The sequence below is a fragment of the Rhyacophila brunnea genome, unplaced genomic scaffold, assembly GCF_057557595.1.
Source record: "Rhyacophila brunnea isolate RB1 unplaced genomic scaffold, BYU_Rbru_1.0 scaffold_8, whole genome shotgun sequence".
Classification (NCBI taxonomy): Eukaryota; Metazoa; Arthropoda; class Insecta; order Trichoptera; family Rhyacophilidae; genus Rhyacophila; species Rhyacophila brunnea.
In genome coordinates, this window is record NW_028233350.1 from 17,564,084 (window position 1) to 17,708,262 (window position 144,179).

Here is a 144,179-nt window from a genome sequence, read left to right on the forward strand (position 1 = left end):
TTTGAAATGCATAGTAATTATTGTCGAGACATCTAAATCCCATCATGCTTCCTACACTGAAGGCGACCATAACTTGCTAAGTTTATCTATTTAATTGCATTCATAAAACACAATATCGTCGTCTTATCATGTAAATCTCCAAACTCCATAAATACTAAATGTTCAGGAGGAAGAAAAAACTATATACATTCAAAATTAGAATGAATTTCAAAAATTCAAAATTCTTTGATGAAGTGTAGCCCATTCATTTGTAAACTGTAGTTTATAATTGATGACACCATTCGGATTGTACTGAATTGCTCGTATGTCTGTTACCACAGCGTCTCCCACCTTTTTACCGGGCCGAATAGTTTTATAGAACTGGACTGTGTTATTTTTTTTTAAATCTGCGTGATTTATGTCAGTGCTTCGCAACCTGTGAGCCACGGCACACTGATGTGCCGCGAGACGATGCTAGGTATGCCGCGGTGCACTTCCAAAAAAAAGCATTAATAATTTTGTATATTATACAATACTTACTAGCCAATTTTGCGTACATGGCTGGAAATATATTTGAGCACCTGCATGAACTATAAAACAATGCAAGGTCAGAATGAAAATATATTGACGTGTTCTGATAAATTAGTAGGAGTTAAGACAAGGATCTCTACAAATGTACCAAAGGACATACCAGACCACCATTGAAAACAAGCAATTAATTTTGGATCCGTCTCAAAAACATTTAACTTTGCTTCAAAAGGAATTTCATCATTACTTTCATACAATCAATACGACTGGATTCGAAACTCTTTTGCAACCAGTGCTGAAAATTCTTTATAAGCGCTTTCCCTATAAATTCGAGAGGAATTTGTTGAATTGAAAAACAATGGGACTCTAAAAACTGAACTTTGCCGATGTTCCATTGGCTATTTCCTGGATTTCGGTTAATAAAGAATATCCTCGTATTTCCGACAAGGCTATTGCAGTTAAGCTCCCATTTTCTACGACATATCTAGGTGAGCAAAGTTTTTCAGGTCAAGTTATAATTATTAAAAATAATAAATAGTCTTGCTTGAAGGATTTCGACCAAAAACTTCGGGTTGCTCTTTCAAATATCAAGTCAAAATATATATAACTTTTACGTTCATTGAAACAAGCTCAGGTATCACATTAATAAGTTATTACGAGTATATTGATAATACAAATACATGGAAATATGTACATTCGTTTCTTCGTCGTGTGTCATGTATATTTATTAAATAAAAAAAAACATAAAGTAATGTAATTTTGGCGCCTGGCCCCCACAAGGTGGGGGACTGACAGGGCTCTAGCCTGGGGGCTCAGGCATGGCAGGTTAACCAGATAAGGGAGATAAACACAAATTTGCTCGAAAAGCAAAAAAAGTCGCCTACGGCGCTATTTTACTTTGCTGGCATTAATATTTTAAAACATATGATTGTGGGATACAATTATTATTATTGTGTCAATACTCTACAAATAATTATTCTTAACCTGACAACTAAGCATAATTCAAGTGGATGTAATTAATAAATACAAAAAAAAATCGCTAAACATACAATCAATACCATTGATTTTACTTTGAACACTAGCAGCTTGTAAAGTAGCTCAATGTCATCGACGCTTTAAGCAGATGATCAACAGCCAATCGACTAAAGAGGCAAGAGAGAGAAGACAACCGAAAACGATTGACATATTAAATTTATGAAAGCATAATAGATCAAATCCTAAATCTTCACCATATTGTTTTTCATTTCACTGAATCAGTGGTGTAGTTAGCTCATCACAAGTAGGGCATCCAAACTGGGTTAAACTGAAATCGGCTAACCGCGCATTTCTAAATAATAAAAGTCCTTTTTGTAATGTAGATGTGTAATATCAGAAAATCCCAACTATACCTAATAGCCACCACGCTAATCTACTATATTCTATATTTTGTCTTTGGAAAGATATGTATAATTATTTTTAACTGAATTGAAACATACAAATCATTGATTTACCATATACGGTAGAGGCCTTTAGCCAAATACACTTAGATTTGATGCATACATAATATTGAACGCTACCATCAAACGTCGGTTGTACGCAGACTGTCTACTCGTAGACTTACATAGGTATTTTTTTTCAAGTTTCTTTAAATACTTCTATTTTTGCAATAACATATAATTTTATGCACATTTAACTAAATACCTAGGTAATAAAAATAGTTATGTGCTCTATTAAAAGCTCTTGACTTTTCATTTTTTTAGAAACAATGGGGAACCTTGTTTGATTTTTGTATAGGGACCTTTGCACCATTGCACTGAATAATTCCGAAGACCTTTTGTTCAGATTACTTACGTACTTAGCATCCACGGTGCTCGAGTTGATAGAGCAGCAGTCTGGTCCAATCCTGCAGCTGGATACATGTTGTTTTTCCACATGTGTTTGATCCAATGGTTAGGTGAATTTTTTCAAAAAAATATATATAAGAAATGGGGAGTAAGATCATGTTAACGCACGTGTTTGAACATGTACCAAACCGAAAACCGATATTTTTTCGGTTCGGTTCCGCTTTTCATTCTGACAAAAATAACAGTTTTTTCGGTTCAGTTCCGATTCGAAGCCCTGGCCAACAGTGTATAAATAGGTTCTGTTACATCAGTTCCCCTTCTGCTCTGAACTGTTGAACTTCACTTAAAATGGTGTATTTGTAGAAAGCAATACTGGAAAGTGGGAGAAATGAGTAAAGTATGATAATTATTATAGGATTTTATTACGTGTTTGTTAATTATCTTATTGTACTAAATTGCTGAAACTCGACAGTGCTAAAAGTGCTGAAATGGTCCAGTGATAGTCCTCGGCCTTCGCAGGGCGAATGAATTTTGATCTGTCTCATATGTGTGTCACGGCCATTTTGATGATTACTCACAACAGCTATTTGGACCATAAATGTTCTGATTGCTCGATCTCTGATATCCTTTATTGGTATCGGGACCCAACCTGGAATAAAAATATTTTATACGATACATACCTACAACCACAGATACCAAATTTCCAACAAGACATTTTGAAAAAAGAACAAAAAAAAAACATCCCCTTTTCGTATGCTTTCTACATCATATACAATAGATTCGTTTAAGGTATTGTACATAATATAACAATTATTGTGATCGCCAGCCTGACATATCCGTTCATTTTTTTTACAGACTGGGTTAAATTTAACTATTACTCTTACTTCTTAATTTCATTTATTTATGTTTGAAAGTTTTACAGTCACAATCGTATATTTAGTATATTTTAGAATTATTGAAGGATATTATATTATTCAAAACATAAGAAAAAATCATCATATTGAACAAGCACAAAATGAAGTGTACTGTCCACACCTGACGTGCAAAAGAATGTTCAGCAATTTTATTGAACTATTATAATGCAAGTCTGGGAGTAAGACAATTCTTGAATTTGTATCACTAGAGCATCTTGCGTTGCCAATGGCATCTTGCTAATTTTTGTTCTTCAAATCCCTGCCCAGATGCACACTTATAAGCTTTTCCAATTTAATTTTTTCTGTGCAAATCGGTAATTACAGACTATTAATTGTGACTCGGGATCATAGTTTCTAAATCGGGAGAACGCTGTTGAAATCCGGACGTCCGGCATCCCTGCTTACAACACTTATTAACATAATGAACATAAAAAGGCTATAATTTTCAGAGGCTAAGTAGACAATGCTACGAGGGTAGCCGTTTATATTTTGGGAATAACAAACAAAAACGATTTTTTTATAAATGAAAACAGTTTTATTGTTTTTAAAAATATGTTACACGATAATTTATACACTTTTCCATACGTTTGAACCAATCTGGAAAGCATTTTTGCCACTTTGCAGAAGGTAACTCAAAAACATGGTTTTTGAATGCATCAACCGCCTCTTCTAGTGTAAAAAATCATTGACCACGCAATGTATCTTTGACTGTCGGGAATAAAAAGAAATCATTCGGTGCCAAATCGGGGCTGTACGGCGGATGACCCACCAATTTAATGTTTTAAGTGCTCAAATAGGCGCTTGTTTGAGCCGATGTGTGAGAGCTCGCATTGTCTTGATGAAGGATGATTTGACGCCGATAGTTGCTTTTCCTTATTTCACCAAAAAAATCTGGCAAACAAATGATTTTGTACCATTCAGAATTGACTGTTCTACAATTCTCTAAAGGCATAGTTGCGATATGGGCCATTTTTCCGAAAAAACAGGCGACCATTTGCTTCGAAGTGCTTCGAGCGCTACAAACTTTTGTTGGTTTAAGCTCATTTTGGAAGACCCATACGGTCGACTGCTGCTTATTATATAGATCCAAGATTTGTCACATGTAACAATCTTATAAACGCTTTTTGAAGCACCTCAATCGTATTTTTTGCACGCGCCTTTTTTGTGCGATTGTCAAATTATGCGGGATCCAACGCGAACATAGGTTTTTCACGTCTAAATGTTCATGCAAGATCGTATACGCGCTGGTGTTACCAATGCCCAGGGATGCCTCAATCTCACGGTATATCACATGATGATCTTGCATTATCAGTTCACGCACAGTATCGATGTTTTCTGGAGAAATAACCGATTTTGGACGACCTTCAGGCGGCTCGTCTGTGAGCAAACGATGGCCATGATAAAATTCGTTAAACCAGCGATATACCGTAGTTTTTGATGGTGCTTCATAGCCATATAAAACACTAAGTTCAGCGATGCACTGTTCCCGCGATAATCTATGTCGAAAGTTATGAAAAATAATCACACGAAAATTTTCACGAGTTAATTCCATTTTTTGGCTGCGATAAATTTTTCAAATGAATTTAAAAAAACAAAAATCGTCCGTTTATTAAAACGTTCAGAGTACTTTTGCCGTTAAAAATGACAAACTTCAAAATACAGAAGTCAAATTGCACCTAGCAACACCAGTGTTGCCAATTCCCGAAATATAAACGGCTACCTATGTAAAAGGCCCTACAGACTCTTTTGTTTGGTAGACAGTCAGTCTGTCCATGTTAAAGCTGAAGCAAACCCGAAGTACCTAACATTTTAGACAATCTGACGATAATGTCTGATGACGCATCCACATGATCTGGGATCATATTGAATCTGACCAAATTGGTTCGACCACCTAACAAAGAGTGTCTGTAGAGGGTTTAAGTATGATTTGTTGCAACGTACCATGCAGGGAAATATTGAAAGCATAGGAGTATATACCTAATATAAAGGTTCTCGTAACTGCAGAATCTGAAAAATGGGTTCAACTTTCGGGATGTTGGGAGGCTTACTACAATTTGGTAAGTTACCTTTGACAGAAGAAGAACAGAAGACAGGATCCTATGAACATAATTACAGTATAAACATAAGTGCTTGAGTATACCTGTGGGTTCACTCAATTCAATGATTTCAACCTCTTGAAGGTCATTGAAATGCGTTCCGGCGCGAATGGATATCCTGCTCGGAGTATAGCTTTCATCCAATTTGTAGTCGGTGTAAATATAAATATGGCTGATGGTTGTTTTTCTCTGAAATTGAATGTTCACTAGGTGAGGCAGCTGCCCATCCGACTGCCAATACGTGTCCATGCAATCATCGCGCAGTTGATCAATGCCAAAGCCTGAAATATTAAACAATTACACACATATTGATATCACAAACACTAAAGTGAGACTTCAATCTTCTGTTCGACACATCATCACGGTCGAACTAAAAATCCTACCCCTTCTCTTTCACTTATATCTCTATTGTCCCACCTTTTGATAATTACAAATCTATACCACCGTTCGTCTTTTCGGCCAGAAAAATATAAGAGAGGTAAAATATAAAAATTACCGCAATGTGTGCTTGGATGAGGAGCATGGATCTTATTGACTGAGCCATTGATTTACCATATACGATAGACTTTTAACTGATTTCGCATATGTCGGTTGTACAAGTCTATAATTTCGGACATTTAATAAAACAATCGGGAACATTCATTGGTTACCGTAAATTTCCCACATTTATATTATATTTTGTGAAATTAGAACTTTCGGTACCAGTCGGTTATCCCGGATACAGCGGCAAATACATTTTTAAAATAGCCGATTGAGATCCCCGGGGTTCCAGCGGCTAGCTCAGGTGTCCATCGAACCCCGGATTCACAAAAAAAGAAATTCAAACGGTTGGAGTGTAAATAAAACACGGTCTTTCGTGCTCGTAACGTGGTCTTCTTATATTTTACATTTTCTTTAAACGTTTACATATTTTGTTTTTTACAATAAGTTTCGCAGGTCCTATCCTATCGGAAAGGGGACGCTTACTAATTACTTTTTTCTTTTTCAAACTTCGCGTACCCACGCCATTCCAGCAAAAAGGACTCTCGTGATTGGCCAAATTTTATCGCGTGATCTTTGATTCGGCGAATCACGAGGACCACCCTGGCGCAGGCGCGTCGAAATTTGGACGTTGCCGACAAGCGCGGCAAAATTTATTATATTTAAATACTTATATTTAGTCTTAAAATTATCGCTTTCATCCATCATCATTTATACTTTTTAAATTAAAAAAATTACTTACGTGGTTGAGCAAGGAATCAGATTAGATGTTTTATGAAGCCGTTTCTAGAGGTCAGGGTTACGTTTCGACTTGAGCTACTAAATGATTATTTTACACCGGGAGAAGCCCGCCTGTAACAGGGGTGTATCACGATATACTGGATTATTTGTTAGTTTGGGTTAGTTTAGATTAAGTTAGGTTAGGTTAGGTCAGTGGTCGGCAAACTCAGTCAACAGAGCCAAATATCAACAGTACAACGATTTAGATTTTTTTTGAGAGCCAAATTTCTTAAACTTACTATATAGGTAGGTACACTGTTAACATGATATCATTCTCAATACATTGATAAAAATTAAATTGTAGGTAAGGTATCAATAAAATTAAATCATGACAATGACTAACAAACACTCAATGTGAACAATGGCCTTGCATCTCCTTGAAAAGTCTGGATAAGTCAGGTTTGTATGTTGTTATCTTTAATTTTAGGCACGATTCCAGGTTCTCATCAATAAAACGACTTCTCAATTTACTCTTGATAAGGTTCATGCATGAAAAAGACTGTTCGCATGAATATGTAGAACCGGAAAGGGAAAGAACAGTAAACGCTAGTTTTTTCAACTGATCATATGAGTCAGGAATACTACTCCAGGTATTAAAAATCATCATGTCTTCCTTCTCCAGGTCTTTAAAGCAGACTACTAAACTTGTGCTGTGAAATAAGTTCACATTTGTTTTTCTCCAACATGTCCATATCAGCATAGATATGTTCAAATTTAGAGCTCCATAATTCTTTATCCATAAGCTTTATCTATAATAGAGTTGATAATCTTATTCACCAATTTCATAACTTTGCAAATATATGCGAACAAAGCTAGGAAAAGTTAGGAAGTATGTCATGATTATTTTTTCTTTCAAAATAGCAACAACCCCTTTTCTTACGCCGGTCATACTTAACGTATTGAAATTGACACAATTTTATCGAGTGGAATATGATGTTTTTCCATACACTCAATTACAGCATTTACAATATCCTCTCCACGTGTTTGATATTTGAGTGGCAATAATCCTACAAGTTCTTCTTTAGGACTTGTAGATGAAATAAATCGTACAAAACGTGAAACTTGTGGTGTATCATTTGTCACAAGACTCGTTAACTGCTATTGATAAAGCTGAAACCAATTTCAAATCTTTGACTTGCTGGTTGGTTATATTCGAAGACATTTTGACTGTTATATCTTTCACTGTTTTAGCCCGTAGGTACGTGGTCATTTGTGGCAGAGCCACACCCAAGGGGCCAAAGAGCCACATGTGGCTCGCGAGGCGTGATTTGCCGACCACTGGGTTAGGTTATCCTAACAAATAATCCAGTATATCGGCTATTTTAAAAATGTGTTTGCCACTGTATCCGGGATAACCGACTAGTACCAAACTTTCTTGTTGTGCTGCGTGCTAGTTCCTGTTTTTATGTTTATGCTGGCTGCACACACTCCATACTAAATAGTGACAGTAAAGATTTTTTTAAACATTCTAATGAAGTCACAAAATTAATTATAGAATTCGATATCAGATTCGCATTTACGCAAAAGTATGAGGAAATGTTCAAAATATTCTTAAATACATTTAACGTGGAGGTGGAATTTACAAATGGAGCTAATAGAACTTCTATCAAGCATAGAGTTAAAGTGCATGCTCGAAGTGAATAAGCTTGAGTTTTATTAGAAATATATCCTCAAAGATAAATTTTCAAAATTTAAACGACTGGCAATGTGGGTTACATCAGCGTTTGGGACTAGAATCGCTCTTTTCGAAATGAAATGAAGTGTCGCAGCAGGTTGCTCGTTGAAAACACGACCAATCAACTGCTATGCGTGCGTCGACTAAATTACCAGTCTATATGAAAAAGATATCAAACAATATACAAAAACAAGTGGCACGTTAATTATATGGTAATAAAATATTTTGAATGAGTTCTTTTTTTTTTTTATGTGCGGCCCACCTAAGCTCAGTAATCTTTTTTTGGCCCAACAAACAATTTGGGTTAGGCACCCCTGCTAAACCATTCTCACTCCGTGTCATACAGGTTTAGAAGTTCGCCGTTTTCTGTGAAGACATACAGTTTGCCTTATTTGTTGATTCTAAAATTAAAAACCCTCTTCTCAAGGTAATTTGAATAAGATTGATAGTTTCAGCTAAGTAAACAAAGGTCAGCCCTACATCACAATTATTATCTTAGCATATTATATTGGCAACCATAGCGATGCGGGAAAGGCAGGGAAATTTGAACGAGAAGAGTTTCTTCAGAATATAGGTACTTACTTATTCTTCGTAATATTTAGTATTATAACAGACGTTAAGCAATTAAAGCCAACCTGGTTTACATGACGATAAACTCCAAATAGCATGGGTTCCGACTTCTCTGACAGCTCCAGACCTTTCACCAATAACAGGATCCTTTTCTCCACTCATATTAATTATTATGTGATTATAGGTTAACTAATTTCAATTTAAAAAATGGCTAAAAATATTTAGAAAGCTTTATGAGATGTGTAAATATTGTTTTAAAACGTAAATATAGTAAATTTGTCGTGAATGACGATAATGTGCAACATTGTAGTATTCTGTCGAACAATAGAAAAAGTTTGTAAATATGTCACCATAGATAATATACGTAAACATGTCACTTTGAAAATTTGTGCATTGCCAAACGGCAAAAATAAGCTTCAATCGTTTTGCAAAGCCTCTATAATACACAGCGATATATTTGACGTCACCTTATAGGTTGATTAGAAAAACCCTAATTAATGTAAAAGAGATGCCACTATAAAGGGTGATTTATTATATAAGACATATCCATTGTTGTTGCTCAAGTATTCCTAGGCGTTAGTGATATTTAATTTTTGCAGCTTCCACACTATATAAGTATGTGGTATTTAAAAATTGGCGCTGTAGATCATATACCGTAAATTAAAAGTATTTTACTTATTCTTACCATCTGTCGTAATTAATTTATTGATTTAGACAGTGTCAACAACTTTTGAATAATATAATATAATGACGCAGTATGTGCTTTTTCTTGACAACTTAAGTTGACACTAAATCGCGCAGACGCAAATAACGATCGAAACATTCGATAGAAAGAAAAGTCAGGCAAGACTGAAAATTTTATAATCGAAGGGCCCATACGTCGTGAACAATATGAGCAAAATTAGTCAAATTCGACAAAATTATGATGTCGCATGTGAAGATGCTATAAACAAACAAATCAATATGGAACTATATGCAAGTTACGTATATTTATCAATGGTGAGACTTTTTTTATTAAAATCTATTTAAATAAAACAATTCAAGTCGTTTTCACAACTGAAAAGTTAGGTAATCGAAGCTTGGGTCTTACAAAATTAATGTATATCTATGTGATAATGTGTGAAGTAAATTTACCGTTAGTAGAGTTAAAATGGATTCTTGTAGTAGGTAGCTCTACCTCCTGTGAATTCTTTCCATCATTCTTTACTAAATATTATACCTAATCAGTTAAAATAACAGTGAAGTTAGTATTTAGGTAGAGACATGAATTTTACAACTAAACGTTTTAATTTAACATGATTCTGTTCGGTGCAACTTCAATATTGTGGCCGACACGTCATCACATCCATCCATATAACTAAAAATTCACATACATCTCTCTGCCCCGCTTTTGGTTTCCATCTCTCCAGCCTACAATGCGATTACTATAATTATTGTGGCCAATGACATTTAATGTCATTGATTGTGGCATACACATCATAACAACTATCTAGGGTGCTAAAAATCACCCTGCTCATTCAGGTACCTACGTCTATTTGCCCCCACTACCCAAATTCTCCATCCATTTCATGTAAATTCCAGGGCTCGAAATGGACCGGAGCGCCGTTCCGGTTCGTGAAATCTGTAAAATTATCGCTCCGTCTCGTGGAACACATAATTTGACCATCTGAGCTTGATAGGCCATATAAAGAAAACTAACACACCTCTTTTTTATAAAATACGCATAAAATCTGATAACTATGTTTAATATCTTCAGAAAGTTCCGAGCGCTCCGGTTCGTAAACTTTTCCATTTCGAGCGCTGGTAAATTCCTATCCCGCCCTCTCACTTCCATCGTTTTACACCACCTACCAGAATATAAATGTCTCACTGTGGTCTTAAGGGCGGACATGCTCAGCGTAGGTCAAAATAGAGCTTTTATTGCATTTTCAAACCATGATCCTGGACATTCATTAAACGTTGTAGATAATCTATTTATATAATTTTGAAGTCTTGTTATCCTTTATATTTATTTTAAGCATTTGATGACTGCAAAAAGTATTTTTAGTACATAAAATAGTGTTTTTTTAAACCTCTCGCTCTAATGTTTTAGAATATAGTCATATTTCAGTACATGAATGTGCAGAGGTGTTAAGATTTTTTAAATTTATTAATTTTTAAACGCATTTATAAAACCGTTAGTATAATTTATGACGAGATTATTTTTGTGGGGGGGGGTGGGGGGGATTTAATTCCTCCATCATGGAGTAGCTCTTTCTCGTCCTTGCTGACCTTCGACCTGACAAAATTCTATAATATTTTTCACAATGTTATTCTTATTGTGGCTGTATTAGAGTCTGTATCGAATGTCTACCTTGTTGGCTATCACTGGTTATGGAGTTTAATTATTGTCTATTACCTATCTAATAGAGAAAATTACCAGAAGCAATAATATTAAAGGCACTTCTGTCTGGGTATATTATGTTTTAATATTCAAAACATTGGCATGTTTTTCTTTTGACAGGCATATTATATGGATAGAGATGATATCGGTCTACCCGGACTGCATAACTACTTCAAAAAGGCTTCCCACGAGGAAAGGGAACACGCGATGAAATTCTTAACATATCAAAACAAGAGAGGTGGCAGCGTTGTGTTGACAGATATATCAGCGCCCGGAAGAAAGGAATGGGGTAGTGCACAGGACGCCATGACAGCTGCGTTGAACTTGGAAAAGGAAGTCAATGAGGTAATATAAATACCTAAGCGAGAAAAAATATTTAACCTGTGCCTCCCGCTACCTTTTCATATTAGATATTCTGTTTTCATAATATCATGGTAGTGGTGAAATCTCGCTACTATTATTTTTATGTACCTAATGATACACCCCTGTTACAGGCGGGCTTCTCCCGGTGTAAAATAATCATTTAGTAGTCATAAGTCGAAACGTAACCCTGACCTCTAGAAACGGCTTCATAAAACATCTAATCTGATTCCTTGCTTAACTACGTAATTGTTTCTTATTCATAAGTAAAGGCCTTCGTCCGGTGTGTGAAAATCACATATTGGGCGGAGGTGTAATTAAGATAAATTTAATTTAATTTAAAAAAGTATAAATGATGATGGATGAAAGAGATAATTTTAAGATTAAATATAAGTACTTATTCATATATAATAAATTTTGCCGCGCTTGCCGGCAACGTTCAAATTTCCACGCGCCTGCGCCGGGGTGGTCCTCGTGATTCGTCAAATCAAAAGCATCACGCGATAAAATTTGGCCAATCACGAGAGTCCTTTTTGCTGGACGGCGTGGGTACGCGAAATTGAAAAAAGGGAAAGAAAGTTAGTAAGCGTCCCTTTTCCAACATGTACGGACCTGCGAAACTTATTGTTAAAACAAAATATATAAACGTGTAAAGAAAATGTAAAATATAAGATAATACCAAGTTACGCACGAGACTGTACTAAAAAAACGAGTTGTATTAAAAAGATACCTATATAGGTATAATCTACCTACTAATACAGACCAAGATACATTGATAGATACAACGCTTTCCAACGCGGACGGAAAACATTGTTCATATACAGTGATGTTCTTGGTCTGGATTATACTTAATTTGTCAAATAAAAACATGTCTTCTCAAATAACCAATTCGGTAATTAGCTATTTTAGGTGAGAGTAATAATTCAGAAAAATACTATTCATTCAATTTTGTATCATCAGTGAGGTTTTGAAATATCATCACTTTCATAATAATATTATATTATTATTATTATTATCTTCTTACATCCCAATTGTCCAAGTAAACACTATTCTTTTCAGTTACCCGTTGCTTAACTCCCTCCAACAGACACTGTGATGTAGCTATCATGTAGTGAAAATATATAAAAGTTTTTACGTCATTTTGAACCCTGATTCAAGAAATGGGAAATAGAGGGAGAAAAAATATTACATGCAAATACACAATATAACTATTTACCGGTGTTGTATTGAAGTAATGTGTAAAATAACAGATAGGTATCAGATTATTATTTTGTAATCAATTTTTATTTACAATATGTGGTAGATATTAAAATTTTATTGAAACCCTGTATATTTAATACAGGCAGTACTAAACTGTTTTTTTTATTCAATAAATATTTAATTTACAAGATTTGACAATGTAATATTTTTTGTTGAACATCTAATATATAAAAATCAATATTTGTTTGTTTGTTTGTTTGTATTTTATGCGCTGCAATACCGTTCATCCGATTGCGATAAACTTTGTCAACTTATTGCTTGCACTTGCGCGAAGGTTATAGGCTATATATATAAAAATGAATGTCTGTCTGTCTGTCCCGTATGCGTTCCTATACCATTCATCCGATTGCGATGAAACTTTGGTGAGTTGCTGTGTGCATACTCGCAAAGGTTTCAGAATTAGAAAAACCATCTTCCTCTTCTTCATTCTATCTTATTTTATTCGTATGGTTACTTTACCATCCATCCGATTGTGATGAAACTTTCGTCAGTTGTTGTGCGCACACCCTGAAAGGATTCTGAAATAGAAAAATCATCTTCTTCTTCTTCTTCATTATATTTTCTTTTATTCGTATGGTTCCTATAAATACAATTCATCTGATTGCGATGAAACATTCGTCAGTTGTTGTGGTGACACCCGCAAAGGTTTCTGAATTAGTACAACCATCTTCAGCTTCTTCATTCTATCTTCTTTTATTCGTATGGTTCCTATACCATTCATCCGATTGAAATGAAACTTTGGTGAGTTGTTGTGTGCACACTCGCAAAGGTTTCTGAATTAGAAAAACCATCCTTTCGTTCTATCTTCTTTTATTCGTATGGTTTCTATACCTTTCATCCGATTGCAATGAAACTTTCGTCAGTTGTTATGCCCACACCTACGTAGGTTTCTGAATTGGTACAACCATTTTCTTCTTCTCTTTCTTCTATTCTATCTTCTATTCGTATGCGTTCTTATGCCATTCATCCGATTGCGATGCAATTTTGATCAGTTGTTGTGCTCACGCCCTCAAGGGTTTCTGAATTGGTACAACCATTTTCTTCTTCTCTTTCTTCTATTCTATATTCTTCTATTCGTATGCGTTCTTATACCATTCATCCGATTGCGATGAAACGTTCGTCAGTTGTTGTGGTAACACCCGCAAAGGTTTCTGAATTAGTACAACCATCTTGTTCTTCTTCATTCTATCTTCTTTTATTCGTATGGTTCCTATACCATTCATCCGATTGAAATGAAACTTTGGTGAGTTGTTGTGTGCAAGCTCACAAAGGTTTCTGAATTAGAAAAACCATCCTCTTCTTCTTAGTTCTATCTTCTTTTATTTGTATGGTTCCTATACCATTAATCCGATTGCGATGAAACTTTTGTCAGTTGTTGTGCGCACACCTGCGAAGGTTTCTAAATTAGTATTATATAAAATACAAAGTTTATCGTTTGTTTGTTCCATCCAATTTTGAATTTTTTTACTACATATTAATAACATTTGCATATTTTGGATTCGATTTTAATTTAGTGTTCTTTTGTTTGACCTCCTATTAGAATTAGTTTTATGTTGACATATTGTATTACACAGATATTTTAATATAAAAAAGATAATTACTTATTTTTTTTTTTTAATATTTAAGATAAATGTATCCACGAAGCGACCCTCTGAGAAGCCGGGTACTTCACCTTGTATTATAATATAATATTTAGGAATCATTTTTTTTTGTTTGTTTGTTTCTGAGGTGTTTTCAATTTATGCATGCTTAATACAGTACCTACTATTTTTCTAATTCATTTCCATTACAGTAGAAACTAGAGTACCCATAAAAGTATTATTCAAATCTTACCAAACCATTGCATAAAAAAGTCATTCTAAATTAAATTTATTGTTTTTAATTGTGTACTACTACTTAGTTTGATTCAACTTTATATTAAATGAAAAGTAGATTACCATTTTTCACTACGAAGTAGAGAATATGAGCCCTCACAGAGATTATTATAATATCAACAGATGTTTTCTTAAATGTTTCCTATACCTATACATATTACCTATGTTTCAGAGCTTATTGGAGATTCATCGGGTTGCAACAGACAAGAACGATGCTCACCTTTGCGATTTCTTGGAGTCAGAATTCCTGCAGGAGCAAGTCGATTCAATGAAAGAAATAGCGGACCATGTAACAAATTTAAAAAGAGTTGGAGAGGGTCTCGGCGTGTATATGTTCGATAAAAATATTGATAAATCTGACGATGAATAAAGATATGCGTAATATTATTACATTCTTTTATACATCATTACATTGTGGTTGTTAAAATAGCAAGTTAATTATTATCTTTAATAAATAGAACACCTCATGAAAATACAGTAAACAACAAACGCTTATGCCTAGCATGTCTGCATTTTGTTTTAAAAACATTTTGTGACTACATAATTTATAAACACTATTCAGTCAATTATTACAGTATTATTGTTACAGTATTGCTCCCTATAGGAATGTAATATGAAGTAAAATAAATAAGAATGAAATATTCACCACAACAAACTCTGTCCTCATTTATTGTGTAAAATATTACAATGTGTTTTTAAATGGATACCTCTTCATAAGATGTTTGTCAAAAATATAAAGCATAGCATGATTTTGATCAAATGATTTGAGAGTTTTAATTAAACCAATCAGACTGTTTGTGGATGCTACTTGATCTCTTAAAAGGCGTGTTGTGATAAAATCAATACAATGGTAGTCTTCATAATGTTGTGCTACTTTAATTATATTCTGTAGGCCCTGAAATTGAAAATACTAATTAGATAACATTATAATAAAAATTATATGCAAAGATAAATTTTATTTCACCGACGATGGCCGAGCAGTATGTGTCCACTTCTAAAGTTGTGGGTCAGGTTTGAATCTCGGAACTGGAAAATTCATTCACTTGTTTTACAATGTGTGTTTGGACCCAAGCATGGACTTAATAGGTTGCGCAAGTGGCTAATATCCATTTCAAGTAAAATAGAAATCTGAAAGATCTAAAGCTCAGATCTCTATAAGCTAATAAAAAAAATGTATATAAATGTAATTATATAATATAAGTAAGTATATTTATGGATGGTGGTGGCAAAATAATATTTTATTTCATACACAATAGGTACCTACATTATGTAGGTAGGTACATGGCAATGACTATGAAATAATTTTTCTTCATCGGAATATGAACTGCATAATTTGAAGTATGTACCTACATAATAATATAATATTGTAATATGGACCATAATAATATGTAGGTACATACATTTTATGAGAATTACTTGTTAGCTTTTCGACCTATTTTGTTTTTACGAGAAATGAATGTTAGCCACTTGCTCAACCTATTAGTTCCATACTCTAATTTCAAACACAATATTTACACGATTCGAACCTGGGCACTATACCCACGACACTATAAACCGACGCTTAAGCCGCTCGGCCATAGTGGTAGTGCCAAGCGGGCAGCTTAAATTCAGAGGTTAGAAAAGGAGAAAAACATCTTAAACAATTGCTTCCTGGATTCAAATACATTTTTAAGCACACCATAATAATATTATGATTTATTATATGATATATTAGCCACAACAGACAAAAGACCTTTAACCTATACACACTTCCCTCTGAGTTACGCAAAACAAAAACTAAACGAAGATACCATAGAGCTATGGAACCACAGATACACAACATCCGCCACAGGATCAATAACGCAGAAATTTATTCCAAACATAAACTGTGCCATCACTCTTGCCAGGAACTTAAAAATATCACACGAACTCACACAGATACTAACAGGCCACGGATCGGTGCGAGCTTATCTAAAAAGATTTAAATTGAGGGATGACGACTGTTGTCCATGTGACGGCAACACATCTCAAACTGTGTGGCATGTCATCAACGACTGCCCTATACTAGAAAGGGAGCGATGGACTCTCAGGACTCGATGTAGACAACATAATCACGAAATTGACCTCCAAAAGCCTCACGAAGCACTAAGCAATAGAACAACACAAGAACACTACACAAAATATTTAATCCTGGCCATAAAGAAAATTAAAGATATAAATGGAGGCACCTAATTAGCCCCACATCAATGCAACTAACCCACCCAACCACCTTGTACGAAAAAGCAAGGGTATGGTTATTATAAAAAAAAAAAAAAAAAATAATATTATGATTATATGATTATGCCTAGCCTGAATGTGAGATCCACTCTGTGGATGCCCACATGATCCTACTAGGATTGGACATGATCGAAAGAAGGATGTGAGATTGGACTTTCTGCAAGTCATAGTTATATTGTATTTGCATACAGAATTATGTGGTGAGTGACTGATAGATTAATAAAGTTAATCTACATATCGTTAAATAATTATAATAAAATCAATAAACTCACTTCCGTGTGATCGTTTTCTAATTGAAGAGTCTGCTGAAAATGTTCCGGCATGCAAGCCGATTCTTGAATAGATGGCGGGTTGATCATATCCAATGAAACATTTCCACCTCTAAGTAATTGATACTGAGCGAGTAAAATGGCATGATGCTGTTCATCTTTATATAGTGACATAAAATAATTAAAGCAACCTTGACAAGACACATTTATTTTTCCAAAATAACAAGCTACCGCTAAATAGTGTTGACTCGCATGCTGCTCACAATTAATTTGTTTATTTATTAATTCTTGTAGTGCGTTATGATAATTCGGTTTCAGTTGTAAACTGTTTAGCATTATCGAGCTACACAAGTAACGGCATCCGGATGTTGATATCGCAGTTTGCCTTGATGTACAATACTGAATCCATTTTTGTAAAGTTAGGGGGGTAATGATTCTCATAATTGCAAAAACGTGGTTTAGTAATATTTACCTTTGAAAAAGAAGTTTTAATCAAGAAACTTCAGGTAAACTTCTTATCAGTCAAACAAAACATAAACATATTCTTTTTATACCTGATGTCAAATAATAAGACAAAATAAAAGATATTCAATGGAAGAAATTTTGAATACAGAAATCGATAAGTAGGTAGGTAGGTACCTAAATATTATTATGCATTATAAACATTCACCAAAGTTCTTTTATCTACGAAAAAATAGGTTTTATAATATGTTTTATATTCACTGAAACCTCTGAAAATAGATAATTAGCATTTTATTAGTAAAATTTTGATCTTTTTTCACAAACTTTGCTGATATTGTCTATGAAAGAATATTTTGCTTTCTTAATTCTTGTCAATGGTCATTATTCTTCTGTCATTTTTGCCATTGATTATCGTGCTACATATTTATGTATGTGCGTATTACAAGTGGAATCTTGTTTATACTTTGTTTACTAGTGATTTCGTTTAAAGTTTCAAACATAACCAAAACTTTCAGTGTTTGAATGGATTAACATTTACGACCGCGACCGGGGTCTTCACTTCAATCCTATCGAATAAATTATTGCTTCGTTTCAAAACTACTGTCACAATGGATGTTGACGGAGGAGCCCTGAATACGCAGCCCACTGATATAGAACAAAGCCTGATGCAAGAATTTAGTCGAATGGGAACGAGGGATAGAGATGAATTAGTTAGTCAAATGCGAAAGCTGTTGGGTCCCAACCTTAACTATACGACAGCCTCATTCTTTCTGGATATGAATGATTGGTACGTAAGAACTTTTTGTGATGACTTGTCATCCCCTCGATGCTTCATTTTAAATCCTATGACGATTATTTCCACAATATTATGCGATAACATTATGTATTATGACGTCAGTTATATCAACTCAACATTTTTTGTTTATTAATACCTATACAGTTTTCGTAATTTTATTCAATGATAGAAATAATTTCAAACAGCCAATAATAGCACATACGATACTCTATTAACAGGAGCCAATACTTTCTTTCATATTATATAAAAAATGTCATTGTGAAATATTTCTCTTCCATTGTGATTCACACTTTTTACTGACAAAGCATTCAATACGAAAAAGGTACATACTTACCTATTATTAGTCTGTCTCTTTATAGAATTTGTTGACCAAGACGAATAATCATTATAAATTGCGATTTGGACCAGTTATATATTTATGTTATTGTAATAAGTAGGGAGATACATATTTTATATTGTATTAGAGTTTTCTTGGAAAGTTCATTAACTTCTTCTCTTCTTCAAAGGTTTACAGTCACTACTGTTGTTTCCAGAATTTTAAAGTAAGTACTATTTAAGTACCTGTCCTAATATAACTAATGAGAAACATGAACTCGGTCTATAATCATTATTTGTTCGGTGACCCAGTTTGGAAACTACTATTGGATTTTCAATTGTCTTACTAATAGACAAAAAAAAACTTGGTTTGGCTTGGTTAGGCAGGGTGTAATTGAATTTTAAAAATTAACCAACACCATTTGCAATTTGTGCTCTTACTTCAATGAAAACAAATACTACTTAATATGACTAACAAAGGTTAGTGTGCACTATTTATGTTGGATCTCAACAGCCTACTTCCACCCTTCGCCACTGGCCATATTAATGTTTTGCAATCTGTTGACAACTTTAATAACTAACAAATTGGGGCATCTGTAGATGAGTAAAGACATGTCTATGGTGATTTCATTTATTATAAATAAATATTTTAATGAAAGGGATACTTTTTTCTTATCTGTAATTCTTTTGAACTGCAGCTGGTAGACTGACTAGGTACATGTCATAAAGTCCATCTTCTGTTTGTTCATAACATGTACTTACTCTTATTTCTGCAGCATTAAAATGTGGAAAATGTCTGCAGCAACGAATTATCATTACTAGAGGCAATTGAGAAATGATTTTGAAAAACTTTTAGTAATGTTCATTCTTTTCATTTATTGGAAGTGGCCGCTATTCTAGGACCTCTGAACTCTTACATTCAATTAGTAAGAAGCGGTAATAATAATGAGTTATTGTTGAAAATTAAGACTCTTTGTCTCGCTTTTAGGACCGTTAAATAAGTAAGTGAAGTACCTATCGATACTTTTCTTTCAATATGATAAACCTAATCGCTGTAGATCAGGTGGTTCCTACTTTATTATTATTTTACTGTACGTTGATTTGTGTGTATTTTGCATTGCAGGAATTTACAAGAAGCGGCGTGCTGCTACTTAGACATGCACCCTTTCACGCATTCTCTGATTGAGAACAATTTACCTCCCGATCCTTTATTTGCCCCGCCCACCATAGTCCTTCCCCCGTCCCCCCCTCTTCAAAATCCGCCGGACGCCTCTCCCTACAGCATGATTCTTGCCGATGTGCAAATGATAGTTGTGCACGGTCGCCAACGGCCCGGGGTTGAGTAAGTTGAATTTCATTATTTCCTGCTTCACTGTGTGAGATTTTGAATAAATAATAATTGAAACTCTCCACTCTTAATTCAGTCAGTGATAAATAAATCTTAAGGCTATCGCAGTGTGACACGGTATAATGTTTAGTTTTGGTTAAACATTTTCAAACATTCTACATACTTTGAGTCTCAATCATGAATCTCATGGAACCTAAAAATTTGAGGAAAACGATTAATGAGTCTGTTTTCATTGAATAAACGTCATAATGGGTTAATGTAACATCTTTTTTCTTTTGGGCTAGGTTATTTACACCTCTCTTGTGTCGATTCACTGACCAAATTGCTAACTTCTGATGTCTTTATTTTAAAATGCCACGAATTTGCTATTGCAAAGTTGAACTGTGAATTTAGATGAGCGGGGATCGACGGCTAATTTAAATATTTCACTTTATTGTAATTAGTAAGTGGTCTGAGAAATTTTGCCTATGACGGTTGTGTGAGTTTGTCTCGAGGTTCCACGAGGATTTTCAAAAAAATCACGAAACTGTATGTTTAATCACGTGTTTTGTAAGCATCAGTGAGTGAAAAGTTTTAGAATCTGGATGCCTTCTTGTCACCAAAAATCATTTTGATCTGATGACTACATGTGCCGGCATTTCCGTTTAAACAGACACGTTTACTATCGATTTGCACTATATTTGCCTATTTTCTCCTTGCTCAGTTTGAAGTTGATTGATACTGACCGATACTTAGTGTTATTTTCCTCTTTTCAGATTAGAGTGGAATTGGATGGTGCAAAACAACGGACATGTGGAGTGGCCCGGAGGGTGTCACGTGGTATCCGTCGGTGCCCCTGTTATTTCTGCCTCTTCATGCGCGTTAGCGATACCCCCTGGACATGTCGCATTCTTCAGCATTAGTTTTATAACGCCTAATACTCCTGGAGAGCATAGAATACTGCACCGTCTGTGTACACCCGACGGGTTGCCTTTTGGAGGTAACTAGTAAAACAAGTAGAAAGAATATGTGACACAAAAGTCGACTTTTTTCATGAAAGGCATGTGATTGGATATTACACAGTAATATATTTTGTAAATTTAAAATAAATATTTGTATTTTGCTGTATTGAATTTTTGATTATATTTGAGGCATTCAGTTCTGAAACCCGCCTTATTACATATCTTTGCCTTTTTTGAGGAAACCATAAAAAATGATTTCGAATATTTTTTTCAGTTAAAATTTTATCTTTAAATAGAATAGTATAAAATAATATGTATAGAACTAATCAAATTAAAAACAAGATTCACCTAAATTCCTAATACTTTAGGTAAGAACTGGATTGAAAAAAATCAAAAGGCAGATTTCTGAATTTTATCGGAAATATAATAATAATATGTAGATAGTTATGGAATTAAAACAACGTCATAATAATTATTACTGCCAAAAGTTGGTAAGTCTTGAAATCATGCTATGGAGTAATTGCAATTTGAAGTTCGACGTGTCCTCTAAAATCAGGCATAATGCTAATCTCTTTGTGCTTAAATGTACATGTTTTACATATCGAGTGACCTTGAATTTTTTTCTAGTATGGTAGATACATAATCCGTTGTTAACTCTGAATACCTAAATTATTGACTTATCAACTTTTGGCGGCAGCCCCACCACATATTGTTTTATGATGCTAAGTTTGATAAAGTGACAAGTACTGATAATTGATGAATAAGAAAACAGTATTTTCGTAAATCTTGTGTATCTCGATTTAAAAAACAATGGGAAGTTCATTTTTATAAAATTTGATTCTTTTATCAGTATGCTGCAAGAATATCAGTGGGTGGGTGTGGGTATCATATATCATATCATACATTGGCCAAAGACCAAAGAATCATCTTATTATTCGACAATATATTTGGATAGTTTTCACATTGGACCATCACAGGATATTATATTGCAATGATCCATTTGAATATTCAAACAAGAATTTTTAATTGTTGCCATCGATATTATTAGGTATATGTGATGTATTTAAACGTTCGTATTATTTTTTATATCTAAGAATGATTTTGACATTTCGTATATAAGGACCGGGCATGGGGAACCTTCCGTTGGTATGAGATGGTGTGCAGGTTAATTTGGTTTTATATCGGTTTTGTGCAGCTAATTCCATGGTACAGGGGGTCCTCACTATCCGAGTCCCCGCAGTTACGAATTTGTAGGAAAATGCAAAAAAATTATAGCAACGCAACCGCAATAGCGCGGTCGTCAACTGTCATTTCCAAATTTTCAATCCCACACTCCTTTGCCATATCTGTCTGGCTAACGAGTCATTTTCTTTTCTGAACATGTCCCAATTAAACCCATTTACTAAGTAATTTTGGTCCCCATTTTAAGCAGATTCGCTTTAACAGGTATTTTTTCGATACCATTTAAAAAACCCTTGGAAAGCGAGGACCCACTGTAGTGGAAACTATTAGTTGACTCATTCATGTTTACATGCATCTCTATAAGCGGCAGTGACAAATTGCCACCGTTTAATAATAGGTATAGCTTAATATTTACTGAATATATTTACTATTTCAGATGAACTCTGGGTGAACATTGAAATAGAAAGTGACCAACAATCGTTACAGCAGGTGAGTTAACAATTTATTAACTCGTTTTTCATAATTAAATAAATTAATCATCCATGTAGCCATTGCATTGAGATAATAATAAATATTTTACTTTGTTTTGTTTTCGATAAATTGTCTGATTGAATTAGGTCACCAGTTTAGAACCGTGTGCCATACCAAACTTATGATTTCTGTTACACAAAGTATATTATAAGCATCTAATCGTATCCAATTATACCATACACTCACACTTACAAACTTAATGAACAGAAATTGTAAGTTTTGTATGGCACACGGTTCGAAACCGCATAACGGTTTCAGTCTATGGATGGCCTCATAAGAGAAAACATAAATTTGGGGTGATTTAGGGATAATGAAAAAGTCATAAAAATTGGTATTCTTCCACCCTTTCAAAAATATTGCTTTGATCTTGAACAAACAATGTTTTTCTTTGCTGGGAAATGTGAATGGGCATAAACCTTGGTCTTGGGAAACAACAGACATGCGTCTGGAATTCATTTTCAATGTGATTTTTGAATATGTCAGATGTAAATTACGAGAAATAAAAACTTAAAACCAGGAATTAAATGTTCTAAAATGAAACAGTACTGCAAAATAACACGTAGATTATGGAGAAATGTGAATTCCGGGTACATAAAATCGGGGTTGGAAATTTTGAAGAACATAATTTGATTGTCATAATTTTTTGTTTTTTTAGGCTGTGAATGACTCCAATACAGATGAGAATATGTGTTGACCTCCACTTCAAGCCAACATGAATGCCGCAGACAAATTTATTTTATAATATAATTATTATTTCTGAATATATTTTTTTCATTTGAAAATTATTTTGATTTTTTTAATGCACATTCATGTATGATTTAGAAGATACTCTAAGAAAAATTGTACTCTTATAATTTGAATGATTATACTTGTGAGATAATGTCTTATGTAATTCGTCCTATCTGATTTGCAACGATTTTGAATAATTACAATTAATAATTATGAAGTGTTGTAAATACGATTACTTAATGTAAAATTTGTGAAGCAGTGTTGGCTTTTATGTCGAAGTATCTAAATTACATGTTATGTGGTCAACAATGCTAAAATTAGGGGATATATTACTATACTTAAATTTTAAAACTATTTTCAAAAAGACATCCTTTAGCATGATATTTTTTCTTTGTTTTGTTGAAAATATAAATATACATTGTTTGACTAATAGCTGTCATTTATTTTAAGAATGTTGTCTATATAAACAAATACTATAGAGCATCATACAGTTAGGAAAAATAATAAACATCAATGACGATACGAATAATTTAATTGGTTAATTTAAATTTTGCCCGTGTCGCCATTGATCACCAGCTTGATTGAATACAGCAACAAATACAATAAAGTAGATTATTGTTACTTGAATGTATTGTTACTTAAATTATTCTATATTATTTTCTTAGAATATTTTTCCATCATATGCTTAATAAAGTCGGCTTACTTCAGATATGTTGGTAAAGCTTCAAAATGTATGAACAAAATTCACATTCAGCATGTCTAAAACCGCGACAATTTCATTGAAAACTCATTATGGATTGCCAGAACAATTATTAGTATGAACATTACCTACTGTCTTTGTATTATATCTGTCTATTTACCACTAAGGTGCTCTGATTTAATAATTGTACCTAGAATATGATAATTTTCTACCGTCAGGCAAATAAATGTTTTGAGATTATTGCAGCTAACTTCATGCATAACATATTTTATGAGACCGTCTCGCCTAAATTTTGATTAGTAGAAATATGAAGAATCTCTAATGTAAGTGTTATAGTATTTGATTGTAATGATAACATAATACACTTAAATGTTATAGACTTTAATGTCATAATATGGTTGAAAAAATATAATTTATTAAAAAAATAAGAAAAACCCCATCTATGGCAATTATTTTTGTAACTGTGATATTTCCCGTGGGCAATATTGACATTATTTTAAAAATATATTTGAGTCGTATAGTATCAACAGTAGATCTGTGCGTTATTCATCATTTCAAGAAAATGACGAAAAACGTTTTGTTGGGTTTTTTAGTGTTATAATAGCATGAAATATGTTTCTACATTTAGAAATTCAATTCAAATTCAACAGTTCTACTTTTATTTCCAAAGCATTGAACAGTTCTAATTCTGATACCAAGCCCTATTTTCCATCACAATTTTATACCACACAGATATGATTTTGATTTGAATATTATATTGCTAGTCATACATTATGGTCAGAAGAATAATTTCAATATATTTACGACAGTTCTACTTTTGATACTATACGACTCATTTGATGTCCACCAGATGAATTATTTTTAATATGTCAAATATTCTGAATTTCTAGAGAAAATATTGATGCACCGAGAGGTAGTTTAATGTTTTATAATTTTTTTTTCTATGGTGAGTGACCATGTTATTTAGTTTCAAATTCATTCGGGTTCATTGGCGTATTAAGTGATACAACATAATAATATGTGCCGGTGTGCAAGGGTACAAGTCTTCTAAAACACTTATCTCAACTTCCCCATTGATGCTTATTTTTAGAATTGAAAGAATAATTTACTCCGTGAAGTCTCATTGATACAATGAAGCGCGACCCAAATTGAGGTGCATGTCGCCTACTGTCACGGCGACAAATTTAGTCTATGGTTTCGTCATTTCACAGAATGTTTTGAACCATCACCATCTCTGTAAATTCACTGAAAAATGATACTGATGAAGAGTGCCTACTATAATGTATTAGTAATTTGTGAAAAAAACATAGCTGGAATTTTTGTAAAGAATAAAACTTGAAAGAACGTCTACTATTCACTTACAACACAGTATTGATGCATTGACATAGTTTTGGGGATCGAGAGGGAGAAGGTGATGAGGTGTAGATGGATGTTGATTATCTTGATGCAGAGTACAGAGAGTTACAATGGTAGGAGTAAAGATTAACGGTGCAGAGTAATTGCGGTGAGCTCGTGTTCAAACTGAGCCGCGATCCGATAGGATGACTACCAATCTATTGTTTACGATAATACTGAGAGTGACAGTGGTTGAGTGACGAGTCAGTGTTTTCCTATCAATTGTCTTTCGTTATTATATAAAATGAAATCAATACATTACAAGAGTCATTGGTGCAATTCAATAAATCGTAATACACTGTTGATCTAGGTTATGATTGAGGAAACTGCTGACAATCACTTCCGCCACTCCGATTTGTTTTGAAAAGAAAACATCTTCGAAGTGTCACACTTGTAATGCTAAGTGGTATGATTACTACATAGTATTAGGTATTTTGTTATCAAGATTGTTTTATTGGCTCACTATTTGGACAATGTGTCCAAAGTGAAGGCAATAAAATAATACTGTTACTGGCGGTGGCTTCTAATACATATAGGCTGGTTGTGTCACATAAAGATGCCATAAAGAAATTGAAAGATGTGTCTCTTCTCTGCCAGGTAGGGGGGTTCCATGAGTTTTAAAAAAATGTTTCAAGGATTCCACCAAACAATTCCGACCATGTCCGATCCTAATAGGATCATATTGGCCTCCACAAAGTAGAGGTTTGTATTAACAGATTTTTGTTTTTTACGAGAAATGGATGTCAGCCACTTGCTCAACCTATTAGGTCCATACCCTGACTCACACACAAATTGAAAAACAATATGTGTACTTGCCAGACCCAGGATTCGAACCTGGGACCCACGGCATGATAGTCCAACGGTTAAGCCGCGCGGCCACCGTGGGTGTTTGGTCCACCAAACAAAAAAGGTTGGAATTCACTGATCTTTAGCAACAATACCCTATTATTATAAATATGGTTTTGCATTAAACTAACTATATTCACCCCGGAAGCCAGGCAAAATGCATGAGTAAAACAATAATATCCTTGTTTGTATAATAATAATTACTACTCTGTCTGCTTGTAAATGTGCACACATTGCATTGAAATGAATTTTTATCAATAATTAGTGTTTTAGCTGATTTCCGTACATTATTGATAGTAATACACTTGCTATGGACAAGTAGTATTGTATCCGCTTATGATATTGTCAATCTTGAGTTTGAATCCCCGATAGAACGTTCAGATGCATGCACTGATATACCCGCATAGACTAATAATACAGTGGCACATATCCATTTCTCGTAAAAAAAATTTAAGCTCTTCACACACCAATAAACTGTAGATAGCTTTTTCTTTTGCTTTACTTGGCTGTACAATCGCTTCACGAAGGTTTTGAAAACAGATTTTACAAGAAATGTTAGCCACTTGCTCGACCTATTAGGTCCAAATATACATTAAAAAAACTATGTGACTTTGCCTGAGACCCACGATTTCCTAAGCCGTTACCACTCAATGTTAGCTATTGGAACGCACGCATTATAAATATTTTTTAAGGTATAAAAAGGTTTACCATCGCTGGCCTGGTATGTAGAGTGCTTGTATTTATATAAATACATCGCAGGGTCGAACCGCAGCAGTCAGCAAGGATCCAATGAGTTACTGCAGGGGCGGGCAAACTTTTTGGATGGGGGGCCAAATTCGAGAATTCAAAATGTGCGGCGGGCCGCAAAATACCATTTTTAGATATACACTATTTATTATCACTAAAAATAAACATTACAAAAAAAATAATAAGAAGAATGAAACTGTTGTACATTTTTGAACATTTTTTTAAATTCAGGTGCTAATTTTGTAGTTCATATTCTCTTTTCTGCTTGTAAATGGGCATCGGAGATATTTTATCGTAAAGAATTTTTATTGAGGTTCATGATCGAAAATGTTTGTTCACATAAATATAGGTTGATCCAAAAATAACGAACATTTTTCTTGCATAAACTTTAAGTTGGTCGAATTTGTCTGAATTAAGGGCATTGTAAAATTTGGAGATTTCTTCGCGACGATGCAATTCTCTTAAATCAGTGTCACACTGCAGATCAATAATCTCAAGTTGTACTCTGTAGGCACACTATCAATATCTATTGAAATCGATGTTCAACGTAGAAAATAGTGGTTACATAGTGTGAGACGAGACGCAAGGAAGACGTACTGAGATAATACATTTACGAAACAACAAATTCTTCAAATTTTAATCTATTGTCAATATTTTTTAAAAATTTATAAAAAAGTTATTCACAATCAGAAGTACAATTAATGATGGTGGGCCGCAAAAAAATACCCGGCGGGCCAGTTTGCCCTCCCCTGAGTTACTGCAACCTCCACTATGTGTTGGTCCATATTCTAAAATATAAGTCCTGTATGCAGTACTTAAGTAAATTGCTTTACTTACTATGAATATTATTACTTATTATGAATCAGGACTTCTCATAGTCGGTGAACTCGTTCGTCATCAATCATACCAGAGCCAGTATTTTTAAATATAAAAATTGCTATGGACATACTCATCACTGGGTGTTGTTCGGCTCGGGGTAACCCAAGAATTCCCTGTAGCTTCAAGTGAATAGAGATGTCAAATGAAATAAGGGAGGTTTTTTTTAAAAATTATTTTATTTATTAATAATTCACACTTAAAATATCAATGACTCTACAGCTTTTGTATTGGTAGTGTTCAACTGCTATCTTTAGAGTAAACGATAGGTCATATAATTAAGTTTTTGTTAGTTACCATTATACAGCCGTAATAATATTATAAGCATGGAAAATTTATCAAAGGATCAATATTTAGTGTTTTCTTAAATTAAGGTACAAATTATATAATTAGATAATAATTACAAGTACAGTAGGCGCTCGGTAATCTGGCACCCATATTTTATCACCTATGCCGGATTATTGGATTTCTATAGGAAATAATAAATAATCTGTCAAGGTCGGGCACCGAACTGCCGAGCGAACGGCTCTCTGTAATCCGGCAGTTTAATGTGAAACCTGCCGGATTATGGAGCAGGAGAGCTGAGTTGCAAAATGCCTGACTGTTGGACATGCCGGATTACCGAGCACCTACTGTATTCTAATAATTCACCGATTGCCATTTATAAAAAAACATGAGAAATGATATATTTAAGGTGCTTTTATATGATCAGTTTTGCTGTCCGACCAGTCTTCATTTCAGTCAACTTTCACTGACTGACGTGTAAATACAAAACTGAAGCGGCCGAATGAAACAGAAACGGCGACGAGACAGGATGGGTTTTCCATCAGTTATCGTATACATTTTTAGAGTTGCCAGTTAAATTGACGTGTAAATTACTATGTTTCGATTGAAATAAATTATTTTCTTCAAATACAGTACTGCAATATACCAAACAATGTGTTTAGAAGGTTATTATAAGAACAATATTCATTTTTAGTGGATAAAAAATATGTAAATATACATCGCCGTTTCCCAACTGAACTGTCCCCAAAAATGATCATTTAAGTACACCGACAGTGTAATAATAAATTGGGAAGAATATTTTCAAGAATGAACATTATTGTCATTAAACCAAATATTAGATATAAAATTTACAACAACGCTTAAAATTATGATCAAGGACAGTGTCTAGAATCAGAAAAAAAATGATGGGTAAATATATATTTTTATAGAAAATGATTTTCACAGTATGTGTTTTTACAACTTTACTAAATATACCGATTAAGACATTATTTGTAAATTATAAAAAAAATGAGATTGGGTCGTCGAATTTAATTTTAAAATTTCTACTTATTTATCATAATTTGTGTTCTCCTAATGATTTAATTAATTAAATACCTGCAGCAATATAAACTTAACTCCAAACTTAATAATTACCCAGTATTAATAAAATAATTAAGAGCTGAAATTATTTGAATTTATTTTTCTATTGTTAATTATCGAATAATAATTGGACTTCAAAGTGAATTACTGAGAATAGAATTGATATATATTAAAAACCTAATTTCGCCGGATTTGTTTTCCGAACATTGAGAAATCTTCCAGACACGACTACAGCAACTTCCTGTTATCGCCAAAATCTTGTTGTCGGATAGTACTATTAAACGTGCCCGAGATCCCTAACTCGTTTTTATGGTCCGAGGAATTTTGTTAAGGGGTCCAAATCTTTTTACATTACAAATGAAAAAATAGGCCATACGTTTGACAGTGGATGACCATTTGTTCTATATTTTAATAATGGTATAAAATATTATTTTATATCATCTCCTTTAAAACCTATATAAAAAAACAAAATGTTCTAAGTATGTAACTAGTCAAAAATATCTAGAGATTAATAGCATAATAATAATATAATTAAAAATGTGTAAGAGTTAATGTATAATATATGAACACCAAAAATTGCTGGAATACTGATGACTGTAATGTAAAATACTGATTATCTTAATAATTACATATCATAATTATCATAGTCACAATAAGTACATAACTTATTGACATTGGCAAAAACAATGACCGACCCACCATCTTTATTACAATTACTTATAGGTCAATGTTCCATTATATAATTTTAAGCAGTAACAAAAATTAAAATTATAGAGAATATTCTATAATGCTCCCTCTTCACAATGACCTAAGCGAGGCGATATTGTAACCTTTGATGCGTGTTGAAATACGGGTATTGATGAAGTACGGCGAACTTTTGCCAGCCACGGGCCACACAGTGCGAATGTCAGTCTCTTCACAATGGTGACTGCATACATTCGCCATGCTTGGGCCATTGTGAAGGGAAGCATTAGAAAAGGTCTCATTTAGTGAATAAGGAAACAATACTAAATGCTACACTGCCATTTCCATATTGATTTTCGGATGTGGTTTGTAATCAGATACAATAAAATGTTCATAAGTAAAAGCAGTGATGTCCGTCAGTGGTGCGTCGGGGCTAAATGTGAGATGCGGAAAAGGTCTTGGCTTCCTCAGCAGCTGTTCTTTCAAGGCGTCGATGTGATTTAAATAAACATGCGCATCTCCGAGTGTGTGGATAAATTCTCCCGGCTGTATGGAAATAATAAACAGCAATTAATTTATCAGATTGAACAATGAAAATCTACACATATTTAATTTTTGTGCAGAATGTTTCTAGACATTGAGTTATATTTTCAAGAGAAATAAATTTTGGAATATGTGTCTGAGAGCGGTAAACAACATGAATAGGATTGAATATAATGTCACAATGATATAATTATAATATGTATTAGAAATGATTGATTCTGATTAACACCAATATAATACTCTTCTATTAGATAACTTGATACTTTTCTGACAAACTTCCATCGACAAAAATGTATATGAGTACCCATGTACATATTATAATAGTAATAAAGGCTTTTAATTATTCGGTAAGTATAAATATGCAAAAAACAGGAAGTATCTTATGTAATAAAAGTATTTTATTAAACGTTGGTAGTAATTTAATACCATTAGCAAGTAAACAATGCTCATTGGATTCAAATACTATGAGAAAGTATTTAAATAAGCGCAGAGAATTATTAAAGTGCTTAATGGCAAGTACATATAAACATTTGTGTCAGAATAGATTAAAATTTGGGCAGATATAATTTAGTTGGCCGCTTTTTATAATTTAGTAGGATCGTATTCTCTGGTACTCCTTCTTCTTCTTCTTCCACGGCGCTACATCCCGGGGTGGGATTTGACCTCCACCACAACCGCTCTCCACTCACTCCGGTCTCTCGCCACACTTCTCCAGTTACTGGGTCTTCCTATATGAAGCCAGTCCACTTCTACGGCGTCAGCCCATCTCCTTCTTGGACGGCCTCTGGGTCTCTTCCGTTGGGGTAGCCACTTTGTCATGATACTTGGCGCTCTAACTTCAGGCATTCTCTCCACATGTCCCGCCCATCGTAGTCTTTGAAACTTACAGTATCTTATGATTGTTTGCTGTTCAATCAGCTCTTCCAACTGTGGTTCATTTTTATTCTGTAGTTCCCATTTTCCAACGTGGGTCCAAAGATTTTGCGGAGTATTTTGCGCTCGAAGACAGCTAATTTGTTTTCCTCGTTTTGAGTTAAGCACCAAGTCTCACAGCCATAAGTGACCACTGGCCTTATAATTGTTTTATAAATTAGAAGTTTACTTCTTCGGCCTAGAATTTTCGACCCCACCAGTCGCTTGCAGGCATGCCAGCATTTATTCCCGGAGATAAAGCGGATTTTTATCTCCTCTGCTGTCTTATTTTGGGTATTTAGGCTGGATCCGAGATACGTGAACTTGTCCACCCCTTCATATGCATGCTGTCCTATGTCTATATTCTGCAGCGGTACCTGATCGCGTGTGCTGACCATATACTTAGTTTTTGACTGGTTTATATGCAGCCCAGCGTTTCCTGTTTTTATTTTCATAGTGCCACCATGGTCGATCATCCTCTGTTTGGATCTGCTTGTAATTACTATGTCGTCAGCATAAGCGCACATCTGCGTTGTATTGTTATCTACCCATCCTCTTATGTTGGTTTCACGAGCTATGGATTCCACCACAAGGTTAAATACCATAGTGGATAGCGCATCCCCTTGTCTCACACCTGATTCGATTTTGAAGCTTTCAGTTTGCTCATTTTGCACACTGACAACTGCTTGAGTATCCGTCAGTGTGGTCTTTTGATACACCCCTGTTACAGGCGGGCTTCTCCCGGTGTAAAATAATCATTTAGTAGCTTAAGTCGAAACGTAACCCTGACCTCTAGAAACGGCTTCATAAAACATCTAATCTGATTCCTTGCTCAACCACGTAAGTATTTCTTTTTAATTTAAAAAGTAAAAATGATGATGGATGAAAGAGATAATTTTAAGACTAAATATAAGGATTTAAATATAATAAATTTTGCCGCGCATTGTGCGTGAAATCCTCGCGCGCCGGCGCCAGGGTCAGGCTCGTGATTCGCCGAATCAAAGATCACGCGATAAAATTTGGCCAATCACGAGAGTCCTTTTTTTTTTGCTGGATGGCGTCGGTACGAGGAATTTAAAAAGAAAGAAAAAAGGATGTTAGTAAGCGTCCCCTTTCCGATAGGTACGGACCTGACGACTACAACTGTAAAAATCCCAAATATAATTTGTAAAACTAAAAATTAAGAAAATATAAGAAGACCACGTTACGAGCACGAAAGACCGAGTTTTATTTATACTCCGACCGTTGAAATTATTTTTTTTGTGAATCCGGGGTTCGATGGACACCTGAGCTAGCCGCTGGAACCCCGGGGATCTCAATGGCGCCCTTGGCAACGTGAAGCTCGAAGAATCGCATGGATTCTTCCGAACCCGCGAAATAAAATTTACGCCCGCGAACGCTAAATAAAAGTTTACGATCCAGGAGCCGGAACAACCAAGAAATGGTTAACTAAAAAGCGGACTCCGACGTAACCCTTATCGAAGAAGAAGTGCTGTCTCCAACATCAAACCGGGAGGGCCCTCTGGTGTTCGAAGACAGTCCACATACGGAGCTGACCGCGCCTAGCGTCGTGCTGGAGACCGTAGCACCAGCGCGTCTCCAGTACGACGAATGGCTGCACAAATCCCACCTATGGAGACCAGACACATCATCGACGGTATCCAGCGAGGAGGGCTCGTAGAGGCCACGGCCCACTCACGACGAAAAACGGCGAGCAAAATGCCGATTTTCCTAGGGTATCACTAACATGTGTACCCTAGTCGACCACGGGATGTTCGGTGAGGAGAGAAAAAGGAAACGCGAGGCTAGGGAGCCTCACGAGAGGGCTGAGAAGGCGCGCAAGCTGAGATGAATCGAAGAAGCTGTACGGGCGCAGGCTCGACCACGAGGAGATGAAGCAGGACCAGTCGCCAACCCTCTAGTCAAGGGTGAACGCCGAGTTGCTGTTGGAAGTTTCAGTGTAAACAGTGTAGTTAAAAGTGAAGATAATAATCGTAAATATCCGGAAATTCTTCTAATTACGGATAAAAAGTTAATTAAGGACCCACTTTCTGAGCCCTATAATCTTAAGTTCGTTAGTAAGAAAAATGTACATTCTAGTTTTAAAAATAACGCTCCGCAAAGTGACGCCAATTCTTTCCGTTCAAATAAAGTAAATATGAATGAATTCGAAAACATTAACATTGAAAATCGCAAACAATTTTATAAACGGGAAAGACGATATTCTACAGTAGCGCGAAACCTGTTTCAAAGTTACGCCGTGTTAATAATTTGAATCCAAAGAGAAACGAGGAAAATAGTACACTACCGTCCCTATTATTTCTTTACAAATTACCAATCGTAAATTTAACACAGCGAAAACGGAACGGGAATAATAAGGCGTCACTCGACAAAGTGTTAGTTGTTATGTTAAATTTTAATAATAAGTTAAAATTAGGTATAAAAGGATGAAAGTAGAGATTGTATGCTTGTGATAAAAAAAAAAAAAAAAAAAACGAGTCAATAAGCCGTAAATTTCTCAACGGGGTTTCAATAAAAAAAAAAATAATAATAATAAAACGTGAGAGGCACCGTAAATCGGCGCGGCGCGCCTTTGGAATAGGATGTCGGGCGCGTAAAACGAAACAACAATTTTTTTTTAAATAAAATGGGTTTCACTAAAAATAAAGTTAACTACACAGTTTTAAGTGTACTGATTCAGAAATAAATATAATGAGAGGGTGGAATATTTCAATTTTTAATATCAATGTGATTTATACAATCAATACAATGTTGCAAAATAATTATGGGTATTAGGGTAAAATATTAAATGTGATAGTAAGTACCATAAGTACAATGGGAAGATTTTATATAAAATTAGTAGCTATTTAATGTATGGGGTAGGAGCAATTAATAAAGTAAACTCGAATAAATTTAAAGTACAGGAAGTCTAATGAACGAATAAATTACTAAAGAAAGAGAAAGAATAAATACAGATGAAGACAATTTGGAAGCACAAAGGGAGCCACCTCTCGAAGTAAGCGCATCCAAAGGCAGCGTAGCCGAAAATTCATGATACCAAAGCTTGATGGTGTGGAGAGTGCGCACTCTCCTTTCTCGCGCAGGTTCATGGAGAGACTAGGGACGTGACGCCTGAAAGATATCGTGAAACAACAAGAGGTACTTCCGAAGTGTAACCATCTATAAAAAAAAAAAGAAAGGGAAAAGGATACTTATTGTAAACATCCATCCTATTACCTGTGGGAGAGCCGTGCCGCCGTCAACGAGCCTGGCCGTTGTACCGCTATACGATGCCTTGCCCGCAGTAATAGGAACAGATGGAGACACAGTACCTGTCCATCTATGAGGTGATACTCCAGAGACCAGCAGATCAGTGGAAAACTTTCCACAGGAAGATATCCGCTGCTCGGAACGAGCCTGGCTCAATAGTAACGCCACTACCACGCCCTGGTTGCAAAGGCAGACGACGCCAAACGAGGTACGCTCCTATTGCACCAGAAGAAGAAAAACATAACACGAAATAATAATTCCGAACGAGGGCCAAACGTCTACAAATGTAGCCCCTAGGAATACAAAAGAAAGATTGGAAAGCGCGAGAGTCAAAGACTGCAGCTTCGCGACCCCTCCGCTGACTAATAAAAACGAATAAAATAACAAGAAAACCTAATTAAAACAAAGTAACACAAAATAAATGTACTACACTGAAATTAAATCAAACTCTGACCTATTCAAAAGTATCGCGAAAGCATTGCTTTGAGCTGAAAATAATAATCCAAAATAAATATAGAAAATAATAAAAATAGAGCTAAAGTATAGAGTTTTATGTTAGAATAGTTAGATTGTAGTTGAATTCTTTTATAAACTGTTTATCATGCCATGTACTTAACGGATGAACAAGGAATTGGATGGGTGGCCGATGAGATCAGGGCGTACCTTTCGACTTTAATCCAGATGGGGCGAATGATACACCCCTGTTACAGGCGGGCTTCTCCCGGTGTAAAATAATCATTTAGTAGCTTAAGTCGAAACGTAACCCTGACCTCTAGAAACGGCTTCATAAAACATCTAATCTGATTCCTTGCTCAACCACGTAAGTATTTCTTTTTAATTTAAAAAGTAAAAATGATGATGGATGAAAGAGATAATTTTAAGACTAAATATAAGGATTTAAATATAATAAATTTTTGTGCGTGAAATCCTCGCGCGCCGGCGCCAGGGTCAGGCTCGTGATTCGCCGAATCAAAGATCACGCGATAAAATTTGGCCAATCACGAGAATCCTTTTTTTTTTGCTGGATGGCGTCGGTACGAGGAATTTAAAAAGAAAGAAAAAAGGATGTTAGTAAGCGTCCCCTTTCCGATAGGTACGGACCTGACGACTACAACTGTAAAAATCCCAAATATAATTTGTAAAACTAAAAATTAAGAAAATATAAGAAGACCACGTTACGAGCACGAAAGACCGAGTTTTATTTATACTCCGACCGTTGAAATTATTTTTTTTGTGAATCCGGGGTTCGATGGACACCTGAGCTAGCCGCTGGAACCCCGGGGATCTCACTTTATTAGCCTTACTAGTTTTAAGGGAATTCCCAGTATTTTTAGGCTTTGCAGCATTTTAGCCCTATTCACGCTGTCGAAAGCTTGTTTAAAATCAATAAACAGGTGGTGGAGTGTCAGGTTGTATTCGTGCGCTTTCTCCATAGTTTGCCTCATGAGATGGATGTGATCTATGGTGGATCAATTTGGTCGGAAGCCGCATTGGTATTCTCCCAGGATTTCCTCACCATAGATCATTAACCTGCTATACAGTACAGATGACAAAACTTTATAAGCTGCGCTTAGAACTGTGATCCCTCTGTAGTTATCGCACATTGTTTTGTCTCCCTTTTTCAGAATAGGCACGATTATACCCATCTTCCATTCCTCAGGTAAAATTTCTTTTTCCCAAATATTGAGAATTATCTTGTGGATATTTGCTTCCAGTGTTGGGCCACCACTCTTTATCAGCTCGGCTGTTATTCTGTCGGTTCCAGGTGCTTTATTGTTTTTCAGCGTTCTTAATGCTCTTCTTACTTCAAGCAGAGTAGGTTCATCAATAAATTCCTCAGCAGTGTGGTACAATACTTCTAACGTTTCCTCATGATCATTACTATTTAAAAGTGTTGTGAAATAGCCTTTCCATCTTTCCATAATGTCCTCCTTTTCGATCAGCATTTGTCCTTCACTATCCTTACAGGAGTTTAATCTGGGTTGATAGGATTTCGTTAGATTTCGAAGAGTCTTGTAAAATTTTCTGGGATCATTGTTTCTTCTTTGATATTCCATATCTTGGAGTATTCTCTTGAGCATCAATCGCTTTTTCTCTCGACAGAGCTTTGTTGCAGTTTTTCTCTTTTCTTTATAAGTTTCGTAATTTTGGCGCGTTTCCCTTTGTAGGCATTTCTTCCTTGCTTCAATTTTTTCAAACAGTGCTTGCTTGCAATCATCATCAAACCATCCTGCATCTATTTTTGCTTTATTTTCCCCCAGAATTTCTGTGGCACTCGTGATAATACAGTTTTTTGTATTTTCCCAGTCCACATTCACATCATCGGTTATTAAAGTCATTTTTAAGTTTGTTTCTATATATTCCTGGTATTTATCCAAAATTTCTTCATCCCTCAATTTTTCAGCTTTCCATTTAGTTCTTTTCTGGCCTTCTTTTTTCAGTATTAAGGAGATTTTTCGTTTTAATTTTGCTCTCACCAGGAAGTGATCAGAATTGCAATTGGCTCCTCTGCAGACGCGCACATCCTCCACTGTTGTTGCTCTTCTTTTCGATATAAGAATGTGATATTGTATATGTGATATGTGAAATTGAAATTGAAATTGAAATAGACGTTCACCATTATCGCTTGTCGTTTCATGCAAACTGTGCTGCCCAGCTACTTCTTTAACTCCAACCAAGGTTAAATCATAGATTAATATACAAGTTAGTTGTACCATAGAGTAATTTACTAAGTTGTACCATATTCTTATATGGTTATGTTCTCGTATATGGTTAGGTGACTTCCTCAGCACTAGAAATCTAGAATGGTATTTTTTTTCTTTCTATTATAATGAATGTATGTATCTCAAAAATGGCTACGCAATGTGGATCTTCTGAGCAGGTTTCTTAAGAAATTTATTTTAGACATCAGCTGTGACTGTTAGTTCTATGCTCTGGGTCCAACAGAATTATCTTTGTAATCAATTAACTCATTCAACGCGGATGACATGGCTGCCGTGTCCCCGTTAAGCGGCCGATCGATTCAATTAGCATGTTATTTAAATGCGGTAATAAAAATTAATCAAAAGGTACGCAGCGATTGCGTTAATATTTATTATTAGTTGTTTGTAGGATCTACAGCTACACTCTGGGCCGGTGAAAACCATTGAAAATACATGCTCCATTATGGAGTTCTGTTGTATAATGTGTTTTATAATATATTTTTCAACATTGTAATAAATAACATGACATACTTCAGTTTGTATAGCGTTTATCAAAGGTATATTTTCGATATTAGAATAAATAAAAAGGCAGATTTCAGTTGTTCACAAAAAAATAATACATTTATGTTTCCTAAGATAATCAAAATATTTGACCAAATTCAATGGGGATATGAGAGAACAATCTCATTCTAAGTAATGCACAAGCCTACACATTTACATAGTTATAAAAAGTGTACTGATTCTAATGAGAATAATTAATATTCAAAAATACAATACTAGAATCAAAAACACAAACTCAATGCAGTAAATTAAAATACAACACATTGTTCAAACTGACCTTTTAGCATTCGATGATTATAAAAAATACATGCTCCTCAAATCAAAAATACAGCTAACATAAGTCTTTCAATTACAAACGACCAACTTATTAACAAAAAGAGACCACGATGATGATGAATGATAACTGTTAGCATTCGATAATGATTATAAAAAATACAAAACATACAGATATACAGCCAAAGTACAACATAAAGCCTTTTAATTACAAACAACTTATTACTAACACAACTTCTGAATGTTATTAATCTACCAAATGTGTTGCCAACTTTGGCCTCCCCGTTTGCCTTTTCTTTCCTATATGGATTTGTTTTGCGGCCGGAGGAGGTTTAGCGTATTTCAAGTGTACATCCAAACCAATTAAATGTTTACATAATATACCACTTAAAATAACTCGGAAAACTGCATCTCCCATTCACCCAATTTTCCCAATGGGCACTTTCACTATCTACACTTTAAATGTCATATCTGCGTACTCTTCGATTGTACGCCATAACATTTGGGTAACACCAGAAATCTTTTCCGATGTCACCAGTGTGGAACGAGTCGACGGACAGAAATATTGGATTTATTATCCTGGGAAGATTTAATGGTCACTCTTACATGAGATTTCGTCCACTGAAACCCCTCTGTCCAGTGTTGCAAGTCGATTGAAGTGCAGTGGATGATCTTCGTTCCTAGGAAATAGTCCCTCGACTATTTCCTAGCACGTAAATAGATATTAGTATAATTTATCGATTTCTTTAATTTTGAAATCAATAGGTACTACCTACATATTATACATATGTCTCAATTATTGTCTCAAATTTATTAGTTTCGTTATGTATCTAAAAGATTTATAATAATATTGTTTTCTCATCGACATGCAAACCGGAAAGCAGCTATTTTATTTGAATTAATATTTATAATATTAATAAAAAGATTTTTTCTATTGGTTATAATATATTTTCTCAGAAGTGTTTTTCAAAATTAGGTATGTTTAATATTCTTTCATTATTACTTTCTTTAAAAAATATCTATATTTTATATTCACAAACTTTGCACTTATCATAAATGATAACTTTATTTTATAGTGTTAGAATAATCAACTTGAAAGAATTGCTATAATTCTCTCTGGCACCCTATATACCGTCGGTCCCTATTAAAAAAGTCGGATCTGATATCAAAAGAAATCCAAACTCAGAAAAGCCAACAATATTCTATTCCTGATTGCACACAACTTCATCCATTGAGTCAAAAAACTCAATTAAACATTCAAACCATCTTAACGTCATGGAATATGTCGTCAGATTTAAAAAAAGGGGATTTTTCCATTTTGTGTACAAAGATAATATTTTACTTATACATATTATGTGATTTCCATGCCGAGTCTATGTAACAGTTGGTGACGTTTATAAATAGACAATGCGACAAATACGTAGAGAATCAAGCTGGTTTTGTTGCAGTTGCAAACAGATGTTGTGTCCACACTGTTAAACGTGTCCTGTCAGAGTTAGTGAGTTTCAGCCGCTTCGAGCAAGACACAAGTGTTTGTTTGTTCAGATGATATTATATTTTGTCACAGATGACATTTTGATTTCGATCACTTTTGACGTACCTACAAAGTGTTAAGAGAATTGATAGCATGTTTAACATACCTCTAATCCTGTCACACGAGCGATCATGTGCGTGAGAATTGAGTAAGAAGCAATGTTGAAGGGTACTCCGAGACCCAAGTCTGCACTGCGCTGATATAATTGGCAGGAGAGTTTATTATTGGCCACGTAGAACTGTGCCAAGCAGTGACAGGGAGGTAGTGCCATCTCCGGCATCGATTTAGAGTCCCACGCGCACAATATCATTCGACGATCCTCAGGGTTGCTTCTGCACATCAATAAATAATTTATCACATAAATAATTATCAGAAATTTGCCTATTAGAAAAATACTAAAAAAAGAGCAGAATTTGAACACATGTTTTTCATTTGGCGGATGATTGCGTTAACTAATAATGCCATTGACTCAAAAACCACCCTTTAGTACTCTAAAGCAGAGCTTTCCAACTAGTCTGTGACTATATTATAAATTATGCAAGTTCATATAAAAAGTAATGCATAATCCTTTTCACAAAGTTCTTCAATTACTAATTACAGTAAAATCTTGGATAGCGAGCATAATTGATTTCGAATATGTGTTTGTAATCCAAAGCACTCGTATATACAACAAGACCTCGCTCGTTTATCAAGTTAAAATTCACTATGGACTTCTTTCATTAGTCGTACCAGGGACGAAATGAAGAAAAATGTTTTTGATGAAGAATCTCTTCCAGAGATTCAAATAACTTGGAGTCGCTGTTGGAGTAAGACAAAAACAGTGATTCACAAACAAGAATCTTTCAGGGTGAAGATGCATAATAAGTTACATGACAAGACAAAATAAATATAACTATCAAAATGACCAAAAGATACATACGATCAATTTTATTTATCTTAGCTTTTCCTTACTTCAGAGTGTTGATGATATTTATAAGTTGATCGACGCCTTGTCCGGTATAGTCAGTGTGCATGTTAACATATTTTGCTCCAAAGTGACGCCATTGAAATCCGTAAACTGGCCCCAAATCACCTACACAAACAATATACAAACACAAAAAGTTTTAGTAGTTATCGATCGGGCCACATTTCTACCCACAGCAAGTACACTCTGAGATCCAGAAACAGTGGATGAGTTTCTATATCTGGGATCGACTGTTAGTGTAAAAAGCGGATGTGAAGCAGAAATAAGTCACACACAGATTGCGAAAAATGCGATGATACGTCTTACCACTATATCGAGGAATTTCAATTGCAACGAAAATGATGCTTGTGCAAATATTAGAGTAATAGACCACCCTGAGGGCAAGAGAGCGGAAGGCAATTGACGCATTGTTGACGTTGAATACTTCATATTTCTTGGACAGAGTACAGGACGAACCAGTCAATCGTCTAAAGACTCCAGATAACAGAACGGCTCTCGACGACATGTCTGTGGTTTTAGGCAGCCTCCAGGGTAGGCGAAGCTGAGGAAGAGCATTGGAACAACCGAGTGAAGGAGCTTACTCCGGCCAACTTTCGTTCTGGCCTGAGAGAAGCAGAGGACTGTGAGGGGTGGAGAATCATATGGCCCGAACACACTACCACGTGTGAGATAGAGAGAGTAATGTGTTCAGGCCATTAGTCCCTCAGAAGTTAGGGTAGGAAAGTATCGAAGTATTAGCACTTATTGTAACAATTACACAAAGTTAGCCATCTAAACCAGGAGTCAGCAGTTTGTCAAGTGAGGGAAACAGGATAATAAAGGTACCAGATAACCGCATATAATATGTCATATACATAATATGTATATGGATTTTTAGGGGGGGAAAAGTTCAAGATTTTCTATTAAAAATATTAATTAAAACGGCGTCCATGCATCGATTTTGATATCTTGGCGAATAGCTACTTATTTTTGATTAAATACATGATTGTAAATTATCATCCGTTATTCTGCTTTATCTCTATTCTCTATTATCTCTCATACAAGAATACGCACCCACAGAAATAGCGAAAGAAGAAAAAATTGATACTTTTTATACAAATGTAAACAAAGCTATTAACCAAGTACATAAAACTTTTATAATGGGCGACCTAAATGCAAAAATAGGCCAACGCAGACAAGACGAATACTTAGCTACGAAATCAAATGGGTATGGAGAAAGAAACCAGAGAGGCCAGAGATTAACACTTTGGAGGAGGCCTTCACCCGAAGAGGGGTTCTTACAAACCAAACAAACTAATTACATATTATTGTTTAATTTATAAACATTATCTAATAGTAGGTATTATATACAAAAATAAAATATCTTAACAGTTTCGCTGCCTAGTATATACTATAGAATTTACGCCATGTGCCAATCCACGAAAACATAAAAATTAGGTCAAGGTAGATGAAAACAAGTGATGACTATATTTATAATATTTTTTTGGTAGATAAACATGTCAATACGGCAGTAAAATATATATTTTTTTAGTAGATAAACATGTCAATACGGCAGTAAAATATAATGTCACTGGTCGGAGCCGGCGGCACTGCTCTTGAACTTGAACCGTATTTGTTATAAATAAGTTATGTTATTACAAGTCGTAAATTATAAAAATTTTCACAGTGCTTAACATTGAAAACATTCAAGTGGGTTTTGTGAATGAAGGCCCTTGTAAAATGCTCGAAAATATTATTATGTTAAGCAATTTATTTTATGGATTTTTTTATGGCCTGAGATAAAGAAATTTATCGTTCCCTAATTGATTTTATGAGATTTGGTGTTCACCATGTTATGAAAAGTATCAAATTTCAAAGCAATCCACTTAAGTAACACTAATATGAATACCAATTAATATTTTCTTTGAACAGTGGCGTGCTTGACTAAAAAACTTTTTATCTTTATAAAATCATACTGAAAAATATTCTAAATAACCTAATGCTGCCACTGCCGAACATGTGATAAGTGATAATGATAAGTGGTATGTAGGTAGGACCTTATAAAACACAGTGCTGAAAAATGAAAAATTAAAAACCAACTAGCGAAAAATATCTGTAACGTATTCATCTACGATGCCAGCTAAGAAATAAATCACTCAATGGTAGTGCCAGTGAAATAATGACAATTTCGTGATTACTATACAGGCGGCTCCGATCGGATACGGCAGCACCGACTATGAGTGGTGACGCGGCTCCGATGCTGTTAATATATATATATGTATTATACAAAAATATAAAAAATAATAATAATTAATATTATATAAACTAGAAAATAAGTAGATAATACAACCATATATAGATATATATACATAATAGATATATTCATAGGTTATAAATATAATATATATGATATTCATTAGATATAGTCATTTAACTATCATTTACTTTTGTTTGTAAGAAATAAAAAGCCTTTTTATTTATTTTTATATCTTTTCTGCTTCTAAGATTATTTTTTATTTGGTTCATGGATGAGAATGTTTGTTCGCATATATATGTAGAGCCAAAGATTGTGATAATACCAAAAGCTAGTTTTTTTAACGCGTCATGTTTCAGGCAAACTATTCCATGTATCAATTAATATTATTGTATCTATTTTAGGCAGTTGTTTTATAGCTGTCCACTTGTGCTGAAAAAACAAATTGGATTTCTCTCTTTTGAGTTCTTCCAAGCGGCTGGTCACATCTGTGAATTTGTTGCTCCACAGTTTCTTGCTTTTTAAATCTATTAACTGCATCTGTGTCGAACGGTGCTAAGTTAAGTTCATTGACATTTATTTTGAGAGGACGTTCGATAAAAGCTAGTGCAGTCTTATTTGCTCTGAACTGGTGTGAGCATGCAGGTAAAGAATATGAGTAAAGAGTGATTTGAGAGTATGCAATACTGGTCTAAGTTTGGTTGGCGCGTCTATCTCATAAACTCATAAGTTATAAGGCTGCTTGAGATGAGGTGAAATTGGAGTGTATGTCTGAAGAGCCGCAAACGTCTATGCATCTCGCTCTGAAATTTAGCATAGCCAAGAAAGGTGTTGTTAAAACATAGCACTTATTGTAACAAATACAACTAACGTATTGCAATTGTTACAATAAATGCTAATACTTCAATACTTTCCTACCCTAGATAGCTGTTGTAGCGGCCGAAAGCAGTCTTGTGTATAGAATAGATGCGCTGGAGCATGAATATAATTTTTGAAATTGACGTCTGAAAAATAAAACTTGTACTTAGATATGCTCATGTAGTTCACACAAGAAAATGAGCCGACCGGTGCAGAGATAAATTTAAAAGGTATCCATATCTTTTATACAGGATTACAAGAATGGTACAGAATACACACTGTATACTGCACCATTCATTTACTAATATTTTGACTTGATGACATCAATTAAATATAAAATTATATTGTTCACCTTCTTCCCGATCAGTAAAACCCATGTTGTCAAGGAATTGCCGTGAGCTGTTCCCGTCCCATATATGGATTCCCTTATCTTTAAGAACGTTTGCATTAGTGCTGCCGCTAATAATCCACAGCAGCTCTTCAATGACCGCTCTAAGAAACACTCGCTTCGTAGTGAGTAGAGGAAGAATGCCATCAATTAGAGACCAGCGACTCTGGTGTCCAAATATTGAGCGAGTGCCGATCTTTGTACGGTCTCCTCGCTCAGGTCCTGTAATAAAGAGTTTAAGCATCAAATTAGTTTAGTAACTACTTAAATAAAACGAAAAAAATATTCCCATCAGATTGTATACATTATTTGATGTTTGAATAAATTTGTAGAGACCTTCCCACAGCATTGAAAAACTTAACAAAAACTCACCTTCATCGATAATTCTCCTGATGAGATCCAAATATTGATATTCTTCATGAGTCTTGTCAGATGAGTTCTCTTCAACTCCATCACGTTTCCCATTCAGCCCATTGCCTTGCATGCAAGCACCATCATTACGTACAATGGTTTCCGTTTCCATCATAGTTTCCATGATAAAAGCTATTTGTGCGGCGGGAAAACTATAAAATCTACCTGAATGAACAGACGTCAATTCGTTGCGGATTAATATGCGTTTTCCCGCTAAAACTTCTGGGGATAATTATCTTCCAATAGGTAAGATATTTAAAATACCAGCTATTGCGCATGCCCTCCTATGTTAAATGTTAAACTCGGTTAACATTCATGTCTTACCTACTGTAGCACTCAAACAATTTAATAAAAATATGTTACTGACGTATGCCTTTGGATTTTCTTTAATTATGTCCTTTATAAATATATGAGATGATTAACAAGTTTTAATTTTACTAATGAATCACGCAATGATGTGGCCATAGATAAAATGATGTGACGCAACACATGACATTAGTACCAAGCCTGTCAAAGATTGTCATGCATGACGCCAAAGTAAGTAAGTACTTCGTGTTTCTACGAATCTGCGCGATATACTACCTACAATAGATTTTTTACCCTACTACGATATATGGCTACTGAAAATATCGTTATTTATACAAGTGGCAACTGCAAAAACAACATTTTTGTGTTTAGCAAGGTAAACGGACCAATGCCTATGTAAAGTTTTACATAGGTACTAAGATTTTTTTTTTACATGTAATAGATATGATTGAGACCATTGAATTTTCATTTTCAGAAGTTTAGAAATTTATTTACTTTGAGAGAAAAAAAAAATAGTTACTCGGTCAATTATTTTACTTTAATGCGTCAATTACATTGAGCTACACACTTTACGAGCTGTTTGTTGGCGAATTTAAAAGTGAGCGATTCAGCTACTGCTGAATTTCCATTCGCTGAAACTGAAATGAAACTTTCCATTCGCTGAAAAGCCAACAAGCTAGCGACTATTTTGACATAACGTAGCTCGTTTTTTTACCGGGACGTCGCTACTACGCTCTACTGCGCAGACGCAGTATGCCTACACGCCGGCGTGTAGCGTGTAAAGGTGACCGGCTTTCATCTTTTCTCGGTAGATTGTTTACAATCTGCTTGAAGCTTGTTCGATGATGACACTGGGCGACTCTACATGCAGATTGTAAATTCGCCAACAAGCAGCTCGTAAAGTAGCTCAATGTCATTGACACTTTAACTTTACTTTTTGATGTTCGGTTGGGTTCGGCTGTTTTCGGCCAGTACGGGAGCAACTATGCAGAGAATAGCCCGCGATAACCCGTATTACACGTAGTAAATCGTCAAAGTTACTTTCAATACCTATAAATAATTATTAAATTATTGCACACCACAGTCAAGTTCTTTGTGATAACATTAGTATTGTTCCAACCACGAGACGATGGCGGACGCGATGTCATTTCTTATGCGAGCAAACGCATCAACGAGACTGAGGCCCGTTATCATATAAACGAGCTAGAGACCATGGCCGCCGACATGGGGTATCACCAATTAATACCGCGGTTACCTGGAAGACAGGAAGCTTAAACTGATAACTGAAACCAGGCATTGCCGTGGTTGAATACCGCCAAGAATTAGAAAGGAAAGCTCGCTAGATGGGCGATTCTGCTCTTAGAATTCAATTTCGAGACCGAACACTGCCCCGGCAGTAAGAACTATCTAGCGGACCACCTCTCAAGATTTCCGCAGGAACTAGCGGGCGCAACGGAAGAGGAATGCGCACGAATAGAAGCGTCGACGAGACGACCTGAAGCTACGGTGATGTTACTAGAAATAGTAAACATCCGGAAGGAAGTGATCAAGAAATAGAAAACCGACCCGCGCACGATGGCATTGGTCGCACGTCTTGGTTCTCCCGATAATGCGGGGAGAAGACCCGCCGGACTAGCCGTACGCGACAGGATGCTGGTACAGATTAGTGATAGGTGGGATCCGAGGCTAATCGTACTAGATGGCACAAGGGTAGAAGTGATGAAGGTGTACCATGACCAGAGCGGGCATCCAGGTGCCGTGGAGACCGACCGCTCTATAAGGGAATGGTACCATTGGAGCAAAAGACGGCGTGACGTCGAAAGGTACGTCCGTAGTTGCGAAATATGCGCCACTCGGAAGAGATGCGCAGTGCAGCCTCTGGCCCCTCAAACGTCACACGTCGAAGCAGTGAGGCTGTGGGAGATCCTATCGTTGGATTTGATGGGGCCTTACCCGACGACACGACGTCTCAACAAGTATTTACTTGTGGTGACTGACATGTTCTCCCGGTGGGTGGAAGCTTTTGCGTTGAGGTCTGCAACAGTGTCGACGATCTTACAGTTCGTCGAGGAGCAGGTTCTGAAACGTTACGGTTACCCGCGAGTGATGCTGACGGACAACGGAACTCAGTTTGATCACCCGAAATGGTGAATGGCGTTGGAAAAGTGGGGAATTAAACACTGGACAACGGCGATTTATATGCCACGCTGCAACCCCACCGAACGCCGGAACCAGGAGATCAAGAAGGGTCTCCGTGTCGGTCTGGCAAGCAGTGACCATGGCAAGTGGGACCTGCACCTCCCGGATGTCCTGTATGATTTCCGATGCTGGAGGAACGCCGCGACCGGGTTTTCACCTGCCGAGGTACTATGGGGGTACCCTATCTGCTGACCTGGTTGGACAGGAAGGAGATGAACGCGGCTGTATCAACAAACCAAGGAGCGTACTTCCGGAACCGGAGTACCGAGTCTACCACCGGCCCGCTGACGTTCGAGATGGGTGACAAGGTGTACACCAAGGAACACCCAAAGAAGAGGCCCGGCGCGTGCGTTGGTCTCGACGCGAAGTGGAGCGGGCCCCATACTATAATCATGAAGGTGGGGCACACCCAATACTTCGTGAATCGGCGTGGGTGGCCTTACAAGTTCCACGTCGACCAACTCCGACGATGCCTCCCCCCTACAACTACAGGACCAGAGGTGACGAGCGAGAGAACTGACGGCCCGGCGTCACCACCAGTACCGCCCGCCGTCACTCCCGCGAGCTTAGGTGACGTCCCCGGACCAAGTGGGCCGCTAGCGACCCCGACCGCGGGAGACGAAGGGCGAGAATCCTACGGAAGTGGAGACGAGATGGAAGGACTCCTGGAGTCTGACGACGAAGACGACGGAATTGGTCCCGCAGCATCAGGGGGGCATTGTCAGGAAGATTGGACCGACGATACCGACACACGTACGTCACCAAGATTCGCGTGTTCAGATGCGCCCGAGGCTGATGTCGGCACCACCGTGCCCGACGGGGACAGGAGCCGGGAGGACCGGAAGAACGCGTTGGATGACATCCTTGACGACGCGCCTTTCAAGTTAAGGCCTCCCAAGCGGAAGTTCCGACTCGCAGGACGCACGGGGAAACGGCACTCGAAGGGGATAGCCCGCTCGACCTCCGAAGACGAACAATAGTGGGTTATTATTTATTAATCTTAAATCCGGAAGTAAGAAGCATAATATTACGTATCACCAATTGTCACATCGACGGACAACGCCCCGTCGAAAATTATTATATGAAATTATCAGAACTGAATATAAACAATAGACTTATGAAGGCGTCCCGACGCTGGCCGGCGCCGCGACGCCTATAGAATAAAAAATCAAACATACTCAGAATTGGTCTTTCGAGAATCAATTCTTCATTCTTTATAACCACAAAATATGTATATATGCAACGTGTCATGTCTTTCATACACGTTACATCAATTAACGGGTTAACGAGATAGTAATTTATTATGTAGGAAGGATATAGATTGGTATTCTGCCAATTTAGGATGAAAATTAACGATGAAGGGTGGAGGCAGACAACGTAGCAAGGTGTGTAGTTGTTCATTTTAGGTTTCTTTTTATGCGTTTTATCACTACCCTCCATTTTGGCATGTGAAATTCTTAACTGTCACTTTATTTTTTAGTTATGGTTTTTTTTCGTATGGGTTTGGGATTTGGAGGTGGATAATTGACACACCGGAATTGTGATGGAAAACGGCGAGTTTATTTACGTTTATATTATACTATATGGTTAAATTTTGAATAATTTAATTCTACGGAGGGCGAAATGTACGCGTTCGCGATTTTGCTGCTCGTAGCGTTCTCAGCGCCATCTTGTGATTTTTTTCCAACGAAACCGTCGTCGAAAAGAAAGCGACGTTGCAAATCTCCAACGGTTAACAAAATTTACGGCATTGCCGGCTGGGCTCTTTTATTATTATTTATTTTCGTAATCAGCGCTTTATTATTTGTTGGCTTTGATACCGATTCGGGCATCTCCAGATACACAAAGACATCCCCAAATGGGGACCATACGGGGGTGTCACAAGCGCACCTCTCCGGAAAGGCCCGAATGGGGATCGGGCGAACTAAGGGCTGATTACGATAGCGTGTGTAACTGGACAGTGCGGCGGCTTGATAAGGAGTGGTTGCGTCTCTATACGTTGAAGGATCGAAGCCCTCCCGGTACGTCGGCGGCTGGAGAGACTCGGATGCAGCACTGTAGCATAGTGGTTCGCGGTTCCCAGGCCTACCATAAAGCTGCTGAGAGAGGAGGGCGTCGCGCCAGCCTTCCCAACAGCGACCGTCCGAAAATCAGTCGATCCCTCACGAAAATGCATACCGGCGCATTACTCGACCCCTTTTTGCTCGCTTGCCCTGCCGTGGCTATCGAATTACACGCACTGCACTGATATTATACTAATATAATATGCAAAACTTAATTTAATACTTAAAATGGCTTTAAAGTTTATAAAAATAATTTTAAAAATATATCAGGGCCCGAAATGGATCGGAACGCCATTCTGCCTCATACAACCGCTCCGGGTTGTAAAATTTTTCACTTCGAGCACTGAAATAACTTATTATACATCGCTTCCAAACACAAAACATTTAAAACTAACTAATCTATGATGCTAATGGCTGCGGATGCTGCTTGGCTGCTTTCCGCTGGTGGAGGCTGCTTTGCTCAGCTGAAGAAGGCCGCTTTGTAGCTCTCTTCATCCTGGTGCATCTGGGCCAGGGCTGATTGCAAGGCTCACAGACACGCTGCTGTTGACGAAGAGGGCTCAAGCGGCTGATGATGCAGGGCATTTGACGCCGTTTTCCCTCGTTGGAGCCAGGGTCTTGCCCGATACACTCGTCCGTGGGCCAAGTTCGCTGGCGGATGCAGTTGGTCGGGAGTACATCGGGAGCCATGACTACGCAATCCGGGTGTTTATGCTCTTTTCTTCACTGGCTTGGCTTTGGCAGCATCCTCTTTCTACTGCTTTTTTATTACTTATACTTTTGTTGAGCGCCACCAGAGGCAAGCCTCTGGATGTTTCTTCCTCGCCGTTTCCTATTCCGGTGTTTGGATCTCAGGGTGTGTGTCCGGGTGAAAGAAATTCCACCTGCTTCTTGATTCCAGACGATCAAAATCAAGAAGCGTAGTCCTACGTTGACTGGGGCCACTTATCACTACCCTCCATTTTGGCATGTGAAATTCTCAACTGTCACTTTATTTTTTAGTTATGGTTTTTTTTCGTCTGGGTTTGGGATTTGGAGGTGGATAATTGACACACCGGAATTGTGATGGAAAACGGCGAGTTTATTTACGTTTATATTATACTATATGGTTAAATTTTGAATAATTTAATTCTACGGAGGGCGAAATGTACGCGTTCGCGATTTTGCTGCTCGTAGCGTTCTCAGCGCCATCTTGTGATTTTTTCCAACGAAACCGTCGTCGAAAAGAAGGCAACGTTGCAAATCTCCAACGGTTAACAAAATTTACGGCATTGCCGGCTGGGCTCTTTTATTATTATTTATTTTCGTAATCAGCGCTTTATTATTTGTTGGCTTTGATACCGATTCGGGCGTCTCCAGATACACAAAGACATCCCCAAATGGGGACCATACGGGGGTGTTACAGTTTCTTTCTTTTATTACTTTTCTTATGTGCAGGCGTACGCTAAATATTAGATATAATTACTTCTTATGCAACGTCATGTCGCAAACATACTGGGGGACGCTCCCCGGCATGTTGTCAACGATTCGCACAGAACAGGTTGCTTGGCTCACAACGGGAAAACTGTTCACCAAACAACCTTGACGAACGATTGATGGAGAGGTAACGCGTGCGACCTCACCCAGTAACGCATTCTTCGTGAGGAGGTGGGGAGTCAGACCACATCTGTCACCAACGACCTGGGAATGATATTTATCTAATCAATATTTGCATTATATAATCTTTTGCCAATACGATATTTTAACTATAGTCCCGAAACTGGGCGAAGTCCAAATGAAAAAAAAAAAATTTTGTTATCCATGTGCATGTGAAGTGTGTCTTTATTTTAGTAAATAATTTTAAGTTTTGCATGTACTGTCAATTGTTGTCGATGCGGAAGCGAGGGTGGCTGCTGGCGCATTGAGATCAGACGCTTGCGGGTTTCGGCTTTTGGGGAGGGGCATTTGTCGCGCACCTAATTCGTAGACCCTTGCGGGGTACTCCCATAAAGAGTAGTGCCGACCCAGCCACTCGGTCTGATCCTAATAGTCAATGTGCCACCGATTATATGACTACGACCCTCGACAAAGCAGAGCAATATATAAATGTATGTAGAAGTCCCGCAGTTTGCTTTGACAGGTCCCAACGCCTCTCAAGGTGAGCTGTGGATGATGTAAGTCGGTCATAAGGACCAAGAAGAGTAATGGTAAAAATGTATATAATGACGACGTAATAATAATCAAACTTACGTAGATTCTAGTATGACAAATAGACATATAACGCAGTAATTAAATTAGAATAAATAAGATGTTAGTAATAGGTATTCCTATAATAGTGATAGGTATTTTGATGTTAAATAAATAGGCGATAGGTATATTAATAATAAGAATAGAATAATCATGTACTGGACTTCGATAATATAATAATAGTGTAATAATAATGAATGTAATATGAATAATGTACCATGTAATTGCAATGATTAGGTATTAACAGTGTGTAGAATGTAGACAGGCATTAATCTATAGAATCATAATGATAATTTTACTATAACATTAGCATAATTCAAACCATAGGATAAATCTAGATGTCGATTAATTATAACATTGTACCGATAAATCAGCCGAAAATCTATCTGAGTCCAAGCCCCATACAAAACATCAACATAGAATCTAAACTCTTTACAAGGAAACCAGTTTTTCCCGATTTTCATTTCATCAGTTTCCATATTAAATTTTCATACACGTGGGAGACTAGTGGGAGGTGGCATCCGCGTCTATCGACCCGCGGATTTTCTCGTGATCCGAAGCGCGGCTGTTCTGTGAACGGCGTTTCCAGATCGGTATTTCGGCAGTTGTCTCCCTCGCACTCATGGGCCAATTCCCTATCTACGATTATTAAAGCCGCGAATTTTCATACAATCAAATCAACAATAAAGACGGCGGTACCGCCATCTTCATAAAAACGCATATAGATCACTGTGCGGTGCCCGTGCCCCCTTCACAGTCAATCTTAGAATCATGTTCCGTAGTAGTCTCAACACGCACCTCTGGTCCCGTTAAATTCACCGCAGTATATGTACCTCCGTACTCATCTGCAAACCACAACCTAATATCTTACACAGATTTCAACAACCTCCTGGACGCTAAAACCCCCTCAACCTTAACCTTAATGCCAAACACCCTGAATGGCACAGCCGCTTAACGAACACCAGAGGGAGACTACTACACAAATTCATCTGCGATAAAAATGCCAGCATAGCTGCACCCTCAGAACCAACTTACTACCCCACCAATAATAGCCACAAACCGTCACTCTTAGATTTTGCTATTCTTATACAAACAGAGTTCATACACGAAACAAGGGTAGTAAGTGAACTTAACTCAGATCACAAGCCGGTATTAATCCATCTAGGTGACCCATCAGATGCGGTCTTAGCTCTAAATACATATACCCCTTCCCAAATCTCATGGGAGGACTTTCAAAAAGCTTTAGAGAAAAAGCTCACCCAACCAACCCTTCTTAAAACTGAAGAATGCATAGATTCAGCAGTCGCGACATTCACGGGCGAAATCCTTGAAGCCGTAAACTCAGCCACCACAGTTAACCAATCAAATTCAACACACCGCCCAGACATCCCACATCACATTAAAGATAAAATTAGAGAGAAAAACATAGCCAGAAAAGAGTGGCAGGATCTCAAGCTCCGCACCTCCAAAACCAAATAAAATAGGTTACACGACGAAGTCAGAAACGAACTCGCTGAATTTCATAGCAATAAATGGCACGACAAAATCAGTAGATTAATCAAGGGCAGTCTTTCATACTGGTCTCTAACAAAAACTTTAAGACAAGATAAACCAAAAATAACCCACCTTCAAGGGCCGAATGGCCCCGTGTATTCATCCTTAGACAAAGCCGAAGCATTTGCCTTGAGCATAGCTAAACAATTTATTCTCTCCGAATACATACGATAGGTCCAACAAGGAACTAGCAGAACACGTACGGCTTGTCACTAGGAAAGCCAGGGCTATTTACAAAGAGAGGTCAGACCCTCCAGAAAATCCTCTAAAGCCGACTACGATTGATGAAATCGAACGCTTTATCAAGCGGCTTAACAACCGCAAAGCCCCTGGTAATGACGGACTATCAAACCAAGCCGTCAAGAACCTCCCATACAGAGGATTCGAAATCCTAACGCAGATAATCAACGCATGCTTAGAACTCCAATACTTTCCAGCAGCCTGGATAGCAGCGGACATTGTACTGATCCCAAAACCCGGCAAAGATCTAACCAAACCAGAAAATCACAGACCTATCAGCCTACTGCCTGTACTAAGTAAAATCTTTGAAAGAGTTATAAAATCCAGACTTCAAATCATGATCGATGAATTAAGCCTCATCCCGGACATCCAACACGGATTCAGAGCAAAGCATTCAAACCATCAATTACTTAGGGTCATAGAATAAATAACCAAATCCTACAACAAAAAAGTCTTCACAACAGGACTCTTTTTAGACATCGCAAAAGCCTTTGACAAGGTCTGGATCAAAGGTCTCATTGTTAAATTATCAGAATCAGGACTCAATAAAGCAATGATCAACATGATAAGCTCATATCTTCGGAAAAGAACTTTCAATGTTAAATTAAACGGTATCAGATCCACAACAAAAACACCCACAGCCGGAGTCCCACAAGGATCCGTGCTAGGTCCCACCCTGTACAACCTGTACACGCGGGACATAACGATTCCCATAGACAGCACCGGTAGCTCTACCATCTTAGCACAATACGCGGATGATACAGCTATCATAGCAAGATCGCACAACCTCAATCACGCCACCAAATTAGTCCAGACCTCGGCAAACCAAATTTCCAATTGGTGCGACAAATGGCGTGGAAGACCTGGCAGCGACGGTGGGATGAATCAACCAAGGGCCGGCACACATATATGTTTTTTCCAAATATTAAATGGCGATTGGAGATAACCAAATATCTGACTCCTGACCATCACACCAGTCAATTTGTGACTGGACACGGTGGGTTCGCTGGCAAGCTCTTTGAGCTTGGACTTGTAAGCCGTCCGACATGTCCATGCGGAGGGGAGATTCAGGATGCCAACCACATCCTCTGGGAATGTCTTAGAATGTGCTCCGAACGGGAGGAGATGCTCAGGTCGGTCCAACCAGCTGTTGGGCCCATCGGGCCGTCCGACTTGGTTGCTACTAAGGCCAATTATCTTGCATTTAAAAAATTTGCGGCGTCTTACTGCGGGCGTGAAGATCTCTTCACATAATTTTTGCTGTCCGTATGATTAGCTTCATTATTTTGTTTTATATACACTAGAATCATTTTTATTTTGATAATTTCCCTGTGCTCTTCTCTCCCCGGCACTTTGCATTAGAAAGTAACTTTAAACTCAGTCAGAGCTCACTCTGAGCGTAGCAACCTTAGTCCTGGGTATCTCCTCCTAGGGCATTCCCGGTCTAAAACTTAACTAGATGCTTCACATCGCCAATGTAGGGTCACGTGATACGCCCGATTAAGACCGGGTGTGGTGCGTGGCGGGTTTTGGTTTGGAGGGATTAACTTCAATGGTGCGACAAATGGCGTATTCAAATCAACCCATCAAAAAGCTCAGCCGTCATATTCTCCAAACGCGTAAACAGAAGACACTCACTTAACGTTAAATTTTTTTTAATGAATTCACACCCCATCCCTTGGGACAAATCGGTTAAATATTTAGGCCTCACCATCGACAAAAGACTCACTTTTAACCCACACATTAATATCAAAAAACGCCAAGTCAAGGTAATAAACTCACGACTTCAACCCATGATGGGTAACAAAAGTAGACTGTCTACGCGAGCAAAACTTCTGCTATACACCGCAATCACTAGACCAAATAATGACATACGCATGCCCCATCTGGGCATATTCAAACCCAAAACACCTGACAACTCTACAGATAATACAAAATAAAACACTGCGTAGAATCACAAACGCACCCTAGTTCGTGCGCGGTTCTACGCTGCACAGAGATCTCAACTTACAATCCATCCACGACCATGTCATGAAATTGTCAGAAAATTTTTACAAATCCATGACAGGCCACCCTAACCCGACCATCCTAAACCTATCAACCTACGAAAAAAGCGACACAGATTACGTCTATAGGCAGTGGCGCACCCAGAGGGGGGGCCAAGGGGCCCTGGCACCCCCCAAAATTATCAGAATGATTTTAGACACCCAATCCCTAATGGAACTGTCAAAAAATTCTCGGTGTCCACCCGAATTCCGGAGTGGTGTAGGTAAAGGCTGACAGGGCTCTAGCCTGGGGGCCCGGGCTGTGGGGGGCCCGGCGTGTCGGGTTGACCAGATAAGTGAGATAAACACACATCATGCATTAGCTTTAATAATAAAAAAGTCGCCTGCGGCGCTATTATACTTCATAACCATGAACTTGTTCAATTATGACGTAATTGTGCAATATATTTTTTGATATATATGTGTCGATACTCGATAGCTCCATTATTAAAGTAAATGTATTAAAAATCGCCAATATTTCACTGTATGAGTACCCTTAATTTGAACTAAAACACAATTTGAAAAACGTTAATGTAGTGTTTCACACTGCCTTTAATGTTCGCGGTAGGTAGGGGGCCCGCCAAATATCCTATCCTGAGGGCCCGTTTCAGGATGTGGGGACCATGGTATAGGTACACCGAGTGCAATAGACAAAAGGGCGATAAACGAGAAATTAGGGTGTGAAGAAGAAAAGATCCTATGGGACTAATTTACATTATCCTCCTTGGGCCCCCCCAATATTAAATCCTGGGTGCGCCACTGTCTATAGGAGACCGAGGGCGATCCTTGACGACAAGCCACCATAGTTCCCCTCACATCCCTACCACAGACTCCCTCAACCCGAGCGACTTAAACCTCTGTTTAAAAACCAACCTTTAAAAAGACAAATACTGATGTTCGACCCCTCCCCGAGGATAAAAAAAAAGATGAAGGCCAACTTGCCACCCGTCGCTATTGCGCGGACGGAAGGAACTTTCCTCCCCTGACTTTTTAGGGGGATGTAATGTATAAAAGATAAAATACTGCTTTGTAAAATACTTTGGGCATAATAAATATACATGTACATAGCTTAAGTGGTATAGTAATTTAATAAATTTAATTCTCATTGCTACCGTGTACGGTGCGCACGGGCGGACCACTTGTAACTCATGCCGCTCGGCCATGACGAGACTTACGTCACGTGGGGTGAACTTATATGTTAGAGTTTTTGAAGACAAAAATTTTGATACCTTATACACCCCCGTACGTGGAATTTTCGCTTGGTTAATTGAAATACTAGAAAACAATACTTTTTAGATTTTGCAATTGTAGTATGGACAGGTACCTACTGCATAACGGGCTCACAGCGAGTTGCTATGACAGCCTATAAATAGTACCCACCGCTCGTAGCAACCGTGTACAAACACTTTGAAAGGGTTTCGGGTAAGTGATTTTGCGTAACGGACAATAAAGCGCGAATTTTATAATGAAACCGTTATTTAAATTTTTACTGCTCGAAACGTCGATCTCAGGGGATGAAATCGCCAGAATCAGATAAAAACCCCTGGATCTTAGATTCGATATTCAGTTTAATTTCGGTTCTAGCGCTGAATCCTTGCCGAATTGTGCACCGAATTCTTCATATAAATCTCATATCTTTGCAAGTTTCAACGGGCTGTGTGATCACCCACCACCCACTTCCTTCTTTGGAATCAATACCTAAAGTTAGACTTGTAGTTTTCGGACGAAAAATAGTTATAAATACCTAAACCGGACTCGCGATTCGTGAAAAATTTTGAGATAAAATACCTAATCGGTACTTAAACATTTTTGAATGCGAAGTTTAGTTTTCGTACAGCGGCTCTTCAACGGAGGCCCCGAAGTTTTTCAAACTTTTATTTTCTTTCGATCATCGCTTCTAAAGCTCATTCGTGGCGACCCCGTGTATACGTTTGAAATAATTGTGAATTTCGATATTAATTATTTTCGATCGTGAACTTTTGTACTTTGACATTTGATGTGAAATTGTGTAATAATATTCTAATTAATTTTGCTAACTATATATAAACTTTTCTTGATTATAATTAAATCTAAATTTGTGAACTTATGTGACTGTGAACAATATATGGACCCGTTTGACTTTTCGGCGAGTTTTATTTTGAAGACCTATGTGGTCACCACCTTCCACGAGACCTTGGCCTGCGACTCCTTAATGATGGACCATCACTTCCAACCCTCAGAGCTAGTCGAGGAATTCGGAGGCACCTCATCTTAAGTCGTTGTAGTGTATGACTGATTATATTATATTATGTAGAGTCGTTGGTATATTTAGGCATCCACGAAATTCTCAGCTTGCGCTTTAATTTTGTCTGAATTTAAAAAAAAAAATTGTACCTATCACTCACACTGTCATCTCCGCTTATAATATTTTCGTATTCGTAAGTGGGTGCTGCGACGTAATAATATGAACGAGGTGATTTCAGTATGGTTTTGAATTTAATGCATTAACACCTTCCTACATACCAAAAATACACATTTTTATTATTTTTGTTGTGGCGCGAGTTTGTCGTGATCTCAGGTATTTACAGATTATATACGTACGTCTCACCGATGTCACGTGTGTTCACATGACGTGATAGCAGTCTGTTTCTTCAATCAATGATTGTTTATTATTTTGAATAATCATTTTCTACAAACAGTTTACCAGTGACGTCCCGTGGGGGTGGGCAGATTGCGCGTCGATTGGGGGCGGCAGTTACTCGAAGGGCGGCAAGTCGAGGACAATCGTTAGGTATATATACTTATAGAAATAGATACATAAACTTAGCAATAACGGAAATATCCTTTAATTAAAAAATCCGCTCACTTGTTGGAAACAAAATGTATTAATTATTAACATACATGATTTAACAGGACTGTATTTTTTTGTTGGGTTCGCGATGTCTAGTTTACTTCCATTGTCCTTGGAGGTCACGTCCTTGATGACCAGCAATGACACGTGGAGATTTTTGAATTATAAGTAGGTACACACTCTTGCCTAATTTTATCCAAATATTTTTGCCAGCCACTCGCGAATTTTGGAAGTTGTCAGGTGTATTTTTAAATGTATCTGAAACCGTAGACTCACAATATTTCTATTGGAGCAGAGATGGCATTTAAATTTGATTTAGTAGGTACTTAGTTATTTTGTCGCTAATGTATCTATACAACACATTTATACATAATGATAGGATAATGAAAAATACTGTAAGTAAGTATAAAAAAAATGAGTCGGCATTTTGGCTGCTGCCTAGGGGTGGCATTTTGTCTAGGGACGTCACTGCAGTTTATCATAACATTGCATTCGAAATATAAGCAATAGCTAAGTACCTACAATATAGGTAGTAGGTAGGTACCTACCTACCGACGTTCAAAATACGTTCATGCTCTGTTTGCCAATGTTATGTCATAGACTAGGGAGAATTTTGAGAATATTGTCCATAGATAATAATGTGAATGAACTGTTCCAACGTCTATGGCCGTGAAAAAACTCATGTCTGATTTGAGATAGAAACTATTTGTTGTGATTACAGGCAAATTTGTTCTTTAGTTAAAATAATTTAGTAGTTATTTCTATTATTACACAAACAATAACGCTAGATATTAAGCAAGTTTCGTTCCATGAACTCGAACGAAGATTTTGACGAAGCTTCGAGGTGAGTGTTATTGTCAATCCAGAAAAATACATACGTCCTTTGTCTTTCCTTTATTCGCTGCAAGTGATTTGCAAGTTTACAAGTAAAATGCGCTGCCGTTCTACGATCGTGTACGTCTACGTATATTGAAGTTACCCGACACAATAAAAACGATTTGAGGTTAAGTTGTTTTTGTCAAAACAGTCGTATCATCTTCGTTCGTGCGTCGTTTTTGGTAGTCTCCTGTCAGGTTTCAAAGTATGCTGCTCGTGTTCCGCGTTCGCAGTTCCTTCGATTCTAAATAATTTATTCATGTTTCACGTTGCTTATCATGGGCAAATTTCTCCGCAAATATTAAAGTAAATTAAGAATGTCTGAACCAGTAGACATGTCAGATGTTTCATAATTATTTATCTATTTGTACTGGGAATCAATTGTTTGTTATTGTTCCTGATAGATTAATTTGAACTAAAACAATGCATCGAGGTAAGTACCAACCTAATTTTTTAGTTGAGCTAATAATTAATAATTGACCTTTGTTTAATAATATAATACTTATGTCAATAGTATAATATTCACACCGAAGCAACTTATTATTATTGTCAATGATAGAAACAATGGTAAATGTGCCGCAGAGGTGGCCATGAGATTTTACAACATTCTTTTTAGACCAAACCTAACCTAATCTAACCTACCCCAACCTAATATTACCTCATATAATCTTAGTTTGTGATAATGGTGCATCAAAATGTATGAAAATTTTCAATTAACGATTATTGGATCGAAAAGCCGATGCGCCAACAGAAAAAGGTATTATAATTGTCTACATAGAATAAACTGTTTTCGTAAAAAAAAAATTATAAAAGCTCATGACCACCTACCTCTGCGACACAATTATTAGAACAAAGAATATTCGCAAACATTAAAAATAAACAGGTCAAACTATAATTTAACTGGGCTGGGAGACAAATCTCGGTAAAGAAATAATACTTCCCACCCTTATTGTGGTAAGGTAAACGTACCAGTAGTTGACCATTTAAGAAAAAAATTCAGCAAAAATAACGATTAACGTTTAGCATTACACCGAATGTTGGCAAAGCAAGTCTACTCATAATGGATCAAATGTCTTAATTAATATGACAAGACAAAAATTAAGAAAGGGTCTGTTACAAAAAAATTGTGTTCAATTTTTCAAGACCATGTTTTTGTTCCAGTAGTTGACCATCCAAAAAATTGAAAGTTCCAGTAGTTGACCACTATATGTTTCAGTAGTTGACCATGTCTAATCAGGGGTTCCAGTAGTTGACCACTATATTTTTCAGTAGTTGACCATGTCTAATCCGAAGGCTTTATGGCAAATCTGTCATCAGAGTTGCCTCAGGGCTTCCTGTCAGACCACTCCAGCCCATAGCTACTTGAATCAACTCGGTAGCAATGGGCGGTTTAGTAACAAGTTACATAGGAGAGGATTTTGTTTGACAGCCAATCATCAGCTTTGTTCGGGTAACAAAAGGTGCAAAATTAGTTACTTCAAACTAAAAATACAAAAATATATTTATTTTAGCAACTAAGTACATACATACTACATAGTAACGCATAGGCTCAGTACTTACCAAAATAAAACTTAACATAAAAATCCTTAGATATTCCAAATAAAGTCCAATTCCGGAACTAAATAAACATTACGAGTTTTGCTTACTTGTGTCGGGTCATTTATGTGGGATACTACAGCCTTCCATTCATGGCTAAGTACATTGGATTGCTCTGGCCATTTCCATAGTCTCCCGAACTTTGCGTCGATGAAATAGTAGATTTTACTTTAGAAATATGGACGATTTTCCCCGGGAAGTATTATAATATAATGTTCATTAATGACTTTCATAACGGGCAGCCATCGAGTTTTAGGCTTAAAGCTTTCATCACTAGACTTATGCCATTCACTCTCCGCTGAGTCTGAAATTTCAACACTTGGGTTAGAAGACTCAGAAGAAAAACGCATTTTCTTCTTGACTGCTTTCAATTCCCCCATTTTTTTCTTCCTTTGCTTGCTCATTTAGTTCTTTCTTTCTTTGCCTCTCTGCAGCTCGTTCTTTTTTCAACCGTTCCATTTCTTTTTTCTTCCTCTTTTTATTTAGGAAATACTCCTGGCAAGTGGGGTGGGGGTTTTTTCCCTTTTTTGCTTTCTTCTTGAATTTTTCTTCCCCTTCACCGGGGAAGAAAAAATGTCTCTTGAATGGACTACGAATATTTGATGGACCAGCCACGGGTTCACTGGCGATTGGAGACGAAGTATCATTACAAATCCTTATACCAGCCTTAGGTGCACTGGCGATTGGAGACGAATCACCATCACAAGTCGTTAGACCAGCCACAGGTGCCCTAGCGATTGGAGATGAAACATCATAATAATTCATAGTATTCCAGGCGGCCAAAGACATCATATCATCGGATTCCTCTTCTTGCAATGCTGAGTCATCGCTGAGTCTGACCGGGTCAGGTGGAGTGATATTTTCCAACTCATTTTTTACTTTTCGCCACAGTGCGAACAGTGACTTATCATCTTTATCAGGTTCATTGTTTTTGCGGAATGATTTAAGATTTTCCTCATCAATGTTTTTACTCAGGAACTCCTCTAAATACCGCTTGGGTTCCTCTGATGTAACCATTGAAAGCACACTTTACGATTCTCCTGATACTGTTACAGCTTAAGGGCTCCATGGATAAAGTCCACATTTTCGGAAATGTCTTGAGGAATTCTTTTGTACTTGTAGAGGACTGTCGTTGGTGTGACAGCCCCACCGACACTCCCTGTTACTATGACGGTTATGCATTCTTTATCGTCGGCATTTACCTGCTGGTACACTGTCTCGATTCCTTTTTTGGCTAAGACCCTGCTCCCCTATGGGCGGCAGGTTATATGAAAGTATGGTGAAGCAGGCAGGTTATATAAAAAAGTATGGTGAGGTAGGCTGATAAACAATTTGCGGCAAAACTAACGTTAACATTATTAATTATATGGGTACGTTATAATGACCAAAGTAAATCCTCCGTGATGCCTTGCATTTTTTTTCTCGCGTCGCTATTTCTCGTAAGTTGTCGGCTATTGTTGGCCTGCTTCATTCAGTTGCTATATATTCAGGGCTATAATTCAAGAAATTTTTGTTTTCCGAAGAAAAAATACACAAACCAAAAAAAAAAGTTGACGCCTAGGTCATCTACTGGACAGAACCACCCTAGACACTTCTAATTAATAAATAATCATCATTCCATACTTATGAATGTAAAAATTGTTCAAAACTAAGTGACATAATTTTATTTAATTTATCTAGTAGTTGACCACCCTGGTCAACTACTGAAAAAGTATTAAAAAAAGTTTGAGTAGTTGACCCCCCCCACAAACTTGCTTCCTTGTAAATATAACTTAAAAATTACAAATGATATCGATACTTCAATGTTATGACTGCCCGTAATGCATTAACTTGATATTATGAAGTCAAAAACATTAAATTGCCATATGCTTACATCCACTGATATCCTTAACAGTTTACTTAAGAAATTAAAAATAAAATGCTTACGGCGTGATGTGTTGTTTTCAAATAGCTGCTATGACGCTCCTATGACATATGGTGATGTGTTAGTTCCTCAATCCAACCACAGATGGCTTCACTTGTCTCAACTTTACAATTTAGAGCAATCCCGTGTCTACGTTTCTTATTTTGGGCATTTTATTGAAAAAAGGTCAACTACTGGTACATGGTCAACTACTGGTACATTTACCTTAGTTGTATTTTGATAGGTACGTATAAATAATATAAAACCTAACACCATCTACTGTAACCTAAAAATAACTAGCTTGTGTTAGGTTTTGGTTTGTTTTTAGATCACAAGGGACTAAAATAACAAAAAATATTTGGAATACTTTGTGTTTACCAAAATCTTCAGCATTGATACCCTTAATTTTCTTGTTTGCTAGGATTTATAAGTGGCTGAACAAAATATCGCAGACATCCACATCTAAGGTTCGAATACCTACACACTAATTTTTGAAAAAAACTACATATGTATATTCTCAGCTGGAGTTTGAACTTGCACCCACCCCGTTTCAGTGTGCATCTATATCATTAATTTATGCTAATCTATCTAAATGCCTGTTTAAGAACAGGAATATTCACATACATTCCTAGGTATAAAAAATTGATTGAAGAAATCCAATCCCAAAGGTCCTGCTAATTAAATTGACATATTTTTTGTTATACATTTTTTGCATATGAAATTCATATATTTTTATTAATAAAATACATAATTACACATTTCTAATTATCTCTTTCACCATACTTAATGTTTTTAAGAAATTTGCTAAATATATCATAATTATGTACTTAGTATTCTTCGTAAGTATGTAAGTTTCACTGGAAAAAAATGTGTCTGCCATTCCATTTTTGGCTGTAAATATACTCCTAATGAAAATAATGTTGGGAACCCCTGCCCTATGGTAAAGAATTTATACCTAGCACTGAAGCGTATTAAAGTATTTCGAAGATACGTAGGTAGAGGATGGACAGATTCTTCTGGCATTGCGACCACGACAAAATGACTTTGCAACGATGTTAGTGTCATTTGAAAGTAACAATACCAACACTTAAGGCTGTACCTCAGCTGAGGCATGGTCTAAAAAGATCGTGACTAGGCGATGCGCGGATTGTGCAAGTGATGCGAGTCGAATGAAATATAATTTGTCATAAAAATTCAACATGCGTCCTTTTAATGTTATGTTTATTATTATATTCATAGTAATAATAGTATATTCTAATGGGTTCAAAGCTCTGTACTATTCCATTTAAGTCGTTTCTCTCGACCCGGGTTTCGCCTTTCGGCATCTTCAGGTGTCGTGTACACTCACCAAAGGCAAACACACACTGACAGCGAAAAATCTTAACTCTACCTTATATAGTAAATCAATACAATAGAGTAGGTAAAAACTCCATTACCTACCTATCTAGTCGAGGTGTAAATCGTCAATTCTAAGACAATAATTAATGGAGTTAACTAATGTGATATTAGTCTTTAATAATACTCTTACATGGTACCTACTTTTATAACATTATTTTTTAAAAAATATACATATTAACTCCCTTAATATAATATATATAACTCACCTAATATAATATATATATATGTATATAATACACACCTAGTGTATAGGCATAATACCAGCATGGAACTTGTTTATCGGATCAGTCTTATGGGGGGGGGGGGGGGGTATAATTTACAATTGCAAAATGTGGTCCACATGTGGTTATAGCGTTCTATTATGTTACGGGTTGAATTTATTTTTGCAAAATGTTTTAGGGGCAGCAAAGAAGCATCGTCGATTGACAGCCCTTCTGTGGAGACTGAAGAACCAATTGATTTAGAATCTGGTAAGTTAACAAGCCTTTGAATTAAATCTCTTTGTTATCAAATTATTTACCATTTTGATACAGCTATTGATAACTTCAATTAATTTATTAATCTAGATTTTCTGGATGAAGTTCAATTTTACAACAGTGTAATGTAATATCATACACAGAATGTAAAATAATAATGGTCACATTCGACATCATACTAAGGCAGGCATCACACATTCAGTTTGGATTGTAGATTATGGATTAAACTGCCATATCCAAATTATAAATCAAATAATGCAGAACTTAATTATCAGAGGAATATTGAAAAATATTAAAACACGCGATGTTGTATCTTATAAAATTTCCATGATTTTATTCTTTAAATTCAGAGTGTGATGATTAAATTACAGTAGAATCTCAATTATCCGATTATACTTTATAATAAATCAAGAATATTGAAGAAAGTAATTTGTAGAGATGGAATTTGGCGCCGCTGTTGACCAAGTGATTCTGGACAATCGGCGTCAATTTGACGCCGCTTGTCGTTGGTAAAAATATTTTATTTTTTACATTTACATATTTCTTGAAACCCTACAAGTTTACCTACATATTCAAAAAGATGAATTTCAATTGAATTGTTTCAATACTTACACAAGTTTTGAATAAATATTAAAATTAATCATTTATATGTAATATAAAAGTTGTAGCTGTTTTAGTAAACTCTTAAAATAAACTACAAAATTGAATCTGGCTGTTGGCCCAAAATTTTTCCCATTTTAATCTGTCTTCAATGGGTTAAACATATTGCAATGAGGCAATAATTGGATTTCTGGGAATAGTGTCCCAAGTATTGGTGGTGATCTGCGGAACTACGGATTCCTCTGCAAGTTATTATAACTCAGTTATATATATATGCCCTCGAAACCCGGCCTAAATTTTAACCACTGAACAGTGCCATAAAATCTCAGTCAAGATAATATTATGATGGTTCTAGAATTATTTATCATACACACTCAAATGAGGACGTATCATTTTTTGTATGCAAAAATGGCACTCACGTCAAACTGGAACTTTCTTCAGCGATTCTTATAGGGATATGAATAAAGGTTCCACCCGGAAGAAGGTTCAACATCTTCGTAATAAACAGATTTTTGATAGAATCAATTGAAATAATTTCATTGGTCGATGGTGATTTTCTCCTAGTGTCTTCTAACGAAGTTGAATTAAGCGGTATGAAACGAGCGGCTGCCAAGAAACTCATTGAGAGATATTTCTATCAATTGACAGACGGCTGCGGCAACCCTAATTGCGGAAATCAACACTGCGCTTCCAGCGGAGAAGTAATGCTCTTTTATTATTTACACACACGGCAATTAATAAATGAATATATTTCTTATTTAATTTCGAAAATCAAAATGTGTATAACTTAAAATCCTAACAATAACACCAAGCTAAGGTAAAGAAGTTATCTAACTAATTGGAGTGCATCTATCCGTCTTGCATTTGCAATAAAATGAAGCGAGAAGCGCTTGCTTAGAAATCAGAACAATTAATAACATGAATCAGTCTATTTTTCATTGTGAATTTTGATTTTATAAGGAAAACAGAGTACACCCGGTGCTCTTTTTTCACGGTTTCGAAATAACACGGTTTAAAAAAAGTACCAATTATTTTTTATTATTTTTATTTACACTGATTTTTTTGCTTTAACATGGTTTAAAAAAACTAAAAAGAATAAAAATACGTATGTACATATTTATCAAAAAATTGCATTGCAATGGACCGCATGCCACTGGTGCATACGTAACATGTTGTCACCGGATGCTGCCCAGAGATGCATACGTACATACATGGCGCCACTAGTCAGTCACTTCGGGTTTGATAAGAGAGCCACCGCGTGCTTCGGCGTCAGCGTCATTTAATATTTCCAGCGATGAGAGTGATTTTTCACCAGCAAAAAACAGCAGTAAACGGGCACGTTAATTGTCAAGTAGCTACACTGAATGAATGTATTTCTCTATGCTAAATTTAATTTAAATCGAAAACTATGTATTTTTATGTATGTATGAGCTCAAGAATTTCGTATTTTGAGTTGATTTGAAGTAATGGAACCTATCTACCATTTTTGTATGGGCACCTTATCTTTTTTTACATGGTTTTTGTTTTGCGCGGTATTCTTTGGTACGTATCCCCCGTGCAAAAAGAGGATCGGGTGTGTTTTAAAATTAACAATTTTCATAAATGGAATTTTGCTATTTTAATGATAAAAATAGTGCCCTTCAACAAATTTAAAAATGTTTATTTTATTACCTACTTGTACTAATTATGTACAACATTAAAATATATAAGTATGTTTTATCTTCCTTTTTTTCTCATCACATACTTGTATGAAAAAAGACTATACTGATTGTTTTCATACAAACTCTGAAGAGAGACGATGAAACTCATTGTGGCTCGACGTGTCCGCTCACGAACTGTGTTTGTGATATGGTCATACAAATGTACCCCTGAGATTCAGCGCAGAGATCAATTCTCAAAGCTCAAAAGCTCCAGACCTCTATTTTTATACCAGGGACAATATAATTATTATATGCTACTTTTCAGAACAGAAGTATAAACCCAAATGAGGCTGCTGCCCAGGCCATTCAATTATATTCACAGGAAGCTCGTCTGTGTGAGACGTCTCCTCACAAATTAGCCAGAACTAGTACCGGATCTCAGACCAACATTTTCACATGTCCAGAGTAAGTAGAAAAAATCGGTGTGTGTACTTATGTACGCGCGTTAGGAGTTATACTTCTTAGGCGTAACAAAACAAAAACAAAACTTGTGATAAACTAGATTCTTCGACTAGCTCTTCATTATCTTGTTAAATTATGCACTCCAGAAAAAGGACCGCTTATTGGAACGTCGTTGGTTTATTTCTATACACTAACTTATATTACTAAATTATATAATAATTTATCGTTGTTTTTATTTTTAAAGTAACAACTGCCCCTATGACGTTTAATAGTTTGTTTACATAAGGAATTGCAAATGGCCGACAATAATAAATTCGCTGCCTAGGCAACGGAACAATTCTAAACTATAATATTATACTGTATAATCGTCACGATTGCAGTATCATACTGTGGTGTAAAGGTAGTGCGTTCGGCTGATAACCGAACAATCGGTGGTACGAATCCAATCGAGTGCTTTTTTTTCGTGTGAAAAAATAAATTATGTGTTACATGTCACTCGCCAAAAATACACTCTGATCTGATTTTCCAAACGCGCCTAAAGAAGTATAACTTCAAAAAATCATCACAACATGATCGTACACACAAATTTTCTAGTCATTATTATTTGTTGATATTTTATAGGTTCATTACACTTTTTATCACCGTAGAAAGATATTGTTAGACTGCGATAATTATAACTTGAAGTGTCATGGCCGCCGTTGTGGCGGTGCGATATATTATGAAAGGATTGCTGGTATTAGGAGACTTTTTTCCCTACTTTGGTTCAGAATGTGAATACCGAATACAATAACAGACGACAATATTTTTACAATCTGTCGGGATATTTTTAGTTATATGCTAACACTGAAATGTCAAAGAATATCTACCTGTCATTATATCGACTCTATCATCAACTTTATTTTTAAGCCCAGTGAGCTCATTTTGTTTTTTTTTCTTATACGACTTATAATCCTTCTGCTACCACTTTTCAACACTTTTTGCATTATTAACACGTTTAAACACTTTCCACGAACTTGCAGCACTCATAAATAATGAACGTAAAATGATTGGACGGCGTCGGGAACAAAGAAGATAGGGCTAGGGAGGATTGTAGTTCTCAAAACGGCCACGCTTCATGTTATACTTGCCGCAGTCTAGTTTAAGCTGTTATATATTTTGTTGATTTTGCTACACCTGTTGATTTTGAACATTTCCATTGGTATGATAAGAAAACACTGAAAATATAAATATATCTAGAATGTGAATATTATGATTGGAACTGTGTCATTTTGGCGTCAGACTCGTCTGGTTTACCCAGCCCCGTGGTCTATTTTTTAAGATACAATCGTTCTCTTGTTTCAGTGATAGCGTGTGCAGCTCAAGTGCGGCCGGTGCGATCTTGTCCCCGAGTGAAAAGTTGGCCGGCACTTCCTCCGTTTCCAAGATGAACGCCTCGCCCTCCGCCGCCCTCTATGATCTGGGTGACCACTCTGGAACTAGTTATAATAGTAATTTTTCCCATCATTTTATTGTTTTTCATGACTAACAGTAAATCGTGACATAGTATATAGTTGAAAAAATCTGTTTCATTTGATTTATTGGTTTTCAAATTTATGCCAAAAATGAAATTACAATAGGAAATCGAAAATCTGTACTGTCATCCGGTTTCTACAAGACTAATCGAATTAATAATATATTTCAAGTCGTAATCAAATATGTCTCATGACCTACGACAGTGGTATTCAAAGTGATCGCCATGGCGTCCCAGAGGGATTCCCAGGGGTGCCGCAGTCCCCTTCTTTTCCCTCGTTCCCTTTTTCAAGATAATTTTAATTAAATGCATTGTTTTCCACAATCTCAATGATAGATTCTTATACGTATGCGGCTGTTTTCTTCAGATGATAATAGGATGTAAACTAATTCATTTATCCCTACGCTGACACTTTCCTTTTTATTTTAACGCAGTGGTTATTTTTCTGTGTATTCTACATTTTTAGGGTGCCGTTAAAGAATCTTTATACACCAAGAGCATTATGGAATGAAAGAGTTTGAATACCACTCTCCTAGGATGACATTTGACTCGTAAAATTCCAAAAATCTTTTTACGTATTTTGTATTTAATTTATTTGCTACATAACCAAACACCTACTGCATCTATCTGTTGTTGTATTGTAACAGAGCATCCAAATTATATATCGTGTATATATAATGTTTCTTTACTGTGTATTATTCTTATAAGCGAGCCATTGTTTTCTTTCATATATACACCGGTATCGTTTACTGTTTTGGTATAAATGATCATCTGCTTAATTTTTGAAGATTTAGTTGATTATGAACGTTGACTGTTTGCAGACGGTGTGAAACCGAAACCCCCCACCCTCCTGACGGAAAAGAGCGTGGAAGAATTGTGTAGTAGCTGGGAGAGCACACCCCACCTGCTGGTGCGGGCCATCGGAGAGGTGTTCAGTCAACCCTCCTGCCTAGCCAAGTGCTTTCCTTCCGTGCGCTCACAACACCAGACAAATTCACCACCAGGTACTTATATATTTCATCGTCGTTCAGCCTGTGTAATCCATCAAAAGTAATGATAAAAAAGTATTTTTAGTTTAGATTTGGTACACCAAAAATGATAACTTAAGATGTCATAACAATTACTTAAATTTTTATATTCTTTAGTATATCACAGATCACTTTGTGTCTAGTTGATAGCCATAGCCATAAGAATATAATATAGATTGTACACAAATGTACACTAATATATTAGTAGCATAATAATTATTATTTTAATTGTTTTTTTTTCTAGAAAATAAAACAGACAAAGAGGCATGGAGATCGAAAGAAAAAGATCCAGACAAAGACGAGGACATGGTCGCCGCCCCACCCTTAGATTTAGAATCCTGTAGGAGAGCATTCGAGCACTTAAAAAAAGTAACAGCCGGTTCTTGACTTTATTATAATATCACCCACAGTAAAACCCTGTTAATTCGAAATCGACATGACCAAAATCGAAAAAAAATACGAAATACGTAATATGCCAAAAAATAGTAAAATTTGGAAAATCTGTAAAAGTTTTTTTTTATTGCAATTTTGTAACATTATTTCCGAATTTGTTTCAAGATCAATATCAGTCATGATTATAATGGTCCATTCATCGAATTAGTGAAAATCACTATAAATAGATTTTATAAATTTTAGCAAATATTTAGAATTTCGGATTAACCGTGTTTGTATTAACGGGAGTTTATTCTACTCATACATTCGATCTGACTTCAATGGGATGAAAGTTTTAAACAATAATATTATCATTATCACTTGTAAAGACACGGATTTTTAATGATAAAAGATAACTAAAAGAAGACAGTTAAAACCTTTACTGCTGACACTTTACCGCCATTAAATGACACTTCCATTTTTAGAAGATGTTCTTATTAATGCGACTGACTTAGCGCTATGCACACATAACCACTTGTGAGTGCGAGAGATCGCGGCCCCTGGTAAATAAGCATACCCACAAGTAGTCGCAGTTTCAAGGTAGGTATTCTCTGCTAGAAACAGAGCGAGGAATATCCAGGAGTGAGGTATGCATGTGGGACATGTCCTGGAGAAAATCGATTACCGGTAGATGCAATGAGGCGCACTTGGTTAGTGTGCTGGGTAAGAAATCACCAATGAGCTGTGGGGGACCATTGGCCTAAATGGAGTCACACATTCGACATAGCGTCGAGTCTTTTCTACAACCACGTACAGTACACTCTCAGTAATCTGCCGCTCGACTATCCGACAACTACTATTATCCGCCGTTATTTTTACTAGTTGAGAACACAAAATCAAGCTCTATACTTCCCCGGTATTTGATTGTCAAATTCAGTAGTCCACCGCGTACAAGTATACAACGCAGATGAGACAGGTTTATTTGGGAAACTTCTCCTTTGTAAAACGTAGATTTATCGCGAAGAAAGTAAAGTAGAGGTGAATTTAATATTTAAGACGGTCAGTAACACCAACATATTTGTTATCCGATAGAATTTGCTTTATATGGCTACCCACTGGCCGATGTAAATAGTCAGTATTATAGGTTATTTTAATTAAATTTTATTGTATATAATCTTTTAGTTTAAACAATTATTTTTGAGCACAAAAAGCTACACAAAACCGTCATAAATTTGTACTGAGTCTACCAGGGAGGAAAGTGCCCAAGGACCGCATCACAATTATGCCGTACTCCAATGCAATCGGGATACACAAAATGAAGCTTTTGGTCATAGGGAAAGCCATTTAAGAATATCTGCCTCACTGGTTGTGTCAAGTGGTTACCGTTTAATATTTAGTTAATAAACTTAGTTTATAAATATGTATAATTGCTACTGTTCGGTTATACGGAATACAGCGGAAAACGCATTTTGAAAATAGCCGATAAACTGGATTATTTGTTAGTTTAGGTTAGGTTAGGTTAGGTTAGGTTTGGTTAGGTTAACCTAACAAATAATCCAGTTTATCGGCTATTTTCAAAATGCGTTTTCCGCTGTATTCCGTATAACCGAACAGTACCGTATAATTAAGTAAATACTTGATTTTGATTATAAATAAAAACGTAATTTGCTAGTACAAATTTCTCAAAAATCTATTTTTACGAAATACCTGTTTTAATTTTTACCATATTTTGTATGTATGCACTATAATCTGCCGCTTTCACTAATTGGACACTTGGCGGAATACTGAGAGAGTATTGTATCTCAAAAAAACACAACTTTTCTGGAGGCAAAAAACAACTTTATTCTCTCAGTTCTTTATTCTTCAGAAATAAATTTTCTTCTATGAAATATCCATTTAGTATAGTTACACATATCGCACCTTGAGTGTAAAACTAAGGCATCTGCAAAAGAGATATTTTGAATATATTAGGGTTTGAAGTCTTCATTTTATTAGGAGAAATAGAGTTTCTAAAAAAAAACCATAATATTTGGTTTATATCTACATTATATTGCATGTTCTTTCAGTTACTTCACTTTTACATTATCAAGTTCACGACTTTTGCAGTTGTTTTGCATTTAATCTCGAAATTGAAAAATTTGCAGATGCAGATACAGATACAGATGTTTTACACTCACGGTGCGAATTTACATGAAAAAAATGTTATGTTTCTTCAATCTATAGCACTACATTTTCGACCGATTTGTCATATTGTAGAAGATACGAGAATGCGTTGCAACTTTACTGTGAATCATTGCATTATATTACTAGTAGTAAACATGTATCTTGACTTGCGAGAAAGAGCTTCAGTATAATCATTGGTTGGAGTTGAGTATTCTGCGTACTTACAAACATTACGAGTTTATACTATTTATAAAAAGTCTTTTATTGTGGTACGATTTTTTGTAATTATTTAAATCTATTATGTTATAAAGTATATTTTGAGATACTTGTTAGTGGAATATGTGCGTATTCAAATTCTGAATTCATTACATCAAATAGGTAACTCAAAACTGACATAAATTAGGATACTTGTGAATAGAAAATTAACGACGATAGGTAACACTGTATGTGATTGTCACTGGTCATAGCCACAAGTAGTTGTATATGCGGTAGGCCTTAGTAGTCACTGTCAAGTGGCGTGTATGCAGGCAGCGGTGATTTGCAACTACCTGTTACTGTGATTCTCCTGAGAATGTCGTAAATGTGATGTGTAGATATTTTACACAAGTGATTGAATATTAAGCACAAGACAAGTGGCACTGGTAAAACGCTAATGCGCAAGCTGCTTAAACTATGTAGAATGGTAAGGGGGGGAAAGAATGCAATTTAATTTCTACCTATTTTTATTCATATTTTTGTTAATTACAGCGGTCTTGTTGTTGCAGGTTCCTCTTCATGTGTACAGTTCCGCTTTGATAACAGCGTTGACGACATTATCGGAGACCATTTCTACTAACCTTAAAATATTTTCTAGTCGCAATGATTTTGATGATGTCATAAATTGTTTTTTAATCGCCTTTGAAATTCCCAACCTGGGCACTGGGGATTATTTAGAAACGGCTCTGCCTTCTTTGTGTGATGCTGCCAAGAATCTTTCACCCAGAGGTTTGTCTAACATTTCATTTGTGGATGTCAATATATTTCATTCTATTTTTTTTAAACGATCTAAAACAAATTATTAGTATCAACATTATGTAATAACTTAAAAACCAACTGATCCAAAGTATAACTCCCAAGTAATTACAAAATTCATGTTAAAACATTGATACACTTTTAAATCCAATAATATCACTCAAAATAAAAATCATTGTGGGCCAAACTTATGGGTAAAAGATTGGACTACGTAAATTGACTATATTTTTTTTTTTTTAATTTCACAGGTCAAGCAAAATTGGCAAGAAAATGGGCCACACTCTGCAAAGATAATTTAAGATATATATTAGAATCCCTGCAACAATTAATCACAATTAGAGTCATGTCGACAATATACACGAGAGAATATTATATCCAAGATGATGCAGGAGTAACTTCAGCCACAAGTGTCATGAAGGTAGGAATAACTTTTAAAATGACATATACAACAATGTCAGGTTTAGTGAATCCTCTGTAATAGGCATAGCCAACAGGTTGATCGCCAAGAAGTTCTTGGTTGAAAATTAATACTGTCTACTGAGGGTATCCAATTTGATGGAAATTGAATATAAATTCTAATTATTTTAATGTATTATTTCATAAGTATTTTTTTGCGACCCGGGTTTCGCCTATAGGCGTCTTCGGGCACTATGCGCACTCTTCAATAGCAAATGCACACTGACCCAGAATACTGCTAATTTTCATTTATATAACAATTCTTTTTAACAGTTTTATATGGTTTTCCAGATTTTATATTACGCAAACCTCTTGGCTGGAGTGATGGAGTCCAACACATTGAGGGAAGAGGAGATCGTATTGCCCCGACAGCTAGATCCTCTGGGAGACGCGTTGGATCACTTGACATCGTTTGCCGCAAAGCAGTCGAAGCAGGCCCACACAGATGACCCCCTCGCTCTGAAACTTAAAATTAATGTTCTCGACTCGAGACGTCCCTTTATACCGTTTGAAGAGTTTTACAATGAGACTTTGAGTGATAACATCGAGATGGACAAGGACTTTGCTTATTACAAGACCAACGCTCCTATGCTTAGAAAGAGTATGTTGGAATCATTTGTATTTATATCTTGCTTTTAAGCTGTCTAAACATATTCCTGATTTATTTAGTACTAATTTATTACGTGCGCTATCCACAATGATGTAGAAGCCTGTTTGAACCTGTCAAACTGATTTATTAAATTAATGTGCACTCGAGTCAGTGATTTTAAAGTTTTTTTAAGTTTCGGGGAATCCTTAATGTATAAAGATCCTTTAACGATGTCCTAAAAATGTATGTTCTGAGCAGCCAATTGAAATTTTTTCTTTCATAATCAGATACGATACCATTATTTAGCTTTTCTTACATTGTCTAAAAAACTCCTGCACTGTGGAGATTCATAGGTTTCATCTTGGACCGTAAATGGTACTGATTGTCTAGTCTAGAAAATCACATGGTGTACTTGATTAAAGCTGTATTTTGAGTTTGATGGTATTTTAACTTGAGCTAATTTTTTTCAGGTAACAAATTTTCGTTTATGAGACACTCATTTATATTGACTCCGGCGACAAAGTCTTTGGGACTGTACTATGACAACCGCATCAGAATGTATTCGGAGAGGCGAGCGTCTTTGCTTCAAGCAGTCGTAGGCGTGGCGACGTCGATGCCATATTTGCGCTTGAAAGTGCGGAGACAGCATCTGATTGACGATGCTCTTATAGAGGTAGCAGCTTTTCTTTTATATTTCATTTTTTTTAAGAACTTTACCGAATCTGCAGTAGTTTTATAATTCTGGATACTTGATAAGCAGTGTCATGTAGCATAGAGTTTATAAAATACTTGCTTCTATAGCTAAACAACTTGAGCACGGACCTGCGCACAAGCACACCTCCTTTTGTGCGCATAGAGTAGGGATGGATAATTAGTACTTCCCTGACTTCAGGCATGTTAACATCGGTACGTGTTCATAAAAAGTCGGTTTTACAAGATTTAATCTTATATTTATAGTTTTACAATGAATACCCCATCTCGATCTATTACAAAAAACCTTAACAAGGACAAGCATGAGAAATTGTTTTCAATGTGACCAAATATTTGAAAAAAACAGTGAAATTTGAAGTATAATCAGTTAATGTGGGTTTAACCTTTTCCACTCGAAATTTTTTTTATAGGTACATACCACCCACTCAAGACTTTTTTCCGTAAAAAGCATAATTTCAATATAAAACATTTAATTGGTGAAAAAAATGTAAATTTTTTATTTTTTTTTTATTTCTATAAAATAGATTTATAATGAATATACTGTACTTATTTTTAGTTTATTTATAATTCTTCATTGTGTGGTATTTCACAAAGCAATCTCCAATATGTAATCCTGGCTTATCACAGAATCGTAATGAAATAGCGGTATGTAGAGAAGTGGCTATAAAGTGTAAATCGTCCATACATATAGTTATGACTGTAAATATGATCCAAATGATTTGCCTTCAAATACACTTGTAATATAAGCAGCCGTCTCGTAAATTTTCTAAATTAGTTTCGGGCTCATAACAACTCATTCCCAGTGCGGTACACATTATTAAAAGATTTCTCAAAAAATAATAAATCGATACGTAATAATTTTCATTTGACTCATTAGAGTATTTCACATTATATTTGTAAGGTTCTGAATCGGCATAATATAATAGTAAGTATTGTCATCAAAATCAGTCTATTCAAATATAAAACTGTAAACTATACGAGACGCCCTGCGCAAGCGAGAACCAATAAAAAAAATAAACACACTTCAAAATCATGCGTGACAAACAACTTCAGTTCACTCTAGTCTGGAAACGTCACATAAAATTTATGTGACAAAAAAACATTGCTTGCAAGCAAGCGACCTGCGAATAAAAATAGAGAAGATTCCGATAAAAATACTATGTAGAAATTACGCACGCAGTATTCTTTTGCCGACTTTTTTCTCAGATAAATGTAATAACCTATTATTATTCATTCTAACTTGATTGAAATCGCATTATAAAAATTGCTAAAAATATTACAAAAAACGACTTTATTGGCGTGCTGCCGCTACGGCGGCACTCGGGTAATACGAGAAACTTCTAATGCCGCCGATATGGCGGCACTCGAGTATTAAGGGTTAATCATTTATTTCCTTCCAAACTCAATAATTACCCAGTATTAATTAACCTAACTAGCATAATAATAATAATTAAGTGGTGACATATGAGTTTATTTTTTATTTTTAATTATCGAATAATCACAGAAATCTTTTAGACGCGATTGCGACTACAGCGACTTCCTGTTATCGCCGAGATCTTGTTGTGGACAGTAGTTTAATAATTATTCATATTGAAAGTAACGTTGACGATTTGCTATATGTAATACAAGCCGTTCCCTTTTTAGATGCTCTCGTATTTGCCGAAAACAGCCGAACCCAACTGAACATCAAAAAGTTAACGTTTATGTTCATGTCAAACTATAGTAGTTAGGACACCTTGAGAAAAATGATGATACTATTTTGGAACGGTGGCTGTTTTCACAAAAATACTTCTATTAGTATTTTTTATTGCTTAAATAAAATATTTTCTTCAATAATTAAATAATTAATGTACCTAGCATATTTATATTTTGATAATTTTTTTTTTTCGACCATATCCGATCCTAATAGGATCATATGGGCATCCACAGAGTGGAGGTTTGTATTAACAGATTTTTATTTTTACGAGAAATGGATGTCAGCCACTTGCTCAACCTGTTAGGTCCATACTTGACTCATACACACATTGAAAAAATTGGATTGTGGCTCTTAATACTAACTGGGTTTCCAATATTAAAAACTATTTAGTTTCTCAAAAGTTGTGACGGTATTTTTAATTTTTCCAGCTGGAGATGGTAGCGATGGAGCGAGTGCTGGATTTAAAAAAGCAGCTTGTGGTTGAATTTGAAGGGGAACAAGGCGTAGACGAGGGGGGAGTTAGTAAAGAATTCTTTCAGTTGATTGTGGAGGAGATCTTCAATCCTGATTACGGAATGTTCACACACCAACCTGACACGCTCACTATGTGGTAAAAAAATATTTCTCAAATATAACTTACACTATCATAATAGGTAAATCAAAAACATTACCCTGATTGTATTCTAGTGAATATGTTTGTTGTCTCATTCACTCGTGGTGTTCTGTACTTCCATTTGAAACTTTGATAAGTAGGCATTGAGTCATCAGCATTAGCCGCTTTGCGTCAGTGTTATTACTTACAGTCAATTGAAACTGCTGAAGATTTATATTATAATTAGAAGACATTATAATTTTTCATTAATTATTTGCATAGATTGGTGATTTCCAATCCTCTCTACCTTGTATCATGTTCTGTTTGATACTTATTTTAGTTGATAGAGGTACAAAAAAATGTTGTATTTTCACTTGACGTTTGGCTTTCTGATTACAAACAAACGTGAGTATCATCATCAGCCGGGGTCGATCCACTGCTAGATAAAGGCCTCCCCACAGCTCTTTCCACTTTTCTTGGTCCTTAGTTCTTCACTGTTACGTACATTCAACAGACTTTATGAGTTTGTCTATTCAGCGGGTCTTAGGGCGTCCTTCTGGTTGTTTATTGTATTATTGTGAATATATTATTTTATAATGATTTTGTATAAATATAATTGTTACCTATTTACAAAAATATTCATTCGAATATTATATAACCAAGAAAAAAATTGAAAATGTTTCATTATTTTATTAATAAGTTACGTGAGCCTTAATTTTATTGTTTACTTTTTTTTATTAAATTTTTCAAAGCTGGCTAGTTGTTGCTACTTTTTTTCGCTAGATTTTGCGAAATTCTTGCTGAATCCTCTTGGAACTTCTATGTACATACATTTTCTGCTTTATTTCAGAATAGATGGAAGAAAATTTGTATAGATTCTTAATAGTTATACTGATTTCAGGTTTAATCCAACATCATTTGAAACGGAAGCTCAATTCACTTTAATTGGCATCGTGCTAGGATTGGCTATTTATAATAATGTTATATTAGCTGTCAATTTTCCAATGGTTGTTTATAGAAAACTCATGGGGAAGAAAGGATCATTCGAAGATTTAGCAGACTGGAATCCAGTAAGTTGTCTTCCGCATTCTAAAGTATTTCTTCTTCATGTATGTATTGCATGGGTTTTGTTGAATTTGAATATTTTTTAATTGTTTGTTTCAGACCCTTTACAATGGATTAAAAAATATGTTAGAGTATACTGGCGATGACATGAGCGATGTATATATGCAAACATTTAGAATATGTTATCAGGACGTATTTGGAACCAATATATTCCACGAACTGAAAGAGAATGGCGATCAAGTATTCGTTACTCAAGATAATAAACAGGTATTTAAATGTTCTCTTCCATAACTATTCTTATTTTTACTTTGAAATATTTGAGAATGATAATATTAAACAATGGATGATATAATTCCAGGAATTCATTGATTTATATGCGGACTTTTTACTTAACAAATCGGTTGAATGTCAATTCAAAGCATTCAGGAGAGGATTTCTGATGGTCACCGATGAAAGTCCACTTTCTCTTTTATTCAGACCTGAAGAAATCGAGCAGTTGGTCTGCGGAAGCAAGGTAACGACACATTCATTTTATTGCTAATTCAACATAATTGGTGTGAACCCTCAAAACAGACACTTTACGTATTATAGTCCCCCAGCCTAGCTAGTCACTTTGTGAACATGAATATCATTGTCGCTTTCCTTCCACGGATTGTTTATATTTTATGGACAACAAAACTGGGTTCTACGTTATTTAAAAACGCCTATAAATAGTAAGTTATTATTTATGATAATTTATGCTCTCATCGAGAATCAGAGATAGATCATTTGTTTCGGTGAGTGACATGCTTTAAAAATTTTACTATAACTAAAGGAGCTAGTACAAAAACTATTATTGGAAATTGAATTGGAATTTGAATATATTCGTGCATGGTCTCTTTTACAAGTAACCCATGTACGAGGGGTTACATGTAAATTTTGCGTAAAATATTTCACTGTGGCACAGGTCGCCGTGACCTTTCTATCGGAAAGAGATGACCGTATACTATACGGTCTCCAATTTTATTAGATTCAATATGAACGTTATATATGAAGGAAAATCGAGAAGGATGGGAAGTCTTAGGCGTCGTGCACATGGAATCGGGCTTGCGGGGCGCTCGCGCATATTCAATGTGAATCATCGAAAATACAACGTAATCAAATATGGCAGCGCACACTGGTTTTGACGGAGCACTGTGTCCGCTCGCCCCATGATTCACACATTGTTTTGCTTCTCAGCGGGACGAATTAACGAAAATACTATGTTGTTAAATATGACAAATCCCATTGAACACGGCAAGCAAAACGGTCACGCGCCGTTTTATTTTATCCGCTTCTGGACGCGTTGTCGATAAGACGGGCGAGTAGGCGTTATTTAATATCAGTGAACTCGTTGTTTAGTTGCTGAGTGTCCGATATTTCGCTGGTAGAATTACGTCATTGTGAATATGAATTACAAGCTGCCAAGAAACATAATAATATTTTTATTGCTTTGTTATGAGAGACGCTGATAATAATAATTATTTTGTGCTTCTCGTGCCCCTTATTACATAGGTGAAGGGTAATGCGCGGGTGGAAGGGGGCCTACTTCTAGTGAGCGCACCGAGCGCCGCTTCCGGTGAGCTTCGTCACTTAGTCGCTCAAAGTATGGCAAAATTAAAAAGTGGTCACAATTCTCAGCCATGAGTGTACGACCAAGAAAAAGATGAACGTTAATTCAATTTTCATAGCCGATTTTGGCAAAATTCATGAATTTAAGAATGTAAACCTAACCTAACCTAACAAATAATCCAGTATATCGGCTATTTTCAAAATTTGTTTGCTGCTGGCTTCCTGTAAACCGACAAGAACCATGTTTTATTTAGACATGAATTTTATGTCAGTACTATACGACCCAAAGTGGTTGGACGGTCTTTAATATACGGCCGTATATTTCCGATACAACATTTTACGGTGAAGTGTGATACGACGAACTGCATACGTACCCATATGGTCCTTAAGCGGTGAATATTGCCTCAAGATGGTTGTTTAATTAATTGTATTTTATTGTTTTTGTAGAACTTCGATTTCAATGAGCTGGAATTGGCGACTGAGTATGAAGGAGGCTACACGGCCGAGTCTCAAACAATCAAAAATTTCTGGGAAATTGTTCACAGTCTCCCTTTGGAGGACAAAAGGAAACTATTGCAGTTTACCACGGGCTCGGATCGTGTGCCAGTGGGAGGCCTGATCCGTTTGAAGCTTATCATTGCTAAACACGGCCCAGATTCTGATAGACTGCCAACGGCCCACACTTGCTTTAATGTCCTCCTTTTACCTGACTATGAGACTAAAGACAAACTCAACGATAGATTGCTGAAAGCCATTAACTACGCCAAAGGTTTCGGCATGATTTAACTATTTCCTCTCAAATAAAGACATACGGTATAGGTATTCATTATGTCGTATGACAAGTGACTCGTGATTGGAAATGGATAAAAAAAGTTACAAGATTAGATTCGTATGTTTGTGTTTGAAAGAAATTCTTTATGAAGATAGTGTGATCCTGTAATGTGAGGTGTGTTGAATATTGTTTAGACAATTCTTTAGCCGGGTGTAACAAATTGGCTTATCCATTATTCATGATAATTTTATGAATCCCTGATCTTTAACGGATATAGATATTGGTGTGACACTTTTCAGAATGTATTTTAAAGATCAGATGTATATTTATTTACGTTACACAGTAAAATCTCGACAATTCGAACACGGATAATTCGAATTCTTAGAACTGTAAAATGATATTCATACAGAGTTCTGTTTATTCATAATTCGAAATTGTAATTTCTTAATTTTGAATCAACGAGGTTGTACTGTAATGATTTATTTGAGCAAAGCGATGATTGATCTCTGCATGCCATTTATATTTTATGAATGATGAAAATATTCTCCGATAGTTAGAATGATGCCAGTCCGGACTGTGCGCATTGCGAAACATGTAATGGAAAGTTTGTTTAGTGAGTAGTTATTTCGGTGCTTTGCTAGTCAGTTAAAAAAACCGATTTAACAAAATTATCCAGCGTTATAAAGTCATACTTACACGACTTGTCTGAATCACAGCAAAGGTAACATATTTAAATATTAGTAAAAATTGTATGCGTTTCAGTTTTAGCAAAAAAAAAGTATTTTTATAAAACGCATAATATGTAATAATGAGATTAATTTTTTTAACATTTTATATTGACAGGTTTAGCTCGATATGCAATAAATTTGGAGAACGGTCAATTTTTTATAATATTTCATACAACAGTAGCATGCTGGAAACTGTAGAATAATACATAATATTATATTCACTTAAATTTAACAAGTTTCACTTAGAATCAATCCCATCTGACCTATTTTTCTTAGTTATTCATTAATTTTAGTTTTGCCTTATCTTAAGGCGCAGTTTCATTGAGCGTGCCGAACGAAACCAGAAATTAAATGTCGCTAACGACTTAAACTCACGGTTTTAGCTCGGTTCGCCCAGTCAAAATGCGACGTTATATGCATGGAAAATAAAGGGCCTGAAGTTTACGGTATATTTAGTTTTATAGTAAAAAAATATTCAATGTTTTGTTGAAGTTAAAAGCACAGGCTTAAGAATGATATTTATACTTCTTCAGTTCAGCAGATGTTTGAAGTTATCCTGTGTTTCTTTAACCGTAAATAATAATAATAATTATATTTGCATAATCTATGTAAATTTACTACAAAGCGATTAGATTTTGTATGTTTATCAACTTATGTATATAAATTGAAATCACATGAATAATCTACATATTTGCAGTCTAATTGTAATCTGAACATAAATGCATCAAATTTCAACTTTTGATAAAAAAAAAATCTGATGTTAATTTATCTATACTATATTTTTATAAGATTTCATTAGTCAAAAAAGTATTTTATTGTATTATTAAAAACACTTTGTGCCCAAACAATTGCAATGTAATTATCTTAACATTTTTATTTGTGAATTTTTAAAATTTAATTTTACTCTTTCTATTTTGGACAGTGACTAGCATTCAGATTTTAATATTGACCATCAATTGAGCCCTTGCCCGGAATAACGTTGTATCCAACAATATTCTTGTTTTGAGAAAAATGGAAAAAATTAAACCAGTTATGTTTTGTTACATTTTATATTTTAAACACAATAAACATACAATTATTAAGAGTTTTAAATGTAAAGTTGTGAAAAAAGGCAATTAAATTTGGATTTATTAAAAAAAAATATAGTAAATTAGTGGAAAAATGTTGTATATGAAAATTTCACATACAACATTATTCCGCAAAATGTATTTTATTCATTCTGCTTCACTCAATAGTGTCTTAAAAAAGGCAGCATGCTCATCTAACATGAATTCACACATGTCATTGAGGTTTTTGAGCTTAGAATTATCTTCGTCTGCTTTCTGAACATAGCGTCCGACATTCGACTCTCAATACATGAGACGAGATGATGACTTTGTCCATTGTGATTCAGTAACCTGAATGCTAATTGAATATTTGTCTTTATATTAAAATCGAGAACACATCCGGGATTAAATTTTTTTTGGCACAAACGAGACCTTGCAAAATAGAACTAGGAACGATTAAAAAAATTGAAACGGTATTAGATTAAGTTATAATATATAGAGCACTACAATGCCAGCATTATTATCAAACAACATTTCCAATAACAATATGGATAAATCAATTGAATACAATCGATTAACGTTCGACATATTAATAATATGTCGTACGTAATCATTTTATTCATGAGATCAACAGAACTGTCAAATGGTATACAACATTATTCCACAAAACTGTTTCGACGGGTAAATTGCAGGCTTAATAATATTTTTTCTGGATAAATACTCTTTTCCTACATTCTTCAGCTTCCTAGCTTTGATATTTGTCCAGTTTAAAACATTAGATGTCCGTTTTCTTCCTTTATTCAAGTGAATTATACCACGCTCCGTGATATTGACGGACGGCGACGCCATTTTGACAATAACATATACAACGTTCTTCCACAAACCAATAACTTTAAAATGCTGCCACAAGCGTAAATATTTTTTCTTTGCCATACTACCTACCTTAAACGATGCATAAAAACATACCCAACATTATTCCATCAATAACTCAACATTGACAATTTTGTTGGATACAACATTATTCCGGGCAACGGCTCAATTTATAAACAGCTATCATTAATCCTCTTATATTTCATTTTTACACTGCTATCAAGTTATAATTCATTACAAAAATATTTTCTTTTACATCAGCTAATTTTTATGGCGTATAAAGTTATATATTAATATGGCAAATGTATAATATTGTGACATATTTATATTCAACTACACTATTATACATAACATATTATTATATTTTTTTTTTTGAAATACTCCATCCGATATTTATTTACATAATGATTTAATAATATAGGGAATGCAGGCGGGGCTAGTCCGGTTGTAAAATTATTTTGTCGCATGTATGGAAACCGTACTCTAGTAAAATCTCATTTTCATCACTTCTCACATATTTCTCATTTTCAAAATAAATAATCTTTCTGTGTAATTTAAACTTGTTGATTCTTTCTATTTAAAGATGGAGAACTCTCTAAAAAGATGTTTGTATATAAAATAAACTATTAAACAATATAATATTCTAAATCAGATTTTATACATTGAAGTAAAATATTTATCTACTATGTATAAGTATTCTCAACAGAATGACGCACACGTTGATAAGCTTAGCTTGCCCGGCGATGCCGAAATTTCCATCTAAAATTAATGTTAGAATGTATTCAGATTATTTTCTTTTGTAAATAAATATGCCTCTGTGCTATTTTTAATAAAACCGATTCGGTTCAGACACCGGTGAGTGCGTTTATTTTTTATTAATTATTTTGTGTTGACAATTATTTTTCCTCGTGAAGTGAATTGCATTCATTAGGAACGTTGTTTTAATTCCTTTGTTTTTTTATATTATGTTGATTTTGTTTTATTTTTCTTCGGTTATATTGATTATTCTGCAATTTTTATTTACGTGTATAATGTATAATGTTTACCGGGTTGTACACGATTTTGGTTCTATTATTTGCCAACATTCGCGAGGCATAGCATTGTTTATGAGTGACAACTTTGGATGTTTTCCTTCGTTATCATAATATTGGCCCATTTTGTAAAACTCGTACGTAATCTAATTTTGGTCAAAAATTAAATTGTTATTGAATTCGCTAGGTATTATCTAAAATTATTACGCCCATAATGCATCTAATCATTTGAAAAACCTCTCCATCAAAAAAATCGCGTTCATACAACAGAATAATTTTAAAACCTTGTAAATACCAAGAATCACTGTTGTTTGGTATAGTTTGTTTTTTGTTTGGTGTTTTGAATACCGATCGAAACGAAAATTGAAATGGGTCAGATGGCTCCTCCTCTTAGGTTTTCTGAAAAAAATAATTGTTTCGGATTTGCAAGGTTTACAAGATAGAATAAAGATAATATCTTTTCACAATTCGGTTCACTATTAGGTGTTGAGTTTATTTCTTTCATCATTATAAACATTGCTCAATATTTACATTTCATTATGCCCTATGCAATAAAATCTTCATCGAAGTATCTAGCTAGCCACTAAAAATAAGTATTGTACTATTATTGTCACTAAACATACATATCCCAGTATATTTTTTACATACTTAGTACTAAATGAATGTTGAAATTAAGCTACAAATTTATGATTACTTAGACACCCATTCAACTAATTATGATAATTTATGTAAGCTTTCATTTTTTAGATAATCTATTATAGAAATACTTAACTCTTAACATTTCAACCTCTTACATATTTTTAAATCTACTACATACACATACGAGCATTCATTATTCATTTGTAATTTGATTACGGTCAACAAAAGTAGACATACATATTACTATGTTTTGATTTAAAACTTCAATGAGATTAAATTCATAACTTCCAACAGAACTATTCTAATTCAATTTGTCACTGTTGTTAAACTTGAGTTTGGATAGTTCTGTGATATCGAGTATAAAGTGACTAAAGGTGTATTTATGTGCGATGACACCATAATATAATTCATGATGTTAAATAATTATTTCATTATTTCTTTTACATTTTACAACTCTGTCATTACTGTTTTATTAAAATGGTAATTTACGCATACCATGCACAATTTTAACTCATAAATTTTCAACAAATTTTTCCGATTGTTTTATTTGTCTGTCATATGAACCCTTGTTTTTACGCTATTATTTTACTCTTAACTTTAAACATTACCACATGGGTAATGTTTATTTAAATTGTTAAAAGACAGAATTTTTCTCATTGTAGAAATCACAGTGATTGTTGTATATTTTGAAAAATATTTAAACTATTTTCTATTATAAAGGAAGCATGAAACATCAGAAACTATTTTTAGAAAGTGGATTATATTTTCCACTTTATTAAATGTATCTTAACATTAAATAATATGTAACCTGCATACACCGGTAACGTGCGATATATTATTTTTTAAGGTCTTTTACTAGATACTGAAAAATAAAATTTTATATATTTTATTGATCCGTACTTTCGAGAATGCCTAAAATACTATTATATGTGATTTAATTTTACTGTCAGTGAAGGTTTATGTTTATGCAATCGGAGGATTGCTTTTTATTTTTAAAATGTACAAAATGTGATGCTTCAATGTAATGTAAAGAAAATTTGTTAATAAAAAGTATTTATGAAAATCATTGTTTTCTTCCCTCCGTCTGTACTGGTGATGTCCAATCCGATTATGTACATAGCTTGCGCAGTGTTACCGACTGTCAACTGTATTGAAAAATGTTATATTTAACACCATACGCCAGATGCATATTTTGCAAGCTAGATGTCTATTAAAGAATGCTAGATCTGACAAGAGATAGGTGTATAACTAATTAAAAATCATTTGCCTTCTGTAAATAAATTACAATTTTCGCTTTCAGGTGGAGTAATATTATGTATCTCAACATAATGGAAGTTTTCTCAAAATAGTTTTTATGACAAATGTTTTTTGGCTATTTGCTTAATTCACTGGGCCTTTGGTCTGATTTAAGCACCCACTGAAATGTGTAACCAGACGCGGGATTCATACACGCTATCCGCGACTATACGATACGACTTTACCACAGATGCATAAAATTGAATTGAAATATGTTTCGTCAGAAGTTGCGCCCATGAAAAATACATCAAATAGATAATTTCAAAACTCATCTCGAAAATATCATAAGATATAAACTATCATAAGATCTAATCTTGGCAGACAAACGCGAATACAGACTATTACTTGGAGGCGGCTAAGATTTACAGTGGGCTGTAGTGGTGATCAGAGCATTTATCATAGGGATAGAGGTAGGAGGGGTAAGTGCCACGGGCTTCACAATTTTGAAGTCACTAATAAGTTAATTTTGAGCCTTATCGTGCCACCCCTAGTGAGGGTCGGTCACCATAAGGGCTATCTTTGCCTTAGCATCTACTACCCAGAACAGTTATGTGGAGCTATTGTTATTCCTTCTACCTAGCTATGTAGTTGACAAATTGCAGAACTCTTTGGGGGCATGTTTTAGGGCATGGTCGGCATGGGCATATTTGGCGGGGCCCCTACCTATCGCTTAGGTTAAGAGCAGTGTAATGTCATACAGTAATGTTAATGGTATTCCGCAGAACCCCAGGGTTCCGCAAGGTAAAATTAAGGGTGTTCCGTGTATTTTTAGTAATTTTTTGTATTTTAAAATATATCCACTTGAATTATTCCGTTGTCGGCGCTCACCATCATAATTATTATGAAGCACTGATAGTGACTCCTTATTGCGGTAGCCAAGTAACATGCGATCCTTCGCCATTTTTATTAGTCAGAAAACACACTTCAAATAATTTTAAAATAAAATTCTACATGTGAATTATCATTCAATTATATCAATCGTGATATATGAAATTCTATCGCACGGCCACATATTCTGTTAAAACTTGTAAAACCTGGCACCCCCCAAAATATGAAAATCATCAGAATGATTTTACCCATTGAAATTTATAGCCAATAAACTATACCTTGGGCTTAGACAAATAACATGGCAAAAAATTGATTTGTAATTCTCCAGCACCCTTTTTAGGAAAATGTCTTAGATTTTAATTTCGAAACACTAATGTCGGGTTTTTTTAGAAACCCGTTCCCTAATGAACTGTCAAAAAATTCTCGGTGTCCACCCGAATTCCAGAGTGGTGTAGGTCATGGCTGGGGAGGCTGTGGGGGGCCTGGCGTGTCGCATTGAACAGATAAGTGAGATAAACACACATCATAAATTAGCTTTAATAGTAAAAAAAGTCGCCTGCGTATTATACTTCGTGACCATGAACATTTTAAATTATATAATTGTCCATTATATTTTCTGATTATTATGTGTCGATACTCAACAGCTCCAGTAGATGCTTAAAGTAGATGTATTGAAAATCGCCAATAATTCATTGTAATTCAAGTACCCTCAATTTGAACTAAAACATAATTTGAAAAACGTTAATGTAGTGTTTCACACTGCCTTTAATCTAAGCGGTGGATAGGGGGCCCGTCAAATACCCTAGCCTGAGGGCCCGTTTCAGGATGTGGGGGCCATGGTGTAGGTACACCGAGTGCAATAGACAAAATACCGATAAACGAGATATTAGGCTGTGTATAAGTTAAATGCAATAATACTTTTTTTTGTCCATTTTCAATTAATATTTTGGAACCTCAATATTACAAAACCAAAAATCTACGATAAAAATTCGGCGAAAAGAACGACTACCCCCCACTACAGTTGGTGGTGGTGTAAATCAAAAGAACATTTTTTTTCGGTGGAATTCGGCATAAATATTGTAGCTCTCTAGACCAGTGTTCCCCAAACTTTCGACATCTGTGTACCCCTCGTCAAAGAAAAATGTATATTGTATTATAAGTACTTTAACAACAATTAAAATATATTTATATTTTCCTTTTGTTGTACATAAACAAAATAATAATAAACGAAAAATAATTTCATTCATAATAAAATATAAATAAAAGTTATATTATAAAAAATAACAATCTTTATAATCAATGAGAAGAATGAAATGTTTATGTTGAAACGACAGATCATCGTAATTTGGTTCCCTGGTTATTAATTTTAATCGGAGATGCGGTTCCACAGAAGTTGGAAAAGGCAAGATGTATTTCAGGAATTTCTCTGTTAAAATTGGATACACATGTTGCATTTGCAACCTAAATGATGTTTAAGTACACTCCTTATATTTATTTTGCAAAAATCCGTCTGAAGCTAATAATTCCAACAATTGCTCTTCTTCCGCATGCGATAAACCTTCTAGCATTGATGTTGTATTAATGCTTGTTGCACCAGGCGCAGCCATAGCTCGGTGCAGCGCGTACCCCCACCAAACTCTTCCCGTACCCCAGGGGGTACGCTTACCACACTTTGGGAAACACTGCTCTGACCAAGCGGGTAGCACAGCCGATATTATTTCAGTAATGTTTTAGCATACTAGGTGCACATGTCCAGCATGGTCGCTGTTAGTCACTTCCAATCCGCCAGTTGCTGATGACACGCTCAACGGCTACCGCCACTATGTCTCCAATTTAATAAAAACTAGGAGAAACTGTACATATATCGCCATGTATTGTGAAAATATGTAAAAATAATTATATGAAGAAGAAAAGAGCCTATGGGACTAATTTACATTCTCCTCCTTGGGCCCCCCCAATATTAAATCCTGGGTGCGCCACTGGTAATGTTGGTGCGTAAGTATTTGCTACACATAATCGTTAGAAATAATGGTCAATATGGGTTTATGATAGCCGAAATAAGTTATTTAATTTTTAGAATGAATTTTGTCGATGCACGACCACCACGAGTAGTTGAGATAGCTGGATTCGTTATCAGCATAAGTCCGAACGTTTCCTCCATGAAAGTGATGAAATGTTGGTTTTCTTTTTTCACCTTTTTACTGGACTGATATGCACGTCTCTTCAACTGATTTCTGACCTCGCATTAAATTAGATCAAATGATATTCACTTGTATTTACAGACAACTCAATATGTCATTTTTTCGAATTAGTGTCTTCTGTCAGAACAATGACGATAGACGATATAGTATAATATAATATAATATGATGTGGTGTGACGTGATATCTTAAACCATTCAAATGTGATAAACACCATAAACTATGCTACGCCTATGCTACGCTAAGATGCCAGTACCATGTACATAAGTCAAAAGACCTAAATATTATTTACGTGGATAATGGGTAGGTACGTAATGGAATGAAACAGTTCTGATGTTAGTTTTATGGGGAATGGCAGGACACTTGCACAACTATTGTTCAAGAAAGTTGGACCCTTTTTAAAGTTCGATAAAAGTAAAAGAATTAGTAAAAAATAATTAATTGTCTGGTATTATGGTCACCCGACTCTATTCAAAAGTCAAGGGTGGTAAATCAGTACGAAAAATTATTAAAAGTTAACACTGTATTTTTAGTCGTCGGGGAATTGTTCGAAATTCACAAATTGTAATTCCGTAGTGGCACAAATTAAAGAAAAGTTCAAGTTTGTTCGAAAAATAATTCCACAGATGGAGGAGCACTGTTGTACTGCGGACGATGTCGGAAGTCGTAATATTTTTGTCTATAAGTACAAATTAATATGATAGGGAAATGCCAATAGAAATGGCGTATCTCAACACGAGTCTCAAAGCTTCAAGTCTCCGTGACATCTCTTGGTTTAGCGTCCATACTTCCATAGCATAGAAAAGAATTGAGAGAACATAACAACGTACCATACGCAGTCTCAGACCTAGGTTAAGGTCTCGATTGCTAAGGAGGCGTCTCATTTTGAGAAAGGCGCTCCTTGCGATCTCAATTCTAGTTTTTATTTCTCGAGACTGGTCCCATTTCTCATTGACCCATGTATCTAAATATTTATAATGGACCACACGTTCGATTGGTTCGCTGTTAATGACAAAAATTGTGTTGGTGTCTGGTGTCGCTATTTTCGATACCTAGTAATATTTTTGTTTTCTTGAGGTTCATTTTTAAACCATAAGAATTACTGACCTTATTAACCTTTTCTACCAGTTGATGTAAACTCTTTAAACTATCAGCAATCAGCACAGTATCATCGGCATATCGTATATTGTTAATATGTTTGCCATAAAAATCAAATCAAATCAAATCAAATTTATTTATTTTACATATAATGAACATAACAAATTATAAATTCAAAGCGTTCACGACATGACATAAAATAAGTGTTAATAAATTTAAAAATAAAAATACAGAGAATAAGTAATAAAATAAGAAATAAAATAAGTAACAAAATAAAACTAGATGGCAGCACACAGAGTGAACTTTGATAGACCCTATCTTAAAAACTTATAAAACAACGTCCACCTAAATTCACCCTCACGTAAGTGAAATATATCAATATCCGAAGCGATTTCATTAAACATGGTTACTGCCCTCCCAATTGGCATTACTAATGGCAGGTTAGTTCTGCGCCGTGGGAGAACAAACAACGGATGCCCTCGATTCCTAAGGTAATTATCAGAGACACACAAGCCAACACCACCAAGAATGGCAGAGTTCACATTTACGCCGCGTATAAGTCTGAAAAAATATGTAGCTAAATAAAGATCCCTTCTAAATTTTAAGCTACAGTATGTAAGCATCCCTAAGAGAAAATCAGTCGGATAGAGCCACAGATAATATCCATACAGCCGAAAGTAAAGGAGTCTTAAAAATTTCTTTTGGACTCTCTCCACCATAAGGCCGTACTTCAACTGATGCGGGGGCCAAACGATAGACCCACTCTCAAGTCTGCTTCTAACTAAGGATTTATAGAGAATTTTTAGTACCGTAACATCCGAAAAGACCCGGGAAGTACGCAAGACAAAGCCCAACATCTTTAGCGCCTTTTTACAAATGGTATCTATATGACCACTAAACGTCAGCTTACCGTCAAACGTAATTCCAAGATCTCTTACAGATGATATTCGCGAGAGAACTCTGCCATGCATCGAGTACTGGAAAAATAATACTCGTGAGGCTTTAGTAAACGATAAAACATTGCATTTATTAATATTGAAGTCCAGTTTGTTACGCCTGCCCCAATCCAATATATTATCTATATCAAGTTGAAGTTGACGACAATCGTCCAAGGTGACAACTTCCATGAAGAGTTTCAAGTCGTCAGCAAACAACAAAAACATACCATTTTTAATTACCAATGCTAGGTCATTTATAAAAATCGTGAACAGCAATGGCCCTAAGTTTGAGCCCTGGGGGACACCAGAAAATGTGTAAAAGGTCTGTGACTGATAAAGGCCGGACGAAATGTATTGTTGACGGTTCCTAAAATAACTCCCGAATAGCTTCAAAAATCGATCCGACAATCTAATAAGTTGGAGTTTATCCATTGGAATATCGTGGTCGACTCTGTCAAATGCCTTCGAGAAATCATTGTCAGAACAGTCAACCTGGCTGCCTCTATCTAGTACTGACGACACATAATCAGTGAATACCATCAGGTTGGTTTCCGTTGATCGGCCTGCTCTAAATCCATGCTGTTCATTTATTATAAATGACTCAATTTTTGGAGAAATCATGCTGTGCATGATCATCTCCAGAACTTTTGCTGGTGCAGAGAGAACAGCTACCGGCTTGTAGTTTTCTACTGACGACTCTGTACCACTCTTATAAATTGGAGTCACCTTCGACATCTTCCATATTTCCGGAAAGATACCTGTCTCCATTGTAAGATTATATATATATGCAAGTGGGCCTTTGACAAAATCAACACACCCCTTTAAAAAAAATGTAGGGACGTTATCCGGTCCCAAAGAGCGCGTATTCTTAAGTTTTTTAATACATCTAAACACGTCACCTTCATCAATTGGGAAGATGTCAACGGATTGGGCACCGCACGATCGTTTTCTTGACGTTGAGGCGACATCCAGATTCGGAGTACTACTTGCGTAGACGGACCTGAAATGACCAGCAAATGCTTCTGCCATTCTATGTCCCGTCACCTCTTCACCCTTCCAAGTCATCGAATTGGCAAATCCACCATCCTTTCTTAATGATTTTATATAATCCCAAAACGATATAGGATTTTCGCGAATGCAATCCTTTACCGATTCCATATATGTTCGATAGGCCAGCCGAACAGCTTGTCTCACTCTCATACGATAAAGGCCAAACATTTCATAGTCATACTGACCATGCTTAGCCTTCCAGGCTGTATGCTAGTAGTGTTTGACTCTAATGTCTCTAATAATCTCCCGAGAAAACCACTCCGGATATCGTCTTCCACCTCGACATAGTGACTTCCTTGAAAAACATTTATTAAATACATTATATACAACATTATAAAAGTATTGTACCGCCTCATTCACATCAAAAATCTCACGCAACTCACTCCAATCTACTTCACTCATTAAAGAGTAAAGCAGCTTGAAATTTCCACCATCAAACTTCCATCCCCCACACCAATTAGCTTCGTGTGAGGGAATTTCTGTTCTGCAGCGGGCGAATCGCATGAAACACGTGTAAAAAAACCAATGTAGGGTGGCACACATCCTCTCGTATCAAAGGTAATGTACATCGCGAAATTGATAAAATAGCGTTACTGAAAATCCTATCCAGAAGTCCACATTTAGAGTTAAGAATATCATTGTACTGGGAAAATCCAAAAATAGCACACAGAAATTCCAGTTCACTTTTGACCCTTTCACCGCTGCGCGCTGAGTTTACGTTAAAATCTCCCATCACAATAACCCTCGTATCCCCAAATACGACGATACTAGATAACATTTTTTCAACAAAAAGTTTATACGCCTCCACTTCACTTGCTGGAGGAAAATACACGACACAAACGTAGACAGTTTCTCCGTTACAGGTTAGTTTAACCCAAAGGTCCTCGTTAGAAGTCTCCAAAATACGAAAACGTTCGGCCTGCAACCCTTCCATATTTCTAACTCCCAGGAGGCAGCCTCCTCCCTGCCAGGCCTGTTCCGGAGTCTCGATCCCTTCTAAAGACAGCATAATCACCACCAAAATATTCACGACTGAAAACACTGTCATTAAACCACGTTTCAGTTAACGACATGACGTCATAGTCGTCAGCTAATACGCCGTTCAAAAATTCCACAGATTTTGTCTTCAAGCCGCGAACATTCTTTTTTTTTTTTTTTTTTTCTTTATTTGGAAGCAATTGAGCTCTTCTCTGAGTGGAAGGCTATTCTGCTTTACAATGGTTTACAAAAGTATACATACATTTTTTTTTAACGACAGGCATAAATAGTTACATTATTAATGATACAGAATTACATTTTTGTTACACTATACACTAAACATTTACGTTACATTTTTGGAGAAATTCATGTACAATTTTCATAACTGAAATATTTGGTTTTGCCAGGAACGAATTAATCGTAAAAGGAGGGTATAACCTGCATTTCACCAACTTATTCAATAACACTTCTCTCTCCTGGTCATAGGCATCACATTGCCAGACAATGTGGTTAAGATCTTGAGTGGGATGTCCACACTGACACTGAGGGCTATCTACCACTTTAATTTTGTACAATGATTCGTTGAGACTGTGATGCCCTGTCCTACTTCTAGCTATTGTCACTATTACATCTCGCTTTATTTTACAATGTTTACTAAACGAAGTTTTAGGAGATCAACTATAAAAGTTTTGATAGTAGTGTGTTCCCTTTTCTTTCCCAAGATTTTCTAAATATTTACCGTTATTTTCGCTCATTGTTTGTTTAAACTGGGCTTTAAAATCTGTGTATGGAATTCTTATATTTTCTGATGGGTATTTTACAGATTTTTTTGCCAATTGATCAGCAATATCATTGCCATTAATTCCTTTATGTGCTGGAATCCAGTATATCTGTATATTTGTACCGTGTTCGTTACTATTGCTAAATTTGGAAATGTTGGTTCTAATATTAAGAATGTAGTCATTAGTTTTGATGCTGAAATTTGGATTTTCGAGCGAGTGAAAATGTTGATATTTTTATTTTTGTAATTAAGTGCAATTTTAGTGGCTTCGCATAAGGCTAAGCACTCTGCTGTATAGATGGAAGTGAATCTGTGGACACTTTTGGCAACCGACGTGTTGGATTGGGGGAAGAACACTGCTACACCTACTGAAGGTGGATCGGGAATTTTGATTCCATCCGTAAAAATTTGGACTACATTTTGATTGCTAAATTTGGACTTGAATAATAAGTCGGGAGAGTCGGAGTGCGATAGCTCCATTCCTATTTTTGTATTAGTTAAAACGTTATATATAATATCCTCATAGTGACATGACCCGGCTCACGGCTAGCTCAATAATGCTACCGGGCCGTCACTGAGGAGACTAGTGATGAACTAGGAGAGGTGGATCTCCTTTGTAGTATCACAACTTTTGAATTCCCGAATAAAACTCTCAGCTGGTGTGGTGCCGAATTTATCCAGGTACCAGAGTTCACGGTCACACAATAAGGTTAACTGTCATTGTTCCCGTAATTAAATCTCATTAAAGTATCAGTAAACTATTTATTTGTTCACTATAGGATCTCTGTGAAATCTTTCACAAATTCCCAAAAAGTCACACCTAATTCAGAGAATGTATACGCAGATATTCTTTGGATATTTTTAATTCATGAAATATTTTCCCATAAGAAAGAAAATATAAATTATTCTTTGGTCACACAGTATTAGGTTTATAAAAGAATAGAATTATTTTATTGTTGTTTATAAAGTTTATTTATGTTCACAGTGTATTTACAAATATTTATTTGTGTTTACAGACTTGTTTACAAAAGGTTTGCTTAATGTTTACAAATTTATTTACTAAAATTTGTTTTTATGTTTATGAATTTGTTTACTAAAATTTATTTCATAATTATGTTTACTTAATAAAGTTTCAAAAATTTATTTTATAATCCCGAAAAGATTTGTAAAATTTATTATTACAGACTGAGTTTATTAATTTGTTTTTATAAAACAAATCCGATCGCGTAATTTATCTCGATTACGTCACCTCGTATGATGAGTAATGAAAAATAAAATTAATCCGCGAGCGCGTCACTATCGACAGATACGTAGTATTCGTGCTACGTTTTAGCGGCCGACGTCACTACCGACAGATACGAGTTATTCGCGCTACGTTTTGCCCGTCGAAGGGGACTTACTGGTACGTATGAATCGCGAATGTACTGAGAACCGTGTCCCACAAGCTCGCAGAGAGGTCTGCTGCTTACTGAAGATCGCCGGTGAGAAGTGTAGAAACTAATAATTTTACGGGAAAAGTGGTCGCCTTTTATACCCTTCGGATAGAGGTTTAACAGGAAACAGTCCGTAAGGGATAGCAGATGTATATCTTTCTCTCACGGGATAAATTTACGTATATCTCCCGTTCTTGGCAACTTTCTAATAGAGATATCTTCTAATTAAATCGGGTTAAATTTACTCTACTTTATTTCCGCAAAATTAAGACTTAATAGGGGTGTTTTAAGCACCCTCTAGAACATGTCCTTTAAATACGCAGTTACGGTGACGTCAGCAAAATAGTTGATTTTATATGATTTTTCGTGTTCAAACGAAGGGGAAAGTTTTTAGCTTTCCAACGAGGTATCGAAATAAGTATTCGGGTACTAAATAAGGGAATGGCAGTCTTTAAATTTAAAATGTCAAAATGAAAGGTTGACACCCACGTACTAGTCCTTTCCACCACTCTTGGCCTTTTTAGGCCAATAGAATTTTACTAAGTTTTAATAAAACTATTTGGAGCCGCAGAAAACGTTTCATTCGATATTTACCTTTCGGACGAACATTATTACGTGAAAATACTATAATATTATACTTAACATTTCAACTTAAATATATAAATGCTTAATCCTAACAAGATGTTATTTACAAGCGACTACAAATTTATTTAGTCTTTAATAGTGGCTTTTCCATAGTAATCTAAACGTAACCTTGAATCTATTTTTATCTGGCAACTCAACACAGCCGGGCCGTAAATTCTAGTCGAACAGAATTCAGTTAAGGTTCAAGGTCACGCGTCAATTTGTGTTTTTAGTTGTAGTATTTGATTCTTTTATTTATCCAAGATGCGATTAAGATTTATTATTGTTTATGGGTAGAAACCCATCTATACCAGAATCTTAAGTTTTTCCAATTGTTACTTTTACAATATTCATTATAGTTAGCGAGTTATAGCATTAACAAAATCTATAATTATAATTACGCGTCTATAGATATAGATACGCGTTTACAGTATTTTTATAACGGTAGTTAGCTTCTATCTTGTATTGATAAAATTAGTATTAAAATTCTTTATTTACAATTATACAGTATATAAATTTATAAATATTCAATTTTCTTTTCCAATTTTCATACACTTCCATTATAGCTATAAAAGTTATTGAAGCATGTACTTGCTTAATTTTACGTAAACAATCTCTCCCATAACTTATTTTCTAAGTTTAATGGAGATTTCCCGGAAATTATTTCCGAAATAGATCGATTTGAAATTTCATGACGTGTCATTTCGAGGCCTGTGGTCACAGCGTTCCAATTACACTCGAGCAGTCTCGATTCTCCGAGGCGAAATTTTTTTACGTAAAATTTTATTACATTTACAAAGAAAAGGTAAACAACATACATTTTACTTCCTAATACTAAACGATTACGCTACTGGTTACCTGTTCATGGTCTTTTTCGACCATTTCTTCTCTGCTTCTTCCATAGTTTAGGACCATGGGACTTATATATTCTGTTTGTACCTTGTCGTGAGGTTGTCGCACGGCTATTGAGAAGTAGAATTGACTACAAGGCTAGATTTGTATAGTTATGTCGTTAAACCACACTCTGCCATAAACACTAACTGAAGGTCGGCGTTTTTGTTCGTGTCAATAGGTATAATTAAAAAAGTTGTAGAAGTCTCTTTTTAAAATCAGATGATCAATACAATTTACAGCTTGGATACTTTCTTTTAAAATTTGAAATCTCTTCGGAGTACGATCTCGCGTTATAGTTGTTTGTAGAAATCTGTTGACATTGTATCTCGTATTAGAAGTACGGTTTGACATACATTTTACCAAGAAGTTTTACATAGAAATTTAGATCTTTCTTCTAGTAATGTTATCTTGGCTTCGGCAAGTAGTATGTTAGTAGGTGTACTTTTTCTTAGGCCAAGAGCCAATCTGATAGCTTGGTTCTGTAGTCGTTCTAACTGTAGCTTTGCTCCTTTATTTTTTGGGAAGTAAATATAGCTTCCATAGTCCATTATGGATCTGATGTAGCTTTTATAGAAAGTAATTAGAGTGGAAGGGTGTGATCCCCACCAAGTACCTCTGAGGAACTTTATAATGTTGGTGGCTCTATTGACTTTCTGGGCAATGTAATTGACATGTTTATCAAAAGAAAGCTTGAAGTCGAAATAAATACCTAGAAATTTGGCTGAGTCAGTTGATTTAATCATCATATCATTCAATTTAATTTGAAATTCTCCCGGCAGTATTTTGTTTTTGTTGAAATGTACAAACACCGTTTTCTCCGGAGATAGATCCAAACCCAGTTTAAATAGATTATTTCTAATTGTTTCTAGTGCACATTCCATTATATTTTTATCCTGATTGGGGTCTTTAGTTTTAAGGAACAAAGATATATCGTCTGCAAATTGGGAGACTGTTATAGCTTTCGGTATATTGCGAACAATGTGGCTAACGTACGAGGGTGGGTCAATAATTCCTTAGAAAAAAGCATTAAAACAGTTTTTATTTTTGTATTTTTTTTTTATTTCTCAACATAATCTCCTTGGAGCTCAATACACTTGGTTAGACGTTTCTCAATTTTTTTTAAACCGTCAGAAAAATAAGTTTTCGGAAGGTCCTCAAAATAAGCATTTGTCCGATCGATGACTTCTTCATTTGAAAAAAAACGTTGTCCACTTAGCCATTTTTTTAAGTTTGGGAAAAGGAAAAAGTCACTGGGGGCTAAATCTGGCGAATACGGTGGGTGGTCGACCAATTCGAACTTCAATTCTTCAATTTTAGCCATTGATCGTAAACATGTGTGAACACGGGCATTGTCCTGATGAAAGAGGATTTTTTTCCTGTTTAAATGAGGCCGTTTTTCTTCAATTTTGTTTTTTAGCTGGTCCAATAAAGATGCATAATAATCCCCTGTTATTGTTTTTCCTTTTTCCAAATAGTCAACGAAAATAATTCCACGTGCATCCCAAAATACAGTAGCCATAACCTTACCAGCTGATTTTACGGTTTTCGCCTTCTTTGGACATGGTTCGCCTTTCGCAATCCACTGCTTTGACTGTTCTTTCGTCTCGGGAGTATAGTGGTGTATCCATCCGGATTGCGTTGCATGAGCGACAACAGGGCTTTAGAGGCCACCACCCTATTGCGTTTATTGTCGACTGTGAGCAAACGCGGCACCCATCTTGCAGAAATTTTTTTCATGCCCAATTTGTCATGTAAAATAGAAATGACGCTACCTTTTGAGATCCCTGTAACCTCAATTATCTCACTCAACTTTAATCTTCGGTCACTTAACACCATATCGTGGATTTTATTGATCATTTCTGGTGTAGTCACCTCTACAGGACGTCCTGAGCGTGGTTCATCCTTTGTTGATGTACGACCACGTTTAAATTCATTTAACCAGTTATAAATAGTTGCAAGTGAAGTAGCAGATATGCCGTGAACTAAATCCAACTCATTTTTTATTTCCTTTGCTGTTAACCCTTTTATATTAAAATGTTTAATAACAGCTCTAAACTCAATTTTCTCCATTTTCCATTTTTCCATTTTCCACAAGCAAATTTTTTTTTTAAATGTACGAGAAACACACAACAACCCGACCAATCTGATTGAAACTTCGCAGCATACTGAATCGGTAGTGCCGCTGCATGAAAACAAACCGCTTACAGTACTAGTCGCGCCACCTGTCGGCTTTTCTAAGGAATATTGACCCACCCTCGTATATAATGTAAAACAGCGGACTTAAAACTCCTCCTTGAGGAACGCCTTTGTACAGTGTCCTCGGGAGATCTATGTTTGAATTAGTATAGATTAATCTCTCGTAGACAAGAAAAAAACAGAATTTAACGAGTTTAAAGGGGCACCCTATTTGTGCCAATATTTCAACGAGAATATCTGATTGAACGTTATTGAAGGCTCCAATCACGTCCAAAAAAATACCTAGCGTATGTTTTTTTTCATTAAAAGATTCTTCAATATACATTGCAACATTTGTTAGGTTATCCGCACAGGAAAAACCTTTCCTGAATCCGGTTTGTGTATCTGGGATAATTTTTTCTCTTTCCAGCCACCAGCGAAATCTATTTGCGACCATGATTTCTAAGATTTTGCAGACACATGAGGTCAGTGCAATAGGTCTTAAGCTATCCGAATTAGGTTTATTAATAAAATGTATAAATATGCTTTTCCATTCGTCAGGGAATTCCATGCTATGAAACATGAGGTTAAAAATGTCAAGGAATAATATATGTTTTATTGGAGTGGGAAGCATATTAATGACTTCATACGTTATCCCGTCCGTTCCAGGTGCGGAATTATGTTGACGAGAATTTAATGCTATGCTGAATTCTATGAAACTAAAGTGAGTGTCAAATAGCGTGTTATTTTTGGTAACAGGGAAAATGTTAGGGTTACTTGGAACCCACGGTGGGCATAGTTTTTCAAGAGCAGCTTCAATTTTCTCTTTATTTTGCATATTTTGTTCAATACTATCGGGTCTAATTTTTATCCATTTGTTTTTAAAAAATTTTGCTTTTTCCCATGTATACTTAAGGTCTGTGCTAAAATTGATGGTCTCTGCAAATTTTCGAAAGCAGTCACTCTTTTTCTTTTTAAAAGTTTTTTTAGCTATGGCAGCATTCTTTTTGTATTCAATTAAGTCTTTAAAATCTAAGGTAAATTCCCATTTTTTTAAGGCAGCTTTTCTTTTTCTCTTTACCTTATCACACTCTGAATCCCACCATTCTACTGGATTGCTATGGCGAAATTGGGGATTATTCCCTTTTTTTGGAGTGCAGTCTATGACTGCTTGTGTGATTTTTTTAGTGAGGAATTTATACTGCGAGACTGAACTTAAACTGAGAAAAGAATCTGTTTTGAATTCATTAATATTTTCCGCCATTGTATTTTTAAATTTAACCCAATTGGTTTTTTTGGTCTGCAACTTGAAAGTCTTTTTGAAATAAATTGCTTTTTGTACAGATAAATTAATACGCACTGGATAGTGATCCGATCCCCGGGGGTCTTCATCTATATTTAATACAATCTGTTGTAGAAGATTAGGAGAAGAAAAAACTAAATCAATATTTGATTTTGTACCTCGTCGCAGATCAATACGGGTTTTAGTATTATTGTTTATTAAAATTAAGTCGTAATCAGCTAAAGTATAGATGATTCTAGAACCATTTATATCATTTCTATTGCAATTCCACGCGACATTGTGGGCATTGAAGTCTCCCACCAATATGGTTTTATCATCTAATAGAGTATTACTAAAAACTTGATCCCATTCCTGAAGCGACAGATTTGTATTATTTCCGCTATTGCTCGGGGGCCTATAAACTGCAATGATATTAATTTTATCTTTAAGGTTAGTCAGTGTAATGCCCAAAACTTCAGTGGATATGTTCGGAATGATGAGGTTGTTAATAGCTTTGTAAGCTATAGTATTTCTAATAATGAAAATTATACCTCCTCCTCTGGCGTACGTCCTGTCTCGCCGAAGCAGCATAAAACCTGGGAAGCTAATAACTATGTGAGAAATAGTGTCGTTTAACCATGTTTCCACGCCTATAAAAATATCAATTTCATCTAGCATCACTCTAAGCTCCTCTAGTCTATTAAGAATGCTTCTTGTATTCCAGAAAACAATACGTATATCAGATTGAATAAATTGGTTAACTTTGTTGCTGGAATTATGCATTATGTTATTGTTCCTCTTGTCCTTCTAACGAACTAATATCTTCACTGGAAACTTTTAATTGTGGATTACTGAGTCTTTTCTTGATCCTTGTTATGCGACTTTTAATGCTGCGTTCTTTTAAATGACTATAGATTTCTGTTAGCATGTTATTAAGAGCTTCTATATCAGTAGTAAATTCATTTGCAATCATTTCGGTATTGGGATTTCCATGTGTTTTCACAAGGAAACTGAGTAATGTTTCATAATCGATTGGAAATCTATGACGATTACTTTCAACATGTTTCTTGGCAGGTAACAAAAGTTCATTTGTATCCTCAGTGGATACTTTTTTCGATTTTTTTGGTTTTTTTGGTGTCTGTTGGAGTGCAGGAATGCGTGAGATTGCATTATTTTTCACTGTATCTTCAAATTCAAATTCTACGCTGCTGATATCAGTTGGACTGGTCAACGGCCTTTTTGAACCGATTGGCGTATCCTTGTTGATAATAGAGTTGTCCGACTCTATATCTGCGGCTAGTTCATCCTCCTGGAGTGTATTTTCTCTCTCTTACGAAAGAGAGGTTAACACCTTTGGTACATTGAGAGAATCAGGCAATTGTACAGTGTGAGGTTCATTATTTCCAGTTGTTTTACAATATTTGGCCAGATGGCCCTCTTCTTTGCATATAAAGCATGTCAATTTTTCGGTGGAGAAGTAAATCCAGTACAGGGTATTATCAAAATTTATTTGCATTGACTCTGGCAGTTTAATTGTGTCTTCTGGGTTTACATAAACCTGTCTCCGGAAACTTAAAATATGTGCATAACCCGGTTCGTTAATACCAGCTCTGATGCTTGTAATACGTGAAGTAGTTTTTATGTTTAATTCGTTGAGTTTTGATTCCAGAACGCTGTGTAGGATTATAGGACACACGTTTGATATTATTATCCTCTTTGATTTGGTGATCAGCGGCCTAATTTCTAGTATGTGGTTTCCAATTTTAACTGTTTCTTGATTTACTGTTAATTTATCTGCTTGTTCTTCACTACTCAAGTATATACATATTCTTCCCTGGGAAATCCTAGATACATATCTTATATGACATGGACCTACCTTATTCCCGATTGACAGTGTATATTCTCGTATAGAGATGCCATCGATAGCATCTAGAACAATGGCTTGCTCCTTCTTCGGAAATTGCATTTTTTGAGCAACTGATGCATAAGACATTGTTTGTTGGGTTTCTTTTTGGTGATCCATTGCTGGCGACGTTGTATTTTTTGATTTTTAATAAGCGCCCCTGTAGTCAGAGACACTTAAATGTAAACAACTTTGTAACAATAATTTATTGTTACGCCGCACGCACAACTGGTTATTATTAATTTGTAAACACTCGCTATCTCGTTATTGGTGACGTCCGTCTGTCGTCGATCACACGGAACAACTGGCCGCGAACATTCTGATAGTAAAAAAAGCAGTTTATCTGAACGGTGACTATTCAGAAGTCAGCTAACCGGCAACCGTGGAGTTTCCACTCTCGACACCCATTCTTTTATGAATGAGTGGCGTGGCCAGTTATCCGCTCTCAAAACAGTGTCCGTGACATCAGAAGGGATACCTACCTTGAAGGATGCGTAGTCCCCCCTTGATTTAATTTTCACGACTGTGAAATCAGCGGTACACAACTTATTTAAATAGGTTAAAACATCAGCCGTTGTTGTATCTCTGTGAAGCGGGCAGATGTGATACTGCTTCACAATAGTTTTCGCTCGTCCAGCGAGGTTTCCCCGAACCGCGACACGCCGCTTCCGTGCAACGGTGGCCCATCCATCAACAATCCCAGGCGTAGGTAAACCTTCAGCTGGTGGTTTCGGTTGTGAGGCCTCGGGTGACGATGAGGAATCCTCTTCTGGGGCGACTGCTGGGATAAACCCGAGTGCAGGATAATTTTCCTTTCCAGGACGCGATCGTTCTAACGCGGCATTTTTTGAATTTGCATCGATTTGTTGTTTTGTCGATGCTCGGCGCTTAGTTTGCGCGCGCTTTTCAATCGTCGATTTTGAACTTGCCGTGGTAATTGGTTTTACCGTATTGTCACTAATTACGACGGACTTAATTACTGGCGAAGTACACACTGTATTCGAGTCACTGGGAGTTGTATTATTTAATTTAAATTAATTTATTTTGAGGAATTCCTCAATTCTCTCCACTTTTTTTCATAAGTTTTTCAATAAGGGCACTTTGTTTGACTATAATATTGGTTAATTCAGTAATTTCAGTCATTTTGTTTCAAAGAAATAATAAAACAAAACAAAAACTTAGTGAGACAACACTATGTATGTGTTAACTGCGCAGCGTTTCGGCAATATTAACTATAATACCCACCGATTCACCTTGTAAGGCTTCCTTGAAAATAGCTTCCGAGTACATGTTAAATAGCAGAGGTGATAATATACACCCCTGTCTTACACCGCGACGAATTTTTACCTCTCCACTGATTTCGTTTTCGATCTTAATATTTTCTGTTTGATTCCAATATAAGTTAGCTATCAGTTGAATGTCTCTTGCATCGATGCCTTTCTCCTGTAAGAGTTCGAGAAGTTTAGGATGCCTAACAGTATCGAATGCTTTCTCGTAATCGACGAAACACATATTATAAACATCAACATTAACATCTAGACATCTTCGCACTAGAAAATTCAAGCTAAAAAGTGCTTCGCGAGTGCTCCCACTTCTGAAGTCATATTGTGTGTCATCCTTGTATTCTTCGCATTTTCGAAAAATCCTATTATGGATGATTTTTAATAAAACTTTTAACATGTGGCTCATCAAACTTATCGTTCTAAACTCGCTGCACTCCTTTGCATTCGCCTTTTTTGGCAGAGTGATGAATGTCAATTTCAACCAATCATCGGGAATTATGCCCGTTTCGTGAATTTTATTAAACAAATCAACGAGAATTTCTAATAATTGATCTTCTTCTAATAATTTTATCATTTCGTTGTAAATATTATCAGGGCCGACAGCTTTACCATTTTTAGAATTTCGTATTGCTTTTATTATTTCTGCCATATTTATACATGGGGCTTGTTCACGTTCATTAAAAGTATAGCCAATAGGACCCCTATCATCATCAAACAGATTTTCAATATAATTATGTCTTCCAACGAATCAGCTTATTTTCTATATCTAATATAATATGCCCATTTTCGTCTTTCAAGATAGTTGATGAGGTTCCTCTCGTAATTCCCAATGTTTCCTTTATCTTCTTGTGCATATTAAAGGAATCGTATTTTCGTTGGAGATTTTCAATTTCTTTGCATTGGTCGGACATCCATTCTTCTTTGGCTGTACGAATTTTTCTATTTATGGAATAATGAATTCTCCTATATTGAGTTTCATTTTTATTTTTTCATTTTGATGTGACGTGATGTGGCGTAGCGTGATGTCTTTGACCATTCAAATGAGATAAACATCTTACGAATAATGATTGTTTTATAATAATTATTGACCAAAGAATATAGTAGTATTTTTTTGAAATACGCCATTTCTATATCCTAGTGGTTAAGCTACAACATACGGCCGTAGCCATAAGTTGACAAACGATTAATGAAGTAGGGAGTAAGATCTTGTTAACGCGCGTGTTTGAACATGTGCCTAGAGTTGGGGTTTTCCCGAGAAAATCTCAATCTCGAGATTCGGGATTTGCAGAAAAGAATTCTTGAGAATTCTCGAGATATCGAGGAAATTAAAAAAAACCTGTAAAATCCTAAAATAAGTGTAAAAACAGACAAAATATTCCAAAAAAAGGTTTTTTTTATTTAAGTAAGAAGAAAAACAAAATAGAAGTAGGAAAACAAAAATAATTCAAAACATTACTTTATTAATAAGATTTCAAAAAACACAGACTGTCAATGGCTGCGTCTGACAATCGCGTACAGACAAGAGTCGAGACACAAAATTCCCTGATGTTGAAAAATTGCGCTCATTTTGAGTCGACGTTGGCTTAATTGTGTTAAATGCCCCAATCAGTGTTTGAACGTTTTGTATTTTCTGTCCACTTTTTGGATATAGATAAATCGTTTTTTCAATTAATATTTGATAATAAGGAAATCCCGAATCCCGAGAAAAGATTCTCGATATCCGGGATTTCCCGAAATGTTAAAAATTTCAATTCTCGAGATTCGGGATGGAGAATCTCGAAAATTTCTTGAGAATTACCGAAACCCAACTCTCCATGTACCTAACCGAAAAAAATCTCTTTTTAAAACGGTACATGTAAATTAAATACGTGACATTATTATTTGGTACTTATAAAAATATTACGAAAATATTGAGTTAATTATACGCCTATGCTACGCCGAGGGCTGAAACTTGATATTTTTTGATGATTTCGATTCGAGGGATAGATAATTTTTATAATAGGTATTTCTTTTACGGTTGGGTCCGACCAAACACATTTATTTTGATACTAATTTACAATAAAGCACATTTCTATGATAAATTATTCACGGGCATGGAATTGATTTTAAACTTTTTGGTGGGGTTACCTTACCGCTTTTGCCGGGAGACTACGCATCCTCCTAAAATGGCGCATATTTAAATAAAAAATCAAACTAACTGCTTTGGTCAATAAATCACGATTATAATAATATATCGGTTCACATGTGTAATTAATATATTATTACGATGGTAACAGTACACATTTTTGATATATGTAATAGTCATAAATTAGTCAATCACACTGTACTTTAATAATTGGGTTTTTATTGTCATTGTCAGCACACGACTTAAGAATATTACATATAGAAAATATAAGCCTTGACAAATATTAATATTAGATAGTACCACGTAGTACCTGCAGCGCTAAATACTATTAACCACCGCGCGAGAGAAATATCAATGCAGGACAGTATGTTTCCAGCTGTATGCCACCCTGATTCGGATCGACTACAAGAATAAAATTATTTAAGCACGTGAACTTATAAACGTTGGAGTTTATATACAATTAAAATAACGCAGACAAATCTTTAAGCTTTTAAAATGTGCGCGAGAAATAAAAGCTCTCGAAAAATCTGAAGCTCATTTTGTCATCGGCGACAAGTGGCTGCTCTACCACTCCTACCGAATAATAAACTTTGTCATTGAAATTAAGATGCTGCTAAATTCTGTTTTCCTCCGTCTCTTCAAACAATCTTTGGTCGCGAGTTTATTCAAATGAGGCGCTCGGATAGTTCTTTCAAACTGCTTCGGCTTTAGTGCTTATTATGAAAAGCTAATCTAATAATATGAATAAGAAGTACTTTTAAAATTATATTCAGACAGGTTACGGAATTTAAGAACTATTAACGATCGAAAGAATACGACGAAAGAAATCATGCACGTCCTAATAAGAAAATTCATAAAAGTATACGAAAGCGAATGAAGAGAAAAACAAGTGTCTTTCTGTGTGCTCTCATTTGTAATAAAATTCTATAAAATTTATGATTTTAAACTCTGTTGTCAGTAGAGTAAGTAAGTTTGAATGAACCAAGGATATTTTTGTGTTTTCAAATCATGGCAATCCTTAAAAAGACTGTTCCTTGGTGATTGAATTATTTGACTATGATTTAGCCTTATAGAAATTCCAGGGGCCAGTTTCTTAGCTATGCATAGGAAGAACCATTTTACAGCGTTTTTATTAGCTCGTATTCTTATTTGTCTGGTGGTTCTTTGTCCGGTGGTTCTTTGTCCAGTACAAATCTTGCAATCGATTTTTGACTAGCTTCCCGACTAGCTAGACATTTGAAACTTTTAGAATATATCAGAACACGATGCCAATGCTTTTTTTAATACTTTTAGCCATCTTTAAGTAGAATTGAATTCATTTTCAGTTAATTCTGTTTTGTTTGAAAAGTTATTTCGACACCATTATTGGTTGCTAGGGGTCTGGGGTCCTAGAAACTAAATTATTAATATATACGTGCGTTACTATGGAAATCAATATGACATTTCAGTATTATTTCTATCAAGTACAAATTTTTTTGATCGTTTAAGCTTGTCAAGTCAAGTTTATATAGTTCAACAGAAAATTTAAAAACGTTGTATATAAAAAGTTCTTTTTATCTTGTAATTATTCCTATTTATTTTTGGATTTGGACTATGCAAAAAAAACTAGATCAGATCTAGAAAGATTCTTTCTAAAAGTGTTTATATATGGTAATGGTACGGTAATTACATAAAAAATCACTATATCGTGAAATCGTCTATTTAAAGTTCTAAAATTATAAAATAAGCGTAAAATAGTATATTTATTACAAATAGTAAAAACTGTACATAAAACAGGGTGTCTACTAAAATAGTTATATAGTTAGGTACCCAACTAATTGATTAAATAAGTAAAATTGACGAAACCTTTTCAGTAATGTCGTTAAAACTATAGACCGTCGCAGAAACGACGAAAAGTTTTTTCTTTAACACTGTTTTAAAGGGAGATAAAGCACAAGTACCTTTTAACCTGCCTTTGTTTTATGAAGTTCTCATCTGCTGGTAAGTACGGCGGGCTTTTGTGCGGCGATCTACATTATTCCTCTTAATTACGGGAAGAAACTGCGACCGGGAAGCTTTTAATTGTTATAAAACGCAGAGCTTTCTTACGGACTATTTTTAGCTTTATAGTTATGTACTTAAAATTTATAAAGAAGGTGATGGAATATATTATATTATTATATTAATAAACATTGTATACGTTTTTACATACACAAATAATTTAATTCTCGTTTGAGTTATGGTATGGCGATAATCAATAACAATATTGTCTGATTTTTCATTATCATACTTTTGTCCTAGGTAAAGGGTGACGTTTTTTTTTCCAAGTTAAGGCAATTTACGAGAAAAAAATATTGATTTATTTTCATTATTAATACAATATAATATATAGGTATTAAACAAAAATACTTTCAGAATTTTGATGTCAGAATCCCTCCCAGTAGCAACATGATTTATAACTTAGACCCCGATGTAGAACCATACTAAGAAGCTCAAGTCTCTAGATTGGCATCTATCAGCTAAAGCATCAATTACATTGAGCTTCTTTACGAGCTGTTTGTTGGCGAATTTAAAAGCGGGCGATTCAGATACTGCGATTTGATGATTACACACAAAACTTTCCATTCACTGAGAAACGTAGTTCGTTTTTTTCTGGGAGGTTGCTACTGCGCTCTACTGCGCAGACGCTGTAGGCCCACACGCCGGCGTGTAGCGTGTAAAGTTGACCGGCTTTCAACTTTTCTCGGTAGAGTGTTTACAACCTGCTTGTTAACTTGTTCGATGATTACACTGGGCGACTTTACAGGCAGATTATAAATTCGCCAACAAACAGCTCGTAAAGAAGCTCAATGTAATTGACGCTTAAGAGGCCAATATCGGCAAGTTGGATTACGTCGCCTATAGCAATGCTCCGCAACATTTTCTCACCCACGGCACACTAAAGGTCTTCCCAGAATTCCGCGGCACACCACACATAAAACAATTTGTACACAAAACATGGACCCCAGGCCAGAATCTTCGGCGCCCCCTACCTATCGCTAAGGTTGAAGACAGTGTGATACTTTAAAATAGCCCTTTTCGAATGATGTTCGAGGTAAAATAAAATTAATCGTAATGATTCTATGTTTAGCGATTTTTTGTATTTATTAATACATCCACTTGAATTATGGTTAGTTCGGGTTAACAATAATTATTTGTCGAGTATTGACACAATAATAGTAAATTGTATCCCACAATCTTATGTGTTAAAATAATAATTACAGCGAAATAAAACAGCACCGCAGGCGACTTTTTTTGCTATTAGAAAAAAATTGTAATTTGTGTTAATCTCACTTATCTGCTTGACCTGCCACGATGCTCCCCCTGAGCTTGGGCCCCCAGGCTAGAGCCACCCACCTTGTGGGGGACATGCACCAAAATTACATTACATACTTATTTGATAAATAATTAAATATACATAACACACGACGAAGAACCAAATGTACATATTCCCATGCATTTGTATTATCAATAAAATTACTAATTAATATAATACCTGTGGGTCTATTCTATACCTATCGACCGCTAAAGTGATAAAGTGATAAATATTATCAAACTTAGGGTAGGTTTGTATCAAAATATTAGCACTTGTTGTAACAATTACACGAAGTTGGTTTTTATTGTTGCAATAAGTGCTATATTTTAACAGCACCTATCTTACTGCTACAAACCTACCCTAAGTTTGATACTATTTATCACTTTAGCGTTCGATAAGTATAGAATAGACCCACTGAGCTTGTTTCAATTAACGTTAAAGTTTTTAGCCTTGCTTACTTAGTTTAGTAGCCTGGTCAGAAATACGAGAATATTCTTTATTAACCGAAATCCAAAAAAATAGCATTAGCGCTTCTATAGAATTTTTGGCATTGGTTTCAAAAGGGTTGTAGTCGTATTGATTGTATGAAAGTAATGATGAAATTTCTTTTGAACCAAAGTTAAATGTTTTTGAGTCGGATCCAAAATTAATTGCTTGTTTTCATTGGTGGTAGGTCCTTTGGTACATTTGTAGAGATCATTGTCTTAAATCGTTCTAATTTATCAGATCACGTCAATATATTTTCATTCTGACCTTGCATTATTTTATTAAGTTCATACAGGTGCTCAAATGTATTTATTACCAATCATGTATGCAAATTTGGCTATTAAGTAAGTATTGTATAATATACAAAATTATTTGTGTTTTTTTTTGAAGTAATGCTCCGCGGCACATCGGTTGCGGAGCACTGGCCTAGAGTACCCGTACACATTAATACGTTATATAGCACGTAGTAAATCTACGGAAAAATGAAGTGGCCTATATACTAATACTGTCAAAATATGCTTTTACTAAGTTGAGCTAAATTGGCAACTCTGGATGGTAATTATTGACAAGTGCGACTTAGTTAATCCAGATGGTTCTGCATTGCGTTCTTAGTTTCACGGCTGGAATCTAGTTTAGAGGGCACCGAGAATCCTAAGGCCCGTTTCAGACGGGACACTGGTGTCGCGCTCGTATATAATAAGGAGGCCTTTGTATTCGAATAAAGGGGTCTTTGTATTATGTTTATGAACGCTTCAGAGCTAATGAGTCAACGCGTGTCCGTTATTCTTTTCCGTCGACCACTACATTCTCAAGTTGCCGATACACTTGTTTTTATTACCGCAGCCATTTTTATGTTCTAATTTATAACGCGAAATTATGCGTTGACTCATTAGCTCTGGGGCGTTCATAAACATAATACAAAGGCACCTTTATTCGAATACAAAGGCCTCCTGTATTATATCGAGCGCGACACCGGTGTCCCGTCTGAAACGGGCCTAAGGCGTTGCATAAACGTTAATTACACACCCTGAGTAGCACTGTTAGGTATGTGTGTATGGCTTATCGGTCGATATTTAACCGCAAAATAAGAGGATCGTCAAGAATCCATGACCGAGGCTCTATATAGGACTATGATTGATAAGTTTTTGCGTTTAACAGACGAGAATAATACTACGATATAGTTCCAGCAGGATGGAGTCACCACGTATTTGGCCAGAACTTCTTTGTGATTTTTTTGGTGAACGACTCATTGAACCATCAATTGGATACTATTTGTAAGTTCTTTAAAAATACAGTGACTTATATTATTACCACAGAACAGATAATAAATAGAATACCGATAGGCTATATTCAATACGCCGCATGTTGATGCCGGGTTTTGAATGTGTGAGTGTCCTACGAAAACGAAGCACGCATTATGCACGTGCAATAGTGTGTGTAATACACCAACATTAAATGAGCGTACATGCATAAACCGAGAGCAGTTTTCAGTATTCGACGTAAAACGTATTCTTGACACGTGGGTAAGTTTAATCCGGATTCTTCCTTACTCGAGTCGGTTACCTGCTATCGCCTTACCCGCTATGTATTTCAGTTCCCATTATTTCTGAGTTCCCTGATTATTACAGTTTATCAGTTCGTTTTAATGATGCTTGAACAATATACACTATCACCAAACACAAAAAAGGGGATAGGTACATGTAGTATTGTCAAATATGTCAAATTTTAAATAGGTGTACTACAATTTTTTTATGATTTTTTATTCGAATTAAAATTATAATTTCACCACAAAATTTTAAGTGTCTCCACAATATGTTATCCTTTAAGAATTTTTATTTTTTTAATAAACAAAATGACTTATTTAAAGCTTCTCCTATGGACAAGTCGTAGTAAGGAGCCCGTTTATAAAGTCATGGATCTCGGGTTCGAATCCTAGGTCTGGAAAAATTACATGTTGTAGTTGAATATAGAGCATATCCTATCTAATATGCTGAGCAAAAGGCTAACTTCCCGTACAAAATGTAATCATAAAACCTCTTCGTGAGGCGGAGAAGATCGATATAGAATTATAGAGTAAACGTTTTTTTTAAACACATACGGAGGATAGGGGTTGATTATACATGGAAAATATTCACGCATATAACCAAAGTTGTAAGCATATTTAATTTGAAATAGCTTACAGATTAGGTGATGCTAATGTTAATTAGAAAATGACAGAGACAAGTGCAATTATATTTATATTGATATATATATATTCATGTAAAAAGTAATGTCACATATTTATAACACAACATGAACTTCATGTCTTCGCATATGAACGTTGTTGATATTTTCAGAGCAACTATACAATTTATCATTAGAGGTAACAACTTTTTTGCAAGCCTAAAAATACTACTAAACATAAAGAAATAGCAATCTTTTATTTTGTAGTATTGATATGACATTACCTTTATTTACAGAATATTATTTTAGATATATAAATTAGAATAGCCATCTGTGCCCAAGCATTGCTGCAAGAAATAGCATCTTAACGAGGCCTAAACGTCTCGTCTTTTGTTCTACATTTCCGCCAAACATTGGGGGTAGATTAGTATGGCCGCGTTATAAACACTCAAGTTCATGCACTAACATGCTAGTACTTAGTGATTGACGTAGTCATGAAGAGACACTTCATGTGGATTGGAAATGTGTTCCGGATGCCGCCAAAGAGTGCGACAATACGTACCCTTGTAGCCTCAAGGATTCCGTTGCCGTGGCCGACCCTCTCACACCCTGAAGTGGTATTACAAAAGAGATCTACCCGTTTCAAGTCTTAAAAGGTGGGAGGCGGGAGACGTGGCGTGACCCTGTGCTTGAAATTTGAAGTCAATTTACTCATCTTGGTTATTCACGCACTTGGATCCCTAGTGCTCCCAGCTGTGAAAGATTTTTCTTCGTTGCTTATATAAGTATTATAAAAATAAATAAATCTTTATTGAAAAGTCTGAATAGTTGTAAATTTTAAGAATTCAATCAGTTTTTAATTGAGAAATCGTTTCGAGTATTTTGAAGTCTGTAGACTTCCAAATCGTGATTATTTGACTGTAAAAGGTTACAATATTTGAATTTTGAACACTATTAAAATACTTAATATTCATCTAGATTCTAAGATCTACCTTTGACAAAGAGTTAATGAAAATTTTATAGAAATGCTAAGCGTTTGAAAATTAACTTAAGCGAATTTTCATAGTTATGATGAAAACATTATAGTACCTACCTGACTAACAAAATAAGTCATTTTCAGTTTATGACAAAGAATTTTGAATAGAAAGAGTTGTATAACATCTGTGATGAGTTGGACGTTGTCGTATTCATAAAAATCTAGAGATGACATGAATGATGGATGATACGTCATCATTCATGCGCTTCTTGTTTACAACACTGGACGGACGTCGCCGTGTAGGGAGACCATGCCATAACTCTAATGAAGGACGGAATGAAAAAGAAACTCTAGAGACTCTAGAGCAGAAGATGGTGAATGTTTTTATGCTTAAGAACCATAAACTAAAAACAATCGACTAATATTGGGGAAAATTTTTAAATTAAAAACAACATTATATCAGAAGCAAATTTACAGATAATAATTATGTATATTTTATTAGTTCACCTTTAAAATGATGATGAATATAAAATGTTGATAAAGAAATAGTTGTAAATGCGATGAATGTGCTTATGCAAACATGACGAACACTACACACGAAAGCTCAATTAAATACGTTGTATAGGTACTAGAGGATTTTCTATATTTTAAAATGAATTTTACATACATTCATTATTTCGTGTGCCAGCAGAATTTTCAGTAATGCCACAGGTGGCACGCTTGTCGGAGATTCACCACAGCTGATATATTGCAATGTTCAAGATGCACGATCGTAGTGATCAATGTTGTATCAAAGCCCATATATTGTGATAATTTTAACTGTAAGAAGGTTATAATATTTTAAATAACAATTAAAATTTAATCGTTCATTCTGGTTTTAATAAAATTACGAATTTATTGTTATTATCACATATTATTATTATTATCAAAAAATAAAATAAAAACCATACCTAAATTTTAACTACCAACGGACCTAGTAAAAATAGCAATGTTATATCCCCTAGTGGCAGGGTGACACAATGTAATCATATTTTTTTCTGTATACTTACGCATCTATTTGGATAGTCTTGTTATAGTTGCAGGGATTTTGTTATGATTTGAATATTATTTTACCCGCAATTTGTATAAGATGCATTTTTTAAGATTTTGGTATAATTTAATAACTGTGTATCTGGTTTGAAACGTTTCGAGGCCCCCATTTAAATCTTCTAATGAATCTATTGCGTCATTTGCGTCAAAGAAATGAGCCACTGCCCGTATGAGTAAAGTTTATCAGAGATTCCCATACAATTTGGAAGGGAAATAACCAAGTTGAATAATAACGGATTGAATTAGTATTTTTAGAACTCAGATAGATTTGTTTCAATCTCGTACGAGTTCTCATGATACAATTAACATATCACTGTACTGTAGGTAAATTCTACAATCGACACCTGTCGATACAATCGTTTACTTCAATGGTTTCGCACATTTTAGCCAACACCTATCGTATATTACGAATTTAATGTGTGGAATAATGATAAATATTTTTTAATCTACTTCTATTAGGTTACATCAGATGGTAGAGTAAAAACCACAGAAACTCGACTACATTAAATTTACAATAATTATTATGATAATATTACATATTTTAGTTTATGGTTAGATGGAAAAGATGGACGGAGAAATTATTGAATGCAACACTTCGAAAGGATTAGTAAAACTAGGATCGAATAATTTGTAAAGAAAAAACTTTCACGTTGCCAGACCTGTCAAAAGATGGAAGAATAAATGGGAATGAACGGACCTAAAGTTTTACATAGAGAAGAGGAAACGTAAATTATTTGTAATGTTCAATTCATAAATATACGTCCGATTAAGCTACATTGAACTATATTACTGAAAGACATTTGAAATGATATATAGGTATATATATATATACGATCCACGAAATTTTGCGAAAACCACCGTACCGATTTTGGTTGTTAATGGGTTGTGAGGGGAGAAGAATGGAAAAATAATATTTAAAACAAAAAAAAAACTAACGGCTAAGTGACCGAGCAAGGTAAAGATTACTACACACTATGGACTACCACAGGGTTGGCGAACCTTTTTACGCACGCGTGACAAAATTTACTAAATATTATTTTTTGACTGTGTGACGTGCCAAGCAGTTTTTCAAATGAAATAGTTAAAAGAATTTTATTAAAAAAGTTCAAAAAATATAATTGAGTTTTTGAGTATTACAGTATTACTTAGTTTGGTTCTTTACGCACACATTGACGCCAGAATTGCTCCGATAAGATAGATAAGGCATTCTCTCGCTACAGTGGTCCAAGCATTGCAAAATGATTATAAATCGCTCAAAATCAGAGGTTCAGTTTCAGATGGAGTTTTCCCCGTCGCCTGTTGAGGTCAGTGCGATAATATTATGTGTGACGCATAAAACCTAAGGACCAGCCTATGCAATTTAAATAAAACGTAATGCTTATTCTTGAAGAGTATCTACCTGCTATTTTTTATACAATGCGATACGTTATTTATGCACGAATTTCGTCGTGTCTGTTTGTAAATATTATTGGTATTATAAAAACCGAAAATGAAGCTACGCCGTAGCCATATATGTTGTCACTATTATATATATATATCTATTTTTTTCTCTTCAACGCTCGCGTGCCATATGTTTGCCATCACTGCACAGAATAATAGTATAATTATGTAGTATTACCGTCTTATAGGCACAGATTCCGACTCAAAAAATTGATACCAAAATTAAAACTATTCAACTTTAATTCACAAATAAAAAATGATATTATATATGTTTCAAAAATTGTTTTGTTTTATTCATTAGACGTGCAAAAAAATGTCGTGTACCCTGTAATTTTTGAATTACATTGATGCCTCTTGCGTAAGTAAGTGAGCTATTCAATCAGTATAGGCTGTTCTGGTTCCATTGATGAGTTGCTTGTTATAATATGATTAGTTTGATAGCTATTCTAACAAGCATTTCGATAATGATCAGCTTTGCTATTTCCCATTGCGCAAATTTATTTATAGTTCTCACAGAGCAGTCGCTCGCGAAAGCAGCTTTCTCGTTGTCACTGCCTAATGACAATAATAATATTATATTTGAATCGTGAGCTGCGGACGTCCGGCAGATGCAGACAGTATTCCCGCAAGACAACAAAAATAGGATACATCCATGGACATTGCTAAAACAAGATAACTTTATTAAAAATACATAATTTGAAAATACACTAGAAGAAATATTTTTTTGGTCATCTTAGGATGCTCGAAGCTTAATAATTGGAAAAGCACATTGGCGCGAATCCAGTGGGTACAGGTTCAAGTCCCGTCGGGGTTTTTTGTAGTATATATACATACGATGTTTTCAAATTATGTATGCTCTAAATATAGAATGTTACAATATTCAAAATGTTGTGAATTATTCATTGAATAAAAGAAATAGTTTATTGATTCGATGAATAATGATGGAACAAAACATTTTTTTAAATTCAGTGTGAACCATTCCCATGCCTTTTTGTAGAAGGAAGTTCTGTTATTGCGATTTTAGAAGAAGTCTGTATTAAGTACTGTGTCATTATGCTCCTCCATTTATTTCTTATTTTTTTTAATGATCAGAATTAGTTCGTTTAGACATTTTGTGTAGTGTTCTTGTGTTATTTTATTGTTTAGTTTTTTGTACAATTTTCGGAAGTCGATTTTGTGATTATGTTGTCTGCACATATCTCCGAGAGTTCATCGCTTCTTTTCTAATACTGGGCAGTCGTTAATGACATAATAAATTATTTGAGACGCGTTGAAGTCACTTGGGACAGCTGTCATAGTCCCTAAGTTTGAAGCTCAGTTATCAGTTCTCCGTAACCTATTAGTATTTGTGAGATGTTTTTATGTTCCTGGCAATAGTGGTGGCAAAGATTATGCATGGAATAAAAGTTTTACATCTGAAACTAATAATAATAAATAATACAATATTGTGTATAATATAAAATATTTATCAAAATGCCTACAGTTAAAGGTTAATAAATAAGGTACGTAAACATAATATAACCACAATAATATACATATAAAAAACCCAAAATGGTCAAGAACTGAGTGGACTAACAAGAGAATCAAGTTTAGCGTAAGTAAATGATAACAATGGTCGCCAGTGGTTGGAGCGGACCCTTTTTCGAGTTTCTCCGCTCCAGCTCCGCTCCGGGACCTAATACTTGCTCCAGATCCACTCCAGGGTCTGCTCCACTCCGGGTAAAAGGTTTTAATAGGTATTATATTATCTTTATATATATAAAAATCTCGTGTCACGATGTTTGTGGTCGAACTCCTCCGAAATGGCTCGACCGATTTTTATGATTTTTTTAATGTATATTTTTTAGGTATGAGAATAGGTCAACAAGTATATTTCATACCGCTAGGTGATTAGGGTATCTCTATACAGAAAAATTTTCTTTAATTTTTTTGACAATTTTTTTTTTGTATTTTTTTTATTATTTGGCATAAAAAAATACATATAACCCCAAATTTTCACTTTCCTACCCCCACCCTCCCATTTTTTAATCACGCTTTTATTATTTTTGTATGAACAAATTTAACCGTCGTTAGTATTTCAAACAGAACGAAATTATTTATGTTGTTGAATGACAGATGGCGCTACGTCTGAGAAGAATTCAAGAGAAGCGTCGCGTCATTTTGACATTGCATTCGGCATATTACAACGCAGTACGTGCAAAATTTTGTACGATTTATTTTAATTTATATATTTTTATGTGCGTGTATTACAGTGCACAATGCCAGCAAGACGCAAGGGGGGCCATTTGGGCCGTCGAACGAATAAAGCAACAAACATGCGAAATAGTAGAGCAGAAAGAACAGACGAACAAATCCAACAAGATAACAAAAACGTGCGTGTAAGCATGTTGCAATTGCGTGCATCTTAATCACAAGAGGCACGAGCTGAACGAAATCAACAACGACAATTGGAACGGAGCCCAGTGCCGGTTCGTAGTTAACACACGCAGAGCAAATGACCGACAACGCCAACAAGTACATCGAACATTTACATCCGCTTCGTTCCTTCGTCTCGCATTCGAGTACGAGCCAGATATTAAATATTCCGCTCATCCGAAAGTGCTGATTGGTGCTACGGACAAAGAATGTCCCCATTGTCATGCGCTCAAATTCAAACATGAGTCAGCCGGGATGTGTTGCGCATCAGGAAAAGTGGAACTACCAGAAATTGAGATACCACCAGAACCATTGAACGGCTTGCTCATCGGCACGGTTCCAGATTCAAACCTGTTCCTGAAGTCCATTCGCACATTCAATTCATGCTTCCAAATGACTTCGTCCGGAGCAACAGAAATAGTTCACAATACTGCGGCAAATAATCAACAATTCCATTCTACGTTCAAAATCAAAGGCCAAGTATACCACAAAGTAGGCTCATTGCTGCCAATGCCAAACGAACCACATACATTTTTACAAATCTACTTCATGGGCGCGGCGGTGAGGACATCAATAATGTGGATGCACGTTGCGGCTACAATAGCCTCATTTCGCATAATGCCAGGCGCATCGTCGGCGAACTGGACGCCCTATTGAATGAGCACAATGAATTATTGAAATTCTTCTTAGCACACATGCACGAATTGCAAAGTGACAATCACTGAGATCCTGTCACAGGTAATTCATTCATTATGAACATCATTACTCATTTTGAATTGAGAAAATGAATGGTTGATGTTTTTTTGTTTTTATCGGCGGTCATCGTCTACAGCGCTCTATTCCTCTTTCTGTCATAGATCCCATCCCCACACACTTACGATAAATTCGTTATTTTTTATTTACCAACCAAAATATTCACTAGAAATAATTTATATGGCAGAACAACGTTTGCCGGGTCAGCTAGTATATTTATATAAATATAAAAAATAAAACAATAAGTAGTTTTGAAATAAGGTTTATTTTTCGTCCTTTTCGTTATTAAACAAAATTGTCCTCAGCAAATCGTCTTTCATTATCTGCCTCTTCTGTCAAAAAAGGTGAGGTTATTTATCACTAGGCAGTGTTGCCATATTTCAAATATTTCCAGTGTTGCAAAGTGTCAAATACAATATTTTTATTGGATTTTAGGACGAAAATTTAATAATAAAAAAAAATATCTGGAGCACTGCAAAATTTTGGTTCTCCGGCTCCGCTTTTGCTCCAGGTAAAACCTCATTACTCCACTGCTCCGTGCTCCTGCTCCAACGCTCTGATAGTCGCACAAGTTTGTCTGGTAAATATATCACAAGGTCTTGAAGTGTCAGTTTTAATTTTCGTAAGATATATAAAAATTGTGTTATTACAAAAAATGGACATGTCTGGTTTAGTGTGTCGATCATTTATATTGCAAGCGGCTGGAGCAAAGCGCAATTTCCCCGTACATTTGTTATAATAAGCTGTCGCATTCTATGAAGCATTTTCTTGACATATATTCGCATCAATATTGGAAACGAGAAATCCGCTTTTGTTAAACCTGCGGAAACCTGCTTCATTGAATGGAAATTGCGATGTTTGTGCGGAAAATTTTAATGAGATGAATCGAAATTTAAAAGAGAATAGTTCTCGTAGCGGAGAAGAAATAATGAATGAATCACGATATAATGACGTCGTATTAATTTATGATAACGACGAAAATGTGAAAGTTAAAAAGATAGATTGATACCAACTGCAGAAAATAAATTTCGACCTTTTTCACTGTGACAACTAGGTAGATTGTTCGTCTCAAACGTATGAATTGGCACATCGTTACCTTACTTTGAAAGGTTCTAATTGCACTTGATCATGTTTTGAGCAATGAGCGTTTGAAATTTGGAATGGTCATATTTTCAACAAAATCTGTTAATACAAACCTCTACTCTGTGGAGGCCCATATAATCCTATTAGGATCGGACATGGTTTAAAATATATATATTTTTTTTTCAATATAAAAATACATGTAGATAGAACTCCGGCATACTGCTAATTCACATATTTGACAATAGATGACTCTAAAATGAACGTATATGATAGAATATGGCTAATGGAACCTTTTCACACCAAAAAGTCATTTTAGGTCAAAATGACAGTTAGAACCTTTTCAAAGTAAGGTAACGGACATGTTAAAAAATATTTTTTTGAAGCGCCTCCGTCCAATGAAAATATTTAATAGTTTAATGGTTTCTGTACAACATTTTAGGAAATTAATCGTTTACATAGTACTAATAACACGAACTATTTTAAGAATATATATTTAGAGTGGACATATTATATAGTACCCTGCCAAGTAAAATGACAGATTTTTAGTTTTAGTGAAATGAAAACCCAAGTTTTAAACTACATTTTCTCGTATTCCTATATTATTTAAAATTATTGAATTGTTTTGAAATAATTTCTAAATATACACTATCTATCGTTTTAATTAGCAGGGCAGTATAACTTACTAATTAAAACAATTGATTAAAAGAACACATAAAGGTATGCGATGTCATACAGTTTTTTTAACAGCTTAAGTGGAAATAGACATGAGGTATTGCTGGAAGAAGAGGCAATTATTTCATCGTACTGTTATACGGCCTTCCAAGTTCAAAGTATGTTATTTCTACCAAACTTTGCAAGTTAATAAGGGTTAATAAACAATAGCCATGTTATACGATGCAATACCTACAGAATAATCTAACTTGATAGACACAAAACGTGTGCGGAATCAGGCGGTCATACCACTATGGACCCACACCGGATATTACACACAAGACGTCAATTAACTAATTAAAATATATAAAAAGGATCACGCACCTCGCGACTTTCGCATATTATTTTTATTTATTTGTTACGCGTATATCTTGTCCGCTGTATTTGTACTTATTTCCGTTGAATAAACTTTAATGTTTTAACTTTCGTAAAAGCTTATTGTTTCCCGATCATCTTCTCGCCATCTTGTTTAAATACATCCTTGAAGGTAAATTACCTGAGAATTATCTTCAAGACGACGGCCTTTAAACGTAACAGCTGTGAATATTACTCAGTAGTTGCACAGAAGTCGAATCTTTGGCAAGGAGACGAAGGAAGGATAACACCATTACACCACATCAGGTTCCTGTCAACCCAAGCCACCTGTTTTCTTTGCCTTCTTCCCTGAGGGATATAACAGTACGTAAGAAGTAGAAAACGTCCAAATGGTAGAGGTAGAGACTGCTGGACTGATGACATAGTTAAGTTCGATGGAAGTGCTTGGTAACGCAATGAACTGGAACGAGAAGGAAAATTGGAGAGTCCTTTATTTATACAGCAGTGGATTGACGATGACGAACCAGTCCGTAAGTTGCGTAATGCACTGGCTCCGTATGAGAATACGGAGTTAAGGGGGAGAGGCATGCCAACAGAGAACCTAGCGGAAAAATACGAAGCTTGCAATTTGATTTTTTTTTGATAATTTACAATTTCAACGGAATAATTAATAAATATGCATCTGAAAACATTAAAAAGATTTTTAATTTTTCTTTTAATTTAAAGACAAACTTACAATTGTAAAAAATGCGAATTCGTTGCAGGGTCAGATCTTATTATTACATTATATTTTATGGTCATATTTATAATTAAAATTTAGTTTATTAAGTTTTCAATTTTTCGTCGTTTATATTTTTGACTAATTCATCGTTTTAATATTTTTTATATTTATTTTAAAAAACAACGATTTTTATAAAAATATAAATGTGTATAACTTGAAATCCTTTTTCTTTATATCAAATTTTATTTTAGGTATGGTCCCAATATTGAAGCTCGATTTGATATAAATAAACAAAATTTTAAGTTATACATATTTATATTTTTATAAAAATCGATGTTTTTTAAAATAAATATAAAAAAATATTAAAACGATGAATTAGTCGAAAATCTAAACGACGAAAAATTGAAAACTTAATAATATAAATTTAAAAAATAAATATGACCATAAAATATAATGTAATAACAAGATGTGACCCTGCAACGAATTCAAATTGTATTACATTTTTTTACAATTGTAAGTTAAACTTTAAATTAAAAAAAATAAAAAATCTTTTTAATGTTTTCAGATACATATTAATTAATTAATACAGTTGAAATTGTAAATTATTAAAAAAAAATCTCAAATTGCAAGCTTCGAATTTTTCCGCGAGGTTCTCTGCTGGCGTGCCTCTCCCCCTTAAGGGTGTGATTTCTGGCGAGGTTAATATATATCTTTGTGATTTTTCTAGGAGTTTCTGTGATTGTGTTACTACTACTATTGTAATTGACGTACGTAAAAATGAAAAAAAACGTACTGGATGGTTATTCAATGTGGTAAACTGGTATTTAGATATTCAAACCAATATTTTGAAAAACGGTCCCGAAACATGCTTACGTTATGCAATTTTGTGTAGGTACTCAAAGGCTCTTCAATCAAAAATTCAAATCCAATTTGTTACCATTTACGTAGGAAGATTTTATATATACAAGTACTGTATTGAAAATGCATTTTTATCATTTGCTTTTGTAGTAAAAACCGTTTCAAATAATAACAATTTTTCAACGTCACTTTTATTATAACATTTATCGATAATAAATGTCGATAAACATTAATAAAAAAGTTTCGTAATATAGGGATGGCTATGTTTTTCCCAATTATTCCTAGTTATCCTAATTAGCCTAGAAACAAAAACGGCAATTTTCATTTTTGAAAATTGTTGGGAAGTCATAAAAATGTATTTTTTCTCTTTTATAGGTATAAGTAATAACTAAAAAAAGTATTAAGTATAAAATGTTATATATTATCAGTAGGACTATTAGGTATATACGAATAATATTTAAAAATATATGTTTTTTTTGGACAAGAAAGATATGAGACATTTTTAATTATTCACTAATGTTTGAAATAAATGGAAACTGTCGTTTTTGTTTCTAAGCCCCTCAATTGATTTATTATATTATTTAGTGTTCTAACTTCGAACATGACCACTGACGTCACATATTATGTTTCTCGTATTTGTCATCGATTAACAAGAATAGCTGATCGATGATGTTCATCATGTATCATTTGCTAGGGTACTATCTAATATTATTATAGGTACTATGATCTTACTAATATCATAGTGAGTCTTTACTATTTACATACCTGATATTTTCGCAAATTTTCACGACAAAATGGTTTTTTTTTATTCTAATCTGACAGAAGAGTAAATAAGAAATATTTAAAGTAGATAAATAGTATTGACAGCATCTGTAGGAAAAGAAGAGAGTGTATTTTTTTCTCTCTCAGACAAATACAAATTGAGGCGGAAATGACAATTTGAAATGAGAAAGGGTAGGTATTTCATATCACATTTTTTTTCTCCTTCTGGTTGGGAATTTTGTATCTTCTACAGATGTATTATTTCGTTTAGAAAATCACGTTATACATAACAAAGGAGGCTTTGTAAAATTGAGAAAAAAATCAACGGCGTTCCCTTTGGTACAATATTCAATAAAAATGACAGAGCATTGAAGAAACAAAGCTAAATATAATATAGATATGACTTTTCCGTGTAAAAATGTCATATTATAATATAATATGACTCCGTTCCAAATTTAAATTTAATTTATGTCATTAATTACTAATGTCTTTAGATTACATTGTTCAACTCTGGAAAGAAAAACTCTTTATACTAATTAGTATTTACCATATGAGTCAGAATGGCGAGTGCTCGGTAAACAGGATGAGAAAACGATACATTAAACAGATGTAGGTACTTATTTTTTTTCAAAAAATGCAACGATAATGTTACATTTAAAAATGCAAATACAGCGCTAGATCGGCTAGATGTGTAAAATACCGGAATAGTTACCAGCAAGGTAAGCTATGTCCGCATCCACTGAAAGTCGAAAGCTAAAACCGAGATTCATGGACTGGGCCTCAGACGATTTTAAGTTAATTGGAAAGTGATGGCGCTTGACCGTCTCGGGTACGTTAACCTTCCCAACCGTCAGCACATATTATAAAATAGGTACGTTAAAAGCTCTACTCAGTATGAAAGGATAGAAATTAAAGCTGTGAATACAGGATCGTGTTTTTACAGGTAGTTAAATTATGGAAATTCTCGACTTTTAATTGTATTTTTTGGCAGTCCTTTAGTGAGACGCGACAATGTAATATTTTGAATAGTGACGTGTCCGCGATGTGACGCAAGCTAGTTATGATGAGTTTTTTTGGTGAATCAACACTTGCGGAAACATATATATTGGAAAAATGTATAGGGTGTGACATTACTTCATAGAATTGATCGCTTTAATTCTGCCAAACGTTAAAAAACACTAAATCATGATTATAATGTCGCAAACTGGTTTACGAGCTTCGTTTCGACACACCAAGTTTATATCCGGGAAACAAAAAGTAATCAGTATTATAGTAGTACCATCGGTAGCTTAGGGATACATAAGTAGAAATAAAATATTACCTACAATTAATACTAGTATTTTTTTCCTCCGACCATGTCCGATCCTAATAGGATCATAATAAGGGCCTCCACAGAGTGGAGGTTTGTATTATCAGATTTTATTTTTACGAGAAATGGTTGTCAGCCACTTGCTCAACATATTAGGTCCATACTCTGACTCATACACAAATTGGAAAACAATATGTGTACTTGCCAGACCCAGCATTCGAACCTGGAACCCTCGACACTATAGACCGGCGCTTAAGCTACGCGGCCATCGTGGGTGTTCACTGGTCTAGTACGAGGGTGGGTCAATAATTCCTTAGAAAAAAGCATTAAAACAGTTTTTATTTTTGTATTTTTTTTTTATTTCTCAACATAATCTCCTTGGAGCTCAATACACTTGGTTAGACGTTTCTCAATTTTTTTTAAACCGTCAGAAAAATAAGTTTTCGGAAGGTCCTCAAAATAAGCATTTGTCCGATCGATGACTTCTTCATTTGAAAAAAAACGTTGTCCACTTAGCCATTTTTTTAAGTTTGGGAAAAGGAAAAAGTCACTGGGGGCTAAATCTGGCGAATACGGTGGGTGGTCGACCAATTCGAACTTCAATTCTTCAATTTTAACCATTGATCGTAAACATGTGTGAACACGGGCATTGTCCTGATGAAAGAGGATTTTTTTCCTGATTAAATGAGGCCGTTTTTCTTCAATTTCGTTTTTTAGCTGGTCCAATAAAGATGCATAATAATCCCCTGTTATTGTTTTTCCTTTTTCCAAATAGTCAACGAAAATAATTCCACGTGCATCCCAAAATACAGTAGCCATAACCTTACCAGCTGATTTTACGGTTTTCGCCTTCTTTGGACATGGTTCGCCTTTCGCAATCCACTGCTTTGACTGTTCTTTCTTCTCGGGAGTATAGTGGTGTATCCATGTTTCATCTACAGTCACAAAGCGACGAAAAAATTCATCCGGATTGCGTTGCATGAGCGACAACAGGGCTTTAGAGGCCACCACCCTATTGCGTTTATTGTCGACTGTGAGCAAACGCGGCACCCATCTTGCAGAAATTTTTTTCATGCCCAATTTGTCATGTAAAATAGAAATGACGCTACCTTTTGAGATCCCTGTAACCTCAATTATCTCACTCAACTTTAATCTTCGGTCACTTAACACCATATCGTGGATTTTATTGATCATTTCTGGTGTAGTCACCTCTACAGGACGTCCTGAGCGTGGTTCATCCTTTGTTGATGTACGACCACGTTTAAATTCATTTAACCAGTTATAAATAGTTGCAAGTGAAGGAGCAGATATGCCGTGAACTAAATCCAACTCATTTTTTATTTCATTTGCTGTTAACCCTTTTATATTAAAATGTTTAATAACAGCTCTAAACTCAATTTTCTCCATTTTCCATTTTTCCATTTTCCACAAGCAAATTTTTTTTTTAAATGTACGAGAAACACACAACAACCCGACCAATCTGATTGAAACTTCGCAGCATACTGAATCGGTAGTGCCGCTGCATGAAAACAAACCGCTTACAGTACTAGTCGCGCCACCTGTCGGCTTTTCTAAGGACTTATTGACCCACCCTCGTATAATATATTTTACTAATAATAAAATTAGTGTATCTATTAGTCTAACCGTTTGTTTGGTTATAAACAGGGCTCCAAATGGACCGGAGCACACCGAAGCGCCGTTCCGGTTCATAAAATCCAAAAAATATTGCTCCGTCTCGCGGATAAAATAATTTGACTATCTGAACTAGATACGCCATATAAAAAAAATCTAACAATTATACCTATATAAAATATACATAAAATTAGACAACTGTGTTAGGTAATATTTTTGGAGAATTTTCGAGCAGGTTCGAAAAATGTTCTATTTCGGGCGCTAGTTATAAAGAAAAGAATACTACACCAAAATTGATAAAACTTGCATACAGGTAACGTTGTTGGTACGAACTTAGAAAACTTTCATTTCGACTAGATAATAACTCAAATAAACTTGTTAAAAACAACGCATTTGCAACAATAAGGAGTGAGCGCGTTTCTCAATCCGCGAAAAGCGCGTGCCTAGAAATGAACAAATATAGCAATAATTTACAATAATATGAGATGAGACGCGGGCAGAGATGCGCGCCCTTAAAATGGAATAATTAATAATGTATATCTGTCTAATGTTTCTTTCCGTAATTCACGCGGATGAAATCGTGGGCGATCTTTAATCTGTGATGAATTAAAAATTGAAATACAAATTATATTTAGTCGTCATTGGTGCAATAGGAAAGGATAAGCCCTCATTTATCAAGACTATGCATTTATGGTGGGCTTCTCATTATTTTACACTCACGTTGAAGTAGTCATTGAGCATTCACTTCTGAAGTCTTGATCCAGAGTACTCCAGATCCTCAATGTATTGGTCGTAAAGCTAACAACCATTCCTCGTCAAAAATGTAATATGGGCCGGCAGAGTCTTAAAATATAAACTTACTGTTTACCACTGTTTTTCATTTGAAATGTACCAAAGTATATTGTTAAACTTTATTCTAAGTGTAAATTATTTATTCAGTTCGTTTGATAATTGAACTTGACTTTTATCTAATAAAATCCTAATCGCATGAGACAGAAAACGCCCGAAAGGTAAACCTAGAAACCGATAAGTCGGTGGAAATACGTGACAATGCTGAGAATAGGACCAGAAAAAATTGAATCGACTTCGATAGGTTTTAATTCAATAGTGGATTGACCCGGGGTGATGATGGTGTGTAATTTATTATATATAATAATTATGTCAATGACAAATTTTTGTCTGACTTTCTCTTAGTCGTATACATATAGACAAAAATGTATGTATAATTTTTTCAGCAAAAGTACTACTAAATAATTATATGAGGGGTAATATGTATATATTATACACATAATACATGATTGAAGTAGGCTCTTTTAAAGAACTATTTCAAATGTGAATTAGAATAGTTCTGCGTTCAGGTGACGCACTGATGTATCGTCGATATTACTATACCTACCTGACGTTTTAAATCCCCCTGAACAAGCGAACACAAATATCCTTATTAAATATTGACATGATGGATAACACAATCCCGTCAACCGAAGGGTGGGAGAGGATGAGAAGTTTTGATTGGTTATGGAGGGGTGTTCCTCGTTTTTTCACTTACGTGAACAAAAGATCGAGCTGTTACGAAACTAATTTTAAGTCAATCTCTTTTACACTTTGAATAAAAATTGCTTTACTTTCAGTCACAACATCTAATCGGTCCAGGTTAATAATTGATCTATCATTTTCTTATGTGCCTATAAATTGTAAGGTAATTGTAAACTTCAATGAAAAGTTGCATCGAAAATATTTTACTAACTATGTTATGACTCCTACGATGAGAAACATAAGGAATATAACTACATAGGTATATATTTTTTTCTACAATGTCGACCGATTTTTAGGCTTATAATATAGCTCCGAATGACAGAATAAACAAAAGAAATAATAGGTATATTATTATACTCGATTACGATTGAAAGATTATATCTGGAAAGAGTCCATAATTATTAAGGCCATGCATTAGTTGAGGCACGGTCTAAAAAGATCGTTGCTAGGCGATGCGCGGATTGCGGGTCGCGGGTGCAAATGACGCCTGTCAAACGAAATATTATTTGTCATATAAATCCAACATACGTCCATTTTATTTTCTGTTTATTGTTCTATTAGTAACAATAATAATATATTCATTGATATGTTTTCTTTTTAAAGTAAACGGGTAACGTTTTTAGTCATCTTTACACGATTTTAGAATTAATTGACCCGTCGTCATCACGCAGCAAAGTGACGTGTTTCTGGCTCGACATTCTCTCACTGAATGGCAGCGAGTCCAAAATTTCGTCGCGCGTACAGTTGAAAATTATTTGGCGTTTCACTGATGCGTCACCTTAATGAAATATTGTGTACGCACCTAACCAAAAATCGAATATTGTATAAAACTCAATGGAGCACGGAAATCATTGTAATGTTTAGTTTGAATTCAAGTTTTGAGAAAGTGTGTGGTGAATTAAAGGCACACCCATTCCACTAATCTGTATTTCTTTAGAGCTTTGCGCCGTGAATCAATAATTAGGTTTGAAAACCACTAAGTTTAGTCTAAACACTCCATCCAATAATTTAACGGCCGCGTGTTAGTTATTGCCTGAAATAACAAATTTACGTTATATACATATATTATGTAGGTATAGCATGTAATATAGATTATCTAAATCTGACCTAACTAACTTCCTGTTGCTTCACTAGACTACTTCCGTTTACTTATGTAGAAGTTTCCCAATTTCATAGGTTGGGTGACTACTAAGTTATTTTGGATTACATAGTTGTTAAACTTTAACATTAACACATTTTAATATATATATATATTTAATTTGAAATCACTTCTGAGAAATATAATATAACCAATATATTTTGTAAATACGTAAATCAGCAGGATTCGAACCTGCGTCTCTTGGGAATTGCGCCTACGTGAAATGACCACTATGCTATAGGTATCTTATCTAATTGGAATAAATTTTAACTCATAGTTCTAACAATCTTGAAGCACTTTCTAAATTGCGTTACTATTGGCAATCGGATTTTTTCTATTGTGCATATTTTTATCATATATAAGTGTTAAAAAATTATGTATGTTCAATAAAAATAATGTTAAAATCTTAAATCTTGTGAATTATTCGTTGAATAAATAAAAACAGTTGATTAAATTATTAGCAAGTTCAAGTACGTTCAACGAGTAATTAAGGTAATTTAATACCTACTTTGATTTAAAATACAAAAAGCGATTTCCAATAGTAACGCAATTTAGAAAGCGCTTCAGAGAGTATTGTAAGAACCTTTAGTAGTTAAAATTCACATTGTTACCTTGTTTATTAAATATCACACTGTGTTATCGACTGCAATTTTGAAGTTAATACATAACCGCACCACATTTGGTCTTAATCGGGCGTATAAAAGGAGTCAACATTTTGTTGTGAAGCATCAGTATTTTTTTTTTAACTATGAATGTCTTTGAAGTAGTTATCTAAGACTTAGTTACCATGCAATCAAGTATGCTTTGACTGAATATACATGCCTATAAGGTAAACGTGTCCATTAGAGAGAGGAAGACATAGAGGCGAAAATAAAATTTGTATTGAGTAACAAAAGCTAATACAAAACTGCTGAACAATCTATGTAAAGAGATCATCACGTTGAGAGTATGACGCCGCAAATTTTCTAAATACAACGTATTGGTTGAAGCGACTTGAGCCGCTACTCTCTTTCCGTACACGTCTTATGAGATTGACAAAATATGTGGTTTGCATTATGTATTACTCCATCATGTGAACACAATATGTCCAGTCATGTTACCGTTACAGTCTGTATTGCCGAAAGTGGGAGACATTAAAAATATTTTGTCCGATTTTTATTAACATTTCTTTTGAGTTAACACTGGACGATCCAATCGGTTGGAGATGTTAAATCCGAAAACTACCTGACGTATTTCGATGAATAAATATTCTTCCAGAGTTTACCTTTTGGATAATGTTATGACACATTAACGTACGCCTTGAACTTAGTAAAGAACGTAAACTTAGTATCTAAAGTGAAAATCGATTAATTTTGCTTTAAATATATTATAGCATGACAGACTTGTCTGCGGCGCAAAGTTAGTTGCAGATCAAGTCCTGAGTAAGTCTCGAATACACGCGAGCTTTTAATATTATATTATTATTATCGAAACTATGTTGAAAAGTGCTTTCCAAAATAGCTTTGTGTATCGGAGAAAAAAATAGCTTCATCATTATTTATCATTTTGACACTAAAATTCTTGGGGGGGGGGGGTCTAGAAACCTTGTCCGAGATAATTCAGTACCAGCATTTTCCAATCCGTTTGGTCGAGAACTCTCAAATATTCAATTTATTTTATATTTCAGTCTCGGCCGTAGATGCTTTGGTATTTTATTAACGTGGTAAGTCTCTACCTTTTTATGTGGCATAGGTACTATATTCTTTTAGCGGTATACAATTTTTTTTGACCATGTATAATCCTAAGAAGATAATATGTAGTGACATCTATTGGTGAAAACAATAAACGAAAGCTCGAGCGGTAATGCAGTTTATTCCATTTTCATTTGTTTTAAAAACAAATGTGTCATGCTGTCACTTTTTATTATTTTCATTTATTTTGAAACAGATGAGTCACTTTTTCACTTATTGCTTTTGATTCCATCTGATTCCATCATTAAAACATGAGTAATTAAAAAAAAGTCATGTGTTTTTATTATTTGCGAATATTCTTCTACATCCACAAATAAAAGTTTTTATTAGTGGTAATTAAAGAATACTACAGATCATAATATGGGCCTCTGCAGAGTGAAGGTTTGTATTATCTTACATATTTTTTACTTGCTCAATCCACTCCGACTCCAAAAATAATATGTGTATTTTCCAAATCCAGGTTTCGAACGTGAAACCCACGAAATTATAAGCCGACGCGTTAGCCTCAGTAAAGTTATCATTATATCCCTACCTCCAAAAATACTATTTAATTTAATACTTTATAACTTCGTTAGAGGTTACGGACTTTAACCTCTATACGACCCAAGGTTTATATTCCTCCATGTCAATGAGGATTTAAACTCGGGTCATTACTTCGACAGGCACACTGGACATTCGTAAAGCGAGTGCGTAAATCAATTCATACATAACTACAGGTGGCGTTGGCATTGATAATAATAAGACACACCTGAGATTGATAATAATAAAAAACTCATATATTATTTATCTTAAAAAGTATATTTTATTGTAAAATTAGTGTTAAATTTATTTAAAATATATTTTTCTAATAGCTCTGAACAAAAAACTCTAGTATTAGTTTATAAATATTTATTTTTGTGGTGCGAGGATGACAATTTATTCATTTCAATCTTTACTAAAAATACCCTTTAAAACTACGCACAATCTAAGCAGTAGGATATACAAAATGTGCCTCATAATATTTATCACTCGGTTTACACATCATCACGCGTAGAGGCATAGATTTCTCGTAGCGGCAGCTCGCGTAGAAAATCCGTAGCAATTCCGTAGAGCCGGCGTAACATCGGCTAGTTGGCGTCAGGCCTGCGTCCAGTGGGCAAGCTGTGCGGCCGGGCTGACGTATCGCCGCGCAAATTGGCCGCGGACCGCTCGCAAAAAACGCCCACCCTCCGCGAAGCCGACCACTGCAATTAATCTTCCGCGACGCAATTAAAGGCTCTGGTAATTTATGAAACTCCTCACGTAATTAAACAAAAAGATTTTTCGCTAATCGCCCGACTCAGGCGGAAGTTTCAACGGGCTGTATATTTTTCTTTTAGCTTCGTATTCTGTTTATTTTTTTATCTACTTAAAAAAAATCATTTCGTGAAGAAAAATTGGAGGAATGGCATCGTTAATTAAACTTGATAACGAATTTACATATATCTGAATGTATCTGATGACACGTATTATATTAAACACTCTACAGCTGAGTTTCCCAATCAATTCTAGTCACAGAACCCTTTTATAAGTTGTACGATATACGGAACCCCAAACGTTTTAGAGCGGGACATAAAGAAATGCATTGTAGGCGTATTTTTTTTGAAAGATAACACCTTGTTAAGTATTAAATCGCAATTGAGCAATGATCGCAAGGAGCGCCTTCCTCAAAATGAGACGCCTCCTTAGTAATCGAGATCTTAACCTAGGTCTGAGACTGCGTATGGTACGTTGTTATGTGCTATCAATTCTTTTCTATGGTATGGAAGTATGGACGCTAAACCAAGAGATGTCACGGAGACTTGAAGCTTTCGAGATGTGGCTGTATAGACGCATCCTCAAAATTCCTTGGACTGACCAGGTGACAAATGTTGAAGTTCTCAATCGAATGGGGAAGGACCAAGAAGTTATACGTAGTATCAAAACCAGGAAACTACAATACCTCGGCCACATTATGAGAGGACAAAAATACAGCATTCCCCAACTTGTCATTCAAGGAAAGATCAATGGGAAGCGTAGCAGAGGACGGCGTCGCATTTCGTGGCTTAAGAACCTCCGTGATTGGTACGAGTGCAGCTCCACCGAACTGTTCCGGGTAGCAGACGACAAAGATAAGATCGCCTTGATGGTGGCCGACCTCCTCTAGGGGATGGCACAATAAGAAGAAGAAGTATTAAATCTGATTGAGTTGTGGAATGAAAATGCTTCGTTCAATATATTATTATTATAGATATTTCAGAGCAATTTTTCGGTCGTATTTTAAAACATCTCATTTATGTATCCTTTATGATTTATATTTTTGGTAAATATGCCGCAGATGCTATCATGAGATTTTATTACTTTCTTTTTAGACCAAACCAAACCTAACCTAACTTAACATAACCTAACGTACCCCAACTCAATATCACCTAATGCTAATATAATCTTAGTTTGTGATAATGATGCATCAAAATGTATGAAAATTTCAAATTTTAAATTAACAATTACATGGAATAAGCTGTTTTCGTAAAAAAAAAATCATAAAAGCTCATGACGGCATATGCGGTACAATTACCATGTTTTTAACAGATTTATCATAAATTTAGTGTTTTGGATTTGAATGTGCAACGAAGATGTAAGACAAAAAATTTTATCATTAGTAGATTTAATTCTTATACTAATCATTAATCAATATTCAACATTGTATAAAGCTGTCCAATAAAAATCAGAACTTTGGAAATAAAATAAATACGGATAAACATATACAAACAAATTCCAATACAAGTCTTGCGCATTGTAAAATCTATTATAATATATTTAAAAAAAAAAGCACGCATTCAGCCAATGTATGATTACGTGGTAGTCAACACTGAACTTGTATCGGAGTTAGAATTGGCATCTTATCAAGGTCCAAAGGTCTCGATTTCGAAATTAATGAGGTTTCATATGGCTTGGGAATATACTCCGAATGCCACCGGAGAGTGCAAACTCACTAATATAGTGATATAGCTGCTTGTATTCCGTCACAGTAGCTGACGTTCTCCAGCGGTACTATATAAGCGATCTACGCGCTACAGGTCTCGCATGGTGGAAGGCGACGGGCCACACTGTTCTTGTTATGTGTTCCAATGATGGCCCGCGTAGTAATATAATTAAATTAAATATTCGCTCCTAAGCCGGGCCTTCACAGTTAGAGTAGGTTACACTAATAGTCGTCCTTAAAAGATCTAAATTTATATTTAAATTATTTGCTATTATCTAAAACTTGTTATGCCGTGAAAACTGTTGTACTGATTTTATAACGCTGCCATTTAATGTAATATATTCTAGTTTTATTATTGAAATAACTAGAGGTAATAATATGAGAATAGTAGTCTATGTTACCGAAACTTTTTATCTGTTGCCTATGTTTTCTGGCAGCATGATTGGTCGATATATCGAATATCGAACGAAATCGAAAATCGGAAATAATTCCTAGATAAATCTATTTCCTTCTCGCTCTGCTCCATATGTGCGTCTCTGTTTGACCTGCCGTCGACCTACCTCACCCATAGCAACAACAAAAACATCATAGTGACAGCCGATTCGACAATAGAATATTATAATTTTTCGCCGTGTCGTTATCAAATTTATTATTGTGTTATTACTAATCGTCAATTCATACTACGTACAATGAATAAATGGACAAACGACAGGGTATTGGAGCTTATTAATGAGGTTTATTTACCATGGAACGTGGAATCCAAACTATATAATGAATGATTCAAATATGAAAAGGCCAACTGTCAAAGTTGCACAAACGCCTGGATCTGGAACAAGGTGAGAAATTGAATAGTTGACCACCCTGAATAAATACATTTAACTCCTGTATGAGTCTCCAGTTCCCAAAAATCGAAGAGTGATTGGGTGTATTGTAGTAATCAGTCTTGCTTTCTTCATAACTGTATCTACTTTCATTTTCTTTGCACTAATTAAATTTAACAAATACCTACTAAAAGTCAATTTTTGTCATTCTTGTAAAGTTTTTAAATAAATAATTATCAATTATTAACTCCTGCGCATCTATTCTATACACAATGCTGCTTTCGGTCGCTACGGCAGCTATATAAGGTTGGTTTGTATCGAAGTGATAGCACTTATTGTAATAATTAGTTATTAATTAGCCATCTAAACAGTGAAAACTGTCTATCTCGCACTAAAATTTACCACAACCAAAAGAGGTGCTGTTAAAACATAACAATTATTGCAACAATTACAACTAACTTATTGTAATTGTTATAATAAGTGCTAATACTTCGATACAAATCTACCCTAGATAGTTGCCGTAGCGGCCGAAAGCAGTCTTGTGCTTAGAATAGATGCGGTGATTATTTAGGACGATATTATAATGTGCTGCAGAAACTTCATTGTCGGCCGTTGTTGCTTTATCTCAAGTCACGTGTACGCACAAAATACATCAGCCTCACTTGCCCGAGACTGATGTAGAGTAATATATTGCCCAGCAACTGGGTAATAGTTTCACCATTTTTTGGCAATTGTATCGGCAATCTGCAATTTTTGATGCTCGTTTACCCCTTTAGGGTTGGACTATTTGCGATATTATGTTCCTGATAATAAAATAATTGATATATTAAATATTTTTTTTTACAGAATGCTTGAATTTTGACGATGATGAATGATGAGCAGTAGATGCACATCAGAAAACGGGAGCCGTGTTCATATTCATTAAACCGAGATATAAGATAAAAGTCTTGTCTTTCTTCGCTTGTTAAAGTTCGCTTCAGCAAATTTTGGGGTAGATTTATTCGGCCAGTCGTTTTCTTTTTACGACACTCCGCCATTTATTCAAGTGGCGTCCTAAGACGTATGGACTTATATTTACACTTGACTTAATAACAAAGGACTAGGTGTGTGAGGTAAAGTTTATCGTATACCTATCATAGCTATCAAATATCTAAAACTCTATCGCCTTTAGAGAAAATATAATCATAATAAATTATACGAATAATATAAGAAGCAAAATGGCCACTGGTTTAATTTCGTTCGCTATGAAAGATTTTTGATGTAACATTTCTGTGATGGTACAAACTTGGAATGAGTGATTATTAACCTTGAGAGGTGAGAAAAATAACCTTATTTTTAGAGAGATATTATATTGTAAAAAGTTATTTCTGAATTAAAATAATCTTATAATATTAATAATATAACAAAGAATAGATGATCCGTAAAGTTACACTTGAAGTTTCATTGAAAGTATGTTGGAACTATTGACATATTCTATATTGCCATAATATTGTGTTTGTTCTTTTATAACTTTGTTTTTGATTTCTAAATGAGCATTTTCATGTGTCTGCGGTATTAAATATAATATATAATATTTTTGAAAGAAAGTTTTGGTTTATTCTAGAATTTTAGTTTTTTATAAATTGAAAAATATTTTAGTATGTTGATATACACATAGAAACAAAATTGATTATCCAAACCAATCCGACTGAATTGATGTGTCAAGCTACGATTAAGAATGCATTGAACTTAAATTATTTAAAAAATCCTTTTTAATTTTGCAAAATTTATATTTGAATTAAAATTGAGTAAACGCTTGACTGAGAGCTCATTTTACTAAATTGTTTTTACACAATAATTATCTATACCAGTGTTTCCCAACCTTATCTGTACCATGCCCTACTTCAATTCTTCAAAAATCTCCATGCCCCCCTCCCTCTTCCCTATCAAACTTTTAATTTTGAAAAAAAATAATTGTTTCAAATAAGCAATGCACATAGGCAATACTATTTTTAATTTAACTTTAGTAAGAAAATACCTATGTATACTAAATATATTAGATGTAGTTACAACTCGAAATAAAATTAGTATGATCCTTGTGCTTGATGTGAGCTGCAAAGAGTTTTTATGTGAGGTACTAATTTAATCAATTTTAATCATAAATCTACACAGTTTATGATATCAAAACGATTTCTTTTTTTCAGTAACAAATCATTTACAGCGCTAAAGCACCGCATTCGACAAAATGTATTATGATGGGAATATCAACAGTAATTTTCTCGAAAAGTCATGGTTGCAATATCAAAAGAATATTTTCAAAAATGCGGTTTTTAACAAAAATATGTACCAAATATTATTATTATGATTTGCACATTGCCCCCCAAAACATTCAAATTTCTCCCCGGTGAGGCGTACGCCCCATGTTGGGAAACACTGGTATATACGCAATAATTGAAGAGCTTTGGATTGAACGAATATAATATATACAACGTGGTTACGTTGAATAAATTGACTTCAACGTTAAAAAGCGATGATAAATTCTACAAAATGTTACGTACCTAACTGAAAATTTATTCTGAAATGATCCATTATTAATATTTTAATATTTTTTATGCAGTATTTGAAGGAGTAGAAGTTGGGCCAAAACAATTAAATTAGATACGAAAATAAATACCTATATATACAATGTTATCCACTGAAAACTATGAAGAGTATTCATTTAAAATAAATTGTATTTATTCATATAAAGCAATTATAATATTATATTGTCGTGATGTGAAAATTGCGCCAAATGTATTTTTACTTAAACGTAAATATGTCACTTGTTTCCTTTTAGTCTAGTAAATGTACTATTTCTATTATATTAAAGCACGTCTCTGTCATGGTCACAACTGCGAGGAACACAGTAAAGAAAACGTTGCGTTGTTTTTGCTGTCATCAAGATTTTACCGAAAGGCTCATCAACTTAATCTTTTAGATATCTCATCGGCACAACGCTCTTGTCCTTGCTTGTTCACTTTTTATCATGTATTTTTTTTACAAGCGATCTCTATCTAACCATTCAGGAACGCTTTTTAAATTTAGAGAAGTTGGTAGGTAAGTAACTGCCCACTGTGGTGTGTCTAATGTGTCTTCGCGCGATCATTATAGGTCAAACGACATTACGAAAAAAGGGCTTATTATTGACAACTGCCAATAAAATCTTTAAATAAATAATTTAATAATCAACATATTTTTTCTAATATTTAATACTCAATAAAGATTTAATAATTATTCTTGTTATTGAAAATATATAATTTTCAAAAACTGTCCACAATCCAAAAATCCCCAAATCTTGAAATTAAATTAATGTGTAGAAATATTTTATACGAACATTTTGTGTATTATTAACGTAATTAAAAATAATTACTATAAAATTTAATATTTTTGACACACTGGGACAAAAAATCTCTTCGAAACAGTCTTATACTTTAGCAAACATTGTTGGGTGACTCTTTCGGGTGAAGTTTTAGGGGTAAATCAAATTAGTTTGTATTCAGAATATTTAGAATATATTATATAATTATATCTGGATATTCGGCGGTTCGGAGGACTAATAGGTTGCAATATACCTTGATACTTGTGCCAAATGCTTGCCTCAAATTATTATAGTTTTCGCTTTCTATACATCCATATCTAGTAAAATAAATAAGCACATTTGTTAACAAAGTATCATTAAATTATTTATGCTTGAAATATATTGACATCTAATAGAATGCAGAGTAATGTCAAGAAATTTAAATTTAGCAATTAAAAGAATAACTATTCAAAAATATGTACATACTTACTTTTAAGGCAATGAGCATTGAAATGATTGGTATTAAACTTGATTTGTATTTCGTACACAAACACGACTCGGCTAGTTTAGTCAGGTTATAAATTTTTTTGAGGTTTTCTCAAAAAATGTTGATCATTATTGTTTGATATTTTTTGATGTCAGATTGTCAATATCTAAATACTAAATCGGAAATCGTTGGAAAGTATTCAGACAATCCCGGGATTACAGGGTTAAATAAAATAAATGGACTAGAAAATATTGCCAATTGGCAGTACCACTTGTCAACATTCTCATACATCTTCTGCCTGTCTCCCCTCTCTCATAGGTTTACGTGTATGTTCTGCATTACTGTCTTTGTTCTGGTATTTATGACTCAATTAAATTTCTGTGAGCTGCTGCACCAACCTGGCGAAGTCTTTGTAGAGTCTCCCGAAAACAGAACAGATAATAAATATAATACCGATAGACTATGTTCAATATGCCACAAGTTGATGTAGGGTTTTGAATGTGTGAGTGTCCTACGAAAATGAAACACGCATTATGCACGTGCAATAGTGTGTGTAAAACACCAATATTAAATGAGCGTAACTGCATAAGCCGAGAGCAGTTTTCAGTATTCGACGTATAACATATTCTTAACACGTGTTTAAATATATTCCGTATTCTTCCTTACTCGAGATCGGTTGCCTGCTTCTGGTTACCCGTTAGGTATTTCAGCTCCCACTATTTCTGAGTTCCCTGCTCCTGACTTTGCCGATCACGCCATCACTGAACTCATTCATTTGTCAAGCCCCATCCACCCCATCCCTATTATAATTACCCTTAAATCTCTTGGATAACACATATACAATTCACCCGATTTTTCAAATTCATAATTTGATTTTAAACGTGTATGTTTAATATGTATTCAATCTATCTCGCTCTCTCTTACACATTTTCATATGTTTTATCTCATGTGTTACAGATAACGTGAGATGGATAGCACTATGAAGAGAGTCGCCGGAGGAAGCCAGAATTCACCCCGTGTTATCGCGTTTCTCATAGTGATGATTGCAATGAGAATTTATTCAAAATAATAGGTGTTAAGCTTGAGTTGTACTTTAATACTTGCTTGAATGAATGTAGAAAGAATAGTTTATTTGAGGTTATTAAAAATGAGATGATAATCCTTCCGCTATTCAGAATGAAATAATTTTGAAACAATATTAATGCGTGGAGCTTTCACTCAATTAGCGAGCATTCACAACTTTTCTCTGCTAATTGTTATTTCGGAAAACGGTGGCCGGATTGTATATTATAAAAGGTATGCTAATTTTGCCAAAGTCATCCAGAGAGAGAGTCGTAAACCGGTGGCGAAATTCTTAAACATACCTCGCCATTGTTTCGTGAGGTAATTTGAATTTGTGGTGGCTTTATTGGAGACTAAAAGCCTAAATGTGTTAATATTACTGAGTGCCTTTCATTATCGTAATTAAAAGAAAAGCTTCTTTAAAACACCGCTTGCTGTCGCTTTACTTAAACCAATTTTTATCAGAGCCAAAATGGCGTTTACTCGTAAGCTGTCCTAAAAAGTTAATTTACACGAAAGATTTTAGCGTATCTCTATCTCACTCTCGTCATGGACATTTTAATAAAAGAGCTTACAGCAACACTTTTCTACAGATCCGCCCCAAGGAACTCGGCCGCCCCTGTGAGAAATTTCAAACGGAACGAAAGATCAAATTTAAAAATTAAATTTGTGCGCGGAGATGATATTCATCTTCATCAAAATGTATCAATCAACTGCTAAATGACGGCCTTTCCGATCAAATTTTCTTTATTTCGGTTCTGTGCATGTTACTGTGTAAAACTTAACTACTTTTTCGAATCAGCGGCTTTTAAGTTTGATTTTCCGATGTCTTCTATTTCTTAGGCGATTAGATTTATCCAGCGATTATTTTTCTATGAGCCATGTATTCTGCTTATTTTCCTCATAGAATAAACAATTTTTTTTCATCACATACCCCTCTGTATGTGCCCTTATCCAGTATACATTCTGTGTTACTTTAAATTACAGGAATTTTTTATATGAAGGTTTATGTGTCGTAGGTATATATAATGATTACGAAAAGTATACTCTGGGTGAAAACAGATTTGTGTTTGAGATTATTCAGCCTATATTAGTACATATATCTGTATATATCCTAGAGCTAAAACTGTTATGTAATACTTCAAAATAAAATTGTGACTGCAATCTAAAATAATCACATTGGTTAGGTATGTTAAGTATCGAAAATTAACTCAATTGCTACACCTACTCGTATATGACAACTATTATTTTAATTGAGGAATATAGTCATATCTACTATTTTTTTCAAAAAGACTAAGCAAAAACGGTTATTTTATATTTAGTTATTGTTAATATTGGTCAACGTAAAATACGGAGGACGGACATTTAAAATTTGAAGATTCAATAGCCAATATATAATTTAAAAAAGATGATCTATCTGGCCGCTCTCTAAGTTCAGCCGCTTTCATCTAATGCACATTTTACACATATGGAGTTTGCGGGTCTGGTTAAATATTCAAGATAATATATTTTCGATTTAAAAATAATATTGACCCGCTAGCAAGCTACCATTATTTTATTCCAACGGAACTTTCTTTATCATAAAGAGCTTTGACATAGTATGTGAGATATAAACAGTTGAGATATCACATTTCGTGTGAATATTTAAGTGTGCTTCGAGATTTAGTTAAGCTCGTTTAGTCACTCTGATCCAAAATCATTCGTTCGATAAGGAGCGAAGGAGACGGAAAGTTACGGTAAGGTGAAAATCCGACTTAAGTAGGCACGTGTTGGATGGAAAACGGTAACAGAAGTTTCGATTCATTCTATTGTGATCTCTAATGTTATGATTCAATTTGTTGTGAGACATTTTTTTCCTTTCTATATACCCTGCGAGATTAGTATTTATTATAAGTACATACATGTTTAATAATTCAATTGCCCGGGGTGGATTTCAGCCTTTATCGGTCGTCGACCCCTGTTGGTAACAATATCTTTTGGTGAACCTCACAACAAACCATTTCTCGAACACTCCCCCGGGCAGATGGGTTTGCGTCTAAAACTTTCTGGGCTGTTCGGTCCAAGTTCACTCGTTGGACATAACTACTAACGAATCAATTATAAACAATATTATTTATTAATGTGAAAAATTTCATTTTAAATATCACTATGTTCTTACATTATTAATTATAACACGTGAATTTGAATTAAAGTTTCTGTAGTAGACATTGCCTTTGATGATAAGATGTATGCAGACATGTGACGACATTGCATACCTTCAAAATTAAAGATTCTCTTAATTAAATTATTGTGAATAAATAATATTATACACTGTAGACGTCTGAAATTATATATTAACCAATTGTATCGCTAGTAGCGTATTGACACAGATTTTACCAATATCACCCAAGGAGTCCAAGTACATAGAGGACTAAGATAAATTATATGAAATGTTTTCTAATCAGTTGAGAAGATTATGTTTTCAAAAATACATTATTGTTACGCAAATACATATTGATGTGTTTTAGGTTTATTAGTATTTTTAGTATATTAATATTTCCGTTTAATCAGATTAGATTATTTTAGGAGACAGGGGAGAAAATTCATTAGAGTTTTCAAAATAAGTACGCTGCCATGAAAATAGCAACACATTCAAACGCCCGTGTACTTTAAGCTAATGTTTAAAATAAAATTAAATGAAAATAATAATGATACTGTATTTTGTCTACATTCTGGTTAAATGAGACAAATTGTAAAATTTATTGTTATTTAAGAATTTACACTTTGCCACCCGTGAATAGGTATATGTTAATGGGAAAACTGCACCGAACTAATTAATTATCTATATAACCTCAGAGAATCTCAACCTGGCTTGCCTGTTCTTCAAGCCAACCGGATTCCGGCGTCATAGAAGGCAGCTAAATACTACCTATAGAGTGTATACGGCGGAGCTACGGGATGCTGGTTTGACCTGGAACGAAGCAAGAAGACTGGCGAGCGACAGGGATTCTTGGAGGCGCCGCGTTGGTGTCCATATGCTCCAATTAAGGGACGGATATGGCCGAAGGAGAAGAATTATTACAATTTTATATAATGTTTTAGATTATTGTTAATTACATACAATACTATACGGTTTTAGTATTTGACATTTTTTTAGAATTTATTCAAATTGACCTATTGCAAAGATAAAATGATTTACATATTTCTTCTTTATTATGTATGCTGAACTAAAAATATTACGGAGCGTTCAAACTTTTCAGATGTGGTTATATAGATGTATATTCAAAATTCATTGGACTGATAGAATGATTATTTATATTAATTTATATATACAAGGACAGAGATGTTCTTCGTGAATAAAATTATATAACTGCGGTACAATTTGTCATATTATGAGAAGAAAAATAAAGCATTCCCCTGTATATTGCCAGAGAAAAACTCCGCGTATTGTGACTTAAAAAGCTACATGTTTGATACGGATGTCCACCGAACTATTCCGAGTAGCATTCAGTAATAATAAGATCACTCCGATGGTGAGCGATCTTCGATATGGTATAATAGCACAGTATAATTATTAGGAATTGTGAAAATCTCTTGTTTTAAATTTAGAACATTATTCAAGTGTGTATAAACATTGCACAACTAAAGCTTGTTTATCTTTGAGCTTTTGAGTTTTTTTTTATGAAAGGAAATAATCTTGATAGTACAGACATTGTAAGAAAGCTTACAATGCACAATATGTAACGAACTTGCATCGTGGTAGGTAGGAAGCGAGTAACTCTGCTTTATTACAAAGGCGTGGAAGATTTTTTAGACAAACCTCTCAAATAAAAAAAAGTAATCATTTTTTGAATCTACATAGTCTAATAATATATTTTTCTAAAGACTTGTAGCATTAAATGGATATACAGACGTAACGTTGATACTTTTGATATGTGGCGTTGGATGCGTACGTATTCTATGAATGGCAAAATGGACCAATGTATCCGTTACTAAAGAAATAAATGTGCAAGGTGCGCTCCTAATATGTCTCCAGAGAGTTCTGCAATTACGAGAGAAAATAATAATTCAAAAATGCATATCGTAAGCGAAAACATCTATCATCAACACGAAAAAGGAGGAATATTTTGAATCAAAATAAGTTTGTAAGTAAATTTGTCTGAACGAGAAATATTGTTTGCTAGACTGTTGTAATTCAACTATGTGGACGGTGGTATATAGAGAGAATTGGTCGGCCATAACTATGAGTCACGACCATGGCCCCCACATTCTGAAGCGGGCCCCCAGGCTAGGATTTTGGCGGCCTCGAAATGGTGTACGCGGTAAAATTAATGTGTATATTTAGTGTTTATTTTTAACATTTTAATAGATCCGTTTGAACTATGGAGTTGTCGATACACAAATAAATATTGTATCGTACAATCACATAATTTTGAAGATTTTTTATTTTTTTTACTATTAGAGAGAAATTATTGTGATGTGTGTTTATATCACTTATCTGGTCCACGCCAGGCCCTTCCTGAACCCGGGTCCCCAGGCTAGAGCCCTGTCAACCCCCCTCCATTGTGGGGGCCGTGGTCACGACCATCATCAGTGAGGGACACAAACAAAAATACACGATTCGACTTAATATGCAATTATAATTTTATTGAACAGCCTGTCACCGTTCATGGAAAAACTGTTTGAATTTATTATTAAGTATAAAACTATATTATGATGTTTCACTATAGATATTAAAGCCTTCATATCGATTATATATTACACATATTGTGTCGTATATGGAATAATCTAATGAGAATCGCAGATGCAAACAAATGCACAGGTAAACATGCGTATCTTTATGGACAGGACTATTATGTAAGCGTATCATGTATTGTACATATATTTTATGAAGAGTAATATAATATGTTTCACTGCCTTTCATATTTAAATAAAATATTATATGAGAGAAACAAGTGCAGTTTGAATAATTATATTTTTTCCGACCATGTCCAAACCTAATAAGATCATATTTTGGACCTCCACAGAGTGGAGGGGTTTGTATAACAGATTTTATTTTTGAGAGAAATGGATGTCAGCCACTTGCTCAACCTATTAGGTCCA

General features: G+C 35.2%; 5 protein-coding genes across 6 annotated transcripts; 3 read left to right on the forward strand and 2 right to left on the reverse strand.

Annotated features, from left to right (window-relative positions):
• Window positions 1-2,733: 2,733 nt before the first annotated feature.
• On the reverse strand, window positions 2,734-9,196 carry APC10 (anaphase-promoting complex subunit 10). Its single transcript, XM_085959024.1, has 3 exons — window positions 8,911-9,196; window positions 5,385-5,621; window positions 2,734-2,979 (listed from the first exon to the last, which is right to left on the reverse strand). The coding sequence occupies exons 1-3, from the start codon at window positions 9,005-9,007 to the stop codon at window positions 2,768-2,770; spliced, it is 546 nt and encodes a 181-aa protein (XP_085815150.1). The 5' UTR covers window positions 9,008-9,196; the 3' UTR covers window positions 2,734-2,767.
• Window positions 9,197-9,597: 401 nt separating this feature from the next.
• Window positions 9,598-15,377, forward strand: Fer3HCH (Ferritin 3 heavy chain homolog). The gene is made up of 3 exons (XM_085959025.1): window positions 9,598-9,844; window positions 11,349-11,573; window positions 14,895-15,377. Exons 1-3 carry the CDS (start codon window positions 9,737-9,739, stop codon window positions 15,090-15,092), a joined length of 531 nt encoding a protein of 176 aa, XP_085815151.1. The 5' UTR covers window positions 9,598-9,736; the 3' UTR covers window positions 15,093-15,377.
• Window positions 15,378-18,096: 2,719 nt separating this feature from the next.
• On the forward strand, window positions 18,097-24,683 carry LOC147063997 (protein ILRUN). The gene is made up of 5 exons (XM_085959026.1): window positions 18,097-18,496; window positions 19,944-20,162; window positions 20,924-21,147; window positions 22,728-22,780; window positions 23,478-24,683. The coding sequence occupies exons 1-5, from the start codon at window positions 18,318-18,320 to the stop codon at window positions 23,514-23,516; spliced, it is 714 nt and encodes a 237-aa protein (XP_085815152.1). The 5' UTR covers window positions 18,097-18,317; the 3' UTR covers window positions 23,517-24,683.
• A 3,649-nt stretch (window positions 24,684-28,332) lies between these two features.
• Window positions 28,333-45,304, reverse strand: LOC147063998 (thymidylate synthase-like). Its single transcript, XM_085958844.1, has 5 exons — window positions 44,775-45,304; window positions 44,367-44,624; window positions 40,911-41,031; window positions 40,066-40,291; window positions 28,333-30,710 (listed from the first exon to the last, which is right to left on the reverse strand). The coding sequence occupies exons 1-5, from the start codon at window positions 44,935-44,937 to the stop codon at window positions 30,495-30,497; spliced, it is 984 nt and encodes a 327-aa protein (XP_085814970.1). The 5' UTR covers window positions 44,938-45,304; the 3' UTR covers window positions 28,333-30,494.
• A 13,653-nt stretch (window positions 45,305-58,957) lies between these two features.
• Window positions 58,958-82,517, forward strand: Ube3a (ubiquitin protein ligase E3A). 2 transcript variants are annotated; one of them, XM_085959305.1, is made up of 16 exons: window positions 58,958-59,120; window positions 64,449-64,519; window positions 65,690-65,826; window positions 67,091-67,230; window positions 68,569-68,714; window positions 69,559-69,741; window positions 70,010-70,134; window positions 73,065-73,284; window positions 73,560-73,729; window positions 74,059-74,368; window positions 74,827-75,029; window positions 77,192-77,373; window positions 78,257-78,425; window positions 78,520-78,687; window positions 78,779-78,934; window positions 80,458-82,517. In XM_085959305.1, the coding sequence occupies exons 1-16, from the start codon at window positions 59,086-59,088 to the stop codon at window positions 80,794-80,796; spliced, it is 2,754 nt and encodes a 917-aa protein (XP_085815431.1). In that variant the 5' UTR covers window positions 58,958-59,085; the 3' UTR covers window positions 80,797-82,517. The 2 variants fall into 2 exon arrangements, with proteins under 2 accessions (XP_085815431.1, XP_085815432.1); XM_085959306.1 differs by having other exon boundaries at window positions 68,569-68,687.
• Window positions 82,518-144,179: the final 61,662 nt, after the last annotated feature.

Bases quoted from the DNA above. Each gene is read 5' to 3' on its own strand.
- APC10 (XM_085959024.1), bottom strand. From the start codon at position 9,007: ATGAGTGGAGAAAAGGATCCTGTTATTGGTGAAAGGTCTGGAGCTGTC. The intron at 5,622-8,910 runs GTTGGCTTTAAT...TTAATATTTCAG, and splicing joins TTTATCGTCATGTAAACCAG to GCTTTGGCATTGATCAACTG. The intron at 2,980-5,384 runs GTATACTCAAGC...TTTTTATTCCAG, and splicing joins TGAATTGAGTGAACCCACAG to GTTGGGTCCCGATACCAATA.
- Fer3HCH (XM_085959025.1), top strand. From the start codon at position 9,737: ATGAGCAAAATTAGTCAAATTCGACAAAATTATGATGTCGCATGTGAA. The intron at 9,845-11,348 runs GTGAGACTTTTT...TTCTTTTGACAG, and splicing joins GTTACGTATATTTATCAATG to GCATATTATATGGATAGAGA. The intron at 11,574-14,894 runs GTAATATAAATA...CCTATGTTTCAG, and splicing joins TGGAAAAGGAAGTCAATGAG to AGCTTATTGGAGATTCATCG.
- Ube3a (XM_085959305.1), top strand. From the start codon at position 59,086: ATGAACTCGAACGAAGATTTTGACGAAGCTTCGAG. The intron at 68,715-69,558 runs GTAATTTTTCCC...GACTGTTTGCAG, and splicing joins CTCTGGAACTAGTTATAATA to ACGGTGTGAAACCGAAACCC. The intron at 69,742-70,009 runs GTACTTATATAT...TTTTTTTTCTAG, and splicing joins CCAGACAAATTCACCACCAG to AAAATAAAACAGACAAAGAG.
- LOC147063998 (XM_085958844.1), bottom strand. From the start codon at position 44,937: ATGGAAACTATGATGGAAACGGAAACCATTGTACGTAATGATGGTGCT. The intron at 41,032-44,366 runs GTGAACAATATA...TTGTTTGTGTAG, and splicing joins TTTTACTGATCGGGAAGAAG to GTGATTTGGGGCCAGTTTAC. The intron at 40,292-40,910 runs GTAAGGAAAAGC...ATTGATGTGCAG, and splicing joins AATATCATCAACACTCTGAA to AAGCAACCCTGAGGATCGTC.
- LOC147063997 (XM_085959026.1), top strand. From the start codon at position 18,318: ATGGATGTTGACGGAGGAGCCCTGAATACGCAGCCCACTGATATAGAA. The intron at 18,497-19,943 runs GTACGTAAGAAC...TTTGCATTGCAG, and splicing joins TTTCTGGATATGAATGATTG to GAATTTACAAGAAGCGGCGT. The intron at 21,148-22,727 runs GTAACTAGTAAA...TTACTATTTCAG, and splicing joins CGACGGGTTGCCTTTTGGAG to ATGAACTCTGGGTGAACATT.